This window comes from Etheostoma spectabile, chromosome 1 (genome assembly GCF_008692095.1).
Source record: "Etheostoma spectabile isolate EspeVRDwgs_2016 chromosome 1, UIUC_Espe_1.0, whole genome shotgun sequence".
Taxonomy (NCBI): Eukaryota; Metazoa; Chordata; class Actinopteri; order Perciformes; family Percidae; genus Etheostoma; species Etheostoma spectabile.
The window spans coordinates 10,183,833-10,314,529 of NC_045733.1; the positions used below are offsets into that span (position 1 = coordinate 10,183,833).

Consider the following 130,697-nt stretch of genomic DNA (forward strand, 5'->3'; position numbering starts at 1 on the left):
ACACTGCATGTTACAAAATGTCTTTGCTGTTAGGAGTCATTTTTACTTTAAGCCTCAAAACAAACCAGCTTCAAGTCAACACCGGCAACATTTCTTTGCCTTGATACACAGGTTTTCTTTTCTATCAGTGAGTGCAGGTAGGCGTTAGAGCCATTCTTTTCTGACACCCACCTCCAAACTCTTACGCATATGCAGTGTATCTGTTTGGCTCCAAGCGTGGTGCACAGCATAATTACATTTCACCGTGTCATGTAACACAACTGCAGACATCAATTGGCTCATACAATTACACGTGCCTGTTGAACAATAGGTTGGGTCATATGCTTTTCATGGTTACTTAATTGTCTTGTTTCCCCTCATGTAAAATCCCCCTTGCTGAATTGATATATTAATTAAATCTTTAATTAGTGCTAAACCATGTTGTACAAAGGTATTAAGTCACCACATTCAACTAATGGTGCCCCAGGTGTGATTCATTCATTGTAAACTCTCCGGCTTTTTCATTGGTTAACGCGTGAGTTAATGTTAATGCATTGATAATATACAATGATAGTCGTTTGGTGACAATGTCAGGATGATCGCTAAGCCTCACAGCTCTCCACACATTGTCACCCTGTGATATTAGAGCAGTCTGACCTGTGTGTAAGCGTTGTGACCCCTGTGAGGGAAATGTCAGTCTGACCATTTCTTCGTTGTTATTTATTGGTCCAAAGCCAAATATCTCCTCGCTATTAAATGAGTTGGCATGAACTATGGCACAGATGTTTATGATCTTCACTGGCGGAAGAAGTATTCAGATGATATAAAAAATACATAAGAAATAGCAATAAAAATATATTTTATTTATGATATTTTACATTATATATTTATATATTTTTGGGGGCATTTTAGGCTTTTATCTTCATTGGAAAGATGAACACATGAAAGGGGAGAGAGAGGGGGAATGACATACAGCAAAGGACTGCAGGATGGAGTCGAAACTGCAGCCGCCGCGTTGAGAAGTATAGCTCTCTATATGGGCGCGTGCCCTACCAGGTGAGCTACCCAGGCGCACAAAGAGCATGTTTTCACTGCATTAGTGTTAGTGTTTTCTTAAACTGATTATATTGTAAATGGAAACACTTTACTCACTTTACACTTTAGTATCATTCTCAAAAGAGACCTGGTCAGGCACAACAGCATTACAACACACAGTCACAAACAGGCAGGACGTTTGCACAAAGGACAAGACAAAATAGAATACAAGTCATACAGCGATTAGTGCAATAGAGCCAAGTGGTAGTAAAAAGAAAAAGAGCAGACCCCACAGAAGCGCTCAATAGATTTCTTTTTTGTTTTAAGAATATTTTTTGGCCTTTAATCGATAGGACAGCTGCAGACAGGAACGGAGGGAGAGAGAGTGGGAAGACATGAAGCAACGGGCCGCAGGTCAGATTCTGGGCAGATGCGGTAAAGTCTGAGCCTCGGTCCATGGGGCACTCGCACTACCAGGTGAGCTACAGTACAAGGGCGCCCCACTGCCCAGATTTCCTAAACTTAATTTTAAAATGCTGCTGGGCAGCTTCAGTTCCTGTTGTAGTTTGTTCTAGGTTGATGGGGCAAAGGAGGGGAAGGCCTTTTTTTTACCAAACTTTTTCTGGACTGGGGGGATGGAGAGATTACTAATAAAGCCTTAGGAGGATATGGCAACACTGTCTACGTGACATGGAAGTGGATTAATAACTCCACTAAGTGGATAAATAAGTGGGAAAAAGACTGAGGATGGACTTGTTAATTACATAATACCAGTGCAAACGATGGCCAGTTGACTAAAGAATGCAGAGTACAATGATGTGTGAGGGGTTCACGTTTAAGTGGTTATGAATATCAGAGCTCTGTGATAGACTACGTCCAGCAGGTGAAGAGATTGAGCTGTTCTTTTACAGGACATCTCCATAAACCAAAAGATGCAAGAAAGTGGCAAAATCAAGGCACAATCCCATTAAAGGAAAAATGAGGCTTGTTCCAAAAAATATAATCCCAATGTTAATTTCAATTTCTTTAGAAGATAATGAAGATGGGATTGAACATTAAAATTGAAAGAAATACTCTCAATAAACAAAGAGAAGAAAGAAGACTTTCCTCAGTTGTGATGCCTAAGTATTTGTATGCAGTTAAAGTTTCAACTACAGCTGTTAAATAAATGTAGTAGTAAATAGTAGCACAATAGTCGCCACCACTGATGGTGAATCCGATGTCAACACAAGGTGAAAAATGAACAGATTTTAACATTAACCCATGGTCCATCTATGTCGCTGTTCAGATATCACTTATATTTTGCTGTCAGGTCAGTTTTGAAATCTTAATGAGACTACATCATTAATGAATGTTAAATCTATTAGTATGTTACACAACTACATGCTAAATGCATGCCATGCTTGTGCAACAGCCCTTCCATTGCCATGCCAACTGTACGCAGCAGTATCTTTCTGTGACACCCAATAACCCCAACAGTTTAGATTTCTGTCGAAACAATTCTACTTTGTATCATAGATTTTATTGTTTATAAAAATATAACATCATTATTTTCACTAGAATGCTTTTACATAATTTATTTGTTTTCTGAGCTTGTGTTTTCCTTTCATCCATTTATTTCTCATCAATTCTGCGATGCTTGTTTCTTGCATGCATCTATTTTTGTTTTATTGTCCATGAATCGATTTTGTCAGCGAAGCGAATCTTAAATCCTTATAGAGTCGTCTCAGTTGGGTTAAACGTGTTTATTTCCCATTAGAGCTGTTGTTATTCATCTTCATGGCTCAGATTCCTCAATGATCTCAAGTGTCATGCTGTTGTAAATATGTTTTTTTCCAGCCGGCTCATGTGCCTCACACACAGCTGTTTTTGGAAAGTGACATCTTGACAGCACCTGAGCCTGGCAAATTCTCAGCTTCTGATTTTTAAACACCGATTACGGTGTGTTATTTGTGCCTGCACACATTCATGACCAGAAAATGACAGGAACTGTTGAACTTTTTAAAGCGGTTCTACATTAATTTGATAGCAGGCATTTAATGCTTGGAAAAAAAGGTGTTTTCAAGAAGTGATTTTAGCTTTAAAGAAACGCGCCAAAATAGGGCTTATCACGGTCTTCCTTAGCTGTAGATCGGTGGGCCAATGCAGTTTTTGTCTCAGTGCATGCATCGTTTTAGTCCGGTGCAACACTGGCAGCGCCGCCGCTAGTTAGCTTAGCACAGTGAATGGAATCCTATGTTGCCATGCCATGCAACAAATAAACTAACAGGATCAACGGAAATAGATTTTACCCAACAGTGAGCAGAGACGTTTTTCAAAGATGGAGACAGCTTAGAGCCCAAAAGGATGGAGAGTTGGCTATTTTCCTCTCGAATAGGAAAGTATTTGTTTAGGCTATTTTATCACAGCTACAAGGTACGGCATTTTACAGTATGTCGTTTCAACATTTGTGTACTCACACTGAATTATATAGCTAGAGTACCCGAGCTGATTACTCTAGGTAAGGTAGTGTTTTTTTTATTTTAAACTGTTCTTATCGTAATTCTAAGCCGAGGAAGTGTGACTGTCCGTCGGGTGGAGAGCACGGCGAGGTTGTTGTGGGTACAGAGCTCTAATACTGAGCACCCACAATGCTGTTATGCGTCATCCGGAGTTGAAAAATAACCTCCTTTATGGTTTTTATTATCGAGTTGATAGATGTGTGTGTTTGCGTCGGCAGTCTGAAATGCAAACAATTTTTGGACACTTTTTTTTTAAAGGCCGTGTGCCAGTGAGCACCCACGGAGAAAAACATAAATAAATTGGTGCCTGTGTTTGGTCTCCCAAATGGAACGGTCCGGACAAGAGGGAGAACGGGGGACCATGAACCGCCTTGAGTTTATCACTTTTATGGATGATATGGATCTGTCGGAGATCTACTCCAACTGTTGGACTGCTCTCAGGATGGCTCTTACTCTGCCAGTCACTAGGCTCGTTCGAGATGAGCCAGGTCTGCACAAAATCAATCACCGGCGATCAAACCAATGCATTCTGGTTAGATTTGAATACGTAGGCAATGATAACCTCATGAGCTTAAGGCGGCCGCAGTTCTGAGACACAGGAAGCGTAGTTGCTTTTCACCAACTGCAAGACCCAGGCCAACCCAGAGCATGCTGGGAAACTCTTTCAGCTGATTTAACAGCTGATTGGTTCAGAATCGACTCAACATGATCTGTTTTATTGACTTTTTATTGATTTGGAATCGAAAGGGATTTTAATTGCCATTCGTCTGATTTAAAGGCTTATTCTGTTGTGTGGCTGATAGTGACGTTTAGAAGTCAGAGAGACCAAATCCATTCTGATTACGGATCATCTGCAGTCTGTTGTTAATTAACATCAGCAATGGATCGCATTTAGAGACTTTTGAGCAACTCTGTAATCATTAAAACTGGAGCTGTGTATAAGCTGAATTATGGGTCCAATAACATTCTGTTAAAGGAGAAGTGATCAGTAACACAGATTAGACAGATTTGTGAACGATATTTGAGAGAAATAAGCCTTTTGTGTACATAGAAAAAAAGTCTTAGATCTTGAGTTCAGCTCATAAAAAAGGGGGCAAAAACAAAAGTGTTGCGTTTATAATTTTGTTAGATGTCACATGTCAGTGTACTTGTCACTTGTCACGTGGCTCGCCCTTGGCTCGCCCTTGGCTTGGTAACTTGTATTCCCACCTACCCAAGATCATGGGAGACACTTGATTCTCGCACTATGACTCTAGAGGTGCTACTCGCTCCGAAAGTCGTCTTGCTATTTTCTAACCCTTGTGTTGCCTTCTCATCTAAATTGAAAATCAACACTTTTGTTGATGTTTTTTATTGATGTTTTTAACTTTACGTTTTTGTCCCTTTTTTCATCACTTTTGATACTTTTAAAAAAACGTTTGTCACTTTTTTTGACGTTTTCAACACTACATAACACTAACTCATTAACTTTAGTTTTACAGTTATTTTTGGAATTTATGGTCAATAAACCTCATTTATAGGACATTCTACTTAATGTTTTGAGTTAGAAAAGCAGAAATTAGGAATTATTTAGACTAAAATTTAAGGAAAGTATGTTGATGATAATCACAGACTGGAATATGTCAACTTTTACTCAATACTATTATAAACCACCTAATTTTTTTTTCAAATGCTATAAAATTGAATAAGACACCCCAAAATTAATGAAAGTAGAGCGTTGTGTGGAATAAATCATGTTATTTTGGGGAATTCCAAACAACATTGACAGAGGAAAACAGGTCAATTTGACCCGAGGACAACATGAGGGTTAAAGAGGGAGATGCACACGCCAACGTGCAACTTTAAGCTCCTTACGTAGACTACGGTGAAAGATCTGCATGGAGCCTCCGCAGAACCATAAATCAAGTTTTAAAAGGAATTTGTGTTAACTTGTTATTATTGCGCTAATATTGAAAGCCCTAGTAATTACTGTTGTAACGCCAGTATTTGATACAGATTTGACTGTAAAAACAAATGTTTAAATAAAAAATGTCATTGCCAAATGGTTATCTTGGGAAATTGTCTTAAATTTGGCACTATGTTCCTTATAGTTTTGAGGGGCGGGGGAAAGGGAGGTGGATTTTTTCCTTCATATGATAGTGACAGTGGATAGACAGCTGTGTTTCCATCCACACGTTTTTATCCAAAGTAAGAGATATCGAATGAAAAATGCCTTATCGAAACAGTAAAATTCAAAGGAATTTCATGAAAATCGACTCAAAAGAAATACGTTCGGTCTCATTGGATTTTCTCTTGATTGATATACGGCTGGAAACGTTATTTGCCGAATAAATAATGAATTGTGATTAAGTTTTAGGTCATTTTATGGTTGCAATCCGCCACAAAGCAAAGAAGAAGAAGTTTCAGTTAATTTCCGTCCAGTGTTTCCGCTCCGTTTGCACACATGGACACATGTCAACAAAGACAGTTGTAAGTGGACGGACGAGGAGACGAGAGACTTTCTGAATTTAATTTATCAGGAACTCGCGAAGGAAATGGCCAACAAAGGTCACGACAAGCCGTGGGACGTCCTCCGGAGTAAATGGAAGGCACTCAAACTGTCAGGCTAGTAGTGGATTCAAGAGCAGACACAGGGGAAAAGGTTGGAAAACAGGAACAGAGGTTTATTTAATACAATGAAAAAATGGTGCAAAGACATCCTCTGGGACTGAGGGTGGGCAGGCAGGTGGGAGGCAGGTCCAAAAAACAACGATACGCTCAGGCAGGCTGACTGGGCTTCCAGGGCTGAGGCCCGGATCTGAAGGAGCAAAAAAAACAGACAAAACCAAAAAAGCTTAATCAGAAACTCAATGCAAAAGCACTAGAGCTGGCCATGGCAAGCATTACCACATCAGGTGAATGAATGATCTGGCAGAGACTGGTTGGAAAACCAGGGTTTAAAGCAGGAGCGGTGATTGCTGGATCTGCTTCAGGTGTGTAGGCAGCCACAGGTGTCTTGATGAGGAGGGAGAGAGAGCCAGGAGCGACCCACCAACTCTCAGCAGAGGAAAGGCAAAACAAACAAAAAACAACACAGAGAGGGAAACAGACAGGAGAGGCAGCAAGCCAAACCATGACACAAACAGCGAGACATATCTCAAAAAAGAGTTGTCTCGCAGTGGTGCCGGAGGGACAATAAAAGCCAAGTTGCATCTACATCATCATCGCAATGGGTTGATAGCGGCGATGTTTTCTTATTATAGCTCGATATGTTGCTATCAGCCATAACTGTTGATACCGATAACTATCGCCATCGGTATGTGAGCACTATTACAACTTGTTAATATTGATCATTTGTTGGTAGACAGCATGATTCATTTAGTCTAGAAAAACTTTGTTCCCAAATGATTGCTTGAAAATTGTGCGATTCAGTGCAAAAATGAATGGAAACACCTTAAAATGTCTAAAATCAAAACAGCATGGGACGTCATTACGCACAGGTTTTTAGTGGCTTTAAAGCCGTTGGATGGAAACACACTTTCACCAGCTTTATTCACATGAGTTTTTTTTAGTAAGGTGGGAGAGAGAGAGATGGGGGATGACATGCAGCAAAGGGCCGCGGGTCACACTCGAACTGCAAGGGACTCATGGTCCTTTGCCTACACGGGGCGCACGCTCTTCCTGGGTGAGCTAGCGCTAGAGGTCGCCCAAACAATTCGCTTTTGAGAACTTGCCAAAATGAAAGCATTGAGTTCAAGATCAAGAAAATTGGATGACCTTTTGCATTACTGTAAACTTTACCATCATTATTGCACACAAGGGGCACTTTGTGAAATTGGGACCCTCTAACCTTCATTTATAGCCTTACAATAATGTCCAAGGAGAAAACCGGATGCCCAAAAATGGTGTAACGTTAAAATTCGGAACTGAAATGATAGTGGTTGCATAAGCTAAAATTCTTGCAGGCAAACAGCTCTAAATAATTTGCCAGCCTTGTGGAAAGCCATTCTCATTTCATATTCTTGTATTGCTGCTCTGTATGCACTGCCGTTTCCTAGTAGCCTGTTTTGTCATTTAGTGGGGATTTTCATCAGAGACCCGTGTTGCAGAGTTAAACAAGGGAAAGCAAGCTAGACTCCTACCCGTTTATGACTGCACAGAGACCAGTGTATCCCACTGAGCAAGTCAGTCCAATTACCTCCTGTTTCACATCACAGCAATCCATAAAGAACTTTAATATCTGCTTCTATAAATATAAACCTTCATTCTTAACAGAGATGAATTTTATCAGGTTGCGCATCATGTTTCCTTTCTGCAGCCAAAACACTTTATTTTCCTCCTTTTGGGTATTTGTACACGCTGAGGACATCAAAGCTACCGCCACCCGCGGGGTGCCACTGCAAGTTTACTTTGCATGTGTGTAGGTTTGTGTGTGTGTGTGTGTTTGAATTTGTGTGTGTGTGTGTTTTGAATATGTTGGGTTTGGCGGTGGATGTGTTAGATTAGGAGATTACATGACTGACTAGGTGTTTTGCTTGGTGAAGACACAGTATGCTAATATCAAGTCTCTTAAAGACATACAGTATGTACTAGAATGAGTTTCCTGCTTCATGATTCAACCCAGACTGTGTATTTCGTGAAAGGGATTTAAGATGTGTTACTGGCATTATTGATGACCACATGCTGTATAAATATAACATATGAATTGCGATTCAACCATGTGGAGCATGGATTTTTAAGCAGTATCCAACACATCTTTGTTAAGATTTGTAGAGAAAACAGGATTTTAGCTGCTCCTTTAAAACCTTTTATTGATAAAACTTAAGCCACAGACACTTTTTTTTGTGATTGTGGATAAACTGTGATGTGGGTCTATACGTGCATCCACATTTTTTTAATGCACATTTACAATTTGCGTATAAAAACAGCTAGATGTGAATGTAGAACATGTGACAAAAATGTTGCTCAGCTGAGGGGGAACAGTTGGTGCATATACGTGTGTAAATACATATATATATGAAGCTTCTGCTCTACTGAAGAGTTTTGTGGCAGATGAAAACATCTGTGTTGGGTGAGAGGGATGTTGTATCCTTCCTTTAAATTAATGCATGAAATGTTTCCCTGTTTCCACATTGTTTTCCACATTTCAAGGTTTGACTGTAGCTGTTTTAAGTATTTCATCTTGCTGTGCCCTCTTCTTTTGCATTGGTTAAATGGCATCTGAGTGGGTGGAAACATGCATTAATTAGTATTTCCGTGTGCCAATATTTTAGTCGATACTTGGAATTTGTGCTACATTTGGATGGAGAAACCTAGTTAATAAGAACCATTGTATTGGCCAGTATTTTGCTGTTTACTCATGGGCTAAATGAAATGATCAGAAAGTACAGTGGTTGGTCCTTTTTGTTTGTTGACTTGCATGAGACCCATGTCATTTTTGTATATGCTGTGGGTATCTTGAAGTCCAACATTTTTCTTATCATTGTCTCATGTCCAGTGACCTTTTTTAGGGAGAAAACACAATTAGCCCATCTGTCCGTGTGCGTTCTCTCTTCAACAATGTCTGTCTGTCAGTAAGTTACACTCACTCTCTTAGGCTGCTGCCTCCACAGTCTCAGACAAAAATACACACAGGCAACACAAGAGAAATCCATTAAATACTTGAGGCAGCCATGTACAAAGTCAGTACCTTTGCAGCTTTGAAACGTCCCTGTGGATGTGGAAAGCCACTAACTCAGATGGCCACCACGTTGTGGAGAAGATGCAGTTATTTTGTGAGACTGTCAGCAGTAGTGTACGCTCCCCAGTATTTCAAACAGAGACACACTTTATAGTTGAGTTGTTTGTAGTGTGAAAATCTGTGCCAAGTGTGGCAACATGGATGCTGTGTGACCAAGTCCAGGTTCAAAGGGAGATAGGGGGATTGGAACATGACTGAAGCCAGGCGTGTAGAGAACAGCCTGGGTTGTGCGCAAGAACAACCTCTGCATGTGGAATGAGTTCCAGGCAGGAGGGACAGAGGAAAGGAGGAGGAAGCACTAGTGCAAGTACAGCAGGGTTCTGAGCACTGGTATGTTAACAACACACCAGGTTGTGTGTGTGTGTGTGTGTGTGTGTGTGTGTGTGTGTGTGTGTGTGTGTGTGCATGCGTGTGTGCGTTATCCAGTAGATGGTAGGGGATGATTGGTGTGTGCACGAAGGAAGATGGGGCTGTGAGACACTGATTGGTTGTGCTCCCTCGTAGGGTGTGGCCAGAATATGAATGACTGCTCCTGCATTTCGCGCTGCCAGGTTTTAGTGACAGTCACCGAGGAGGGATGGGGTGTTTGAGATTGTGCGTGCAAAAGGAAGAGCATCGGCGCTTTTGACAGAAGGGAGGAAAGAAAAGGGGAGGGGGGGACAGAGAGAGAGAGAGAGCGAGAGAAAGAGAACAGGAGCTTGTGAAGAGAAAGAGGGAGGGAGCTTCAGGCAGCGAGACTGGACTACCGCTCAAACACTGCAGTCTCTCTTTTGCTTCACTAAGGGAACTGTCTCTCTTCTCCTTGCCTGTTTCTCCTTCTTGCTTGTTCTTCTCTTGCTGCTTGGCCATGACCCCGAGGACACCTTGATCTCCTTGCCCACCTAGAGAAGAGGAGAGAAATGCTGTAGCAGAGGAAGAGAAGAGAAGAAAAGAGAAGAGAAGAGAAGAGGGGACACCGCACACTTTGCCTCACTGATGAGATTCTGGAAAATTAATTAACCGCCGTCAGCACAGAGAGGGGCGCGCAGAGAGGGGCTCAGTGTGAGGTGCAGGAAGATAATAATAGGGAGTTGGGCGAATTGCCAAATGTTTGAAGAACTGGTTGTGGAGGAGAGGCAGCGTAACCCCTAGACACTTTTCAGATACAAAAAGGACAACTTAGGGCAGATGCAAAAGAAACGAGGGGAAAATTGGCCAAGGCAGGAATTCAACAGGGATAGTAATTCAAAAAGCCAAATAATGGACCAATCACATGTGTTATTTCTCCTTTGATGCTTATTTCTAACCTTCTTCTCACTTTCATAACACTATCCTTCCCTTCATCTCACGTTTTCTTTTTTTTGCATGTCAGCAAAAGCACATCGACAGCCACAACCACATGCTGAACACTCAGCCACGACTTAAAAGCAAGCGTAGCATTTCAATCAGTGGACCTTTCTGAGTAAAAGAAGTTGGTTGGCAGAATCATGGGGGCCATTACCTTCCCCCTGAAAGCAGCCGCTTAGGAATGTCTCATGAGAACAGGTAGGACGTTTCTGGAGCTTTTCGCCAGCCCAAAGCAGCTGGAGAGGTCGAGTCAATGCCCTCTAGTCGTTTGCCTGATTGAACCGTTACGAGATGAAACCTGCAAACCAGTTTATCTCTCAGAGCATGACACCTGTGTTGGAGCGATTACAGAGAGGGAAACAGGGACGGGCAGATGTGTTTGTATGTGTTGAGATTATGTCCTAAATACACAGAATTAAACAGGTGTCGTGCCAGGATTATGCAGAGTCTCCTGCTGAATATAGTAAGTATAGGATTAAAGGGAGGAACTCGAGTCAAGTGAGTGGCAACATTTTATCTTTTACAAATCAAGCCAGATCAAGTGTATTCAGTAAAAACTAATCAGCCTTCCAGGGTTGGTTAGGGTTTGAAACTATTTTTAGGTAAACTGGGCATAGGTCGAAAACACTAACAAAACCCATCACTCGGCGCCAAGTGGAATAACTTCTACTCCCTTGTTGTGAACTTTGCTCAGATCTGAAGTACACAAAGTGACTCTGAAAGGCTTATTCAGCTTCCATAATGAGACGCTCAAGCACAGACGAGACTCCATACCGGCGCAGTCCGTCTCTGGACAGCAAACCCGACACGCCGCCGTTCACTTCTGGGTTTCACCGCTTCAGTGGGGAGTTTGAGTATAAGCGGCCGCCATTTGCGTTCGGCTTCCACACGACAAAAGAGCCGCAGACGTCCAAGGGGCGCTACGCCCAGGGGAAGAAGTATGTGGTGTTTTACCTGGACCTCTCCTTCATATTCCTCCTAGAACTGCGGCGCTGCAGGATGGCCGAGGGTTGCATGATGGCCCTGCGATATGGAATGGTCTTCTTCAACCTCCTTTTCTGGGTAAGTAAGTTTTTCTATCTCTGAGTGTGTGTGTGTGTCTGTGTGAGGGATGTTTGTTTAACAGAAAGTGGTATTCTGCTTTCTTGACTTGTGCATTTTCGGTTTCTCTGTTACTCATATTTTTCTTATCTTGTTTGAGGAAGCTCTGTTATGTGTGTCTGTGCAACCAAAATGAAGTGAGAGGAGTAAGAGGGGGGGTGACTGTGAGAAAGAGACACATCATGCATTTAGATTATGTGTACAAAGCCCACTGTGTGGGTGAGTCAAGCTTTTTCTGTTCCCTATACAGTACTCAAAGTGTGGGTGTACAGTGCATTGTTTGCTGTGTTAAGCTTTGGCATATTTAGGGCTTGTGTTATGTGTACACTAGTAAATCACAGCGTTACCATTATGCTGTAATTCTTCACCCATACCTCTGCTTAGCCCTCCTCCCTGCTCAACAGCGCTTCTCAGCCCATCAAAGCATCTGCTGTCAAACTGTTGGCTGATCGTATCTGTTCGCCGTGGGGAAATTTGAGCCTCAGTGTCTGACTCTGTCAATCGCACTCTGATAGCCCCACATCAGATCACTTTCATTTCCACTGTGAAGCCGTCAGTCGTGTTCCATGGCTGAGCTTCACATTTAAAGATCTCGATCTCTGAATCATCCGTGGGCTTTTTCTTGGACACAGACTCCCTTTTCTGAAATCCATTGCATCTTGTCACAGAGTTTTGAAGGGATGCTGGCCCCTCTGGTTGCCTAGCTAAAATTACTTTGATTTGTCATGCTTCTCTTCTTATTGGTAATGGAATGAGATGAGGCCTTGAACACTGAAATGCAATCTAGCTGCAAAGTCCCTCTGGGAATGAGTGACCTCTTCACCTCTACACCTACTCTCCGCCATAAAGTGCTGTCAAAGAGGGGTCGCAGTGTTTGTTATATTATCACATTAGTGTGTGTGTGTGTGTGTGTGTGTGTGTGTTGCTGCCACCGCTCAGGATAAATAATGACCACATAGCCACGCCAAGCTTTTCTCCGAATAAGCCAATCATGTTCTGATCCACCAGGTAAACACAGGAGCTCTTCCAACATAAAGCCCGTCTTTGAAATTAAAGCATCTGAGTCATAGTGGCAGTTTATGGCTAATGTCAGACCTCAATGTTGCCACCATTTCAACAACAATTTACAAGTTGTTATATATACACTATTTCTCGAGTGGTTCGCACAGACCCAGTTTTTACACATCTTATTCAATATCTAGACTTTTTAGAGGACGACTTCAAAGGTTTTAAATGTGACCTCAATATTCTGTGGATTGGATGGCAGCTCTTGGGCCAGACAGAATCCAAAAATGTTTGATTTCAACTTTACTTTCAGATTGATGTAGAAAATGAGAGTTCACAAGAGGACCGCAGTACATTATGGGTTCTACAACAACTTTTGCTTAATAGATTATTTATATGAGTGATATTTCTACCTCCTCCAGCTAAACTAATAATACATTCTCACATAGTTTCTAAAATAACACTTAATCAATTCTTAAAAGTAGACATGCCATAAAAATCTTAAAGTGCCCATATTAAGAAAACAACTATCCATGCTGTTTTGAGTGAGATACGGTTTCTGAATGTCCTCTGCCTTCAGTGTCCAGGTGAGCTGTTGAAAATCTGTACGGCTTTTTACATAACTAGCCGAGACGAGGTCGCTGACCGTAGCATGCTAGCTCGTTCTCAATGGCAAAACACTGTTACAACACACACTAGTTCACCATAATCTACAAAAGAACTACTTCCATGTCCCTGTTCTGCAGGTATTCCACAAGTGTGTCCTCGTTTAGAAGAAGTCTCCCAGCTAATCCTGCCTTGGACTGACCAAAATTCGCTAGCTACTGCGCATGTGCAACTCCCAACGAAGATAGTAAAGAAGTGAGATGTCTCACTCTGTGGCTAAAACAGAGACTTAAACACACAGGGTGAAAACAGGATCTGCAGCAATGTGCAGTACAACTAAAATGTGGTGTATTTTGAAAATAAAACCATGTAAACCTATTGTCGTACAACCTCAAAATACAATTAAGAACCTGAAAATGAGCATAATATGGGCGCTTTAAAATATATTCTTATGATAATTTCCCATAGAATCATGTAAATAGCAACGTCTACACTATGCAGGATTTTAAATGAACAGGTTTTTATTATTGGTAAGTGGTTGGAGTTCATCAAGACAGTCTTGTAGTTGACCTTGGTATTCATTATATACTTTTACATATATTAAAAGATCCCATTAAAAATGTTCACAAAAGTGAATAGTTGTTGTTCAGCCAATTAGAAGGCTCTTCTATTCTTTTAACTTATTTCATGCATGTTTGTTGGGGCACCTAATGTTAGTGTTCACAAAAATAAAGTTGGTATGATAAACAGTAGCAGTTATAGTAACAACAAAGAAAATAGAACTATGACTAAAAATAATAGTTGCAGTTCAGGGTGTAGTAGGGGGTTGCGGGGCATACCAGTGGGTTTACAAATGTGGATTTCCATTTACCGTCTTCCCCTGCCATCCTGCCGAGATCTCTCACTACCTCTTTGCACCCCCATGTAAAAAGTTCTAGATGGTCTTTTGTAGATATGTCTTGAATGCCCGAGGCTTGCGTGAAAATAGACCTGGCGCGCATCCTAAGCTGATCATGGCGCGGCTGGTGGAATATCAAGCACTGACTTGAATGGCAGCGATTGGTCGAGCAGGCCGCAGCGTCTCCGGAGCGCGGCGCAGATGAGCCCTATGGAAAACACAGCTAACTCTATTATCTGAATTACTTTTTTAGTCCAAAATAATACATTATCACACAATCTAAAATGTTTTTCTAGAGTAGTAGAGTGAAGTGAACACCAGGGTTTTGATTGATGATTAAAAATTGAAGAAAAATAGAGTTAAGTTGAAAAAGTGGATGACTTTTTGCTTACAGTCAGTAAACCGGTCCATGACACAGCAGCATGAAGTGTCAGGATATTCTGGGACAAACTGTCTGCACATGTTGGCGTCTAATTTGTTCTCAAGGCAACAACAAGAGGTCGAGAAGTCAAACTGTGACGGGTAAGTGAGAAGCGTTGTTATGATTGAGGTCAGAGCTGCTGGTCTGCAGTGACTGAAGGAGCCGGGATGACAGTATTTAATGGAGCGAGTGTGCCGTTTTCTAACATGACATCGAGTTCAATCTATATCAAAACTTTAAAACAACGTTCCAAACATGAACTTTAAATCACCTCTTAAAACTTATATTTTGAATGTTTTGGTCTTGTATTTGAATGTTTTATTTCTTATTTTCCACGTCTATTTTTTCATTTCTTGTAGTGATTTATATTGTATTTATGATGATACTGTTGTTTGAAACACTTTAAAGGTAAGGCTCATTGTTCCATTGTTTTCTCTTTCTCTTTTAAAGTAACACTACGTTTTTAACCTTAAAATAGGGTTTCCAAAATCGTTTCAGTGGTTCATCAACTCGTAACAAGATGAACGGCACCTTATCTTGCCATAACCGCACTATGCAAGTTTGCCAGATCGGGTAGGGGATCTGTAGTTCCACTGAGACATAATGGGACAATTCCGCTTCCAACCTGTAGGGGGACCAAAGCGGGAAAAGTTACAAAGTGTTGCTTTAAGCAATGTTTCCTTAGAGCAACATTATGTAAGAATTGTTATTTTGTGCAGTTTGGTGCCCCTACAATTTCATAATGTTTTTCAATTATACACCTCTGTAGTAAATATGGACAGCTGTACCCGTGCATTTGTCATGACTGTATTATTTATGATCAAAAACAAGCAAGTTGACAACTTAACAAACATCAAGCAAAAGCAAGAGCACAAGACATAGCAAGCCAGTTAATATTACTTACTAGTCTAACATCAAAATGGCAAGCTTGGTTTCTGTCTTGCAGCTTTTAATTTCTCAAAGCTCTCACCAACATTTTCTTTCGAGAGAAATGGTGAGACAACACAGACCCAGTGCTTATCATGCTTCGGAGTTTCTCTACGTCATTTTAAAAAAGGAACAGAAAAACTGCAGTGCGTTTGTGCTGCAAATTGTATTCTTGAAATCTGTTATTCCACAGATTTGTTTTATTTATAAACCATCAAAATAACCCTACACTATATACAGGCAGTAGTGTTATTATATTATACAGATTTTTTTGGAGTCTCTGTTTCTTTCCATTAGGACAAACGTGGAACAAAACCATTACTCAGTCTTAATTTGGATTTAATGCTTTCATGTCATAAAAAGGTGCATCAACTCAAGATTGTCATGGAAACAAATCTTTTTTTGAAGCATGAAAAGACATCACAAGGTTGTGTGTGTGTGTGTGTGTGTGTGTGTGTGTGTGCTTACGTATTATTATGTCAAACACTTTAAGTGCTAATAGACTAGGTGGCGGTTTCCCAGACAGAGATTAAGGCTAGTCCTAGACTGAAAAGGCATTTTAATGCAGACTAACAGAAAGCTGCTTTCTTTGTCATGTTGTAAAACAGCCCTAGACTTGGCCTACTCCTGGATAAACTAAGCTGATTTCCTGAAGGAAGATTAGAGACACTTCAGGGCTAAATTGAGGCTTAAATTAAACCACCCAGGAGGCAGGTTTAACTTCAGATTAAAGTTGTTTTTAGAGTTTTTAAAGAAGACACATGGATTACTAGGAGTATATCAATGAAGAACAACCAACACCACCAGCTAGGCAAGTTCTTGCTGACAGAAGTGACCCATTGCAATGCTTTGATGAAATTAGCTTTCAAGATTGTTTTCCTATGCATAAAGTAAATGCTGTGGATCTTAGTTCACTTTTGGAACCAGGGCTTTCATCTGCTACCCAAACACGACGGCCCGTAGCAGTTTGTCTGCAGGTGCTCATAACTTTACCATTTTTGGCATGTGGCACCTTTCACAGAGAAACTGAGGACTCATGTGGTGTCGGCAGTGTTGGGCAAGTTACTTTTAAAAAGTAATTAGTTACAGTTACTAGTTACTTCTTCCAAAAAGTAACTAAATTAGATGCCCAGTTAAAAATCATAAAAGTAACTAGTTACTTCAGAAAGTAACTAATGCGTTACTGTGACAGGGCGCTTTGCGACCGTCACCGTCGCGATGCGCTACTTTGACTTTGAACGTTTGGACATTTACTTTCAAAGATTCATAATGATATGCTAATGTGTGTGACCACATGTTTGTTACTTGTTATTATGTTATTTTCTCTGTGTCCTCTGACATATCTTGTGCACAGGTTAAGCCTGTTAGGATTGTATTTATATTACTATGAGTAACTCGCTATGTTGTATTGCGTTTTGTCTGTTGTTAAAGCCGTTTGTATACTTCCCACCTGCGCCACCCCTGAGTCATTATTGGGAATGGTTTGATGCATTACAGGGGTGTGCTATCAGGGTATTTAAGAGGGAGGTTTGAGTTACATTGGAGACTCAGATTGGGAAGGAGCGCCAGTTCGGTTTGGGTCAGCTCAAATATAGGAAAAAGCTGTAAGTAAGTAGACGTGAGTCTCGTGTTAGCCGATTTCAGTGTAGTCAAAGGCACTAGGTAAATACCTGTTCCTTAGTTGTAATTTGCTTTTTGTTCTTTTGACTCACAAGTCCTGTTCTTTTCTGTTTTGAAAGTCTTAGATTCTTATTATCCTTTTTGATGTTTTTGTACTATGTATTTTGCCTTTGGCCTTATTGGGAAAAATAAACATTCCCCTTTTCACTGAAAACTCAACGTCTGATTCATCCTTCCGGTTACTCGCCTTACTACGGCCGCTGGTGACATCTACCTACAACAGTTACTTTCAAGTACATTTTTCAAATGCTCAAATGTGGACCCCTCCTCCACTCCTCTTTAATGGAACTGAAAATACATGTACATGTTCAATTATTTATGATAAATCTGAATATTATAATGAAATGGACACTTAATACAAACATGCAAGATATATACACTCCTTGTAGTGCAAATAATATAAGTGCCCTGATGTTTATACTTGTGCGCTGTTGGTGTGGTCTGTGTGTGTGTGTGTGTGGTGTGTGTGTGAGAGAGATAGAACGAGCTTGTGTTGTTTGTTGTGTGTCCAACTATTCGTGCTTTCAAACACCAACTCTACCTCTGATTGGCTCACCACGATATTTTTCTCAACCTCAGCCAATCGTCAGCATTTCTGCAATTGTCTCGTGCACGGCCCACTAACCAAGGAAGAAAAAGTCTTTGCCTCTCGGCTCAGAGACATAGTTGGTCTGATGAAAAAAACCCAGCTTCAATTATAGTTTTTTCGGCAGTGACGGTAAAGACGTTATTAAGATGGTAAGAGTAATCTCTGAAAAAAGTAATACCGTTAGTAACATTGTCATTTATAACGCCATTATTCCCATCACTGGGTGTCAGTGAACCTACAGCATGTAAAGTCATTCACAGAGTATGCATGGCTATTTGTGAATTGAGAAGACATCACATAAACTTCCCTGATGCTGTGACCCAGGCAAACTACAAGGTTCAACTCTATGAATATGGGAACTTCCCGGAAGTCCTAAGTTGTATAGATGCACTCCCCAGTTACAGTTTTCAAACACTGGTGCACAGTGGAAAGGTGCAACTCGTGATTCCCGGATCTTCCTTAACTCATCTGTGTTCTCAGTTTGAATGAGGAGATCACAAGGGACTATTGCTAAGAAGTGGGTATGCTCAGAAGAAGTTTCTGTGCACACCATACTTGTACCCAACAACAACTGGGCAAAGGCGCTACAACCAGGCTCATATGTGCACTAGGGGGACTAGATGAGCGCATGTTAGATTCCAACCAAGAAGATGCTGCACTGTCATCATTGCAACAGCCGTTCTTTACAGCTCCCTGAAACAGCATGGATGCCCAGTTCCCCCCTCACAGGAGGATGACAATCTAGATGTACCACCGTTTACAACAGACCACACAGGAGGACTTGCCTGCAGAGAGGCTTTTGCATTGTGTGACTTTTACCCTGTCACACTTCTGCTGGGATCTGATACATTTTCGCATATAATGAGCAAATTACTGTATTTAAAAAAAAACACCCAAAGCATCCAAAATGATTTAATAAAACATTTTTATATTTCAGATTCATGCTTTGTTGTGACAGTTGCATCTCTCCTTCATCTTCATTTCCAGTTCTACTTGGAGGATCTTCATTTTCATTTCATGCTCCTCCTTAAGGTACTTTAACTTGTGTTCATGAAGTTCAATGGCCAGCTTTTCGTAGATTGGGACTTTTGTTTTGATGACCAGTACTGGCAGACACTGCCACCCTAGCTGCTGAAGATGTGGAGGGTAAATCTTTGTTTGCAGGTCCTCCAGCAGTCTTAAACCTCTCTCTTTGGGCTTTTGCAGCAGTTGTTTTTAGGTTGATCTTTAAATTCTTCCACAAAACCTGTACTGAATATAATACGGTAGTGTCAATCCATTGTTATCACAGAACAGTAATAGAATACAGCTATCAAGGTAATAAAAATTAACAATTCTTACCTGAAGCTGTCAGTACAGACGGATTTCCATACATTCCTTTTCTTTGATTCCACAGTAGATGTGTGCTGTTTGTCTTCAATGACCGGGTGTCTTAATACTATTGTCCTTAAAAGACTTTTCTCATGCTAGCTGAAGTTGATTGATCGCAATCTCTTTTCTGCTTCCATTGCTTTCCTTGAATTTATTTCTCCAGTTCCTTATGTTTTAAGCGTTTCTGGGTCCATTTCTAATTTAGAATGGCACAGGTGGTTTTAAATTAATCTCCTTTACTTTAGTTCAAGGCTTCATAGTCCGGGTGTTCTTAATCCCTAATTAGTCTGTGTTTCAGAAAGTCATTTATTGAGCAGTGATGAACTATTAAGGCCTAGTCTTGGCCTAATTTAAACACTGTCAGCGCCCCTCAAAGTGTAATCCACTGACTCTTCACTCACTCTGGGCTACAGTCAGTTAATTCTCCTTACTAAATAAGCTCAGGACTCTGACCTCCTACATATGTGTGGGTGAGAGCAGCATGGGTGTACCAGAGTCAAGTGTCAAAAAACTAAAATTAAAATATAAACACAAATAGAGAGACAGATTTCTGCGCTCTAGGACAAATGTTTATTATCCCCCTAAATGTAGCAGCAATGACTCTACCATGAAATTGCAAGAGTGGGCAAAAGAAAAACATGCGACGATGCACAGCATTAATCGTCTTCAGCAGAAAGCACCACAGAGCTGCAAAAAGCGCCCTACAGCTACAAAATACCAAAATAAGACTCTCATTTACAGCCACTTTTTAATTGATCTTGTTAGCACAAATGTGGCTTTTCCACACCAAGAAGGTGGATGAAACCCGTGCAGCAGCAGGTGACTCTGGGACAGAAAGTGATAAAAACCGAGAGCATGCAGAAGGAAGAGATTGAAGCCTCTGAAGTTGTGTTTACTTGTCACCGTAATGTAGGTCAGAGCCCAATGGAGGATCCATAGATTGCCAGAGTTGTGAAAGGGTTGCTTCTGTCTCCACCGATTTAGCCAGATCAATAGAAATGGTCTATTCTACTGATTTGACATCTCTCAGCCCCACCCCGCCCAGCCCCTGCCTTCACACAGTCCATCGATTTGCAGCAGGACTGGGAGGGACGTGAACAGAATGACTGGTCAACATAATGGGCTTGCAGTTAGCTTTTGCTGAGTTTGGCATGTCTGCGCACAAAATTCACAGGCGACAATGTCACACCTAGATTCGATTGGACACTTCTGGAAATGGGGCAAAAAGCAGGGACGCTGGAGATGTCTTCATTTACTGTATTATTATGTTTAGAGATGATGGCATACATTTTTGTGTCTAAACACCATGAGCAGTTTATTCAGGTCTGGCAGATCTGTCATGTTAGTGCGGTAGGTCCTGGGATAAGAAGTTAGTGCTGAATAAATTACAATATGTACAAATAAATATGTCATGAATACACCAAAGGTTTTTGTCTGACAGATTTTGTGGAAAATATCCTTTAATAAAGCTCTACGGGGTGTTTTTATTGGCTCAGAAAGAGGCTTAGGTGGTGCTTCAGTGAGGCTGCTATGGCTTTATCATCACTGCCAGTTTAATACTCAAAACCCTTTGATTCCAGCTTTCAGCTTTCATAGACACCAGATTTTGGCATTGCCATAACACTGACCTACTTGAAGCCTTCTTTAGCTTTTGAGAATCCAATTTTCTTTATGTTTCCATGGTTATGAAAAGCAACAGCCACTTGCATTTGTTAGTAAGATGTCATAACTTTGTTTCCACCACCAGTGATATTAATAGGGGCTGTGTAAACTGTTTTAGTTGCTTATTTTATGAAAGGATTTGCTATACAATTTGCTAATGCATTTTTGGACTGATTCATAATTCCGTTACATTTATCCTTTGACCTCTGTAGGTTGTAATAGTAGCCGAAATAAGTCTCCAACTGAGTTACTTCAAAGACTAAACGTAGGTCGATGCTTTCCCTCTGTATACTATAAACACGTAGGCTATAAATGAAATTAAAGCAGGGAAGCAAGTTGGGTCGGCATCGTTTGGATTTAAAAATTCTGACTCCAATTGCAATTTTTCCTTTCGATTCTGGTTCTTATCGATTCTGATTCTCTGAGGGGTGGAGTTGAAATGGGTCACATGACTGTTTCACAAATAAGAGGAAAGTTTAATTTGAGTCAATGGTGGGTTGCAGTTTACAGGGCTTTTTCGATGTAAAATAAAGCCACACTAGAGCGCCGCTTACTGTGTTACATGGCTTCAACACAACGAGCGCCAGGTTGCTACGGAAACCAAAACTTGCGCATGTTAAATTTAAAATCGCTGATCAAATTTAAAACCAAATCCCCCAAACAATTCCACACGATTCCAATAAAGAAACAATTCCACTGGAATCGTAATTTTTGAACTGATTCCAAGTAGGAATCAGTTCTCAATGCCCAATCCTAGACATTAACACTAATTGATTTCACCTTTAAATAAAGCTATAGGCTACGTGGGTTTACATCCTACGATGTTATTTAAAATATTGATGTCATGGCATCCAGGAAAGCCCCTTGATAGCAGAAAGTATGGCAGTAACTGGATTCTAGTCAGGTAGTAACAACATAGTTTTGGTGCTACGGATAACATGACTTGTCAATATACATCACAATCCATTTATAATTGCCCCCTTTAAAAAACGTTTTTAAATGCTTTTCCATTTCCACCTTATTGAAATTCACTTTAAAATATTGTCCTGAGGTGATTTGTATAATGATGAAACTCCCTGTGCTTCTGTCGCTGATGCTTATTCAAATTGGCAAGATAATAAATTCTATGCTTCAGAGACTTGGGTACAAGTCTGACACACTCATCGAAGGCTGTTAGAGAAACAATCAGCCAATCAGAGTTTAGTAGGCGGGTTTAAGAGTGACAAAAGCAACAACTCTGGATGAGACGGAAACAGGGGCAAGGAATAGTTCTCCCAAAAACAAGTAAATTGTACATAGTACTCACCTCCCTGTGCTCCCAGGAGAAGGTTTCCATCAAAGGTGTTAAGGAGAACGGAACACCCAAGAACTGTAAGCATATGACTGCAAACAGACTTCAATGGAGGCTGGACAAGAGACAGTAAAAAACGTTATACACATTTTTTGGGACCATAGAAAGTCTAGAAACGTAGTGCAGGTATAGGTACTGAGCATGTGTGTGTAATTAAGGCCTGTGTGTAATGTATTGTATGTAATAGCAAGAGAGTGTGAATTGTAATTTCCCCTTGCGGGACTAATAATGAATAAAGTATACATTTTAGGTTAACTATTCCTTTAATCAATGTTCAAAACTTTCAAATCAACAGTAAGTGTACGTGTTAAAGGGAACTGCCTTCAAGAACCACTACTGCAGCTTTTATGTCAAGTGAAAAGGACATTGGCAACCCTTTCACTAATGTTTTCAACTCTTCCGTGGAACCATATTACTGCCACTCTTCACATAATGTGCTCCAAACCGGTAAAATGTTTGTGTTCGTTGAATCGCCAGTTTGAGAGAGGACTCATTGTCAGCTACACTTGTGAATGAAGAGCTCATTCCTCTGTGGAACACTTTTCCACATTAGATGAGATTAGAGTGGAAGTACTTAGTGAGGGATGTGCTCACTATTTTGTCAGTATTCTGACAGGGAATTATTTCCTCCGTCGCATGACTAAAGTGAGGCTGCTCTGTTTACAGTACAGGGGTGGCCTTGTCTTCTCAAAGAACATTACTACAAATATATTGTACTGCATTTAGAGAAAAGCCAAATGCATGAGCAATTGTTTTAGAAAATCCTTGCCCTACTGCAAAAGGTCTCTGCCAGCGTGTTAAAATGAAAACGTATTTAGCAATCACAATTGACAGCTAGTCATGAAAAATTTAAATTATTTTAAAAAAGTGCACCTTAGGGCTGGATGTGTCAAAGCGATGTTCAGCATTGTGTAAAAACAGCATGTGGCTGCACTGTTCTGACAGCTTCTTCTTCTTCTACTGAAGAGGTGGCTCGTATCTCTTTTTCAGTTCACTATGAAAGGGTTAAGATACATGAGCGCCAGCCAGTACATAGATTTGAACATCCATTTAAGTGACTTTACTTAAGTGGCTGCCCATCAGTATAATCCCACCAAAGCTTTGTTTTACTCAGCTGACTATGCGTAGGCGCTTGAGGCAATAATGAAAGTTGATGAAAGGGGGTTCCACGAAAAAGCCGGCATGGAAATTTAAACTGTGCAGACAATGTTGTGTAGGACAGAGATATATCAAAAATGTGCATATGGAGAGAATTTAAGTGTTAGTATACAGCAGCTTTAAAGAGACCTCTGTCGGTCTGTCTCACTACAGATGGAGACCAGATGGAGGCAGTGAGCTCCAACACCCCACCAACACAGCTGACGTAGGCAGGGGGAAAAAAACAGCTCGATACACCTAATTGACAGTGTGGTGTCATGAAAAGGAGCCTTAGTTTAGGGTGCAGTGGAGTCCCAAGTGGAATGCATAAACAGCCAAGTGACACGGATCAGAGCCGAGCGCATCCTGCTGCGGCTGTGGAGGAGATGCTGAAGGGGCCGAGCAGGAACAAATCATCTTGTTCTGTGATGCATTTGGAAAAAAAAAGCCAGTGTTAATTATCAATAGCTCTCAAGGCATGGTGGGAAAGGGAAAAGATACCTTGGGATCCTCTCTTGTTTTGAAGTACAATCAAAAAGAAGCCCATCTTTTTCTGCTTCATGTGTGATTATTTCTAAGGACGCGTTGTATTCTCAAGGAGGCATTTTCAGGAACAGGATGGAGGGGGCAGCTACTATCAGTTTTAGGAGAGACAGAATTTCTTTCTGATAGGTGGTTGTGATGCTCCCACGCATTCGGTAATCTTTCCCACTCCTTCTATTGATATTCTCTTTCCTCTTTGTGGTCTCCATTACCCATGTGGAGAAGCTGCGATGCTGTTGTGAAATATTTTTGGTGATTATTCAGTGTAAGATTGGGAAAGGCAAGTTTGACTTTTATGTAAAAGGTTTCATGCATGAAGAAATCACAACGTGCGTCACATAGAGACATTTATAATGCATAAGAATTGGCAGATAGGTTCTAATAGAGGAAAAGAAGAAAAAAGCGCAGGAAGGCTTTAAAGAATAAAATGATTTTTCTTTTCAATTTCCCAGTAAAACCCACAGTTAGGCTGTGCCACGTATACTGTATGTATCCGCCTGATCCAGTGTATCATTAAGGTAGTATCAAACGTACTTTAAGTGAAATATTGAATTGTAGGATGACATTTTTTACATCTGAACCATTCCATTAAGTTGAAAAGCTGTAAATGTCTTTGGCATATTTTTATTCACATTTAATTCAGCCTGGTATTTGGCAGGATCTTAGAGTTTGACCAAAGCTTGACTGTGCAAAATGAAATCTCTGAGTGATTGAAATTGGTTTGTATTGGTCCAAAATGTTAAATTACACAACATAAATAGTCCACACACAATGGCAGACACACACAATAAACACTACTCAATACTACACACAACACCATCCTGAGATGCTTATAAAATTTGATATGAAAAACTGATGTTATTATTGCAGAGATATAGTACAGCACACACATATTGATTGACTGATTATTGTGCACTGCCATAACATAGGGTAATTCACAAGAGACAAAATTCTGTTTTTTCTTACTAATTCACATACAAAGAAAAACATAATGGGAGCAACATAATTCCACCTGATTTAATTTTTCGTTTCAACATATTTGAGAAACATTTAATGAATATATGTGCAAAATATAACAGATCATTTTCTTAGTTTTCTGTGCAATATCCACTGGTTGTAACTAAAGTATGCAGGTAGCCAATATTTTGTGTTGTATTTGATTAGGGAAAGTTTGTGGTCTAGGTTACTTGAAGCATGAAATTTTTTTTTCATGCTTCAAGTAACATTAAAGTGAAACTAAAATTTTTCCCTAACCTTAATGACAGTAGCTTTGATGCCTTAACCAAAACACACTGTTAAGGCAGGATGCAAACTCCAGTCTCTCCTGTCAAAGTCCTGACCTTTCCTTTGACTTCTGTCCGCTACAAACACTACAGTAGCGCTTCCTTTGTTGAAATTCTTTTTTTTTCTCTAAATATCCAATGAGTGGTTTCGTCTCACTCAAAATGTACAAAGAGTGCTAATACAAAGTAGTTGTATACAAATTTAATTTCTAGGCGATAGGGTTGAAGCAGCAGAGGCAGAGACTTCTTGCCTTTAGTCCCTAGCATGGTCACGTTTTTAAAAAAAGTAACGTGGATGGTTCCCAACAACGCTGCTCACAAGTTAAATAAATAATCAGTTCACTACTCATTCACTACTTTTGAATTTTACATTGAATCTTTATGTTTATTGTGAATTTTATAGCATTTGGAGGAAAAAAGAATTGGTAAAAGATCTTTAAAAAAGTGTAAAAAAGAGAGAAAAATGTGGACAAATGTCAAATAAACTAACAAAAATGTGAAACAATTTTGAAAAAAGTGACAAATGTAAAAAAAAAAGAGCTTTAAAGATTTGGGGGGAAAACTCATGAAAATTTCAAAAGGCTCAGGAAAAGTAGACAAATGTTGAAAAAGTGACAAAATCATTGGGGGAAAGCAACCATAACCTTGGTAAAAAAGGTTTTTCCTTTTAAATTTCCAGGTCGGCGGAGAGACAACTCAAGGGTTAATCCACCCAAACAAAAGCTTTTATAACAGCATAACAGAAAAATCCCCTTTATAGTAGAAGATAGAAGAGGACAACAAAGTGTAGAGGTGGTGTGATTTCTGGTGCAGAGGGGCTGTGAGTCAATCTAGTAAACCAACTCTCACCTAATACTGTACACAGTAAGTTTGGCAATGACACAACACACAACACACACAACACAACCCCACATCTGAAAATCTTTATCTTTAAGAAAGAGGCTAACTACACCCTCAAACATACAACCTTCCCATCCCTCAGGAGTCCATGATAATCTGTAATTTGTTATGCAATAGCAATCACCACAAGTTTCTCCTGTCAGGGCAACTTCATGAAGCAAGTTTCACCTTATTCAAGAGCGTGCATAAGTTTAATTAGATTATGCCAAAAACTTTCACTTTGTAATTAAGTCCCACACCTGCTTGTCACAGTATCGCTCCTTCAAAATCACAGCCATATTGCATAAAAATGGTGATATATTTTTTTACCATTTTAATGCATTTACTATTTTTTGGTCTCGGACAAAACCAGCTGCGTCTTGTACCGACCTGGCATGGGTTATTGTTTAGTATAAAGTGTTTTGATTCGGATAAACAATAGCCTTTCAAAATAAAACTCTTTCAAAGGAGCCCTTTTAGACCTTGAGGCGTTAATTGCTTTTCACAGTGCCTTAACATGTGATTTTTCGCCCCCTAATGAAGTAGCTGACAATTATTTCAATGCCATGTGGTTCTCCTGTGTTTAGGCTGCAGTTTTTGCTCACCTTGAAAACAATACGGTGAATGTTATTATATTCTCCACCTTCCTTTGCAAGTCACTAGTGTTTGTGTAGCTGGCCAAGTGCAAGACTAAGTACTTATACTGTTGGTTTTAATCTCAGCTTTATGTCACCAAGCTGTCAGGCTGTTTAAAAAAATCTACTCAAGACTTAACATTTCAGATATAGCTCACAGAAAGTAACTCCTCTGACTCTATTTGTGCCTGCTCTAGTTTGCTTTCCCTTTCAGATTCCCATTTACACACAAATCCCTACGTTTGTATTCTCTCACATGACTCCTCTACACGCCCAGACAAACCTTATTCACACTCTCACACATTAACAACAGCAAGTGGATGCATGATGAGGCCCTGCTCTTTCAGCAGGCTATAAAAATAGAAGATTTTATTAACACTGATAAAAATGCCATCTCCTTATCGAAAGGGGAAACGGAGAAGGGCAGGAGTGTTTTGCTGCAGCGCTGCTTGGAATAAGGATACTGCTGGGCTGACAGAGAGCAAGAGACACCAAGAGAGAGTGAAAGGGAGTTATATTGGATGAGGATGGGGGCGAAAAGATGAGAGAGAGGAGAGAGAGAGAGAGAGAGAGAGAGAGAGAGAGAGGGAGAGGGAGAGAGAGAGAGAGAGAGAGAGAGAGACAAGGTTGTAGTTGGGGGGAGAGGACTGGGCATCGAGAGATGGAGAGGAGTGGTAGAACACTAAAGCGCAGAGAGTAAAAGAAGGAGAGAAAGGCAGATTGAGGCGCAGGGGTGGGGGGTGGGATTGTCTTCACTGCCCTTGTTCATGTAATCGAGGTTGGGTTGGAGCTGTATGGAAAAAAAGGACCGCAGTGTGGTGCAGCAGAGAGTGCAAACAGCATGGATGTACAAACCGGAGGATGGCTGTGCACCCTGGGACCTGTGCTGAATGCAGGTGGAGTGGTGCAGAGCCAGAATAGCTGATGGTGGAGGAGTTGGGGAGGGGGAGGGGGAATCGGTAAGGAGAGGTGCGGGATGGGGAAGGGGGGGGGGGGGGGGGAGAACAGGTGGGAAAACAGCAGGTGGTGAAGCGGTAAGAGAAAAAAATGTTAACAGCTCAGGCAGGCTACACCATAAAGCACCTTGATGACGCTTTAATGGCCCAAATGTGCTTCTCTGTGAAAAATGAGCTAAAAATACATGGAATTAAAGCCCTTGTTAATATATTGAGTGTGAAATTTCAGTTGATTCCCTAATGAATGTTGTATTTATCTTTCCATGAGAGCTTGACCATGAGGGACTGTATGAAAACATCCCCAGCGCTATTAATATTTTCTTAGAACCATCCCTCTAATATCTTAAAATATAATGCTGAGATGGTCTCAACTTGTTTCACCATTAAAGGGGAACTCCACGCCAATTTTGTACATCAAAGTTGGTTTTACTGGTCTTGGAGAGTTCTAAGTGACAACAGTTATTGAGCCTTCTGTGTTAGAGGGAGCTGCGCCAAATCTGAAAAGAAAAGTCATTATAGGATGTCATCAGGGCCAGCGTCAGTTGGTGCTTAAAACTACGAGTTTCAATCACTAATATCAATATAATGTGTTTGTAACTGGTCCTACAGTTGACTGTAATGGCAAAATAAAACAGTAAACCCCAAAACAGTGACAGGATTGGAAGCCCTTTTTTTAATTAATCTCAAACCGGAAGGTTTCAATATAAACTTTTCCCTTTAGCAAAGCATTGCCCGTCCCTCATCTACCCTCGTTTTTAATCATTTTGTAAAGTCCCTAATACGTCTGATTATTGATGATTGAGTTGCCTAATATTGTTGTCACATTTATCATGTTTGTGCCATCTGTCTCTCCACACCATGATGGAAACAAGCCAAACTATTCAGCCTGACCTTGCTGCTCCCGACACATACTGATGATTGACTTAGTATTCAACAGTCTTTCCAAGGTATAATCAGTTATCGTCAACCTCATCATTCCCATGCACTCTTGTCTGGCCTGGATAAAGGCAGAGGGACTGAGCCGACAATAATACGCTCAGGCGAGATGGAGAAATTGCTTCTCTAAGGAGACAAACGCTCATCCAATCAATCTCTTGACAAAGCAGAGTTCCACGTGAATATCACCAAGAGGTAACCCTCCTCCTGGCCTCTTTTGAAGCTGCCACAATGAAATCCTTAGCGGAGTCTTGTACTGATCAAAGGCCATTCCCTCTATCTTTTAAGAAAAAATGAAGGACATCCGTTATTATTAAACCCTCTGTTGCCTTTTATTGAGACAAGTCTGAATCTGTAGGGCAGGCATGGTCACACAGTGGGATGTGAAGAGACAACACAGGGCGCAGCAGCCTTTAGGACAGCTTTGTTAACTGTTGACAAGATAAACATGAAGCCCAAACACAACTGTCCTCATGAAATATGCATCTGTCCAAAGGGATACTGGTCATGTTTATCTAAAAAGGCTGCGTGCTGCCAGTGCTCTAACATGAGAATCCACCAGGGATCTTATTTTCTAAATGTCTATAATAAGAGCAGATGCTATGATGACAATGCTAAATGTTCTTTGAAGCCGATTGGTACTTCAGCAGTTTCATCTGATACTGCTTACTGCCTTTAGCATTCCCTGTTTGGTACTTTCTGTACATTTCCTGCAGATTCAAAATAATAAAAGCCTACAGGACACTTTATGACACTGGCAGGAAAAAGTGGGATGAAGGAACCATGAATCATTAGAAAATCAAATGTTGTCATTATCCTTTTGAAAGTCTTCATCATGTTGTTGAGCCCCTAACCCAAATATATTTAACAGTAATGTTCTGTTTGGGGTCTGGCGGTCTGGAGACCAGGTCCTTGCCTGGGAAAATCTGCAAGCTCATGTTTTATTTGCTCTGGCAGATGCGTCTGGTCCCCTTCCGAATTCCTCCAAAGTCCTCCAAACCATGCGATGATAGGAGCGTTTTATAAATGAATGCCTCTAGCAGTGACAGCAAATCCAACCCACAGGAGCGTTTTCGGTCCTCATATCGAAATGTAACAATTACGATTTTAAACGCATTGTTAACATTGTAAAACGGGTGGTGATACCACTTTCTTCAGAAAAAGTTCAAATCAGTACATCTGTTATGTTACTTCACTTACGGTTACACACGTGACGCAGACTGTGACGTAGTTCCATTTTCTCCTTAAAAGTTGGAAAAAAAGAAGCTATGAGATTCCCCCAAAACTTTGTGTGTATCTGTCAACTTTCTCTTTAACCCATGTAATAATCTCTTGTCTTCCACTCAAAATTCAAAATCAACACTTTTGTTGACAGTTTTTATCGATGTTTTTTAAAACTTTTTCTTACTTTTCTGTCCCTTTTATCAACATTTTTGACGCTTTTATTCAATGTTTGCCACTTTTTTTTGGAAGTTATCGTCAATAAACCTCATTTATAGGAAATTATACCTAATGTTTGAGTTAGAAAAGCAGAAATTAGGAATTATTTAAACTAAAATTAAAGGAATGTATGTTGATGGATAATCACAGACTGGAATATGTCAACTTTTACTCAATACCATTATTAACCACTTAAATTTTTTTTTCAAATGCTATAAAATTAAATAAGACCCCCCCAAAATTAATGAAAGTAGAGATTTGTACTTGCCAAATAGCGTTGTGTGGAATCAATCATGTTATTTTGGGTAGTTAAAAAGAACATTGAAATAGGAAAACAAGTCAATTTTACCCGAGGACAACATGAAGTTTAACCAAATTACACATTTCTGTGATCTTCTTTTGATAACTAATGCAATAAGTAACTTAATAAGTCATGTCCATTCACTGAGCTTCCGTTAAAACTGTTTGGAGCCCCCCACACCGGCTCCTACTGTTGCTCTGGTTGGTTGTAGATCTACGCATTGCCATCTAAACCTGTTGATAACGACCCTTGGAATCGGAGATGCACTGAGAGGTTCCAGACTTATTCACATGTGAGATTTGATCTTGCGATGTCAGGCTACCCGGGTCCATTAATCAGCTCAAAAAACATTGTCTTATCAGCTTGATTCTTGACTTTTCCTAATTTTATGAGTATTGCTTACAGGCATGATATTGAACTGATGAGAATGTTTCTAAGGTCTGTAATAGAAAATATGTCACATTATTTCTGTCTCAGAGGCCGTGGCTGTAGAACATGATTAAATACAATGGGTTTCCATATGCTCTAATGGTGATGTCCTTCTAATGTGTCACTACACCTCTTAAATGAGTTTGTATTGATTTCTGATAATACAGCTTCATAAAAAACTGTAGGAAGTTAAAAACTCTCCAGGGATTTTAGTGACCAACATAATTACCATTGATGTAGGATACTGCACATCTTTGGTTAAGAATGACCTATTTAACATATACAACAAGAATTGTGTCCTTGTTTGGTGTAATAACAACGCTTTATGCTAATTTCTGTATTTTGTCTCGTTCGTGTCCAGTTTGTGGCAAAGGGAAGGGTCATCACTTCCATACCTTTCTACACCCCAAACAAAGCTGAGCTGTAAAGCAAGTTTTTAAAAACACAATTTTACAATGATGTAAAACAGAGAAAAGCAGAAGTTTGCTTAGCAATCAACTTGGAATAGTTGAAGCTTATCAGTTAATCAACACTGTAAAAATACTCTAATGTTAAAGGTTAAACAAAGTCCCGCATTTGGAACTCTACTTGATTAAGTTAAATTACTTAAAAAAAATTAATCACTATGCTAAATGGCTACAAATTCAAAGCCTTCAAAGTTCCAGAATGCTTTACTTGCTTTACAGTAACTCTATCAGTTAAATAAATGAAGTGGAGTAAAAAAAAAGAACAGTATTATACTCTGAATGTAGTGGCGTAGAAGAATAAAGTAGCTGGATGTAGCTAGTACCTGTGCAGATAATCCAGTGAAAAGTAAAAAATAATGTGTTATTTGTTTTTCAAATCAATAATGGCAATTGAACTAAGAAAACGATGCATTAGCTAGTATCCCATCTGTCACACTGATTAGGCTCCCATGTGGCTAACTGATAAATACAGCAGCTGGAAATCACCAGTTTTAATTATAGATCTGTTTTTTCACCCATATGCCTGGCAACCCAATTAAGGCATGTGGCGCACACCCGCTACACTCATTCTCTCATACATGCTGGCTGGGGCTGTAACAATACACCAAACCCAGGATTCGGTTTGTATCACAATTTTTTGACACACGATTTGATATTTGGAGAGGAGAGTTATTATTTTTTCTGCCGAAAGGCATTGTTTTGTCATTGATTACATGCCACATTGCAACTCACAACAGAGACCTTATTTATTGATATTGAATCGATCCAACACCAAAGATTCTTTTGTACTTTGAAATAATGTTTCCCAAATCGTTTCAGTGGTTCATTAACTCGTTCGAATGGGACGTAAGAATAACGGTAATGGTAACAGTAATGGACAATTCCGCTTCCAACCTGTAATGGGACTGAAGAGGAAACGTGGTCTGGTGCCTACTGTAAAGCTGCTGGTTGACTGGTAGCTAATGCTAATGCTAATGCTAGGTCTGTAATATTAGCTAATTCTTGGTGAGTAACATAAGATTATGCACATGAATGCACATGCATACCAGACACTGGGAAGGGACTTTTAGGAACGCGCTTTCCAATTCAAAAAATGGAGAAAGAGCCCGAGTTTGAGCAGTCTGAGGCCCCCCCCAACATCAGTTAAAAAGAGAAGGTGGGTACAAGGAAGACTGGGAAGACTCTTTGGTTTAAACTGTTCCTGTGGTGTTGAGCAACTACAATTCCTGTTAGTCCTATAATTTTATATTATAATGTATTTAAAGTGAATAAATTGTAAGGAAATATAAAATTAAATAGCTAAAGTAAATCGTAAGTGGAAGTGCATCTGTCAATTATATTATAATTGTATGAATGTTCAAAATATTAATCTTTATTTAGAAAAAAATACACATTGGTTGGCCTATTCATGAGCTTACATCAGCAGTTACACATGTTCAGGGGCATAGGGCATTATTAATATACCATGTAAGGTGGTATGTGCTAGAAATGGGTAAACCAGTATTAGTGAGTCTGCCCGTGGGGGGGGGCACCGCTGCGCCAGGCAGTGTCCCACATTGTCCCTCAGAAACATACCACTTGTCCCCCCTTGGGCTTATTAGCAGGTGGTCACCCTAGGTGTAATATTAATATATATGACATTATTATGTTAATATTGGCATAAGTTAATGTCATGAGAGCAAAAGTGTCTTGACTTTCTTTGAAAACATGCATGTATTTTGTCAACTATATAAGTTATAATGATTATATCTTCACAGTGTGACTCCCAAGACATATGAGAAGTGTTTTAGAGAGTAAAACGGCTTAGGTTTTACTTATCTGTCTGTGATATCAATACGTATCTGGAAGATTCATGTTCCGTTTTATTTATTTATTTATCTTTAAGGCCCTACAACCATTTTTAACATGCAAGTGACCTCACTGCAACCCAAATATTCTAATAACCCAGTTTTTCCTAAAAAAATGATGTTCATATCTTGACTGTAGACCACAGGGTTGATGTTTTACAAGCTTTTATATGAAATAAATCCAGACGGACAATAAACTGTAAAAATGGCCTCAGGGCTCAGAGGGTTAACTTGCAATTAATCTTAATTAATTGCACAATTTTAGCTATTAAAAATATCCCATGATTTCTTTTTGTCCCATTATTTTTTTTCTCATGTTAATGCTCTTAGTGGATCGGCTTGCTTTCTGTAAATGTTTTTTATTGAAAACAACATGGGCATGTAGCCCATTGTAGTGTTCAATATCACACGTAACATTCACATTTGGAGCTAATAATCTCTCACACAGTGTAACACTGTCCATCAATACAAGGGTGAAAATAATACTTTGACGAGGGAATTCTCATCAGCCGTGTGCTTGGCCATCAAATTGTATTTCAGACTGGACGTGCTGCGATGATCGCTCAGTTCACAACAAAACACACAGATCACTTTAGTCTTGTTAATGGAACATTTGGATACTTTTAAAAAGTAAACTTTCCATTCAGAATCTTATTGGCGTCCATTTCAGCATCTGGCGCTCTAGCTAGATCCGGTGTGGTGTAGTTTTTCTAACTTTACTATTTGTTGCAACAACAAGTGAAAAAAACTACAAATATTGATAGGCCTAAAATGGGTTTGCGTTAACGCCGATAATAACACGTTTAACTGAAAGCACTACTATAAATACAGTGAGTGGGTGTGCATGTCACCAGTTTTTACCACAAAAGGAGCCGTAATGAGAGTGGTATAATATGGAAATTTGCAAGTAAAGTAAATGTAAATGCAAGTATATGAATGAAACATGTAATGGAAAATAAAAATTCAGAAGTAAGTCGGATCATTTTCTATTTTTACCCGCTTTTGGCCAGAAGTGGATCTTCTGGCAGTGCACCGAAGTGCTGCCCTCTCCCCTTTCCTTTGATACCAAATCCCCCGCCATTGCCTTGTCGGTTCCCTCCCGATATGAATGAAATCCTGTTCCTCTGTGCTGCTGCTGTAGGCCTACGGAGCAGAGCAGACGCTTTCACATGGGCTGACATGAACTAAATGGGTTTTATTTCTATTCAAAAAGCAAAACAGTGGTGGGGGCAATGGGCAAGAAATGTAACACCGGTAGCAACGTATCGAGAATCTAGAGGTGTGTTTGCAGCTGTGAAACTCACTTGAGGATAATAACTGAAAAACTGTGATTGGGCAGATAGGGGGGGGGAGCTCTTTAATTAGGCAACAAGGCCCACCATCTCTTTAGTGATTGATTGCCTCCTTGACATTCATGTAGCTGTACTGATGGTACTAAGGCTAGTTCAGCTAAATATGAGTTATCACACTCAAGTCTGGGTTTTGAATTAATTAGAGCTCAACATTTTCACTTTTCTCTTCTCACGTCGTCTGTTGTCAGCTGCCGGCTCAAATGACTTCACTTTAGCTCCACAAGCTGCATGGAGATCTGGATCCATCTCAGGGTTCTTCTGCTCAGAGGTCAAATTACACTTTGATAATTGTTCTGGACTCCTGAGCCAAGAGGCAATTATACCAACGTAATGATTCTAAAAAAAAATTAAAAAAGGATCAATGCATTACAAAAAAACAATGGTCTGCACCTGGAGTGATTTTTTCTTTCTTTTTTTTAAACACTATTAAAACTGTACGCTCTGGCAGTGCTCCCTCTTTCCTGATCAGGAACCAGGCTGCGTTTCATCACTCCTCTCTGCTCCTGTGGACCAGTTTTACTTCCCTGGCTCATTCAAAGCCGTTTGATTCTGCAAAGTACAACACAACCCCCAGTTTCTTTTTTTTTTACCCAATTATTTTCTGGTCTACCCTGTTCTATGTGATGAACAGGCCTTTTGAAATGTTCAGTGCTACCTTTCCATCTTATTACCTGCTTATCCACCTGAATATACAATGACAGACTGCTCCATGCTATGCAGCTGCAAAGTGGGTGTATATGTTTGCAGAAAAAGCTCAAAAATCTTCTATTTGATTAATCCTCTTCTTAACACAGCCCAGTCCACTCGCCCAGGCAGCACTGCACTGGTTGAGCCTTCTCAAGTGTAAGCCCCTCTCACATTTGCCATATTGAGTGGACTGGTGGACATGGTGGTGATTTTAACTGATGACTGTTGGAGGTAGAGAAGGGAGGTGAGGATGACATGAAAGGGGAGCTGGATTGTAGGACACCAGATAGGGTAAAGGATGACAAGGTAAGGGTAAAGGATGACAAAGTAAGGAGGCAAAAGAAGGCAAAGGAAATGGGATAGACAAGGCGACGGAATGAGAGTGATGTGTGAGGTGTGGAAAAGAGCAAACTAATGATGATGAGAAGAGGGAGGAGAGGCTGAGGTGTAGCAGAACAAGGGGGGAGGATTAGGGAATGAGGTGTTAATGATGGGAGTGGGGGAGAGGGAGAGAGGAGAGGTAAGGATGTGAAATAAGGGAAAGAGCAGCACAATTAAAAAACAAAGAATTAAAATGCCAGAGAAGTTGTCTGGGAGAATGAGATGGGAGAGACAGAGCAAAGGAGTGTTAAGGGGTTTATAGATGGTACACACACACACTCACACACACACACACCATACACCACACACACACACACACACACACACACACACACACACACACACACACACACACACACACACACACACACACACACACACACACAGTGCAGCGAGGCTGAGAAAAGAAAAAAATCTCATGTAAGTTCATACATAACAGAGAAGAGGGCTGGTGAGTCAGAATTATCACTATCCTAATAAAAGATTAATTAAAGATCTATTTTTATGATTAAATTAAATTATTAAATTATTATTCATTTAGTCTACAAAATGTCTGGAAATAATTTAACATGCCCAATCTATTTCCCAGAGCTCGAGGTGACTGCTAAACCACAAATTTAATTCAAAGGGATGCAAAACAGACAACAAAAATCAGCAAATCTTCTCATTTGAAAAATGGAACTGGTGAATGCTGAATTTCTTCCTTAAAAACGACTTCAAAGGATGAAGTTAAGAGGACGACCATAAATTACAACTCCTGTCATCTCCCTACTGGGAACTTGGTAATAAAAACTTTAAAAGAGCCCCACGATACGGAACAAAACCCCGTCACGGGACCAGATGAATGCCTGTAAACTCTCATTGTTGTTTACAACAGACCATTTACAACAGGTAACAATTGTATAGGTTGACTTTATTTTCTCTGACCTCACTATGCCCTGTGGTTGGCCACTTTGCCAGATTTAAGCATTTACCTTGGCGGGTGCAATATTTTTCTCACCAAAAGAAATGATGGCTAAAACTATGAAAACACAACCCAAGTTATGATAAACTGAAATGAACCTTTTATCAATTAATTAAAAAATTGATAATGATGAATTACCCTTATTTCAATTGACTTTGAGTCTCCAAAAATATCACCGCAAAAATCTGGATTGGGTCCAATGGCATTTTGCTTTCATAATCATTCATATTCATTTATATTTATATTACACAATTTGTGCAAGTTAGATAAAAGAGAGCCATTGACTGCAGGTCGGTGACGGGACATGCACTGCGGTCTCATGCATGGTGGTCAGACGCACTACACGCCAATCCACCATCCCGACCTTCACACCATTATTTTCTAGATGTAAATCCAAACCTGCAGGATCATCTTATGAAAACAGTTCTTTGGTTACTGGTGGTGAGTTTCAACACCAGGGAGTGAAGCATTTGTAACTTTAAAGGCACGGAAACGCAGCCTCACGAGGGCCGCCTGCTGCGCAACAACTCTGATTGAACATGCCCATTGGTCTATTTGTTACCGCTCCTGCTTTGTTGACCCACACTGATTATTTCCAGCTCGCTGCACTCCCCACCCGTCTGTCTCTCTCCATCTTACATCTCATGCCTCCTTGTCAGTAACGTTGCCTGCCACTGCATTTTGTCATGCAGTTCTCACGGAACTGTTTGTTACTCCACATACTCGCTGCCCCTTCCCCTCCCTCTCTGCTCCCCTTCCTCCCCACCTCTCTCTTTCCATTAATAATTTATTATGCCACTTTTGCTCTGCAGGGTAGTTCTCATTGGTCTCCATTTCTCTCTACTCCGATTCTGATTTGTTATGCCACTGCCATTCCCTTGTACACGACTCATTTGTCACTGTCCGCTGAGCTTTCTTTTACCCTCTCTCTCACCTTCCTCCCTCTTTACTCCCTTCGCCACCATGTTCTTTGATGTCATACTTTGGTTGTTAGAGATTTGTTTCTCCCTACAGCATGCAACTGAGGTGTTTTTTATCTGCAATGCCTTTATCAGCAGAGGATACAAAGGGTATGCAGCATCAGGAGACGATGTGTGAGGCCAGCAGCTCTGGTTTTGTCCATATTTCAGTTCAGGAAGAATTATTTTGTCCGTATTGCACACACAGTGCCCGATATTGCTATTTCAATCCATTGCCATTTCAATCTGTTATTAGTATCACCTGAATGCACCAGAAGGCATATTAAAAGGCTGAGTGGGAATATGGGGCCAGTAGTAGAAAACAGAAAAGGCATATGCTTTGTGAAATACTGCACTTGTGTCTTTTCACATCGGGAGGGTGCAAAATTGCCCAATCAGGTTACATGGGGTGACGGTAGCTCAGTCAGTAGGGAGTTGGGTTGAGAACCGGAGGGTCAAGTCCCAGTATACGGACCAAAGTGGACTAGTAGCTGGAGAGATGCCAGCTCGCCTCCTGTGCACTGCCGGGTGCTCTTGAGCAAGGCGCCGTACCCCCCCCCCCCCAACTGCTCAGGGCGCTGGTCCAGCTGGCAGCCCACTCACTCTGACATCTCTCCATCGTGCATGAATAAGTCCTGAGCATGTGTGTGTGTGTATTTCAGGGCTGTGTAGTGATTTCTAACAAACACAGAGTGTAAATTCTAATTTCCCCACTTGGGATCAATAAAACAGTATACATTAAAAAAAAACAAAAAAAAACATTGCAGCTCGGTTCGTGCTGACCGGTCATTGCAATCTTGCTCAATACTGCAGCAATTTTAAAGATGCTTGTGCACATCAGTCTATTAGACATAAATGCATGTGGAAATGGGGTCCAGGTTGAAATAAAACTAAATCAAATTACCCTTGAAGTTTAGGAAAACATTGTGGTTTGGATTAAAACACTCAAGGAACACACATTTCCTGGGTGAAAGTCTGTTTTCCCCAGGAAGCAAACTGTGCTCCCTGGATTTGAAAGTCCTGTGTTGTATGAACCATCCATCCAACCTGAGTTCTTATAAAGCAGCAGTCATTGGGGTGCATACAGCAAAAAATACATGGAATACTTGAGAATTACAGTGCTTAACTTTTCGTAGCTACAGTATGTGAACGCATGGTTCATAAAAACAGCCTGTTGTGGGGGAGTGGGGAGGTGGGGGGGGGGGGGGGGACTATTTGAAGGGAAAGTTGGCAAACTACTATGGCTGGTGAGCTAATGCTGCATTCAAACAATATCAGTAGAATGTGAAGAACAGGAGAAACCGCATAATGAAAACGAAAATAAAACTATGAACTTGATAATGTCGTGAGTATTCCTGCAGTAATCCAAAGATGGATACCCCCGCCGCACCATAGTGTGCTTCCAGGGAGCAACCTTGCTCTCTTGCCACTTTCCTTATTTTTTTCTCTTTATCAGTCTGTGTATCACAAGCACTTTATGGAGGCTTGTTGGCACTATATGTCCAAATGACCTTGTATAGTTTCTATTTTATTTTTTTACGATTATTTTATTAATACATTTATTTTATATAGCGCTTTAAAAAGATACTCAAAGGCACTTTACAAGGTAAGAAAAACAGTATCACCAGATCAGTAAAAACAACGGCTAGAGAGAAATATTCCAAAGGTGCAGCAAAGTCTTATATACCTCTTATTCATTTCTTTTCTGTTCTTGTGCTGCAACAACAACCACATTTCTCAGCTGGAGATCAATATATTATCTTATCTTATCTACTAACTCTTTAGACACAACAGACAAATACCGTAAATTAGAAACAATGCACACATAAACAATAGATTTCAACATGTTAACATTGTAATTTCCCACAAAACTGTGGGCTTAGTATAGAAAACGATGGTGGTTTGGCAGGGCATTGACATTACCGGCTCATTTTCAACTGTAGTAGATGTAGAGACATTTTGAGCTCACATTTGAACTCTACACCAATGCTTTGCATGGATTTACTGTGCTGCTGCGAGTAAATTCACTGATCACAGTGACTACGTTTACATACACGTTATATTCATTTTTTTGCCATTATTCCGAAAAAGACAATATTCTGACTAAGCTGTTTACATGCCTGAGGAAAGTAAGTAATCCACTAATATTCCTATTTACATGTAGATGTACAAAATACAATTTTTTTCACAGTTTCCAGCAATGTCGGACTTGTTGGACCGTGCGAACACAGCGTCCCTCTTTCATTCTTTCAACCAGCTTCTTGGGAAGATCGGCGTAGCAATGTGAGCGCATAACCAAGTCTTTGATTAAAAGCCGTGTTTTTTTCCTTCTCATCAGGTCTGTGGCCTTGGAAACTGTTGGCTGGTTGGTTTGTGTACAGCAACCACAGCAACGCACAGAGCTGACCATAAGCCGTAAACAGGCAAGAGGCCGGAAACTTTGGTAAAAACCCAGATTGAGACACATATTCCAAATTCCAAACAGCTTTGACTCTGTCTGTTACATAGGCTCGTTCGAGATGAGCCAGGTCTGCGCAGAATCGATCACCGGCGATCGGCGCCCGGTGCATGCCGGTTAGATTTGTGTCCAACTTGATCCCGACTTGGTCTGACGTCATGCACACGAGGGCAACGGAAATCTCACGAGAGCAAGGCGGCCGCAGTTCTGAGACGCAGTTACTTTTCACCGACTGCAAGACCCAGGCGGGAATGCTGGGAAACGCCAGCCTTTCAGCGGATCTATTTTTGAATCAAAGGAGATTTTAACAGCTATTTGTCTGATTTAAAGGCTTATTCTGTACAGAACACATGTTGTGTGGCTGATAGTTACGTTTAGAAGTCAGAAAGACAAAATCCGTTCTGATTACGGATCATCTACAGTCGGTTGTTGATTAACATCAGCAACAGATCACATGTGGAGAATGTTGAGAGCTACTCTGTCATAATTAAAACTGGAGACTGTGTACAAGATGATATATGGGTCAGATAACATTTCATTAAATCGTAATCGGACCACAGTGTTTCTGTCACTTCCTGTTCAGTCTGAAGGCTGCTAGATTCGGCTGGAAACTGTCCGACTTTAAGGCGGGTTTTGGTCACCGCCCCCACCTGATACCGCCTGCTCTCCTCTACTTTACAAGCGAGGCTCAGTTCATCTCGAACGAGCCTAATGTCTGCTGCCAGTGAAGGCGGAGCTGTGCTGGAGTGAGTGTCCATCTCATGTGAGTCATTAGGTCTGCTGATTGCTCTGCACAGTCGCATAAAGGCAGAGATATACATGAGGCCATTTTATAGCACTCAGGTGCTCCTTAAAGCACTGCTCTCTCCTGATGTTTATATTCAAAAGACATTACCTCCCAATAATTGAATTGTTAACAATTAAATTCAAAGATGGCTTTGTGGACACTTAGTGCCTTTGTTGTTTGCTAAATCAAGATCCAAACAGCAATAAGGTTCCTATTTTTGTCTTCATTGTTCCTGCAGGGAGTTTAGTTGCATTTGAGACAGCTGTAGTACATAGGATAGGAGAGCAGATGGACGAGAAGGATGCATTTTTTCACGACAATCCCTTGCTTTAATATCATAAATATTACATAACATATGCTACAGATATTTTCTTCATCCATCAATATGAACAAGTGTCCAGCATTTCACTGCAGCAAACCAAGCTGGATTAACCACCTGACCCAAATGTTAATAGTCACCTTCACAATCTAACAATGTCAAATAGTAATTTCGTATCAACTTGCTTGCTGCCATTAAGCTACATAATGCTTATATTAAAAGGGAAATACCTTGTGTATTAGAATTCAGCATGGCATGTGGTATCCTGGGATCTCAATGTAATTTAAAATCAAGCTCTCTGGGTCTGAACAATGCTCGGATGCACAATGCACATACATAACGAAGGGTCTGCTGAAGAGGATAACCCTGTGGTGTCTAAGGCCATTTTAGCAATTTAGCTGTTCATTAAATTTGCCGATTGTTTACTACCTTCGCTTGTCTATTGGACACAGTTATGAGGCTCTTTCACCCTCAGGGTTTAAATGTTATAATGCAATATATAATATAATGCTATACAGTAGACTGAGTGTATTGATGTGTTATGGGGTGTTGCTGTGTTTGACAGGTTTAGGTACTGCATGTACAATGGTTGTCTTGATGTGCAATACATCCTTCCCTTCTACAGTATTTCTTACTTTTTATCTTATTAATGTCCTGATTGTCTGATTGTGTGGGCATCAATTTATGTTTACATTGGGAGGGTTACTTTTAAATAATGTATTTCAATACAGTAAGAACTAAGTATCACAATATAGAAGAAAATGTTAGCTAAGATTTCACTCGAGACCAGAGGGTCAGAGGCGTGAGACGTGTTGTAATGTGTTTGAGTGTTCCTGGTAGTATATTGTTCTTTACTTTGAAGTTGTAATGCTAATAATCCCCAGTTTTAACTAAATCTAATGGAAATCCACTTGTCCCCTTGCCAGGCTGTATGGTCCTGGGGCTTTTCTGTGTATTTGGTCCCATTACAAGATGTTGGACTTCTTCGTGTCTTTATTATCCAAAGTCTGTATCTGACTTGTGTGTAGAGCTGTATTTTTTCTTCATATTTTGTATCCAAAACAGTTTTTAACTTGTAGAAATGTTACTCACGATTATACATGTTATTCCAATTAACATGCCATCAAATTATTCCATACATATGATAAGTCTGGTTTACAACAGTTCATCCTAATCCTCAGACTTTGAATATAGTTATATATATACTGTATATATATAGTAATATAGAAATTCTTATGTCACATAAGGATTGATACAAAAGCTTGTTGTTTGGTGACATATCATATCTCAACATAGTTAAGAGAGCTTTAATTGCTTTCCCTGCTTGTTACTTTGTTACACCTACAGTACGTCTTCCAAGTGATGGTGATAGCTACTACCGCAGAGGGTTAAAGATATCATAAAGGCAAAGGAAGTATTTGCTTATTATAACTATTCTTTATGTTTGTGCGGCTGGTCCCTGTGTTATTATCATCAGATATACACCTGTCCTGGGGGAGCTTTATGTTCTTGTGTGCATATGGCAAAGTGACTCGAGCACACATAACCTGTTCTCAAATGATGGCACATTAAGATCAGAAACCACTTGAGGGGAGTGGGGACTGAGGGTAATTTACTTCTTACTTATATGAATTTACAGATACGATTCATCTATAATGACTACAGAAATGGCTGCCTAGAAATTTGAGGACTTTTAAAAAATGAGTGCATTGATTATTTCTGCAGCTTTGAAACCGAATCATCAATTTAGGGCATGACAAAAGCTTGCTGTAGGTCAAATGAGCTTCTCTCCCTTATTCAGAGAAAAGACTCAGTGATTTACTCTCAAAATAAACATGCATGACATTCAACAAGAAACAATAATGTGATTCTACTGTACACAGGTTTTGGTTGTACCTGATTGGCTGCTTGTTTAGGATGTGCACATGTACAACGCATGATTTACAGTGCAGGTTTGGCACTTGGCGTTAGGGAAATCAGCAGAAGCATATTAGCTGTGTGTGAGCTGGTCCCTCCACTCTGACTTTGCCCTGGGACTTGATGACTCCTGTCAACACGTCTGAAAAACCGGGCACTGCTGCAACAAATCAGTCTCCTCCCAATCCCAGTCGATATAATGAGACCAGACCCACAGGCAGCTGGAGGTCTGTGTGTGAGAGTATCAGTGTGTGTGTGTGTGTGTGTGTGTGTGTGTGTGTGTGTTGTGTGTGTGTGTGTGTGTGTGTGTGTGTGTGTGTGTGTGTGTGTGTGTGTGTGTTTGTGTGCCTGGCTGCACAGCAGAAGGGGGAGGAGAGAATACTCAAGAGATTAGAGATTTATTGATTACCCTTTGCAGTGTCTCTCCCCTCTCCCTTCCTCCATCTTGCCTGGGTCTTCCTCTCTGCCAGTTTATTTATGGAGGGTTGTAGAGGGCAGTGTTTTCGGCTCAGCAATGTGTTACAGACTTTTCAGGACCCACCTTCCCTTAACACATCAATCCAGAGGCCTATCAAGTGCACTGACATTGGCATCAGTGTAATGGAAGAAGAAGAAAAAAGAAGGCAACAATGGTCTTGTGTCAAGCAACCCACCCCCCCTCTTCCATTTTTAGTCTTCATAAATGCGCAATGATGGCTTGTACAGCTGCAGTTTGATCAGCGTTAAGATGTTTATGCAGGATGCACCCTTTTTTTGCAGTTCTGATGAGCATGAAAAACCCAAAACTATTTGACATGTAAATGATGCAGATGTTTGGCTGTTTGACAATGACTATTTGGAATGTGAATGAATGGAAACGCGGGGGGCAACAACAATACAGGGACAGGTGTTGGTTACAACTTGGTAGTTTGTGTTTAGTCACTGGAGGCTATAGGTTTTTTACACCAGGATGTGTTGGCACTGGTTGTCTCCCACAGAGACAGACCACACAATGTAACATGGACCGTCTATTAAATCTTGTCTTCATCACCAGTACAAGCAGAAAATAAGAGACTGTCCCCCCAAGAAAAACAGTATCATCAGCAAATGCCCCAAAAATGACATGTTCACATTCAAGTGGCAAAGCTCTCTCGCTGCTGTAGTAATTGTGACTGTTGGGAACTCACAAGGAAGTCGTGGTTATAGGGCCACAAAGTAAGGAGGATGTCAGGATGGATCAAGAAAATGTGGGACTTTAACAACTGTTGTTTGTTATCCGACAGAAAACTTTGGTTTCTTCTGTAACACTTTTCTTGAAGTTTTTTGTCATGACACATGACCATAACCATAACCATGACAAAACCGAATGGTGACAGGAGCGGAGTGAGGACCCAAAAGCAGAGATGGCCAGGCAGGCAGGAGAGGGCTTCCAAGGCTTTATTTATCTACAAAAAAATGAAAGAAAACAAACTCTGGATGCACTGGATAACAAACCAAGTCCCCAAAACCAAAAATACACAAAGGTCCAGGGGGGAAAAAAAGAAGGGCAAAAACAGAGAAAAAGTCACAGGAAAACCCAGGGGACAGGAATGGGAATGGGAATGGGAATGAACGAGGGAAATATCTTCTGGAACAGGCAGACAAACAAAACAATCTGACAAGAGACAAGGACACAGACATTAAATACACAAGGTAATGAGGTAACGAGAGGCAGGTGACAAGAGGGCAGGGAGGCAGGTGGAAATATCAGGTATTCACAAGAGCGGAAAGACAGGAAGTAAAACTAAAGGCAGGACAAGACAAAACCGGACTTCCAAATAAAACAGGAAACAGAACATACAGACACTCAGGGGAACAAAAGACAGGACCAACAACACAAGACCGGGGGGAAAAGTAGACACAAACACAAATATTATGTCTAGTGGATCAATACAAATAACAACATAGATGTTTTGGAACTTTTTATATTTATTGCCCCTCAACAGGCCGCAACTGGGCAAAAGTAAATAATACTTGTTAAGCACTATAGCAAAAATAAATAACAAATACATGCAGTCTTTGTAGTGCAAATAACGTAAGTGGCCTGATGGTTATACTTTTGCGCTGGTGTGTGCGTCGAGCCGGTGTGTGTGTGTGTGTGTGTGTGTGTGTGTGTGTGTGTGTGAGAGATAGAGCGAGAGAAGTGAGAAAGTGACAGCGATTAGCTTGGGAGCGAGTAGCCACTCTAGAGTCATAGTCATATGTTTTCTGATAATGTTGGGAAATCTTTAGCAGGAAAGGTACCCCCCCCCCCCCCCCTTGATTTCATAACGCCGTATCTGTCTCTCGTTGACTGACATGTTTGTGTCGTTCGTTGTGTCCGACTGTGCGTGCTTTCCAACACCCGCCCAACTCTACCTCTAATTGGCTTAGCATGATATTTTACTCAACCTCAGCCAATCGTCAGCATGTCTGCGCTTGTCTCGTGCACGGCCCACTAACCAAGGAAGAAAAAAATTCTTTGCCTCTCGGCTCAGAGATCTAGTTGGTCTGATTAAAAAACAGCTTCAATTATAGTAACGCGTTGCATTTTTTGGCAGTAACAGTAACAGCGTTATTAAGATGGGAAGAGTAATCAATTAGATAACTCGTTACTGAAAAAAAATAACGACGTTATTCCCATCACTGGTCAAGTCATAAACGTTTATGACTTGTTCATGTTTTATGACACATCCATGACAGTATCATGTCACTCTTATGAAGATACCTTCAAGTAAAGTGGAACCGTTTCTTCTAACCATGAGCACGACCATTCCTGACCAAGTGCTTATTATTACAACCATAGCAATGATGGTAACTCATAATAAACTCACAATAAAGTTATTTTAAACCTTCCCTGAACCTAATTTTTTTTTTTATACCTAAACCTTTAACCAAACCTACATTGCTGTGACATCATAAAACAGATTTGTTTGTCCAACAGTAATTTTTAATGGTTTAAGAAGACCATACAGATGATGACCTGTCGAGTGTGTCATCAATTCAAGAAACCTTTTCATTTGTCATTCTTTAGGGCAGTTACAAGCGACGTTGAACTAGGAGAATCTTTAAGTAGTCCAACTTTCTTAAAGCCAGATAAGATATCCATTGCAGAAGCAGGAGGAGTCCGTTCTTTGGCTACTGCTTTCTGTAAGAGTCCCCTACTTACCACAGAGCAAAGAACACAATGCAATAAGGAGGATAAACACCTAATCTAGGGCAGTGAATGGAGATCGTGAGTTTGTTGAGCATTGTAACTGTCGAGGGAGATGCCAAGCCCCCTGGCCAAACACTCGGCAGGGTTAAAGATGGCCTATTCCCCATCTTCACAACAAATGCCAGATGTAGACAATGCATCCAGCTCAAATGATTTTTTTAAAGGGTCCAGGACTTCAACACAACTGGGGATACACAGCAATATTTCTCAGCTTTCGCTTGTGTGAGAGCTGCTGTGGTGTGATTCTATCACAGAAGATCAAAACACCTGAGGGGAAGTATATTTCTTTCATCACAGTGCCGCCTACTAATAGATTGGAAGATAGTAAGTATGGAGTACAGATGTGTTTTTAGATAGTGAAGATGTTGTGTGCCCCAGCAGAGCAGTCGAAGTGACAAATCTATGTACTTAGAAATTACAAAATAGCAGCGGGGAATATAAATAAATAACAATTAATGTTGGAATCTGGATGGGCAACAGACATCTGCAGTGTTCTTAAATTTACTGAGCTTCCCTTTCCTGTGTGTAGTCAATATTCTCAATGTAGTTTGAGATATAAGATTTAATTTGGATGATAAACAGCACACACACACACACACACACACACACACTTCTAATTGACATATTGGGAGAAATTGAAGTAGAACAAGACTGGATTTTATTTTTGTTTTTTTTACTTTCGGGAGACTCATAACTCCCAGTAGTCCTTGTAAATTCTGATGTAATTCACGTTCTTACCTTTGTCACAATCTAAGTTTAGATGGGAGCTGAAATTGAAGTGTAAAATGTGCTTAATGGAAAGAGAAGAGTGGGAGCAGGGAAAAAAGACGAGGTGACAGATTAGAGTGACTTTAAATCTGATTGCTACGACTCAAGATCATAAGATTACTTTGCTACATAAGTTCTACACACTGTCACTTCCTGCTCTTCTTATCCAACATCCTTTAACTTCTTTTTTGTGCTGACCAGACCAGACTGCCGACTCTAAAGACTCCTTCCTCCCACGAGCAGAGAGCAACTGATTTCCAGGCTGAGCAGAGGCTGCCAGGCTCTTGTGGTGAAAAGTAGGTCAGGGTGTGAGTGCCAAGTGTGCCCTTTTCTCCAGGTATGAAGTGGCTTATACGTGCAGTGAGAGCTAACACGGAGGTAACACTGTCTGTCAGCTCGCCAGGCTTCATGAGATGCTGAAGTCTCAGTCAGGGGGATGCTGGAATGCCAGAGGCAGGTTTTATCATTCACAAACACTAATACTACACTGGTGTATGTATTGTGTGTGTGTGTGTGTGTGTGTGTGTGTGTGTGTGTCTGTGTGTGTGTGTGTCTGTGTGTGTGTGTGCATGCATGTGTGTTGGAAGGAGCCAGATTTGAATGGGAATATCATTTAGTAGCGGAGAGGTAACATTTACCCAAGTACTGTAGTTGGGTGCAGTTTTGAGATAATTGTACTGACAAGTATCTAAATTGAAGTTATTAATTTTTACTTAGTTGCACATGACTTGGCATATGTGAATTGTCAAAGATTGTTTTTATATATCTGAATAAACACTTGAATATTGCTAATTTGGAAAGCCTGATATCTTAACTCCATATAAAGATGGAACAGTTATAAAACAGAACTTCTAAAGCTGAACAGACTGATGATTTCCATGATGAAGGGGCACGGTAATATTTCCTGTGAACATCGATTTGACTAATCCTATTCTGCCCTAAATGTTTCATCAACAAATCTCTCTTCTTATTTCAGAGTTGTTATAAACTGATAATTGCAGGAGAATCGGTTTCAAATCAACCTTTGACTGTCAATATGTTACTGGTCGCTGCAAAGGGCGTGAAACATAATTGTAATATGAGATATGAAAGAGTTATAAGTTGTGAAAATTATTGGAATATTATCTGAAACATAGGATTTGAACAATCCACAAATAATGACTCTAAATGCTCATCAATTGTTAGGTTACAATGTCTCGTCAAATCAATTTCTTCTATTTGTATTCTAGGCTTGTGAAAATGAATATTTGCCAGTGCCATCGCTTCATATGGCAATTCTTGATGTTAGTAAGGTATTCCCTCAGGGGTGAACAAAGTAATGGAATTTGAGATAAAAAATAATGAGTAAGGTGCCATTCTGACTAATATTGATAGTAACTTCATGAAATCACATTAACCAAAAAATAAAGATTAGTATACGACTCTAATTTCTGGGCTTACAGTGAAGTCTCTGTAAAAATTTTTCTAATTCGTTCCTCAGGACTCTGTGAAATAATGTTTTCCAGTCCCTGCTGCATTCATGATGTGCAATTCTTAGATGTTAGCAGGGTAGTTTCCCGTCGTGCGTGTAATGGAATTTTGGCAAAAAAAAATAATGAAGCTGACGGGGCCAATACTCCTACAAGAACAAAACCCTGTTCATTTTCCTTTAGCAAAATAAAAAGGCATTAAGTATCGCTGTTTCATTCTGTGCTTTAATAATTTATTAAACAAGTATCTAGGGTGAACATTTGCCCACAGCTCTTTCATAACTGTCAAACAGCTGTGTGATCTAAATTTTCATTTTTGAAGTCTTGATCTTTCAAAGAGTAAACCAACGTCACTGCCGCACTTCATACTGCACGTCTCCTTCACTTTTTGTTACTTCCATCCAACAAAATATTTGGTGATTGTGCAGTTGTTTGAAAGTTGCTTGAACCTTAAAAAAGGACCCTACGACCTGATTTAAGTGATGGGATCCTATACGAAGACTATTTTGCGGTTTGGTCATTTCACCTGCAAGATTTTTGCATTTCTGTTTTTGTGGTTGCTTTTCTTACTGATTTGAAGTGGAGTGGGGTTCAGTTGTTGTGTGATGTCACATGCACCAATTTGAGTTTTAGGAACATTTGAAATAAAAAGTTATTTTGACAACTGTATACACGCACACACACACTGTTTTGATAGCCGATATGCTGGGGTTTTGACTGCTAATGTCTCACTGAGTAATACTTACATTTTTTTATCCAAACTTTATTGTGTGCAACTATTTTATATTAAGGAACATGTTACATTTAAGCCATTGCCAAATGAGTTGATTCAAAGCTAATTAACCCTATCAGCTCTACAAAACTCTCTGTAATTCCCAGTATGGCTGGGTTTATAAAATGGTGTAGTCCGACGACTTTCCCACGTAGCAGCTCGAGTGATTCTAACATCTTGTGAAGAGTCCGTCATGTTCTAGAATCCTCCGTGTCCTCCTTGATTTGACGGGTTCAATGCTACTAGCAACTGTGTGAAGGACGGGTGGGAGTTGAGCGCGATCTCCGAAGGATTTTGCGTCATATGGATGCGCCAACAGTGTTGTCATTTTTTAGAATTCCTTATGAGGGTGAAAGTACGCACTATAGCTTTAACTGTTGATTTAAGTAAAAAGCAAATGAGATGCAGCATACATAACTACTGTAGTACTGAGGAAAATTCAGAGAGGGTTTGTTAATTGAAACCGGGCTACAGTCTCTAAAAAACACTACTTAATCTGACACCTGAACAATAACCGCACTTAGCAAAAGCACACTGATCTATTTCCCTCACACAAAGGAGAGGGCGGGAAATTGAACGTAAGTCACTCTTGCTGTGACCTGGCTGTGATGCATCAATGTTACCCACCGAGCCTCCATGACAACCCGCCATTACGAATCACCTTTTATTGTGCAGCTCGTCATGGCAGTCAATAGAAACCCATTCATCTCCTTTGACTCATGGAGAAAAGAGGAAGCTTATGGGCTTTAAGAGGGATTCCTGCTTTAGTTGGGGCTTTATTACTTGATGTCTAGCGAGTTACAGTTTGGGTTTAACGGTACACAAAAGTTTGTTTCATACCTCGGTTTAGGAGACACAAATCGTTTTGAGCTTGGTACGGTGGTAAAAAAAACCAATCTATACATGAGGATACTTCTCTTTTAATTTATTTTGAACAGACAGCAGTGCAAGTGTCAAAGACAGACATAATCATTTTGTTGCGCAATTTGCCCACTGGCAACTTTGAAAATGTTCCTTATTTTCATAATGAAAATCCTTATACCTCAGCATGGGTTGAGTCGTATGGCTAAATGTTTACGGGCTGAACTCGCAATTGTGAACTTTGGTTTCACATTACGTGCATCAATCTTCATGCCGTGTAATCTGCTTGCAGATGCCTGCCATGACCACTGCACCGTGACTGTTGTGAATGAAGATTTTTCCATCCACTAACCTATTGAAAGACTTAAAAATAATAAATAAATATAAAAACACCCTGAAGCATATTACGAGGCCAACTAATCAGGCTGTTCACATAAACCAGTCGTATATATAGAGCTATAAAAAGTAATCCGCTGTAATTTGTATGTATATTTCACTGCATACCTCACATTGACTGCCACTGTATAAGACTGGGAAAATCTAAGTAGGTCGGATGGATGGGAAGATGGGAAACACAACATTTACCCAGGTAATTAGTGTGTCTATCCCCCGGAGTAACACTAAAGGTCACCGGTGTTTTAACCCAAACCAAAATTTTTATTCTAATCTGAACTAGTCGTTTTGGCGTCTACACTGAACTGTTAAGACAGCTCAACGTAACTGACTTGTTATGCACAACATTTCGTACGTTTTTATACAAATCCATTCATGAGAATTTGTTGAACCAATCCACCATTTTAACCTTCACATGCACTTACAGTAGATTGAAATATTCTGATTGTTTACTTAAAGAAAAGTGAACTTTCATGTAAAAGTCCTCCATTGTAAGGAAAACTACAGGAGCATTATCAGCAAAAATAAACTTAAAGTGTCAAAGTAAAAGTATTTCCACAGAAAATGTGCCTTGTAACATTGCTAGGTTATTAATACTGATGCAACAATGTGTATGCAGCAGTTTACTGTTGATGAGGAGCAAGTTTTAACTACTATATTTCCATTTAGGAGGGGAAAAAACTAATTTGTGTTTCTTTTTGGCTTTTTTTGATTGCTTTTCTGTAAAATATATTGTTGTAGTTTTACCAATGTGCACATCAAACAGTTGTTTTAAATACATTATACACCTGAGAAGTTTAAACATAATTGTTTCTAACAACTCAGACATCTGAAACTTGATGAGCTCCAACTAGACATGTTTTTCTGTAAGAAGTAACAGACCAATAAGGTCGGGAACCATTGGTTTAAACTGGTTCACACAATGCAACGTAGTCCATAAGCGTATATGTTTCTTTAATCTAAAAGAACAACTGTCACATAAATGTAGTCAAGCAAAAAGTGCAATGTTACCCTGGGACTACAGGAGATGTTGGATTTTCTCTGCGCTCTAATCTTTCTAATTGTGGCAAAGCAATTTATGTCTAAGAAGATCAAATAAGAGATTTGTGGGATGAAACGTGTCCTTAAAATGCTTAAAAAATCTCATTTTATAAAAAGGGAGTGGATAAACTTTTGTACCATACAATTTAAGAGTGACTAGACTAGTGCTTTTTTGATAGAATTTTTGAGTTAATAGATTTGATCAAACAATCTGTCGCCTACTCTGAGCAATCATTCACATATGATTTATAGTTGGTAGTACTTTAAAGTACAACCAACTCAAAATTCAAAATGTTAGAAGACTGACAAGATTATGGATGAATTGTAACAGGTTCATGTAAATCTCAATAAAGCCTCACCCAAAGAATCCACTTGAGTGTCCTTGCCTGTGTCTGAGGTTTAAAAAGCAACTTCAGCTTCTTCCTTGACACCTGTAAAAGATTAGAAAGTAAAACAGGTGAATAGTTGATGTCAAATTATCTCATATTCAGCAGATTTACAACTGTGGTTTATACCTTTCACATCAATGAAGGGAACATAATAGTGTACCTCCGGCAACAATCCAGATCAATGAGACATGAATGCATTTCATCGCTCCATTATTGACTCTTTGGGGTCAGTCAGGTGAGAACTTGTTTCTCACATTCTGTAGCAAACACAAGTGTTTGCTATTTTCATCATCACTTCTCACTGCTTATAAAAAAATAATTTCTCAAAATGTGGCTAGAAAATGGGAATGGCTGTAAATTACTTTGAATGAAAAATGGAATGGGGGGCAGTTTTGCATTAGTTAAAATAAATTAATTTGTCTTTCCAAATGAGCTGCTGGTGTGAAACTTGATTGGTATAAGCTCCCACTGATTTAGATTGATTTAGGTTTTACCACTTTTATTTTGGCAACATATGTTCAGCCACATTGGCCTAATGATGTTAGTTTGTAATAATTTAATTAGCAGTCTTAATTAGCAGTAGCCTAAATTCTGCTGGTGGCATCTAAGACGGTGAAAGCAAGATCGCGAGGGATTCAACTCAAAACCACACACACACACACACACACACACACACACACACACACACACACACACACACACATACACACACTTAATAATGCGACAACATTGAAAATGCAGCAGCATAAAAATGACAAGGAGCAAAATTATCATTGCAATACATAGCTGCATTAAACTTTAATAGGATCCAATGGAATTTTGTACAACAATAAATATAGTAAAGGTGCAACAAATAAAGTGTTAGATTTGAATGTGCAGGGGAGGTATTATCAGTTTGCTGCTCAGTTTTAGGGCCGCGAATTGGCTCTCACAGAGCAACATTTTAAACTCCTCTATGGGGGTGACCACGACAATCTAGGATGGCATTTACCTTGCTAATCAAATGCCTTTTCAAAGATTTCAGCCAGCTGAGCCCATCTCTAGTGATCTTGCCTTTAAAATTACCATTACAGTTTTTATTCCGATTGCTAAACCACAGTGGGCACAACTGAAGCCACATGTACAAAACTCTAACTACAGTCTGCACAGCAGCAGTTCATGTGGACCAGACTCTCGTCTGTTTTTCATTGTTTGAACACAGTTTTCAAAACTCTACACACTTATCCCATGGCTTTAACCACAACGTGCACAACACTGTGTATTCACAGCCCTTTGTTCAGGTGCTAACACACTGCTGTCACAACCGTCAACCACGCATTCAAAGCACAATAGATTTCAGTCTGGTGCCTATCAAACACGGCTGATTGCAATTTTAGCAGGTGTCTTGATTTAAAGTAGTTAGTTAGTAGTTAGAAAGCTCAGAAAGCCTTTTTGTAAGCACCCAATAAGGATGAAACAATTATACAATGTACTGTTTGAGAGAAACAGGTACAAAAACAAAGATACCAGTATGTCCAGGTAAGATGTTTGAGGTCACATTTAAAGCTAACTGTTAAAAACACCAAATCTTTACTACAGACCCTTTGCAGACACGCAACCGTGACGTCGCCATGACGGACGGCAGAATCACCGCAAGCACAAGCTAAACAGTGCAGTACACGAGAGGAAAGTTTTATTAGTTTGAATCCGTTTGAAATACATAACACTAAATAAACTGTAATATTACTACTACTACTACTACTACTACTACTACTTCATGGCTTCTTCTATTGAACAACAAGTGTTTGTGCCGTTATCGGTCAAGGTAGGGCATCTGGTAGGTGCTAACAAAGAGCGATGTTTGGAGAAGTTGGAGATCGCAGGATTGGATACCGACCCTTAACTTCTGTCTCCCTCCGTTTTCGTGGACCTCATTAAATCGCAGAGTCTGCCCAAATTCAGTACACACGATCTGTAACACATTGTGGTGAACAGGGTATCCCCGTTCACTGGTGCTGATCAAAGCTTTTAAAAGTCTGGATGCTTACTGTTATGGTTTAGCGGACCCAAATGCAGAGAGGACACAGGCAGGCGGGAGAGCGTTTGACTGGGATTTATTGCCAAAAAAAGAAAGTCCAAACCAACACGGGGATCAAAATGCAAATAAAAATGCCACAAGGAAAAAACAATGTCCCAAATCCCAAAAAAGGCAAAAAAGAAACACTGGACGACCGGGGAGGATACACGTAGAATGACTGGGTTATAGCTACGTGATGCTACGCTAACGGCAGGGGCAGGTACCTCATATTGGCAACGTAAGACATCATTTTAGGGTTTGTTTTGTATTAACATCTCTTCTTTACTTAAGTAAAGATTTATATAACACATAGCCTACGTTTTTAAAAGACGTGGTCGGTCAAAGACATTTTTCTTCAACTTTCCTATTGTGCACTTCTGTAAAGTGTCTTGAAATACCTTTACAGAAGAAAATGAAATTGCTCTATGTCAATAAATGTCTTTAAGCATCTCTTTCAATTAAGTATCTCTTGATTAAACTGACATGTGTCTGGGCAGTTCATAGCATCCTGGTTACTTGAAACAATCCACCGACCTCGCTGTGGAGCCCCCCTGGGTTCTGCTGAGAAAATCACTAAACCGTGGGCACAGAATAAAAATCTGTTCCCTCGGTTTCATAAACTGTTTGCACAAATTCATAATCCGAGCTCTTAGTTTTATAAATGTGAGTAAAGTTAGAAATATATTTACAGATTCAAATTTCCGGGATCAGTTAATCTATAGCAAAATGTTATTAAATCACAGCGCATCTTTCCAAATGTACTAAATTAAAAAATTAGCTACAAACTAATTTAGGTGAGACGGCAGTAAGACAAGTGCTTAGTGAAAATGTGTATTAATTTAATGATTAAATAAGGTAGTGTCTCCAAGCTAACCTCAATTATAACTTGTCTCCTGCTAGTTGTACTATAGCACTTACTTTTAAAAAATAAGTTTGGAGACATGATGCCTCACTCGGTAGATAAAACAGAGAGCTCAACACAGGGTGAAAAAGAGGAGCTGTAGCAATGTGGAGTACAACAAAAACATGGCGTTAATTAAACCACATAAACCTATTCTGGTACAATCTTCAAATACTTAGACTTAGACTTAGACTTAGCTTTATTAATCCCTTTGGGATGACTCCCGCAAGGAAATTAAAGTTACCAGCATCCGATACAGCATATGAAGGAGAAAAAAGAAGAATACAATCATGAACCTGGTAATGAGCACAACATGAGCACTTTAATATGAGTGGCAGATCAAAAACAACAACCTTATATGTCAATTTGAAACAGTCAGCCTATGTTTGTCTTCCAAATTACCTTTCTTGTTTCTAGAAGGATTTCTACACAGCTTAGCTTTTCACACTCTAAAGAGTACTGATGGTAGAAGGTTAATGTCTACGAAAAACAATATCTAACAGTTCACAATCTGCAGCCACATGGCAGAGAGTTTAATGTTGGCAGCCAGGCTTGTTCTTATAAGTTGCTCAGTACTGACACACTGACTGTGTGGGCTGGCTGTAGGTATAAATAAAAATGTCAAATGTAAACATTAACTAAGTGAAAAATGTTGACCATCTGAAATTATACAGCTAGGCATACGCCTTGGGCCACTACAGTCTGACAGAAGTTATTAGCTCTCCAAGTTGTATTCAAATTAAACTTGTGAGCTTTAAAGGCCTTTCAAAGTTTAATTTTGTTATTTTAACCCAAACCATAATCATTTTCCTAACCCTATGACTAAGTTGTTCTTGTGCCTAAACCATAGACTCTTAATATTGATAATTAATACAGTCCATAACCAAACCCAGCTTTTATTATGGTGTTGTCAAATCAGACATTGCTTGAATGTGATGTTTTGCAAGGTAATATAGGGGGCATTTTATTGTTTAATAAGGAGGACTTATAAATACTGGCTTTACATACATTCATCAGATGGCCAGAACAACCCGATTAATGTTGATCGGTATATTTTGCTATAGTGTTTAAATTAAAAATGCAGGATGAAACATTTTGATAAATGTCCAAAAGAAATCTTATTGGTGGATTATTTGGTAAAGTTTGCTGGAGTGGACAGGCGATTCTGACCTGGACACTATTTATTTTACTATAATATTGTCTCCTTTAACCCAATACCAAATGTGTAGAAATTCCACTGCATGAGTAGACAGTAAAAATATAAAACGTTTCAACAGACTTTCCCCTCCCTGCCCCCTACCAGAGCTGGTGAGCCTGAGATGAGTTCCCTGAAATCATATACAGTTTATGGCACAATTTTCTTTGGGATAGTCTGATTTTTCTAAATCATTCAGGCGCACCAGTGTGAGTATAATTTGGACTGTGGTTGGCCAAATAGACCAATTCTCTAAACGTTTTTTTCAAACTTACAAAAAGCAATGTACAAAACATTGAAGATGCAGCTTCCCACAACTCCTGCAAAGCGATACATCTTCTTTCCAGTGGATCGCCTCAAGTCAATTTGAGAAATCACATTCAAGTTCATATCAAATCAATGATTTTAGTTTACCATCTTAATACTTTTGAACCAGGACCCGCAGTGTTTAGATTAAGTAGCTCATCAAGAATGAGGTGCCAAATTCAGTAGACAACATCTGGTATTTTAATGTGTCAGAAACATTAATCAGCATTGCATATATAGTATTGCTTTTGCTGCTATAAACTTGATCCCTAAATAAAATAAGAATTTACCCCAAAAAGAGGTGATACGATTTATCAACAATGCAGAACTATATCCGAAGGCCTGGTTTTCCATCACTTTCATACATCAAATGTACTGCAAAGTAAAACCAGCTACCTTTAAACCTCATCACCAGAGCAGATTTAAAGACCAGAATTCACTCCTTTGGGACAAACTGAATACATGATTCATACATCAAAGTATCACAAGAGAAATAATACACGAAGGAATGGGAATTCACACAATAATTTCTTGCTGGGGTACCCATAAAAAGGCCTTGTTTTTTCTACTAATCCTTGGCCCTTAGAGTTTTACGTTTTATTCATGTATGAATAAGAATTCAGATTACGACCTTATTATGACCTCATACTAATATAAGTGTATTAATATGGATTTCTGACCCATGGCCAAGATGGAGTACTCATAATTGCAGTGATCAGGGCACTGATAGTCACATGCTGTAAATGTAGTCACATCTACCTTTCATGTGTTATACACTGCGAGCCCAGGAACCAAGTACATCTACTGCCCATGTATATTTTATTAGGCTTATCATTCCTTTCATCACCATACTAAGATGATATTAATGTGGGTATTTCTGCTCCACTGCGCCAACTTTTGGGATGTTTAGGATGCAATAAATGCCATTCAGTTGATACAGTAGGTATTTCTTGAAGACAATTCTATTTGTATGTTCTCTCATTGGGCTTTATTCAGCAATCAGAATCAGAGAGCTCTGATTCAAATGCAGAAACCTGCTGTGAGGTGAGGAGGCGGTCCAGATGGCTGAATCAATTCAAACACTGCAAATCTGTGTGACTGTAAAGACTTTAGCTGCTGTTTGTTGGGGACGGGTGCTAATCAAAACCAGTTGTGATCAGAGGGAAAGTAGTCTTGCCTCACTGTGTCAGCGCTGCATGGTCTGGCTACACCGCTCATTTATTCTGGTGTTGGGGGGGAAAGGACGCTCCAACTTGTTTGTATCTTTTTAAACCAATCACAATCATCCTGGGGAACACTAAGCCCCAGAAGATGTGATGGTGCCTTTGCAAAATAGATAGCAGAGAAAGTGGGAGGGGGGGTGGAAATCGTACGGCTGCAGGCTTTATTCCAGCATTGTACATCTGGTAAACCAGACTAACGTTAAAGTTAAACGTCTAGTGTAAAGATGCTACTTGGAAGGATTTTTGAATAACTTCAAAACTAACCATACAAGCAAGACCACAGTTTAGAAACCGTGATGATCATATGTTGCAAGTACTCAGTCCTACATTGTAATATTCAATCCTCCAATACTAGTGTTGAAACAATTCATCAACTAATTGATTAGTTTATTGAAAGGAATGTCTTTTCTCAAGTAAAAGTGGCAAACAATTGCTGGTTTCAGTGATGACTTCTCAGTAATCGGAATATATTCTTATTTTGGACTGTTGATCAGAAAAAGCATGCAATTTCAAGATTTTTGACTTTAGGACACAATACAACAATAAAATGACTTTAATTCATCTCACAATTAGTCTAAAGCAAAGACTTGCAAGCAACGTTCTATCAATTAATCACATTGTGTGATGGTGGTAGGTTTCTGCATACTGTCCTATATGGTTGCATCATGTATAGCTGTGAAATATTTATGAAAATTAATAATTCTGAGTTTGATAATGTCTTGTAGTGTGAGGAGGACCTGTCCTTGGCCTTGCACATCTGTATAATGTTGTTATATCCTTCCATCCATTGTGCTTAAGCATCTGACCTCAAAAGGTTTGCCTCCATCGATTCTCAGCGTTCCCTTTTCATCCTTCACCCTTCTCACTGTGGCCAATCTTTGATAAAGAATACACATGATAAGGGTTCATTGTGAGCAAAAGTGACCCACAGACCCTTCATTTGCAAGCTGCTGAAATCTCCCAGCTGTGTTAGATTGTGAACAGAAACCTGCCTCAGTGAATGGAGCCCCACATGAGTGCTTTTTATTTTTGCCATGCCCTACTTCTAGCTCAAGAGCTCATTAAATAAGATCTTGTCTTAAGGCCTGAAATAGAAAGAAAAGTTGGAGGGGAAAAAAACGATATTTGTGTTTAGCCATGTAAATCTTATTGCCTTTGGGATTACTGGCGAGTGGCCACAGAGAGTGTGTGAACGATGGATGAATCCTATACATGCATCTCAAAATCCTGTCATAAATTTCTTACTGTTTTTTCCCTCACTACAATCATTCTGAGAGTCTGAATCATTCTGAGAGGCAAACATGCTGTGATTCTTAAGGAAAATAATTCAAAGAATAAAAAAACAGGATCATCCCGGCTTTAGATACCAAAAAGAGTGCAGATTTCCTTTCAAAAGCGGCTGAATTCTTCAAACACTGACAGTTACTGGTCTCACATTTTTAAACTTATGAAAACCTATTTAGTGGAGGTGATCATTTTAATATCACAATTTAGTACGTTTAATAGGAAATTCATACTCTTCACAAGTTCAAAGAATTACAGACCGTGTGAACCAAATGGGTTTCTATCATTTGAAAATTAAGGAACTCAGGATTGTAATGGGCCAACATTGTCTCCTAGAAAATATATACAAACAGATTTGCAGCAGCAAATACGTTTTAAAGGAAATGTAATGCTGACCAGATTAGGTGAATTTTTAACATAATGACATGTTAATTGACGCAAGTACATATTTAATTTTTATATTAGTTCGTTGCCTGAACCTAACACATAGTTCAATCATGTTTTAGTAGTATAAAACAGGTAATATGTAAGCGTAATTTCTAGGAGACAGGGTTGATTGGCCAACAGTCCTAAATCTTGTCTCATATGAACCCTGGAAAATGTCCAACAAATCTGGTGCGGACATTGACCAGCTTGCCGTTTCATGTATGTAGCACACAACAGGAGATTGTCGGTTTCAGACTCATTCTTCCTTACTTGAAATACTCAAATGCTATTCGGTTTAGGTGAGGGGTGGCGCCTGGGTAGAGCGTGCAGGAGGCAGGACATCATGCAGATTACATGCTGTCACGTAGCCTGTGCGTAATTTGGTCTTAAACAACTGAGTCTCTTGCCGTTCCTTGAATTTGTCTTACGATTTTGGCTCTTCCCCAACAGAAATTCATGAATCTTGTTGTTTCTTTCGTTAGACATTTTGTTACTATCTTTGTGTAAATGACCCCATCTTCTCCATCATGGATATTTGTTTTCTTCCATTTTTGTACATGCCGCCTGGACGCCATCAACGAGCCAACTCGCTCAATGGGAATTTTCCGGACAATGACTATTCACATATGGGCTCAATTGGACATCATACAGACTTTGGAGGGATATGACAGGATGAAATCTGTTTAATGTCCAGTCCAACTGATTTGAACATTAGCGTTCTCACATACGGCTCCGCTGGGTAATATAGATAATTTTAGGTTTGCAGTGCATGTGTAAAAGAGGCTTAAGATGAATTAAACCACTATTATCCCAGTTTGCTTTCAACTTGGGGGGCTACTGTCACATATTGTTCCTTTTTCTCCTCATGTTTTCTTCAGAGTGTCTTTTCTCCTACAGAGAAGAGCAGAAAATAGAGACAGCCAGCTGCTTCACAGTAAAAATCTTATGTGTGTCCAGTCCATAAAAAACTCTGTCTACAGCAGTCAAGCTTGTACAATGCAAAACTGAATAGAGCAAAAGATGGACAGCTGATGTCTTTGGGGTTTGTTTGTGTTTGTTTTATGTTTTTTTATTCAAATGTATAGTACGCATAGCCTGACAAGCCAGACCCACTTCAAGTTGTTGGGTCTGGGAAGTCACCATAAGCCGGGCTCAATCAAGGGGTCTCTAAGCGTAGCTCCTATGGTACCATTTTAATGCTATGAAGCCATCATCATCGACTGCCATTCATTTTGAAATTACTTTGACAGTGAATAACTTTACATCTGAAGCATTTAAAGACTCTATTTGTCCGTTGTTTATTTCCAAAGAAACACAACAAAGTATAAAAGGCTCCATTACATTGTGTTCACGTTATGGCTCCCTAGCAGACGTTTTTGTAAAAATAGGAGTGTAAAAACGATTGTGTCATAACCAAGCGACTTGCTGTTGCATATTCAACAAATCACCGTATTGCCAGGAGAAGCTCACAGACAGTTTGGACTTACATCAGCTCTTTAGGTTTAATTACTAATATTAACTAGCATTTTAGTTAGCAATAATATCACTGGAAAATTGCTTCTAATGTCCTTCTCTGGTCTCCATCCAAAGCAATGGGATTTGTTGGTCCATTTCCTTAAATGTCTGTGGGCTCAATCCGAGCGGCGGGATAAATGGTTGTCTTTCAAATTCCTTCTGCACGCAGTAGGATAGCGCTACAACCAACCAGAGCAACGCTGGTGGATAGATTAAACTTTTGCTTTATCAGGTTGGCAAATCTCCGAACACGTCTTTACTTTTTTAAGAATGACTTCAGCGCTTAAATGCAAGTCTTCCAGACTCGCGGCCAAAGCCAATTCAAAAGGCTGCTGTTCGCCAGCAGCAGCAGCCATCTTCTTTGTTTTCAAGTAGCAGGGAGTTCACGTGGAACCGTCTCTGCCGTCCTTATGTTAAGCCCACCCACTGACTCTATACACGATGTGCTTGGCCTGACTAGAGTTTGGTTTTTCCAGCTCACAAGCCAACAGAGAGTTGCTAGTCTGACCCAAGCTGTAAATGGCATGTTCTTCTGCTAGGGTGCATCTAGATTGCTAGGCTACAGTATGCATGGTTGAATGTAAGTTAATGGTTTTGTTTGTAAGCGTGGATGAGTATAAATGTATGGGTGCATGTGTATTTGTGTTGTTTTATATACATCTAGCAGACATCTATCCTGCTGTGGTTAAATCCTTTAGGGTGCTTTCACACCTCACATGTTTGCTTTGGTTAAAAACTAATTCTGGTGTGTTTGCCCATGTTTGTTTGATGCATTTTATTCTAATGTTTTTTACCCTTACTTACCCTTTACTTAATATTCATCATATATAAGGTCCAGCCGCAGTCACAATTTTGGGATATATGCTTATTTGCTTTCTTGCCGGGGGTTTCATGACAATATATTTAGGATTGATACCACTGTCTCACACCTGTACAGTAAATAGCTATGCCAACCAGCAAGTTAGGTGCAAGTTGTCCACCAGCACTTCTAAAGCTCACTTAGAAACATGTTTTCTCATTAATGTCAAAGAAAAAAATCAAATTCCAGTGACTGACAGTGGGACTGTTTCTTGGCAGGGACCAGTTGCCAAATAGTCCGGCACATAACATTTGTGAAACCCCTTTATCACTTTGGGTTTTGAATCGCTTAAGCAAATGAGGTATGATAAGTTCAATAATGAGCTTTAGAGTTACTAGCAGGCAATTTTGTTATAGTTGCATAGTATGAATAAAGATTTCCTCCATAGATAGAGCCATTCTAGCTGTTTACTACAGTTTCCAGGCTTTGTACTAAGCATAGCTAACTAGACATAGCCTTATATTCACAGGACAGATTTGAAGACGTTATCAGTCTCACTAACTCTCTGTAAAAATGAAAATAAGCATATTTTCTCAAATCTCTCAACTATTCCTTTAAACTTGTTGTTGCTTGGGTTGCTTTGCTCGGCTGCCTCTGATGATCCAGTTGTTGCTGTTGTTCTGAGTTTTTGGTTTCCCCTCTTGTTTGCACGCACTCACCGGCGTGCAGTTTAAAAAACAAACCAAAAGCCACAACAATTGCGCCGATATTTCTGTGCACCACGTTTGTCTGTTTAGGATGAGTATGATTGTGTTGTTGGCATACTGACAGCCTTGTGTCTCTTTGTGTTTCCTTTGCAGTTGGGAGGATGTGGCATACTAGGGGTGGGAGTCTGGCTCTCAGTGACCCAGGGGAACTTTGCCACCCTATCATCATCCCTTCCCTCCTTGTCGGCAGCCAACCTGCTCATCGCAGTGGGGACCATCATCATGGTGATCGGCTGTTTGGGCTGTGTGGGAGCTGTCAAAGAGAGCCGTGCTCTGCTGCTGACGGTGAGTTCTCTGGATGCTATCACTGACCTTAAAACACAAGGCTGTGTTGATGTGATGATGCCACGTTACATTGTTGTTGTTTGCATGACAAATAGCATTACTACCTTTCATAAAGCTTTGACATATATCATATAGCATTAGTTTCTCTCTATCACTGATTGATGTGGCTGGTGATTCTACCTGTCATGTGAACAGCTGCTGTCTGGGTGAGCTTTACTATGAAACATCTCTTCATTTTACGTTGGAGGTTTGTTGTTGATTAACAGAAGCAGACTGAATACGCACCGTGGGTAATTACAGGATGTTGGTGCAGTTTCTCTAATTCTCTCTTTTTTGTTGCACAAGTGAACATTTAAAGGTTTTTATATCCAACTGACTGCTAACAACATGACAGACTGACAGGATTTGCTGCTGTGAAGCAAATTCTCCTGATGGTTAAGAATATTAAGCTTTAAACAATGATATGATATGGTTTTAAGTTTGACTGGGACATTCAGACTTCTGACCGCTATCCACCAGCTGGAAGTTCACACTCAACGGCTACAGAGCTAGCTGTTAACTGCTTGTCTGAAAAGGATGTGATGTCAAGTTGTTTATCGAGAGAAAGACCCACCACCGGACAGAAATACACTCATCAAAACAATGAGAGAAACCACCTCTGACTCGGAATAGCACACACAGGAATGTTAACAGCCAAGAGCTTTCCTTTGTGGTTCATTGACAACCCATAGAAATAACTAATTAATTAGCCTAGCTGCATTTCAATTTGCCATCAAAATTGATGTGCATCACTTAATTGATCCTCTCCGGCTTGTTTAATTATAATAATAATAACAATAATACATTTTATTTAAAGGCGCCTTTCTCGGCTCTCAATTGTTATACATGTTAATAACGAAGTAAAGGCAACACTAGCATAGGCTAAAAATGACTAAAAACCTTAGAGGTTACTTTGCTTCACTTCAAACAATTGATTAATTGTGAAAATGTATTCAAAGACAGGTCTACACCGAGACACCACAGGCAATATCAGTATACCTATGATAATACACACAGGCAGCTCAATCCAGGCAAACAATGAATAATACATTTAGCAATGCAACCTCCATAACATAAACAACTTGTACTTGTCCATACAACTGCAGCAGATATCTTGCAGACAAAGGCAATAAAGGGGCATTGACAACATCTCCCTATTTCCCACTGCACTTGTTGCCACAATGCTTTTTCTTTGTGAAATTGTGTTTGAATTTGCGAAAAAGCCTGGAAGCTGATATCACCACCAATATAATGATTTATATATGTTTGTGATATATTATACTATACTACTATAAATGTCCCTATACAATCTTATTGCAATTTTAAACATATTGGTATATTCTGTGATGTATTGCAATTTATAACCTTTTTTCCAACTTCAATTTTTTTCCACTTTCAAATTATGTCCCCAAAAGGAAACTTTGTCAACATCTGTTTTACCTAAAAATATTTGATCTGTTTGTTCATCTCACTTAGATTTTGTTGCTGCAACATGAGATTGTCCAGCAGACAAACTGACCAACACAAATATATTACTAGATTGATTCTTGGCATCTGTATTAAAACACTATTGCCACAGAAAATACCGTGATACTATGCTGTATCAATTCCCCCCCACCCTTTCCCCGGTTGGGTTACTTGAAGGACATCGCTAATAAGCTGCAAGCTGAATTCTGCGTCAGTAGCAACAATCCTGACATTTCCAACATGTTGCAATCCAGAGACACATTTATCAACTTGATGAAAATCAATGTGAACACAGCCATGGCAACAGAATGCCACGTAGCTACTGCATTTGTAAAGAAAAATTATTTAATCTTTCTTTTAAAAAGGTGAAAAATGTATTTTGGCTGATGGGCAGTCCAGGAGTCTTATAGGGGCACTGGCTATTCAGTTAAAAAGAATAGTTTGGATCTTTTGAAGGGGTTGTATGACGTACGTATCCATAGTCAGTGTTTTACCTACAGCAGATTGTGAACGGCACGCCATTCAGTTGCTATGCTACATAGCTCTACTATATTAAAAGTACTGGTAATGTAAAGTCCTTCATGGCAATGATTTATTGTTTTTCTTTTTCTTGTATAATTGCATTTTAAATCATCTACACTCTTTCTAAGTTAAAATTGCATTTACATTTTGTGTGCTGGTTACTATATAATTATTGATATAAGCAAAAATCAGCAGAAGAAATGTGTAAGTTAAGAGTTTTTTTATTTTTATTAGCACAATGCACATTAACATAACATTTCTGCAAATGTACCAGTGTTAGCTAGCTAATTTTCAACAGTAGCCCTAGTTACCCAGCATGCATGTCTTTGTGGGGGGGGGAGAAACCAGAGAACCCAGAGGGAAATCTACACAAACACACGGAGAAGATGCAGACTCCACACAGAAAGGCCCAGAACAACCTGGATCCGAACACAGAACCTGCTTACTCTGAGGCTAACCACTCAGCCACCTTGCTGCCTATGTTCACTATTCAGCTTGCAAATTGATAAAAATTTTACAAACACAATGTGGTTACCAACACTTTACCACAATTGACAATCATAAATGGTGCCCCAAATTTTCCTTCTGTTTATTATAACGTATTATTACTAATATAAATCAAAACTGGATAGCAACACATAAAATAATAACGAATAAGAAGGATAACAAAGAAAACAGTGTAAGTAAAAATCATAAATTTCTAAATGATGATTTTGGTAGGCTCTGACACTTGGCTGACATGCAATTGGAAAGGATATACAGTATTTAAATACACTCACGGATATGCAAATCAGGAGACAGCAAGTGTTTGACATCAAACATTTCTCTGCTCTGATCTACATGCATTTTGCTCCAATTTCAAACCAGGCATCCCTGATAAAGTGTAAACCCCCAGCTCTTTAAAATATTAATAAGTGTTTTGATAAACAAACAAGCGACTCAGACACCAACACTGCGCAGCATTTAAAAGATAAAAATAATTCTGCGTGGGGAAAAAAAAAATCTAATTTATCATTAGAATAATGGCACAGCAGGAGTGAGCAATTATGAGCTCTGTAGGAATGAGTCTCGCTGTCGATCATTAGCAAGATCCATGACATTTTCCCCACAGTGACCAGACCTTACTGTGCTGTGTCAACATACAGTAATAAGACCAGGCAAATTATTAGTCTGCTTTATGAGTGACAAAGCCGCCCGTTCTTCATGGAGATTAAAAAAAAAAAACAAAGAATGACTCCGCTCCCTTCAAATTTCAAGGCTAATTCGCATAGTATGTTGATAGCTGATGAGGGACACAGAGTATTGCAGTGTCACTTTGAGATGTTTGAGGAATTACTGTTGCGCTCTGTGCTGGAAAAAGAATGATTGCTTTGTGTGTGGGTCTTGTAATTTGGTGCAACAAATATGCTTTTGAAAATTAAATTCTGTGATCTGGATGACTTCAAAGACATTTTAAGCCTTTAATATGAATTTAAAACGTCATTCCAACATGGCCAGAATGTATTATTGTGTGAGCTTCAGTATTGGGGGGAGGCTTTGGAAAAAGTAACTCAAAAAGGATATGGGTTGCAACATTAGCGGAAACACTCAAGAAAGGAGCTTTTAAAAAAAACCCTGAAAACCTATTTACTACAACAGTTAGAGTAGCATTGCAAAAGGATGTTGTGGTAAATGATGTTGTGTAAAATTGTGGTGTATATATTATAGACAGGAAACATTTTTGTCCATGTCTTTGTATTGTTGTCTTTTTGTTCATTGGTATGTTGTTTGCGTGTGCTTTCTATCTTACACTCCTGACTCCAGATCAAGTTTCCCATTTGGAATAATATTGACTGATAAAAATGTGAATCAACTGAAAGGAAAAGTCCAGCTAATTTTCTGTATAAACAATGTTGGCAAGACTCAGAGACATGAAACTCTCCCATTTAAAGCACAGAAGATTAACACCTGCAATTGACCCTTTATTGTGATTTCCCTTTATCTTTTTGTGCATGTTATGGGTTTAAAAAGTGAAAATGTCCCCCCTCCCCTCCCAAAGGGACTTACCATCTCCAACAGAAAACTCACCAACTGCTCCAAACAGCTCTGTTGTAGTCCAGCTTTTACTTCCGTGATAAATGTGTCTCGCTTTGTAACACATGTTAACACAGAAGGCTCGCCTAACTGCTAGCACGGCACGCCCTCGTACTCTGCTAGCTGAGTAGCGATGTATACATGTTACGGTTTTCTTTGTCTTGTTTGTCTTCATGTTGTTTGAAAATGCCATGTGATGTGATTTCTGTTGCAACCTCCCCCTGGGGACAATAAACATAAACACTAGCTTGTCTCAAACTGCGCTCTGACTAGCTTGCAGTGCTTACCTAGGTACTGCACATTGGCGACTCCCAACTAAGAGGGAACAGAAGTGAGATGTCTCACTCTGTAGCTAAAACAGAAAGCTCAACACACAGGGGGAAAAGAGGAGCCGCAGCAATGTGCAGTACAATAAAAATATAGTTATTTTTGGAAATTAAACAACATAAACCTATTCTGGTACAATCTCTAAATACAATTATGCGCCTGAAAATGAGCAGAATATGGGCGCTTTAAGGAGTAAAGTCAGAAATTCTTTATTTGTTTCTGCTGGTAACAGCAAGCAAAAGCTAATGAAATGAAATGAAACAAATATTCAGCCTTTTCAAAATCATTACAGTTCCAGGTTCTGTGTAAACTTTGGATGAACTCTGCCACTATTTGCCACAACTAAATTCCACACCATAGCAACAGAAACTTACTGGAGTTCTGCCATCACACTGAGGTTGCCAGGCAACCAGGGGAGGCCTCAGGATACTATCCTTCTCTGGTTCTCCCCGGTCAAATCGTGAACTTCAGAGAAGACGCCAGGTTTATTTTGATACATTTGGACAGAGCCAAGCTAGCAGTTTCTGCCTTTTTTCAGTCTTCATGCTACATTAAACCACATTTTGGAACAAAATCCAATTCGTAGTCCTATTAATTTTAAAAAGAGCCATTTGAAGACACTGCAATTCTTGAAGACACTGAATTTCAGTGTTATTGGTGATTAAAGTCACGTTTCACACCACTAAGTCCAGACAGTCAATATTAGTGGAAGCCAAAGGGTACAGACAAGGTGTGGTGGTTCTGTGACCTAATCTCCCTACAAATTAATCAGATGGGTGAGATCACTGGGGTGGGAATGGAAGCAGATTGTTTACTGAGCACTTCTTACATGGGTCTGAGATGTAGAGCCACTAAAAATGATTAGACCCACCACATTAAGAAAGAACATGGCTATTGCCGCAAGCGATTCCCTCAAGACAGGAAAGATCCCGAAAGGTATTGATTACGGAGGAACTGATGGATCGTGTGCCTGACATGACTGCTTCACCAGTCACACACACAGAGCCTTTGTAGCTTTCACGCTGTGTGGAAATCACAGCATGGATCCGCAAAAAGTAATCAATCCCTGTGCCTGGACTTTGATAATAGTTCTCATCCAGAGGCCCAACTGACAGATCAATCTCTGCTAATCAGGGATATCAGCACTGCTGGCTAAACAAGTCATAACATAAATTACAGTTACATGCAAGGTGTCGGGAGAGTATACATTTAAATAATGTGTGCATTTAGTCTTCAGTGGCCAATAAAAGCTACTGTTCTTCAGATACATTAAACGTCTACTTAAATGTAGAGTTAATATCCCAACATAAATCCCAGCTATCTAGTTACTGATTGCAACACTGTTTTCTGTGCTATGAACGACTCTACTGCAATAAAATAAGCTGCATGGAAATACTTACAATAATACTTTACAAGAAAAGCTTAACCCAGAGGAGCTCCATGCTGGCCGTTGGTGTCCTGGAGGTTTTTGTTCCCCCTTGAAGGTGTCAGCTAGATATGGACCAGCTGTGGCTCATTAACTCTCACGGTGCAAAAACTGTAATGGAACAAAAACCTGCAGGACACCAGCTTACCACGACAGAATTGGAATGTCTTAAAGGACCACTTTGCAGAGTTGTTTCGCTCTTGTGATCGACTGACATATAATTCACCATTACACGTGTAAGGGCTATATGTAGCATTGTGTGATGGTTTATATATAGATGTGTCATACAGTGTAAAAGAAGTAGAAATTATAGTTAATGAGTTAAGTACTTTCCACAGTATTTAATTCATCAACTCAGACTTCAAACTTCAGAGAGAAATGTACATTTTACATCACTACATTTGACTCATCCTTACTTTCAGTTTAAGCTTTAAAAACACAACATAATGACCTCATAGAATACAGTTATTTGTTAGATTAAACCAATTTCCAGCCTGTCTGAAACCAATGTCTGATGGGGCCCCTTGTGACATTACAGATATATGAGTTGTTAGCAGTTTTACCAAAGACTAATTTCCCATTTACACTTTTTAGATGGTTTAATTTTTACATTTCTTTTACATAACATGTCATTTTGCTGACGCTTTTATCCAGAAAGACTAACAAATGCTATATATGTCAAAGGACACATCGGTTTATTTATCCCAGGGGGAATTGAACCCAGATCTCCCATGCCAAAGGCATATGTTATATCCTCTACACCATCACCATCCATAACTTTATTTAACCTTTAAAACTCAAAAGGTAAATTATCCAATATTTGGATAGTTAGACAATATATAATAATGCAGGAAAGATTAGAGAAAAGTCCCAAAAATATATATAAATATGTTGCAGAACTTTGTGTTTTCTTTTTACCTTCTTTGTCTCTACTTTCAGATTTATCTTGTGACATAAAAGGGGGGACCCCAAGATTGGGAACCACTCAACTAAAAATGATGCATAATAAGTAATTAAAACTACAGTAGCTCCACCTAAACCTCTTAGTTTTCCTGCAAAACAGGTTTTTTACTTGGAATACATTTTGCTTATAACACTTGAACTGGGACTGAAGATGAGTTCTAAAACAAGGGCTTTTACTCATATGGAGTATTTTTATATTGTGGTATTGGTACTTTTACTACGGGATCTGAGTACTTCTCCCACCACTAACGGTAGATTGTGAAGTTTAAAAAAAGGGTAGAATCTCTGAACATAAGTATGTTGTTTGACAACAGTGTCACTACCTGATGTGAGTTGCGTGGACCTACACAAGAATTTGGTTCACTGCTGGCTACAAGTTAGCATCAAACACAACCAAGGCTGTCAGTTGCATGGCGTTTTGAGCTAACGTTAGCAATCAAACAATCATAGATAGCTAAATTGTGAAATGATTTCTATCTTCTGTTATTGTTTGTAATGAGAAAAGCTTATTATTTATGGATTTCACAAATTTCAGTATGACACGTTATGTCGTAAACGGTTTAAATCTGAGCATGCTCCGACTCAGATCTGCACTCGACTCCCAGTGACAAACCCTTTACAAAGCTTTCATCTCCATAGAAACATGTTTCTAACCCTATTTCATTCCTTTTACTTGGATCCACTATAAATTGTTCTCATAGTTATGCTGCTGTAAGCCCCTGCTGCCAACAGAATAATGTATTTCAGTTTGAATGATGATAATTCAGGAACACATATCGAGCCTGTTTTGGTCCTTTTGTAATGGGATCCGAGGCTTTGTTTATAATAATTTATCACAGTGAGACACTTAGCACATACCAGCTCCAAACAACCCCAACTTCTTAGATTTTAGCTCAGATATATCGCATCCCTGTTTACTTACACAAGCCCCTATTTTAAGCACAAGCTACCACAATTACAACAGATGTAAATGTGTTTTCACCGCCTGCTGTTATAAACAAGAGTGTCATGCAGTCTTGTTAGGCAACAGCTTTTTAAAGTAATTTCGAGCAAATAATGCTGTTCTTTATTTTACGTCTCAATTAAAGCTTTTTTAAAACTTTTCAACCAACTGTTTTTATTTATTTTTTCATTAACCTGACTGTGAAGTTATATCTACGCTTTTAAATAAATTGTGTTTCATCAAGTAAGCTTTAGAACCATTCCCCTGCACTTAACTTAATTGGCACACTGTGTTTGCTTTGCTTTTATTATCAGCCTTTCACAGTTTACAAACAGGTTGCCGAAATTAACTGTAAATGATGAAAAACCCATTTGATAGAAGTAACCCATTCATGCAGCAGTTTGAAATTCCTCATTCAATTTACAGTGTTTTCTCAAAGCGCTTCAGCATAATTGTTGAATGACTATTAAACTCCCTCAAACTATATGACCATTTATATGCACATTAGGTCAGTTACTCACATAATCATTTATATTTGCTTTGGCACAAAATGCACAGAGTAAGCCTTGCAGATCAAAATAGTTTGCAATCATTTGCTATTGAATCGTATTACTCTCAAACGCATTTATACATATATTCATTGTGTAAATCCCTACATGCAAATAGAGCACCCAACATTCACAGGAACCGGTCACATATACATAGTAGATACATAATAGGTATGTGGTTTTGTTGTAAACCTTTTCAGATGAATTGACTTAGGCTATGTGGCAAACAATACGATTTACAATACAATCTTCAGGTGAGGATGTCACAGCAATAGTTGCATTGCAAGGGAGGATATCAGTGTGATGTTTATTAAATGTTGAGGCCAGAGAGAGAGGAGAGATTGAGGCCAGAGAGAGAGCCCATGTTTGTTTTTGTTTTTATTTAAAAAGTCTTGACATGAATTCAACTTGTTATTAGCAAATATGAATCCCCACTGCTGCTTGGCCTATAGTCAAGGTAGTCACTAAAGCAATCCACAGGTGTGTGCCACATGAATGTTTAACGTTAAAACAGGATTTATAAAATCATGCCAACAATTATTAGGCTATTTGAATAGCTTAGTATTCTATGCTAAAAAGGTATGTATAAAGGTTTTAGGCTGCCATACAAGTTATTGTAGGCCCAGTTTAATATGCAACTTCATTTTATAAAATATATGCACTAGGGGTCCCTGCTCCACCTTCTTTCAGTTCAGGGGTCCTTGGCTTAAAAATGTTGAAACAGGAGTTATTAATTTTGATTGAGCAATGACCTTTGTAAGTCACAGAGTGATGTGCTGTACCACGTGGTGTGAGGATTGACAATTGGAACTTGGTTTCAGTAAATGCGCCAAAGCAATTTGAGAATTGGACTTTATTACAAAAGCAAAATGCAATCTTCTGACATCCAACTATCCCATTAATTCTGCATTTTGCCTGTGGTCTAAAAAAAGGCATGACAACTTTATTTAAACATTATTTCTGGGAGTTTTTTCCAGATATGTGGAGCATAAAAACTGAGCTGCTGCTTCTCCCTGTTTAGTTCTGACTCTAGGGACAGAAAACAGACCTGTCCCAGACGACCTGAGATGCCTGGATGGTTCATAATGTGTCAGAATATCAGAAAGCACCATAAAGCATTCAGTGCTTTATAAACCAGCAGATGTACGTTAAAAGCAATTACTTGAGAGACAGAAAGCCAGTGTAAAGACCTCAAAACGAGTTGGCAGAGTCAGTAGTCAACTCTACTAAAGATAAAAGCATGGACAAGCTCTACCAAATCCTGATGAGAGTCAAGTCCTTGATGTATGCATCTGGTGATAGTAGGCTGACTTTGTAATTGTCTTAATGTGGCTGTTGAAATGCAGGTCTGAGTCCATGACGACGCTAAGATTTCTGGCTTTGTCCGTTGTTTTTAACATTGCCGATTTTTAAATGCTAAACCTTTTAGTTCCCAGAACAACCACCTCAGTTTTGTCTTTGTTTAACTGAAGAAAGTTCGGGCACATCAAATTGTTGACATGTTAAATGCACTCTTTGTATTGGCCCATAGTCCCTGTCAATATGGTTATGTAAATTAGTAGATTCAAATGACCAAAATGAGGAGTTCAATTTCTTTTTAAGAGCATATTAATGGGGAAATATTCAGAGAGCCACAGGGGAGGGGTCTGTTTGTTTTCCAAGTGTTGGTGAGCAGCAATTTCTAATTCTTAACGATGCCCCTGTGCTCTCTGCTGGGATTTCATGGGCTCCAATAAACACCCCAAAAACACAAAGGAGAATTAGCAGATATGAAAGTTTTTCTGTCGCTTCTATGTTATTTCTTCTTTGTGACCGTTTTAAGGATGAAGTTTAAAGGTACCCTTCCACATAAAACCGTTTTTACTTGCATTTTTTGAAATACGTTAGGTCCAAATGTGTTTGGGTTATGTTGTGAATGTGAAAACTGCTACCTCCTCAGCTCTAGCCACTGAAAAGAAATAAGAGGAGAAATCAGGCCAATTACAACAGCTGGTCAGTCTGACGTCATGTTGCCTGAGCTCATTACTATTCATGAGCTCGCCCAATTGCGCTGGGTAAAGGATGCTGATAGCCAGGCTCTCATTGGCTAGCTGTTAGCCAATCAGAGTCAAGCAGCTTAACTCGTTGAATATTAATGAGAACTGCCACAAATTGAGCTGAGTCTTCTTGCAGGCTTTCTATACCACGCTAGAATGGCTTACCATGACATTACCACCAAGTAATGAAATACGTGCGGCAGGGCACCTTTAAACGTTTAGGACTCCAAAACAATCATCATAAACCATCAGAGATCGTCAAACTAAATTTCATATAAGACGCAGAGCAGCATATTAAAGCTCAAGTCATTTTTTAAAACAAAATAGCTTCAAGTAATGACTCCGGCTGCTGCAGGCAACTACTTACAGCAAAAAAAAGATAATCTTCTTTCGCTATCTGTCGAGTACTAAACAAGTTAATATCCTGCAGCTAAAGACTCATGTTTTTTTCATAGATAGATATTTTTTTAAGAGTTGGAGGAGACCAACCTGAGTGAGATGGAAAGTGATATTCAGATATTTCATTTGACAAGTTCCTGGAAACATTACTGCAAATAAATGCTAATGATCTGGTTCCAGACATCTGAATTGCTGTACACGTCTGAATTTTTCAGCTACTGAAATACCATGGCATTGTGCCCATCACTATTTTTTCCCATCATCTTCCTGTGCCAGAACCAGAAGATTGACCAAAAGGGCCCCGAAATTGTACACAAGTGTGGAATATAAAACACACCTTACAAGTTTGGAGATTTTTTTTATCAACATTGCATACCTTGTTATCTGTTCCTTACAACTAATACAGACAGCCCCAAAAAATGACAATGATACTTTAGTAACCACTGACTGAATAAGGCAAAATGAGCCCCCCTACAGAAATCAGCTAGCTTATCATGCATGTCTTAAAAATTTGATGAAAATGCTACTCTGCATGCGTAAATAATTAGCATTTGTTAGCGATTTTTTATGTTCTTGACCAGACCCACTGAATCTAAATTTCTTGCAGAGTACTTGCACAGTTGTCACCACTCTTAACACTGTGGAGGAAATATCCCAAAAAGACAACATGGCTCAGATTGAAACTTTATTTCAGTAAATCTGTCTCCGTACTGTTTCTCTGTTGGTTTCTCATTCCATATTTTTAAAACTCTTTAAAATCATGTTTTGGTTGCAGAACTGTGGTGCATAATAATAAAACGTCAAATAGTATGATTTGAAAGAACCTTCAGAATGTCAAATATTCAGAGTGAAGAAAACTGTTGTGCCTCTTCACTTGTTAAAAGGGATTTCAACATTGAATTTTCTTAAAACCACAGTGGAGCAATTTCTTCAGTTTAAATAAACCCCTAACAATCCCCCCAAATTGGAGTTACCAGGAATTTCACACAACACAGGAGCATGAGATTCAGACAATGAAGCCTGACAGAACAATAGAAATTGATTTCAGATGGTTATTTAAGAGCACCTCATGAAAAGAGCCTGAGTGAGTCAAATACACCGTGGGCTACATGCTGTTACCTAGTTGCTCTCTCACCTTCCAGCGTTGCCCTGTTTAGTGATTCATTCATGCAGCTGCTTCCAAAAAAGACCTCATGGGGCAACTGACAGCCCTGCTTGATGCCTTGTGAACCAGCAAACACTCGCATCTACTGTGTACATGGAGGATGTGTAGCCATGATGTCTCTTAGAAAACAACATCTCCACTTTAAAATTAGTTTTGAAACCTCTGAGATGGTTCGTGCATGTCTCATTCTTTGTGCCCCACTCTAAAAAAATGAAATAAACACAAAGACTAAGTGTACAGCTATGCCTGCAGCTCTGTGAGGCTACTTATGCACAGCGGTGCTTTGAGCTAAATGGTAACGTCAGAACTCAAAAATTGCACGAAACCAGGATAAGGGATTAAGTCGGGATATTCAAGTTATCCTGGCTGAATTTAGCTTTGACTTGGTTGCACAAAAGCAGGTTGAATTAAACCCAGCCATTGAACCATGGAGATTTATTCTTTGTGGTTAGCCTGGTCCAGAGCAGGCTAGCAGCCAGGCTAAGATTAATCCTGGAGTCTCATGTGTTTAAATCAGCTGCCGCCCTGATCCAAATAAACGTGTTTAACAGTTATTCTGTTGTCTTCTGAATGTGTTCTGCTTTATTTTTATTAACATGCATTACTTGTCACTATTGTTGTCTCGAGTTTGATTTAAACCCAGTCAGTCTGCATTGTTTTGAAGCAAAATCACTTATTCAGATCAGATGTTCAAAAACGTGCATGGTTTGAAATAAAACAAATCTACCTGCATTTCTTTTATTTGATTATTTGTTTGCAAAACTCAAAATTAAGTAATAATGCCTTTTGGGAATTTCAAGACAGAATTGAATAGGCCGCGTCTGGTTGTTGGAAGTCGAAGATTGGAAATTGGAACCTATGGTTGGGAGATATCAGGCTACTGTTGACCAATTAAAAAAATAATTGACATGTCTAAGTTTCGGTGCAGTTGTTTATAGCACGGGAGTTTACATTCACCATCACCGGGGCTATCAAAAGTGCTTGTTCTTTTGGTGCGTCAAAAGTTCTATCTACGAGTTGAGCAACCCATTCCAGCCCCCCCGCTGGTGGGCCGCTGGTGGGTGGAAATACCAGGCCCTATTTTTGTTCCCAGTCCGTCACTGCTCCCAGCTAATCCCGCCTTGTACGGACCAAAGATGCAGAAAGAGTTGTCTAGCTGATGTGATCTTACCTAGCTACTGAGCATGTGCGACTCCCAACAAAGATAGTATAGAAGTCAGATGTCTCACTCTGTAGCTAAACAAGTGAGATATCCCACTCTGTAGCTAAAACAGAGACCCAAACACACAGGGTGAAAACAGGATCTGCAGCAGTGTGCAGTACAACTAAATTATGGCATTTTAAAATTGAAACCATGTAAGCCTATTCTGGTATAACCTCAAAGCAATTATGAACCCGAAAATTAGCATAATATGGGCGCTTTAATTACCCAAATCAAATTAAGGCAACATCCAAAACCCCTGTAATACCATGTCATATAAACATGGTTCCTATATTTTATATTTATGGGGTGGTGGTTGCAATTGGAGTTTGCATCTTCTCCCCGTGTTTGCGTGGGTTTCCTCTGAGTGCTATGGTTTCAGCCCATGTGCATCCCAGACATGCATGTAACTAGGACTACAGTTGATAATTAGGCGACTGACTAACACTGGCACATTTACAGTCATAATTATCTGTACCAATTTCCATGGCAGTCCACCCAGTGGTTGCCGAGATATTTCAGTCTGAACCAATCCAAAATGCACCACATTCTCTGTAGATGTATTTGTCTAAAGACGCAGTTGATAATCTGCCATTTCATCAGATCTTTTTTTATCACCCACTGGAACATTACACCATTGTTTCTCAAATGATTTCCCCCCTCCCTGGTTTAGACAGTCACTCCCATGTGTGGGAGACATGTCCCTAGCAGAGTGGTTGATGATTGAGCTCGTAATTGTTCTAAGCACTCACACAGGCTCACGGGAAGAAGATGTATCACCCATCAAGTAGCTCCCGGAGAAGAGTGGTGGGTGGGGACTGGGGAAGAATGAAGTGTGGCTTCTTTTAAAACTCAAAAGTGGATAGAGGAAAACTGTTTATCACTTCTCCCAGTCTGTCCTACTTGCTATGATTGTCCCCCCACATCCACTCTCTCTGCTCTCTTGACCTGTCAGTTAGAAATATTGATGCTGAACGATGGACAGCTTCTCTTCAATCATCCTTACTTTGCCAACTCCTTCTCCTTGACACTGTGGTCATTTCATTCTCTTTTATTGTCCCCCCCCCCTTCACACTCTCTGGTGCCTGCTGTGCATTAACCCTTCTTTTCAAGTTGTACTTCATTCTTCTCATTATTCTCCCTTGTTTTTGTGTGCTACTCACTGGTAAGTGTGTTAAATAACTCCACTCTCTTCCCTTTGTGCATCCACAGTTCTTCATCCTCCTCCTGCTCATCTTCTTCCTGGAGATTCTTTCTATCATGCTTTTCTTCATCTACCAAGACGAGGTAAGACACCTAAATTGCACTCAACATGTAATATCCTGTGGTTTCTCCACCTGAACAAGAAAAGAGGCTGCGACAAAGCCCTCCATACGTCATGCAGAATGCTTATGATTCAGATAGAAGCTGCCATGCAAAATGATGCAGCAGCGATGTTTTGAAATTTATACAAGCAGTGTTGTTCGCTGGTTCAGAAAAGAGCATGCCTGCTGACATTATGTATCCACAAAGGTTGGATAAAACTGTCTGAGATTCATTTCTAATATGGTTTATGCATGGACTTCACACATTATCATCTATCTCTGGGACACGATCGAAAAAAAATACACTGTCAACAATTTCCTTTCCTTGTTAATAAATCTTCATTTATCTCAGCTCATCCATTTTGGATAATTTCCCCTGTAAATAAATAAGTCAAGCAAGACAAAAAAAGCAGATGAGCAATCCCTCTCCTTATTTGTAATCCCTTCACAATTCAGATAAGGGAAATTGTTAAATTCAATCCATCTTAATTAAGGGTTTGAGTGCTGTAATTTGGATTTGTGGGAAAATTTTAACAAAATAAATATGCTATTGTTACATGGTTTTGTAAATATTAAACCCTAAGACTCGTGAGTAGACAGTGACAATGTGTCTTCTAGTCTGACCATAAACATCTATCACACAAATAACAGCAAACATCTTGACAATGGGTATTAGTTGCACTATGGTGAGAGTTTTAGTAGATTAGTGGGGCACTGGAGGGAATTACATTCCCATAAGAAGTCTGGATTGATGATACGGTTGAGTCGAACATGTTAAAATATGGTCCAAGTGCCTTCTAAAAAAAATAAAAATAAAAAACTCTACTTCAAGTCCCCTTGAACATTATGTACAAGGTATAATGCAGAACTGTTGTTGCCACTGTCAGAGGACCACTGACTATTCACGTAATCAATAAATAATAAGGTTGAATTCTTAACAAGATTCTGAACTTATTGCAATAGAATCAAAAGTCCATAGCATTTATTGTTGTATTGAATCATATAGCTTGTTAAATTAAACTTCAGGCAACATGGCAAAGAGTAAACAGTGCGGCAGCTGTGGCTCAGTGGTAGAGCGGCCGCCTTCTGTCGGAAGGCTGGTGGTTCGATCCTGCAGTCCCATGTCAAAGTGTCCTTAGGCAAGACACTGAACCCCCGATGTGGCATCGGAGTGTAAATGTGTGAGTGTTTATCTGATGAGCAGGTGGCACCTTTTACAGAAGCCTTGGCCACAGTGTATGAATGTGTGAATGGTGAGACATTGACAAAGACCACAGTGTGTGAATGGTGTGACATTGACAATGACCACAGTGTGTGAATGGTGTGACATTGACAATGACCACAGTGTGTGAAAGTGTGTGATTGGTAAGACATTGACGAATACAAAAACGAAGGACATTTACTCGATTTCAACCAAACATTGATTTGTTTTTGGCACCTATAGCACATTGCGCATCACCACAAGCCTGTGAACACAGAGGCCTCAATGAAGAGAAAGGGAGAGCATTGCAGAGCCTGGGAGCACTTTATTTTATACGGTCTATGTTTAAAACTCACAGAAGAAAGAAGTATTGTTTTAAATCGATTAAAAACTTTTGATCGTGAACAGCGTGAATCGAAATCGCGATTTTAGATTAGATTAGTCGTCCAGGCCTATCTGTAATCAGATCAAATGATAAAATGAACTGAAAAAATCTGCAGGGGCAAAATATTTCATTTAGTGTACATTAAATTGGACGCCCTATAGAGGCATGTGAAAACGAACTTGAAATGGAGACCCATCATAAATCATTGGCAATTTCAAACCACTTGCGTTACATTATTCATGTGTTGGGACAGAGAACGTTATCCCTGAAGTCTTAAGCAGAGGCCACTCATGACTCCAATGCCTTTGTGCTCTTTGATAAATAACAACCTACTTTGATATTTCCCCCACTTTCTGTCTGAATTACATGTGCAACCATAGACCTGGGACCTGTATGTTCTTTGTAAAAAAAATTGTTTTATTTGTTATTCTAATTCCTTCAGGACTACATAATAGCCAAATGTGTTGTATTTCCATGTATGTCTTTGGTGGTGCAACACAATGAGTATTTCTGGACCGGCACGTTCTGGCGTTCAGCCAAACACTGATCTCTTTAGCTTTTAATGAATGTTGTCTTTTTGTCATGCCTCACCTCTCTCTTAGTATCTGTGTTGCCTGATGTTCTGTGCACCCCATTATTCAACCACTGAATAATTCAGTTTTAAGTACCCAGGACAGAACACAGTAAAAAATTAAAAAAATAAAAATAAAGAGTTAGTGATAGTGTTGTAGATGTTCTGCAGAGCTGGTTCACCGCAGGACATTGCTTACATTAAACAATGGGTGGCCATTACCAGTTCTGTAATTTGTTTAAAACAGCAAGGGAATTTTTATAAATTGTTGAAGGAGAAGATAAAACCTGTACAGTATAATATATCAAAGTATATTTAACAACATTGGTCACTTTATTTTGTGAAAGGACTTGACATTTGTACAATGACTTTAAAAACTCGCCATTGGTGTTATCTTCATCAAGTAAGCGTGCATGGGTTTTTAAACACAAATGGTGTCGTTGACCCAAGTCATAGGAAGTATTCTGAGATTACAGTTTATTATCTGCACTGTATAAAACAGTCCACTCTTTGCATCTACCCTGCAGCTTTCTTTTTTTCTTTCTTTTCCACGAGATTGGTGTCGTCCCCCCCCCCTCCCCCCCTTCTGCTACGTGGCCAAGATGTAGACCACGCAACTTTTTGAGTGCAGCACCCAGTTACTCATAGTGCACTGCATTTACTAAAAAAAAAAAGCAAGTGTATGTACGGAGGTACCTGATTCAAGACTTGGCATTGTTTTGCGTATACAAACTGATATAGAATGATATGAAAACAAAAAGGATCTGTGTCTTCTCTATACATTATACCTCATTAAGAACAGGAATTGTTGTTCCACGTTTTGGGCAGAAACCACCTCTTAGTGGATTCATTCTTTGATGCTCGCTGCTGTTGTGTGCCACATTCACCTCATTAGTTCATAGAAGAAAACACACCCAAAAGGGGAATGATGGCTGTTCATTTGGAGTTATTCCTCATGCATGTGATGAAGAAATTAACTGAAAATAGTAAAAGAAATGTTTCACATTTGACAAATCTTTTGATGATGATGAACATGTATTCTTTTCTAAATCATGGTACCTTGCTCCCTTCTCCATGATAAATTTGCTGCTTATATTAACGAAACATTTTAGTATCATCGGAGATTCTGGCCTTGGTATTAATTGTTTTGGGGTTTTGCGTACTTCGCTGTGACTTTTGTCTAACTGCAGTAATGTCAGGCAATATCAAAAGGTCATTGTGACATCTAACACACTTTAAAGCAAACTCAAAACATGTCTTGACTCTGATAATGTAGTTAATTGTTTGCATTGTTTTCAACAGCTTAAAAATAAGGTAACTTTTATTTGTGGGAATGTACTTTGGATAATAGATACACAAACTTACTAAGTTAAAGAACGTAATACTTCTTTCCACACAAATGTAGGACCCATATTTTAAGAGATCCTTGTCAAAGTTACTAGGGTTTTTATCTTCTATTGTCCCATGGGTTTTAGAGCTCTACTTTATCTCTGATTATCATCAGGATCTGCTGCTTTGTCCCTCCTCTGTCACCATGGTAACACCATGGAAGCAGTTGAGTACAAGCCAATGCCAGTCCTCCAGTGCCTTCCATATGCCATAACTTAAACAGAGTGTAGCAGCAGGGGCATGTTGATGAACTCCATGCCAGGCTTCAGGGATGGTCACGCTCAGTGGTCTACTTTATTACAGCGGCTTAAGACCTGATAAAAAGCTCTGTGACGCAGCTGGAAGCTACTTCAAACACACCTGAAACAGTCAACGTTTGTTTCACTTTGTTGGTTCCTAAGGATGATGAAAAGTTCCTAGGAGGTTAACTTTAGTGGAGCCACTGTGTTTCAAAGTGTCTGAGTCAATAAAAATGAGTCCTACTCAGCGGCGTGATATCAAAATTGTATGGATGGGTGTTTTATATACCACATCGGCGTGGGTTTACAGCCTCGTCCACTTGGCTCTATCATCACCTCAAGGAAAAATGACTCTGCCAAACAAAGACCAATGCAGAAAACAGCAGAAAACCAGCATTATTTTAAGGTTTGAACAATTATCATTTGTATTGATACAATTTGTGGCAGTAGTTGTAGAAGTAAGAGTAGTAGAATTGTAGTAGAGAAAGTGATCTCTTGACAAGAGTCCAAAGGTCTCTGTATTGACAACCACTGAATTATGAAGTCTTAAGAGCCTCTCAGTCCTCTTAAGTGTACTCAAGTAGTTCATTGACTGATTCTTTGCATATGTATGCTATTCTTTGTTTACATTTAATATGCATTTACTGATCTGTATTGAATTAGCTATTTCAACATCAAGTTTAGTTGCATTTTTGCTATAGTAATTGTTATAAGTATAGTTCAGTTAGTTAACTTGAACAGAGCAGTGTGTACAAGTCAAAAGTCATATCCCTGAAGCTAATATAAAAAAACTGTAATGTCAACAGGGAAGCCCCCCCACCCCCCCAAAGTAACTAACTATTTCCTAACAATACCAATACATTTGCTTCATAGCTGGATAGCAGAAGAGCAAAAATTAGCAGCCAAGGAATGTGAAGACAAAACCACAAGCGAATGTTCAGCACAGCCAGCAGCCTAACCGCCTCACAGCCTTGTAGCCAAGCTCACAAATACCAAATGAACATAGTCAAGACATAAATTCACAACATGCATGTTATCACAAACTAATTTGAAAGAACTAGAACTCTTTTCTGACCGTCTTTTTAAAATAAGTTTGGAAGCCTAACCTTACTTTCAATATTTTTAAACAAGGAGAATGGTCTCCCCTGGTCCTAAAATGGTCATAAATCAATTTAAGAGTACGTCCTCGTTTTATGAATGAAGAGCTGAAGAGTTGAAGCCTGCATGCTGTGTGTGTAGACCAATCAGTGGGAGTCATCCCTGCAAACCACCCAGGTTCCCGTACTTTCAGAAAATACTCCCTTTAACCAGGGAATTTGGGAGGGAATTTAGTGCTCAAAGTGACAAAAGTTCCTTACAAGGTTCCTAGTTCCTGGTGGAATGTAGCAGCTTTAGCCAACTCTTCAATAATAGCTAGCATGTTACCAGTTTGCTCTCCAAAACACAGGAGCACCAATTAGCTCCACAAGTAATCACTATGTCACCAAGCCTTTTGTGGTGTGACTGGAGAGTATAGTTGCATTCATAAGAAAAATGAAGCAAATGTTTGCTTGCCTTTGCAAATGTGTTATGTTATGATCCATGAATTGTATTTAAAAGCTATTTATATACATATGTTTTTATGTAAATATACATGTAAAATATACATATGTTTTTATGTAAATACTGCATCATAATATTCCTTTAACTATAAATACCGTACACAGCCACACTCCTTATTTTTCTTTGTTTATATTTCTGCTCTTTTTTACTATACTATATTTCACTATTTGTGTGACTGCAACACAGAGTTTTCCTTTGGGGATCAATAAAATATTTCTGATTTTGATTCTGATTCTGATGTTACATTTGGTATTTGCAGTGTATGGGGTGACCTCACCAGAAACTCTTTAGTGTTTTCGCCTTCAGCTTTCTCTCCTCTCCTCTCTGTTTAGCACAGCCATAGGCCATAAAGCGCAATGTTCTTTACTCAAGTTGAAACATTTTGAACTTCAACAGATGCTTCCACCTTTCAAATTAATTCAAAGAAACACGACAGGCTAGCTGTTTATGAAATGCTACATGAGCAACAGTGGTGCAGCAGCACGGTTGGGCATGTAAAGGCCCTGCGGTGTTTTCACTTACAGCTAATTAGACCTCTGCTCAGGTTGAGTGTGGGCAGGGCTTTACAATATAATAGGCTACTCTTAATACTCTTTTAAATAATGAATTTATGTAATTTTTAAATAACCTATCTCAAGGAATAAAACACTGGCAGTGGTATTTGTAGCAGTAAAATTACCTTTTGGTAGTGGACTATTGGATTCATTTACTGATCAAACTGCCTGCAGGGATGTTAAGTAGAGAACAAAACCAGCTAATCTAAAAGTCTGACACTCCATAGGAACAGTTCAAGTGATAGAAATAATTGGCCTTTCTTGCTTTAGCTCCTTTCAAATTTACCCCCGAGGTGCATATAAAGCAATTATGCAACCATATTGATAGGACTTGGAGTCCGCTATATAAATGATTCAAACCTAGATCAATAACTGAAAGGCTGTGTGTTTGTGTGCTCTGATTTTAAAGGCCTATTATGCTGGAATCCTTTATATTGCAAAAGATGTATAAACAGTTCCCTCTGTGTACTATGATTCTAAATGTTTTACTCATCCTGTTAAAAATCACCGTTAAAAACCAAATATGAATAGCTCACCTTAGAAGACATCAATCAAACAGATTTATTTTTAATTTAGAATTCCTATACAGCAAACTTCTGCTTCTATTGCGATCTCTGAGTTCAAACACCCATTGCAACAAATGCCCTGTAGCAAAAAGGTTTGTTGGGTTCAAATGTAAAGAAAAAGTCTGCCCTCATCTACTCTTAAACTGCTTTGTGTCGACAGTCTGTGATTTTCAGTGTTCTCTGCTTTTTGTCAACTTGCTTCATCTACTTCTACAAAAAAAAGTCTACTAAAGTCAAATCAGAGAACCGATGTGAAAGGTGGATATTACATTTAGATTAAGGAGAGAAGAGAAAAATTGTCGTATGAATGAGAATTTCCAGTCAAAAGCTGTGACCCCACATGGCTCTTTCTAGAGTTCTATGGTCTCAGGGGGAGACGCATCTGCCAGAGCAAATGAAACAAGAGTTGGCAGATTTGTTTGGTTTCCAGGCTGGTGGTTTGTCCTATCTATGCTTAAACACACTATGATGCACATTTTGGATATTGATGTTGGTTTACTTTTTTCTTTATTTCCAGTTTTTCTTATATTTCTGTACATATCTGTACCTTAGGACGATAGCTTATCTTCAGGAGCGTGTGGGAGGAAAAAGGAAACTGAGTGCTCAGGGCCATCATGTGTGGAGGGCCTAAAAAGATGCTAGAATGAATAGCTGTGGATGCACACATAGAAAAAACCTTTCTACAGGGCCCATAATGTTGTGTTACGTCCCTTACGTCTTGTCTAATAAGTGCAAATTTAAAATCTCTATAAATAAAAACTGTGGGTCTGAAAAATGAAACTAATACGTAAGTGCCTTAAACCTGCATTCTGTTTGATTTCCAGCACGAGGCGACTCCACTGCTTGCAAAAAAAAGTCCAATTGCATAAATGTCTATGAGAAAATGATCCGACTTCAGAGTTTCTCTCAATCGCTAGTTTCAAGTCTTCTCCAATACATCATGATGTTCATTTTGTAAATTAAAGTCCCGTTTAGACTATTGTAGAATTGTCGATAAAACAGGGATTGTTTGAGGGGCGTGGCTTATTGACTGCATCCTGTCAATAATAATAGGCTTAGCAATGCGTATCCATGGACCTGTGCACATTAAAATAGGTGTGAACCTGTTTTGGGCTGCTGTCCATGTTGTCGTATTAAACCTTCACACTCTCACATTGTTTTTCCACTTCATCAAAGTGGATTTGAAAAATTTTGGTTGCCTAAAAAAATCCCCCAGAGATCGTGGCCCGAGTTTGTAGTTTCCGTCCCGTTGTTGTCCCGCTCCCCAGAGATTGCGGATCATTTCCCGGCATGTGACGTGTCTTCTTTTCCGAAACCCAACCTCCGTATCGATGCTTTCCATTAGGTGCTGACCACCACAAAATAAACTAGATAAACGTGTCCGTGTACATGAATCAATAGATTAAAAATATCTTGCCAAGTTCACAAACTGCCGTGAGAACGACCACAAATTTCAACAATGTGCTGCCTGATCTCGGCCACCAGATGGCGCCCGAGCGGAGTCAAACGCTTAGCTCCGCCCACATTTAGCCCAACCTCAATCAGCGTAAACACGATTATATTTGGCTTGAGCATTTCAGAATTTTGGCTTCTGTTAAATGGAAATAAGATTTTAGTTTTTTTCTGTTAGAAAAACCTGTTGGTATTCTACTGTAGTACCATGTCAGTACTCAGGTATTTTATTGGTAAAAAAACATTTGAAATGTTTTATGGATGCACCCTGGTATGTCCTTTGGACTTCTCTGACATGAAAGAGTGTTCACAGATCATGTGGTTTTAAATCTGCTTCAGGACAGCATGACCTCTCTGTTACTCTCTTCTGCCAACCTTCTCATAAAGACAAAACAGAAAACGCCATCATACCATGACCCTCATTTCAGAGTGTACCTACCGTGTGGCTTGTCCTGCCAGGATCATTTGTTTTCAGGTCAATGCAGCATGAGGTATTTCCTCTACAGCTCAGTGGTTGACGGTTGGCCTGTCATGGTGGCAACCATGGAGGTGATTTCCTATCTGCTTGTGTGCTTTGGGATGAGTCAAGGTGAGGTAATGGTGCTGTAAAAATGAAGTCATAAAGAGCTATGGAAAGGTTGGATCCCAAAAGACCTCATCCACTAACCCAAAGGGTACAAGCGCTGTTAAAATGAATCATGGCTACTACCGCATCTAGAACAGCAGACGTGGTGGCCATGTATTTTTTTCTGATGGCGCCATTTGAAAATCTTTACAAATGCCTGCTATTAAAGCTCAGTAACACTTTATCTTAGCCCCCTCTAAGCCATTGTTATAAGCCAGTTTAAACCCAATTAATCAAATGTGTAGATACACCAATACACTAAAATTTACGTAGTTGTAATCTGTGATAATTAAACTCAGCTAAGAACCTTTACACCTACCAAGCTCTACAGAGCCACAACCATGATTGTAGGCAGTCTGGTTTTGTAACAGACTATAAGCATTTGTTTAATTTTTTCATTTACTTTTTATACACAGGTTACGATGGATCATAAGTTTTCTTTTTTTTTAAATAATTAAACTGTCTTTATATCTGCTTACAGCCTACAATGTTTGTCAAACGATTTATATACTTGATACATAACTATGAATAATAAATAGTGCAGTTGTGGTGAGCATTACTTAATCTTAGGGGATCTTTCATGCATATCTGAACAAAGATCTGTCCTCACTGTCTTACTGCTGCGTAAATCACTGTTTCATTCTGTTAGTTTAAAAGCAAAATCCATTTTTTTTCAGTGAGAAGAGGTCTCATGGCAAATTCTGCTGACATGCATCATTTCTCCGGAGAACCACGATCTGTTTTTGCCGTCACTCTCACTCTCACATCACAATATTCACTTCTTGACGCTGTTCCACTGCTCTTAAACCAAATTTGAAATAATATGATAAGGAGAAGCAAATGGAAAAGGTATCCACTGCAGATGAAGTGCAACCACTCATGTGCTAAAGCAAACTACAAGCATCATATATTTAAAAACGCAGACGTACAACACGTGAGACTTTCTGAAATCCTATTTCAAGCCCGATAGCTCCACTTTTTCCACATCATTACTGTTCCTGCATTAGCTGTCAAGACCTTTTAGCTTGTCAAGATATCAAAGTGCAGCACCTCTGTCTGAATACATTCCAAGCCTGAGACATTTCATGTAGACTGGGAGAAAATGCAATTAGATAAACACCCCTGGCTAATCACATTGCTAAAATACACCCACATCAGGGCAATGTTAATATGAGAGTCAAATTGAAATGATCAGCAAACAGACGTTGTTTGTGTCTGTGAATAAATGTGAAAATGCTGTGTGCTGTTTGCGTGCTGCAGATAATGTTGAGGAATTGCAAAGACGGTAATTATAAAAACTTTAAATTGCAATTGAGCAAAGTTCCTGATAATACTGTATGAAGAAACACAAGAGCAAATATGTCACCACTCCTACAAAAACATACACCTACAACATATTATTGCAAAGGACTTTCACCGCGGACACCGGGAATTAGAGTATGACCGCTTGAGGCGTTTCATTTCCCTGTTTTTTTTTTCCCAAACACAACTGTCCCATTTTGTATCGTTCCCATGAATTTCATGCATTAAACTAGCCAGTACAAAAAGAACAAACAACAATTCAACCCGAAATTACTGTATATAGCCATTGTAGTTTAGTTTAAAAGCAGGTCAAAGAAACAACACTACCTAAACCACAATAGCCATCGGTATTTTTACAAGTTTGGTTTGTTTGCCCTACAATTTTTGGAGTGGTACACGACTGTGGTACACGACTTTACAAAATCAGCCTTGACCATTCAGTGTTTGGGTTTGTGCTGGCTGATTTCAAGTCACTCCATCTGCAAACTAAATGTCATTCTCCTCCTAATGTAGTCTCCTAGCACGGGGAGTGAGGCGGCAGGGTGTGCTGGCTAGTAGGGATGAGCTGAGTAATCGGCTGAAACGAGTATCCGGTACGGCTAAAGCACTTTTGCCGAGTACAAGTATTATACGAGTAATGCAAGTCAATATCTGTACTCGGATTCAATGAAAGTCTCCATTGACTGCGTCTCCGTTCTGTGATAGGCTAGTCACAGTGCTAGTCACAGCGCCTCTCCCTTACACTATTCTGTGATAGGCTAGTCCCAGCGCCCCTCCATACACACTCAGATTCCTTCTGTTGCTGTGTGCCGCTCCGCTCACACGCACTCAGGACACAGAGAAGTGAACAGCTCTCTCCCCTCCAGGTCTGCGGGGCTTTCCCGTTAACATTCAGGGTTTCTTCAGCTTCAGGTTTGTTTTATACTTTGGTTTGAACTAGTACCTAGTAACCAGGAGACTTCTGGTAACGTGGGGTTTGTTCAGACATAGTGCTTGGTAGAATGCGACTCGCGTTGCATCTCTGCCGTTGGAGTTTTTTTTTTTTTTTTTTTAAACAGCCTGCTGACTCTAACCAGTTTTTTTGAGTGTCTGAAACTTTCTTGCTGTGTTTTATAAAAAAAATAAAAGGCAGTTGCGTTAGAAATGAATAATATTACAAATTAAGTTACACACACAAACACATTCCAACCCCCCGCCACCGTCTCTCTCTTTGTTTCTCTCTCTCTCTCTCTGTATCTCTTCCTCACTCACAGACACGCACACTCACACAGACCTGGTGTGAAAGTAAAAAAGAACCAAATATAAATAAATGATCACACTGATCATAGAAAAATTAAAAGTTAAAAAATAAAGTTATATTGTTGAGTATGAAAACTCTTGTTCATTACATTTTACTTAATAATTGCAAGCACATTGTTGTATTTATTGTTGCAGAACTTGTTATATACTGTAGGCCTATGTAGTTTGTTTGTTACCATGACAACACCAATGAAGCTCAATGCTGATGCTGTCATGGAAATAGTTTTCTAATCAGCAATAAATATAACAATTTCTGATCAACCCATATCATTTGCATGTTTAAAATAACATACCGGTTAAAGGCCCGCCCATATCAAGACAACCAGACCAACTTCCGGGTTAAATCTGCCCACTTCCGGGTTAGGCCCCGCCCAGTCCGAGTACATATACGGATACAGATAATTCATGTGGTAAACAGATACAGATACAGATAATGCTGTACTCGCTCATCCCTACTGGCTAGCTAAAGTTTACTTTTGTTACAGATCTGTAGATTTAATCTGAAGTTGTCGTTGGAAAACAATAGCCTGTACGTACTAAGAATACAGAGATAGCTTCTTCTTCTAGCTAGCTTGTGGTGCACTTTGCACCCGCTTTGGTAACCGCCATTTGGGCGCGGCGTCGGAATGACAGAGTCACATTTCTCCCTATTGTAAGTCAGCGTAGCATCAAAATGATTTTTAAAGCACTCATTTTAAAAAGTAAGTTGCATAATGTTGCTTTAAATCATACTTGATAGAGCCTTATATTTATAGAGGATGTTGCACTAACATCTTAAATACAAATAGCTATTATTTTATCGTCTTTTTAAGAGAATATTACCACAAAAAAAAAACAAGTATTCCAAAAATTGTATACACTAAAAACAAGCGATGTTGACTGTTTGAAATAGGAAGCCAACAGCGCTCTTCCTGGTTAAAGTCCGATGTTTTGTTGACCCATTGATCCAGCCAGACCTTCTCCCTACAAAGAATTTTTTTTTGCTCTATAAGAATGTCAGAGGGCTTTGTGACTTGAAAGTAAACGTACGGTATGTCCTTTTGAGGCACTTGATGAAGCGACTGATACTGTCACTCTTCCTGGTGGGAGGTCTCTTCATATCATTACCAGCTGGATACTTTTGAGCTGCCAAAGCATTAAAAATGTGTGAAAAAGCTGCATTACTCAAGTGTTCATCCTCTCTACACTCTGAACAGTGTAGTTTACAGTTTGTATTTCACTCCCCGTCTGTGCATAATATTTACACAGAAGTTCGCGGGCAATAATCCGTAGCATTACCCACAAATCAAATTGTAATTTCACTTCTCAGTGGCAGAAAATAAATTTTTCCGGTGAACCTGACAAGCTTTTGACCATGCTGGAGTTGGCAGCCAGGTGCATTTAGCTTTTTGCTCCTCTTGCTTCAAACTACTTGGTGTTTTAGATCTCCTTCTCAACTTTTTTCTTCTGTCTTCTCCTTTTCTTTCTGGTGCATAAATCTGATGAAACAGCACTGGTTGAGGGGTTAAAAGGATACAATTGAAATACAAAGAGAGCTCCTTGCAAAGGTTAAACCCCCTCTGACAGCAGAGTCAAACATTAGCCTCGGCTGAACATGTTGTGAGGCTTTACAGGTTCTAATACTGACAGGCTGGGAGTTGGACTTCTGTTGAAAACATCACAATGGAAATAAAGTTTAAATTTAGCTGCTTTGGAATGAGTTCAGTGAAATTTAAGTGAAAATGATGTGATTAATAATTTTTTATGTAAATTAGTTTTTGGCAAATTTGTGCAGATATTTCCATTCACAAAGTCACACAATTATCTTTCAAGACTTTTAAACTTTTAATTATGTTTGAAATGAAATCCATCGCAGGGAATGAGAAGCTGATGATCATGTACAAACAAGTTCCTATTCACTTTCGGAGTTCATCATACGTTCAGGGTTCAGATCTGTATAGTAGCTACCACCAAGAACACCAAGCTCAAGTCCTCAGTATTGTTTCTGGCAATTTGGGGAGTTTAGTTTTGGGGGACAATAGATAAGTGAATACAAATTGAGTTTACTTTATGAAAATGTACATTTGTATGTCTCTACCATATTTATATTCCAGGAGAAGGCTTTGAAACATTAGGGAAATGTTTACCAGTTAAATTAATTTACACATTGGGAAAATAAAACTGCATTTAATCATTTTGTAGAGTTTTTAGTTGCTTCTTTAAAATCTCTAGTTAGGGAAAACAGGAATTGTGACCTCAGTATTTCTTGAATCCTGTCTGTTTCTTTCCAAAATGAATTATTCATCTGATACTGTAGCATTTTTTGTCAATCACAACTCAGTCAAGCCAGCTGACAAGACAAAGAGAGGCCAACTGCAACCTAGGAGAACTTGTGAATCTACAATTGCTATCTTCTTCATAACTTTTTGTTCTTTATTTTAACAATGGTTACGGCTGTGGCTCAGGAGGTAGAGCCGTCATCCACTCATCAGAAGGTTGGTGGTTCAATCCCTGGGCCCCTGCCTGCAACATGTTTATTGCTTCTGGTGAGCAGATAGCACCATAATAATAATACATGTTCCTAAGTAAAATAAGATCAGTATAAAAACTAGAGATAAATATTCAGATAGTCAAACAGGTGCTGCAAAACAACATAGAAACAGCCTCTGCTGTGGGTGAATGCTGGCCCGTAAAGCGTTTTCAGTGGTGTCTAAGACTAGAAAAATGCTATAGAACAAATGAATAAAAGAGAGTTCAGGCAGTCAACTCCAGACAGTCACTTTACTAAGATAACTTATGCTTTTCACTGCAACATATATCCAAAGCACTTTTTTCAGCTATGCTGTCCTTTTTTGCTGCTGTTGCTTCTGCTGTTCATGCAGCATTTCAAAACACCAACAACCAAAAGTAGGCTCGCTTTCTACATTTCCCCATAGGAGGGAAGTTATTATCTTTTAATGGCCTCGCCTCTCCCTGCTTGACGCTTTCTTATGAGGAGCTACGAAGACTAGACGCCGAATACAGTATCTAGGATGTACAAGACTAGATGCCAAATATCTAAGCTGTACATATACTACATAAATGTCTATTCCACTTAAATTGTCTGACTAAACTACAGAGAAGGAGCAGATGAGAGGTGATCAATCCTCAGAAAAAGGATCAAAATACTGTGATGTAAAATGGTTCAGGGCAGAATAAAGGCATCAGATGCCAGCTTCAGAAAAAATTACCTGTTGTTGTCAATAGCTACAGGCAACAGCTTTTAAGAGTATTTCAGTTACAAAATAGTTTCATACTTCACTTTCTTTGAAGCATCAGCATGAAAAGATCAGGCCATGAAACTCAAGGATCTCTGTGTTGAAATCCAGGTTTCTGTTCTGTTTTTATCTAAAATCCATCAGCTAACTACTACCTTGATTAAAGATGTTTAACCTTACTGATGCGATTCTGCTTGTTCAGTCCCCCCCCCCCCCCGGTAGTGTCATTGATTGTCTACTTACATGGTTTACCAAGTGTTAATCAGGAACTGATTAGAAGCAGAGGATAGAAATCTGGGATTGTAATTGATTTTCCCCAGCTAAGCACTAAGATTAGTCACTTAAAGGGGGATGCTACACTGTTTAAATTATTCACGAATGTTATTACTGTGCCCCTGGACAGAATAAAAAGTCAGACACAAGCCTTGTATTTGTGACTTGGTTGTCCCATTCATTATCTGAGGAGCACTGCCAGATTTCACATCCGACTTTCAAATTTAAGTGTTAGTTCTTGAGTTTCTAACTTCAAAGAAGAGTTGTCTAAGTTCACAGTTATTGACCGATCTGTCCTGAGGCATAAGAATGACACGTAGAATCTTCAGAAGGGTGGCATTCCCCTATAACGCTTCTTGGAAATGCAGTGCAATACTTCCGAAGATTTAAGCTCAAGCCGGGGGAAATAAAGCGCATGCAAGTCAGACTATAGAGGATGGAACTGTATGTCTGCTGTCAAATTGCCCTTGAAAAAACCCCTGAATGTGGTCCAAATTGAGTTGGAGTCCGGGGAATGTAATCTGGGCACCCTCGGAAGAAGGATAAAATGAAAGTATTTGCAGGAAACCAGTCCTTCCCTGGGCACCCAATAAATGGGGAAGGCAGAAGCCCAGTGGAACGATTCTGTACATTCTGATAGTATAGAAATGACAGGGTGACTCAATTACACATGACATTTTATATTAAACATTTAATACAACCATGATTTGAGATGATCCTGCTGTGCAAAGCCGCTGAAGTGATCAATTCACAACTTGAAGGCAGCAATTTGATCTAAAATCCTCCATTTTTGAGTCAGTAAAGTAATTGTAGGAGAGGAAGTGGGGCATGTTTTCTGCAGTTTGAAAGTGAAATGATATGTCTATGGGACATCTGCGGGGAATATGATTACCGACCTTTCCTATTTTTTTATGCTTTCATCATTTTTACTGTATCTCTGATTTGGTCTTCCTCGTACGTTTATGACACATGTTGGTAATGGATATCACTGTTTGGAAAGAGCAAGTAAATTGAGTCATTTTTCCTCTCATTATTTGCTCCCCTCTGAAATCTCTTTTTTGTGTTTCTTTCAAACATAATGTCTTTTCTCCTGGGCTGTCAGAGATGGAACGCTCCCTTTCTCTGCTTGCTATGTTGTTATCTCGAGTCCGGGACTCATATAACCACTTCATCTGTCCCACAATGCATTTCCTTTTACTTTGTACCCTTCATCACTTTCTCTCTCTTTCTTTCCCCGTTTACGTTTGTCCTTCACTCACTCTCTTTCCCACTTCTATCCTTTTAAATCCACATTTCTCTGTTTCTTCTCTCCTTTCCATATACATCTCTTTTTTGTGATCCAATTTTTTATTTACTTTTATATCCAAATATTAACATATAAAAACAATTACGAACAATACAATGAGACATGGGACGCGTCCCAGAGCCAAAAAACACAGATAGGAAAGATGGGAGGGAGGAAGACAAAACAACACATGCAGAAACAGACACACAAACACAAACACACAGACAGACAGACAGACAGACACGGGACCAATCCCATGCGCAGGTTGAGGTCCGGGCTGTAGCCCTGTGCTACAGCCCGGACCTCAAAGAGCCAGCGATGCTGAACCAAGTGTCCAGGGTCTTTTCCGGCACTCCATGGATGCGCGCCTTTGACAGTTCCATGTACACGACATCCAAGAAGGCAAGGGTCCACGCACGGACAGACATGTCATGAGTTGGCTTCCAACGGTTTGCAATCATTCCCTTAGCAGCTGTAAGCACACATCATGTTTTTGAGCTTCAGAGAGCTCGAAGGCTGACAGGTCAATCAGAATCAAAACATTTACAGTAACAGGCACAGTAACATTGATCAAGGCGGAAATTTTGGATGCAAAATTCTTCCAGAACTGACCAACAGGAGAGCACTCCCAGAACATGTGAAGACATGTGCCTTGAGCTTTAATTGGACTCCATATACATCTCTTATCTCTCCTTGTATCCCCGCGATATAAATAATTGATGGCTCATCTTTGACTCGCCTGCTGTAGTTAAAGGTCGGCTGAAGTCCTGAAGACAACATCAATACTGAGCTTAAATTACAGCCTTGGCTTAGGCACAGTGTGCTTGCCACACTTTCACAGGAGTCAGTCTTTACTATAATGACCTACTTAGATTTGAATAAAAAGTATTTTTCTTTTTCTTTTCTCCTTTTTTGTATGAGCACAGCTTCAAAGGACTTCATCCAATCCACTCACATGGGACAAATGGGCTCCCTGTGCTAGATTCCTACATCTGACAGCTTGCATGTGGCCTTGTGCCAGAGTTGGGATGTCATGCAGCAGCTTATAGGCGTGATTCTAAAAATGGGGTCTGTGGCATTCTGCCAGTGAGTCAGTGAAAGGTTTTCAGATTCATTCATTTAAATCATCATCATGTACAAATTTGTATTTAAATTTTTTTACAAAAGCCTTCAAGGTTAAACTCACTAAGATTATAAAAGCGTGAAATTATTTCAAGATACATATACTGTACATAAGGGAATCCCCGGTATATTCTCCATCTTGTAAGGGCTCCTTGGCTAAAAAAAGATTGAGAACATCTGCCCTATTCATGATTTCTGTTTTATGCAGCGTTGAAAAACCTATGTATCATACATACAGTATCATCAAATATTTTACTATAAACAACAATACCACGGTGTAAAATCCTCTTAAAAAATGTTTAAAAGTCTTTAAAAATTCAGTAAAGATTTTTACCGGGTAGCTTAATCTATAATGATCATAGTAATCATTTAGTAATTTATATTTTGTATTAACAACCTGAATGTGTAATGCTGTCAAAATAAATGTGGTGGAGTATAAGTATAAAGTAATGTTAAAATGGAAATACTCAAGTAAAGTACAAGTACCTCAAAAGTGTACTCGAGTATATGTACTCACGTTCCACCACTGGTTTTAGGCTCAGCGGTCTGGCATGGTAATATCTCTGTAGTATTACGGGTGGTGAATGTAAGCTGAACACATGGTTCCCCACGGCATACGGCACATTTTGCCCCACAGCCCCTAGTTTAATAAAACTGCTTCACACATACCTGCATTCATGACCTTTAATAAATAATAATGACTGCCCATGCGTTCATGGGCATCGGAAAAAAACATTTTTCCCAGTGAAAATGTCATCATTCATGTCACTTCCTGTGGGAATCAGAGGTGAGAAAGTGGGGCTGGATTTTGCCAACAGAGTTTTCCAGTTGGTGACGTGTTGTTGAAACTGATGTTTGATGTAGGCAACTTTGGTTCACTGGGAATATTTTAATGACAATAACCTGTTTATTGTGGACAACCGCCTCTACTAAGAAACATACACAGACATGACATGTTTCAAATTATTTATAAATAGGCCTATGTATAAAGAAACAACACCTTAGAGTTCTGCAAAGTGGACCCGTTTGTATGCTTGCATAAGAAAACAGCAGCAAATCTTTGTAATTGTGGCCTGCATGTTTCCACACACCTGATGCTACAGGCTACGCCCAACAGTTGGTGACAGTCACGCAACAAGTTGTTATGCGAAAGGCCAATACAAGAGAAGAAGACAACCATCCAACCTAATCACCGGCGTGGTCCCTGATATTTAGGGACATAAACGCACCATTAAATACATCTAGGACATGAAAGCACCATTAAATACATCTAGGACATACAGGTAGACATCACCTGTTGTGGCGGATATCACATTTCTTGCTTAAAGGTCAAATATGTAATACTTCAAAAAATGACCCCAATGCATCATCAGATATTAGGGGGAAATGTTAAGCTGAAATACTATCTTTTCTGACAACAATGCCAATGCCAGTATTTTCTCCTTTTGAAATTTCCGTTCCAGTGTTACAGCAAGGCCGGGTTGCCAGATACTGTAAAAACATAAACCCAGCGCGCTACAGCTGTAACGTCGGAACAGCCATGAAAGCAGCAAACAAACGAACAGGATAGATTTCTACCCAACCTAAAAAAACAGCACATTTTTAACAATTGCGTGACCAGAGACTTAACAAACTCCGGAAAATATTGGAGATGTATTTGAAAGATGAAGAAACTTTAGAACCCAAAAGGACTAATTTCCTCCTGAACTGGTAAGCATAGGCTTCAGGCTAATCCATCACAACATTTTATGTCATTTCAACATTTGTGCGCTCACATTGAATTATATAGAGTTCCCCGAGTTGGTTACTCACAAAAACAGAAAATCCACATAGCTTTAAGAAAACTTTATTTGAAAAATAATTTTGATCGTTATTTTAAGTAAAAATAACCATCCAAAATTAATAATTTACAGTATCAAAATTGAAAAACATATTTTAAATTAATTTTAATTAAGACATTGGATGTCTCTAGTACATCTGGCGTGTCTCCAGATTACAGTAAAAATGGGAAGCAAAGACCAATACTGTCAGGAAGGGTGCATGTTAACATGACTGAAGTAGAGAACTTGATTAATCATTCATCTATGTAGCACCAACTTAAAATAACTTCTCTCTCATGGAAATGACAGAGCGATATTTGTAGGAAGGCTTTGCAAGTAACAACTGACTCAGTTCGTCTCTTTGATATGTTAAACTGTCAAGGATGAGTTGGAACAAGGACACGCTCCAAACGGCCACTGCACTAGTTCAATCTCATGATGAACCAGTAGAGATGAAAATGAAGAGAGATATTATATTAGTTTTTATTTTATGTAAAAACATTTCAGTCTTGTCTTTTTTTCATCAACAATGATGCATGTTAACTTAGTCTTAATCAGCGTTTTTGGACATTGGTGCAGTCTCGTCACCGTCTTTATAATGGAAAAATGGGTATTTGACGAACATATTTAGTCTCGTCTGATGAAATTAACACTAACACCACCTTAGTTAGAGGCTGCAGTGGAGCACAGAACAAGGTCAGTTGAGATCAATGCAATTGATGTCTGATGCGAGTCAAAGTGTAAACAAGGCTGAGCAGCTTCTGTGTGTGTCTGGGCCTGGGATGTGTGTTTGCTGTTTGCACATAGCGCCCACGCTCTCAGTTTGCAGTGTTGATTTCAAATGAATGTATGTATTTTAGAGCAAAGCTTGTGCATTTGTCCGGGAAAACAAGGATCCGACCCAAAAATGCGGAGTAGGATTTATTAAACAAAAGACTTAACTGAAGGTGTCCCAAGGAAGGAAGGTAGGCAGGCAGGCACAATGAAGATAAACCAAAAACTATAACCCAAATCCGAAAACCACTAGAAAAACCCAGATGACATAAAAAGGGTCAATACAACCAGGAGGACGCGACATAGGGAATGCCAGCGAGGGAAGCCAGCGTACCGACAAGAGACAAAGACAGCACAGATACTAAATACACAAGGTAACGGGGGTAAAACGAGGGACAGGTGACATGAGGGCTGAAGAACAGGTGGAACACATCAGGGCGGGGAAGGCAAAAACACAAGGCAGGAAGTAAAAGAAGACAAGACATAGGAGAAATGTAGGATAGAACAAAATAAAACAGGAATCTAAGCAAGAAACATACATGGCAAAACACAGATAACAGAACACATGAGACAGTGAACCAGGAAACAGGGGGACATTAAACACAATTAAGCAGGACAAACTACAACCAAAACCACAACCATGACTGTGTTCACAACTACAGTTTGTTTTCTGTGATTACAAAAAAGCGGATTTTGTTGGTTTAGGTGCAAAACCTCAGAGCTTCTAAATTAAACCCATATGGAAGTGCATGTAGCTTGTTAATTAAACAGATGGCTCAGTAACCTGCCGTCCTGCAGCGTGTTGGTTCAGTCAAAGCAAGTCCAATTCAGTCCCTTAGAGTTCTGCAAAGTGGACCTGTTTCCACTGTTGAGGAAACAAGAGCTGAGTATGAGTATGAGGTGGCGATGGTCACGTAGTGGATACGACACATGCATTTCATTTGCTGTGGGAGACCCGGGTTTGATTCCCACTGCGATACATCAACCAATGTGTCCCTTAGCAAGACAACATTCAGTATATGGCAATTGTAAGTCGCTTTGAATAAATAATAATAATTTAGACTCTATTAATCCCACAACGGGAAATCACAATTTCCACTCTGTTGTTATTACACACATTACACACAGGCCTGAACTACGCACACATGCTCAGTACCTACCATACCTGCACTAAATGGAGAGATGTCAGAGTGGGGGGGCTGCCCATGGAAAAGCGCCTTGAGCAGTTGGGGGTTCGGTGCCGTGATCAAGAGGGGAACTGGCATCTTTCCAGCTACCAGTCCACCATTATACTTTGGTCCGTATGTGTTCTTGAACCTCCGGGTCCAAACTCAACTCCCTACGCACTGAGCTGCTGCCACCCCTAGCATCAGCTAAATGACATGTAATGTAATAATGTAATATGAGCATCAGGACTCTCAGTCCAATTAGTTGTGCTGCTTAGCAAGAAAAACTGAAAGCAGTCAGGTATTAACATGTCTGTTCTAAATGACAGTAAAGATCCTTTCCACTTTGAATTTGATATAAAGCCTCCTGGATAATGCAATATAACACCTTTGTAAACAAAAAGATACATAAGCAATCTTTTAGAGCTTGTGTAATAGGTGTGTGAATGTGTGTGGATGTTTATCTGATGAGCAAGTGGCATCTCGGCCAGTGTATGATTGTGTGTGTGTGAGAAACTTGAGGAAGGGTTGCAGGACTTCTTTAACACATATTGCTGGTAACATCTGCCTTTTCCGACGCACCTGCCCCAGAAAAAAGGTGTGCAAAAGCGCATCTGAATCGTGTGAGAATGGTACCATGTAAAAGCACTTTAAAAAAAAGCCGTTAAAACTAGAAAAATGCTATGAAAATGCATTTAATTCAAAATGCAGTCCATTTTAATAACGATAAACAGCCTTTCCACGACGAATTTGATATAGTTCAAACATTTGGTAAACAAAAAGAGATCTTTTGGACCTTGTGCAATCAATATAATAAACAAACAGCCCAGCGTCCCTGTGGCGAGAGATTTCAGTAAGTTGTATTGACCTTTGCACAATGGCTGTTTAAATTGCTGTGTGTGTAATGTGTGTTTTCATTGAGATATGTTTGTTCTCTGTACTGTTTATTGTCTTTATTGGTGAGACAAAGACATTTTCTGGCTTGATGGGAAACAAAAAAAAAAATCAATTTTATTTATTTCTATTCTATTCTAGTCTACACTGTAAACCAGTGGTCTACCATATAAAACAATGGTTGCTGGGTGATATGACCTTCCACTCAATCTACAGATTTTTAATCTTTTTTATACAGCACCTTGGTGCTTTTTGTACAGCACTTAGGCTACACGTTGTTTAAATGTGCTCTTATCTACCTACTTACAGAGCTTTGTAAATTGAGCTTTGTAAAAACACTGGAAATCCAGAGCTCTCGCAAGAGCACAATTTAAATTTGCTCAGTGAGTTACTCTGACATCAAGTATTGCTGCTCATTAACTATGCCCTTGTAGCCGAGCTGCACCAATCACATCGGTTTATCTGATACAGGCGGGGCCAGAGCCGAGCTAAACAGAGGACGACAGTCTAATCTACCAGTTAGCTTCGCTGGTAGCTAAGCGTATAGGACTCTGGATACTTCACCCTGTGTGTTGTTATGATTGGCCGTAGTGTTATCCAATTACGTGCAGTGAGATTTTCAAATGCACGCTTGGTGCCACCCCTTGAGATGGGTGACATTCATTACTCAATGCCAGACCCTTTATTTTTCGGATTTGGGTCTGGATTTCCTGGCTACTCTTACAACACTGTTCTTTCAGTACAAGTCATTTTTTCTTCTCCATTATTGAAGGGCTTCCTCATTTATTTTTCCAATTTTGCAGTCTATAAAAAGAATTTGCCATCCAGTTAAGGATGAAGAGTATGTGTATCTGTTAGCACTTAACAAATAACATTTGTTCTCAGTTGGTAAAGTAGAAATAAGCTGCTCCAAACACATGATGCTTAAAAGGAACGCGTCCTCCGTCACACTTTCAATCTCACACAGGTAGAAATCTGTTAGATGATCCTGATTGACACAACCGTTTTTCCTGTCCTGTCTCCTCAGATTGATCACTACGCCCAAAGGGATCTGAAGAAGGGCCTCCAGCTGTTTGGCACAGAGGGAAACGTGGGTCTGACCAACGCCTGGATGATAGTACAAACTGATGTAAGATGATTTTTTTGGCGATCACATTTTTTATTTATGGTGGTGCTGATGTAAAACACAAGTTGGAAGATATTAAAGACACATCTTTCTTGTACTCAGTTATAGTTTGCCGAGGTAATGCTGCTTTAAAAACTTTATGGTGTCAACATTGCAGCCCATTTAAAATTAACGGCAATGCCATTTAGCAAGTCATAAATACCTTGCCATGAGCTAAGGATACATGACGTTTAACTGCATTATTCATCGTGGCACTGCTTACTTTTGCTATTGGCAAGGTCCCCACCCCTCCACATTTGTACCACTGTGATAACATTAAATTAACAGGGAGTAGTTAAATGTTGAAGGGCCATTTGATTTTACATTTCTCCATTTCGTATACAATTTGAATACAGGTGCAATCTTTCCTATAGTTAATGGGATCTTGACAATTACAAGCAGAATGTTAAAAAAAAATACTGGCAATCTAAAAACACAAAAACAAAAAAAACACAGTACCAGTAAAAATGTGTAAAATATCTCAACCAACCGTGAAAAACACTAGCCCAAATGCTATGGTAAAGTGCTGTCGGAGAGATTAATGCAAAACACTATAGACTCTATGAGGCGATCTTTGTTTCCAGCTCTTACTTTGAAGTGCTTTTTCTTTTGAATTATTTATTTATATTCTCTTACATTCCTTTGCAAAGAAAACACAATATAAGTAACGGAGATTTGGAATTAAGGATTGCTGCGGCTGGTGAATGCCTTTGGGAGACATCACATGATAGATCAGAGACCTCAGGAACTCTTTGGACTTGTTTCACTTGACAGATCCAGATCCAGTATTATAGCTTGTAGTTTTTTACATTAGCAAATGTGTGGTAAACGCTGAATTGTGTGTGCATGCATGCGTCTGGTGTCTGGAAGGCAAGTTGGTGTGTGCTTGTATAGGACTAAAAAAAGGCATGAACGAGACAGAAACATGTATTGCCATGCAAATGAGTTATGCAAATATGTGTGTGTGGGTGTTAAAGTGCAGATGTTGTTTATTCCTGCGTACAGGATGATAGTATGAGGAGAATCTGCCTGAATGAGCCACCGTTTGAAAATGCACGTGTGCAAGAGTGAATGTGCACTTTTTTACTGTGTGTGTGTGTGTGTGTGAGAGATGAAGTCCATTAAAAGGTAGCTCTCATTCTGTCACTGTTCTCTCCCAAGCCTCCTTCATACATGCTGAGTCACTTAATAGATAAAGCAGCAGATGTCCCTGGAGCAAAGTTCACCCTGAATATTATAAATGGCTTATGGAATACAAAAAAGATCTACATACATGAGAAGAAGTAAAAACCTCCACAAGGTGCCAAATGCAGGCACAATAAATCAGAAGGATAACACTGTAAATCATTCGAGGCAAAAGAATTTTAATATTACGACTTTGTGCAGTTTTTACACCTTTGATTTGTTCCCAAACTTTAAAACTTGGCTTCAAATACTTTCTGGTAATTTGAATTCAGCTGTACTTCATGATGAATTGCAAACTTGATCCATTGTTTAACCGAGTGAGCAAGACTTGAATTAACACATAATCCCTTATTCTGTGCACGGAGCAGGGTGGGGGAGCGTTATTCCTGTGTGGAAATAAAGTCCATGGAATGAACAAAACATCAGGGGCACGTTATCTTTTCACAACGTACACTGATGAATTGAATTGTGGTGGAAACCATGATCCCTTATCAAAAATCCATACCAATCACAAAGGGGGAAGTTGTAGATAAAAAGAAGCAGGCGAGTTAGAAAATGATTTTAGGGCTTTGAGACAAAGAACGGGTTTGTAAAAAAAGGGCTGCGCCAAACGGAAGATGGGGTTTTTCAACCCAGCACTAGAATTATTTTGCCAGTAAATTTTGTTCAGGGGGGTAAATTTTTGGTCCTCGGGCAAGGGGGTTTTGATATAAAATATTGGGATTTCAGTGTCAGATGATAAAAGGCCCAACGTTTTGACATTGTCTTCTCGGTTTGCAGTTTCGTGCGTGGAGTAACCAACCCAGGATGGTCGAGGTTACAATGCCACCCCTGTGCCAGACTCCCGCGCCCGGAGACGCGACATGTGGTCGGGCAACCCCGGAACTGGGGGACGCGGGAAGTTTGGCATTTTTAAAAAAAAAAAAACAAAGTATGCCCCAAAAACTAACCCCTTTAATTTATACGTTTTTCAGTGAAAAGTATTTTAAAATTACTGTTTGTAAACCCTTCCCGCAAATTTGGGAATCCGTTAACCCGCCCAAATGTGTGAAGCGGTGTGCAACGGGGAGGAGAGAAAAATCAGTTTTTAAAGTTTGAAAAAAGTTCAATGATACTAGTGAGGGGGTTGACACCGAGTAAAAGGGAAAGGAAAGGTCCAATTTCCTCCTAATTCAAAACAAAGAAAAACAAAGCGAAGAGACTGTTCATCTGGAGTAAGGTTGTCAACAGTTGGGCCCAAAATTATTTTAAAAAGAAAAAATTTTTAATGTCAAAGGGAATTCCCAATTTGGGTCCCAACCCTTGGGACCATAATTAATGGCTTTTTTAAACCTTTTTTTCCCCACCAAAAAATATAAAAATCAAGTAGGCAACCCCCTTTTCATTGAAAAAAAAAATTGTAAATTGTCAATAGAGAGCCAAAAAGGATAGGCCCGTTTCTTCTTTTAATTCCTTGGGGCAGCAGGAAACGCAGGATTTTGTGAGAGATTTTTTGTTTTATTTTGGTTGAAAATCACCTCTGTCCGGAGGACTGACTGCCGGTTTCTACAACCAATTGAGGCAAATTTGGCTTTTTGTTTTTTTAAGCAGCTGTACTGTGCAGAAAGCTGTTGTTTACCTTTCAGATTGTGATTTAAGATTAAGAAAGCAACCATACAAACAAAATGACAGACATATGTCATGAAATACTATACATTTGAACAAACTACTGAGGTTTAGAGGTCTTACACCTGCGCTGCATTTCTGTAAGTCTCTTCATATCTCCTAGACTGTAGTCTTTATCCTTTGTGTTACACTTCCAAATTGCTCCGGTGCTGCAGGAAATTCCACAGGAAGCTTGTGTTTCTGTGTCCTTCCCTTTTCTTTGTGTTGGAATTCTTAATTTGACTATCTGTCCAATCTGCCAAATTAGAACCGCCCATGGCGATTCTGATTGGTCAAAAGAAAGCCATTAAACCAGAGCACGTTTTCCTTCCATCCACAAATGCGGTGTGGATTAGCCAGACCCTCCTCCAGCGCACCTGGGAGGAGGCTCTGGCAAAGCGAGACTACCTAGACTGTTAATATGCCCCACACACTTTGTATCCTGACCCGTTAAACCAATGATTGATGCATCTTTGCTGCTGCCAACCAGTCAGGAGAAAAAAAGAGTTGGCACTTGGGTTCAAATTCATTAATGTCATGTGGAAAATCTGCCAAAGGGGTGTGAGTGTTATGACTGTTAATGCTGGTGAAAACAGGATGTGCAGCATATTGCAGTCAGTCAAAAGAGGAAAATATATGCTTAATCTTTCTTGCAAGTTTGCCTTAATGAATATGTAACACTTGTGGTGATATCACTACAATAGGAACATATGCAAATGTATTAATCTGCTCGTGCAACATGATTCAGCGAGACTGGAAGTGGTTGCAGGAGAGGTAGTGGAGTGTGTTGAGATAATATGTTTCTTTACACATTCATTCAGATCTTAAATGTCCCCACCTAAGTGTGACCTGTTCGTCACCCTGGCAAAGTGTGCTGCACTGAAATATTTAACTACAGCTGAAGCAATTTGTGTCTCACATAAAATGAACCACCTCTTCTGTCAACACTCTTCCTATGAACTTGTAATTAACGCAATTAGTCCCGACAGTCGTTAAATGAAGCAAGAGCTAGGTGTCGTGACCTGGCTCAATGGTATGACAAAAGGTGGAGAACACACGCTCAATTAAATCCAATTTATTGAAATAAACAAAGATAGATGTCCAAATAGTCAATCAGTAATGTGTGTAATGTATGGATGTGTGTAGATGTATCAAGGCTAGAATGCAAAAGTAACTAAATCCAAACAAACCAAGCAACCCTGAGGAGAGAGAGAGAGAAGGACTGCCCCAGCACTCCTATTTATAGCCATGTGAGCAATCAGTTGTCAATCATCAGTCCTCATTAACCAGTGTCCAGATCCCAGCAACCAAAGGGACGTAAGAGGCCCAGGAGCCGTCACTTAGGAAACTGGAAACTAGCTTTTTTCTTTAAGTACATTAGTCCAAAAAGGGAAATCTACCACAACAACCACAGACTTTCTTTGCAGCGTTTTGGAAATATAATTTTTAATGAACTGATGTCTTTTCTGCTCCAGATCACCATCTTTTCCCCAAACATTTCAGTCTGGTTTTAAAAACCTTACTCTATCAGACAAAATCAGCCCTCTCGACTCACAATCTCCTCTTGGCCAGATGATTCAAAATTAGCCTTTAGGAGGACAATTGGCCAACAAAGCATAGATGTACGAATGTTACCTTGCCGTACCTTCATCTGACAATCAGTAACAACAAAAACTTATTACTTCAACCTGCATTAAAGCTGGGGTAAGCAGTTAATTGTGTATCCATAATAACCTTATAGCATGTTGTAATTGAAGTGGTCGGAGATAAAAACCTCCTCCTCTTGGATCTGTTTTTAGGCTTTAGAAAATCTTGCCTGTGACAGGAGAATTTGGCCATTACAGAGAAAAGGGGTTCCTATTGGCTGTTCAGATGTACAGATGCAGATGCACGTCCCTTTGGAGGGTGTAAGAATTTAAATTTAATTTAATGGTGGAAAATTCAGCAGAAAAAGTTGGCATTCCAGCATCGGGAACAACTGCCGACACTGCAAAGCAACCCCCCAAAAATAGAAGACGGATTTATCAAAAAGAGAGTCTAAAAGAGATTCAGACAGTAAACCCAATAAAACGGGTTAGTATTGGCAAAGCATTTGTTGCTAACAGTTAGACTTCTGCTAACCATAGCCAATGTCTCACAGCTGTGGCTAATTCAAGTTAATGTTTACGTATCAAGCTAGAGCAGTGTTTCTCAAATGGGGGTACGTGTACCCCTAAGGGTACTGCAGGGGGGACGTTTTTTTATTTATTTTTTTATTTAAAAATATGTCATGCATAATTACTAAGATAATTATACTAAAATAATGAGTGAATTAAGTGAGGGATTGTAAATATTTGAAATGTAGCATTTAAATGTTTCTGTATAAAAAAGGTTGTTGTTTAGTGAATCTATCACTGCTGGCGCTGTATCGTCCCTTTTTATATAGACTTTGTTTTCTGACACAAATGTTTTGCACTGGTCAGGGGGTACTTGGCCTAAAAAAGCAATTCAAAGGGGGTACAATATTGAGAACAGTTTGAGAAACACTGAGCTAGAGCCTCAAATTACAGTACGTCATCTTAACCCTCATGTTGTCTTCGGGTCAAATTGACACTTTTTCCTATATCAATGTTCTTTTTAATTCCCCAAAATAACATGATTGATTCCACACAACGCTCTTTGGCATATACAAATATCTACTTCAATTAACTTTGGGGTGTCTTATTCAATTTGATACCATTTGAAAAAAAAAAATTGTGGTTTTGAAATAGTATTGAGTAAAAGTTGACATATTCCAGTCTGTGATTATCCATCAACATATCTTCCTTTAATTTTAATTTTAGTCCTAATTTCTGCTTTCCTAACTCAAACATTAGGTATAATTTCCTATAATTGAGGTTTATTGACCATAAATTCCAAAAATAACTGTAAAACTGAAGATAATAAGTTAGTGTCACGTAGTGCTGAAAACGTCAAAAAAGTGACAAACATGAAAAAAAAGTGTCTAAAGTGTTTAAAAAAGGGCGAAAAAACGTAAGAAAAAGTTTAAAACATTGATCAAAGGGTCACCAAAAGTGTTGATTTTCAATTTTGACGGGAAGACAACACAAGGGTTAACCTTCACAGGCCCACAAGCCAGCAAAGAAACAGCACAGTAATTCTCATAGAATTTCCGCTATATAACGGCATCTATAACGGCAAGTAGGCCACTTGAGGGCAGCACAAAAAGCTGTAAAGACACACATTGGCATTTTATTACTAACGTGGGTAGCAACCTTAGGCACTGCTACCCAATAGCACACTAGCAATAAGTATGCAAGAGTTGTTTTTTTGGCAATGTTCCCATATGCATGCCTAACAACCTCTTTCCCAGCCATTGGCAGGAGCACAGCCTGTTATTTAAGACAGTTTGATAGTTTTGCATTCCACAAAGAAAGAGTCATGTCTCGGACCACCTGTCAAATTTGAGATTCCTTCTATCTCTTGGCTGGTGTTCACCAACTCCTGAGGGAAACATACTGCTCTTTAACTGCTAGATGGTAAATGTTCATTGGAGCATTTAGTTGCTAACTTGGGCAGGTAGTGTACAATAAGCGACAGTAGGTTAATCATTGATTGTTGAACACAGCGGCCTGTTGCAGATGAAAACGAGGTTGATGAGAGCGGTGAGTGAACCCAAACAGTAAAGTTGCAGGCTGTAAAATAAAACCATAACAAGGAGATGAAAGAAACTAGCTTCACTTCGTGTGAAGGAGTGCTGGAGCTGAGGGGGACTGTAGAGTCCGGGGACAATTCTCTGTGGGTTCGACAATGAAACACCTTTACATTACTCATAGTCATTCTCAAAACAGTTTGAGAAACACTGAGCTAGAGCCTCAAATCACAGTACGTCATCTTAACCCTCAAGTTGTCCTCGGGTCAAATTGACACTTTTTCCTATGTCAATGTTCTTTTTCACTACCCAAAATAACATGATTGATTCCACACAACGCTAGTCATTTGTGATAGTCATGATTGATTGGAGGATCTTTAACAAAGTATTTTAGTCCTGCATGGACTTAGCCACATCTGTTTGAAAACTAACCTGTACAGTGTGTTTTCCACAGCCATAGCAAAACTCAGGTCAAAACTCCAGCAACACTCAGGGTCAGTTTTGACCTCTTCCTAAGACTTCTTTCCCCTTGCATTTTAAAAAAAACTATCTAAAACAAGTTTTTTCTTTCCATTTGCTAAAACAATTTTGCAAACTAGGCTGGTTTTATCTAAATACTTAATTCACTAAACCACACACCCAAACTGTAAAATACCTCATATGTCCTGCAAAATCAAGCACCACCAAACCAAAACCACTTATGGCACACATTTCGTATTACCAGATTTTGTCAACTACACACTGTTGGGCATAATGAAAAGCACTCATGTCTTTAATACGCTTTGCCATAATACTAAAATAGTTAAAACTGTAGAAAATTCTTCAGATTGTTCACATGCACAGAAATATTTGCAGATACACACACATGCAAACAAGTCAATGCAACATTTGCACAGCAAATAAATTTACATTGGACTGACAGCAAACTGAAAAAGAAAATTGCAGAAAAAAATGTGCAGAAAACCTGCAGAGAAAAAAGAGGCAAGAAAAATTATTAGGCAGCATCTTTCATTTTTGTAAAAAAAAGGTTCTTTTCATAATGCGTACTTCCTGATTGAAGTGGTAACATTAACCATTGAGGAGGTTTGGTCAGGTGACACACATATTGGCCAATTAGTTCATGTAGTGTCATTTTGAACGGGAGTGTTTTAAAATGGCAAACATGGGACTTTATGTCAGATTGTTGTGTCTTATGCAGAGAACCGTGTTCAGTGCATTTAAAAAGTGACATGTTGAATTGCAAAATGTGTGAAATGCAGAAAAGGTGTTTAGACTTTTGGAAACTTGAGAAGAGGTTTTGCTCTATGTGTGTCCGTTTAAATAATTGTGCTATGTATGTCACATTAGGAAGTTTATAAAACAATATTTTACACTGGGTCACTTTAAAAGTATAGCCATAAAAGCAAGAAACACCATTTTTTCATTTAGATGCACCTAACTTATTTGGTTTGCTAAAAAGAAATAATGACAAAGACAAAAGCAGCAAACCTACACACCAGCTGTTGTTCCGCTCTGCCAAATGCAAAACATGATTATTGTGCTATTATTTGGAGGATCAGCATGAAAGATAAAAAATAAAGTGTCACAGTAGGATGTGATGGCAGGAACATTCAAATTAAAAATAAGTTTCAAAGTCAACACATTGTCATCATTTTCACACTTAGCGGCTACAGCAGTCTCTGTGCGTCGTAATGAGTGAAAATGAGTAACAGTAATGACATGTTTTCATCGAGCTTCAGATGTTGTTGAGTCGTAACAAAATGGTAAATGGGCCCATTTAAAAATCATATCCAGTGTGCCAGATGTCGCCTGTAGAAACAAGCAGGGTTTGAAAAGCTCTAGATTAACAGAGATGACATATCTTAAAAAAAAAAAAAAAAAAAAAAAAAAAAAAAAACCTTGTTGGATGATTTCAATCTTATATTTATTCTATAACATATTTATTAGCGAAAATATACGTTATGATACAAGATTCAAAGGCTCAGTATTTCAATTTTCAGAACCAACCATTTACAGTGGAAAAAGAAATAAAACAAAGAACAAGGTATTCACAAAAATCCAAACAAACCAACCCACACAGATAGTATTAATGTCCAACTATCTGCAATTTTATAATACAGTAATCTGTCATTAGACTACAGTATAGTATCATTTAAACATACCAGGAAGAACAGAGCAGAGGACCAAGTCAATAAAAACAATTGATAGGTTGCTAAAATATTACAGTTTCTTTTAGTTGCTATGGTACTATTATCAATAGTAAGGTGCAGTGTTTCAAAACTCTAAGTACAAGACTCCTAACTGATCATAACTGTAAATCATTAAGTCTTGCCTTTAAAGCAACTGATTCTCCTTTTTATTTGGCTTGTAAACATCTTTCACTGTAAGACCCATCCTTCAACCCCTACGTTTCTGGTGAAATACAACGAGTACATTTGTTAAGCCACCTAAACATATCACAGTGCAATCATGTACTGGAAGTTAAGTTATTTTAACAATCACTTAGTCCAAGAACAAACAATGGTAGATACTTGTTTCAAAATGTCCCTTTAAAGGGCTAACGATGTGTTTGATTCACTGTATTCACATGACAGTAGGCAAAAATGTAACTGGCAAATTCTACAAATTATTCCCATAATTCCTATCCCATGATCAATAATAATAATAATAATAATTTTGACTTATATAGCGCCTTTCACAAACCCAAGGACGCTTGACAAACAAGGGGGGGGGGGGGGGGTTTAAGAAGTGGTTAGGAGAGATTAAATTCCATGAGCCTCAGTGAAGAGGTATGTTTTAAGCTGGGTTTTAAAGGTTAAAATAGAGGAGGCAGAGCGAATAGCAAGTGTGATCCATGAAGAAATCTAACCCAGTCATCAATACAAGAAACTTTTAATGTATTGCAACATTGCTGTAAGGTTTTGTCTAATCAAAAACTGTAAAAAAAAAAAAACTTAAAGTAAAATAGCTTACTGTAAATACAGTAAGATTTTCTGTAGTACACACAACACTAATCTGCATCATTTCAACATCTGGATTTGGCCTTAAATTCTCATCCACATCACCAAGTATGTTTTCATAGTTCATGCACCCTGGGAAAAATGAATGTTGAATCCAAGCCTGACATCGGTCAGCAGCGATGTCATCACAAGCCTCATCCACCCTGTTCTGTTGTACACATCCTGGAGTGATTGCAGTTGGGGTTGGGCACCCAAACCTAAAAAAACGCAACTGGTAGGAATCGGACCACATTAGAACGCAAATTGTAGTTCCTCATTTCAGTTCCACTCAATGTGTCAACTAAAAATTTTTCCATCTGTTGCTCCAAAACAGACATAAAGATATCACACTTTCTCTACCGTTAGCTAGCTACTGTAAATGTAGGCTACTTTTAAAATGCCCTATTTTCCCTCTGGGCTCACTAAAACAGACGTAAAAGCATATGAACATTTCACTGCATGTGATCGCTAGTAAACATGTTACTCTTGCCATGCTAGTCTATCGTTAGCTGGCTAGCTTTTAGTGCATTTAAAATGCCTAAAGTGAAGCGGTGGCTGTGTTTTACAGCTAAGGATCCCGACATAAAATGCAACAAATGTTTCAAAATAATTACGTGCATAGGGGTAAGCACGTCAAACTTACTGAAACATGCGGCGACATACTTATTAAATATGTAGCTACTTCAAACCGTTAATATATTATTTCACTGTCAGTTATGAACAATGAGCATAGTGTTGGTAAAACGCATTTTAACAATAGAGAAGGCAATCCTATCCAAAGTTATGCATGTATACTAAGACCATGGTGACACATGGAAATACACCATGATGGTGTATTTCCATGTGAAACTGGGCTTTCTAGATGGGGTTTTATGTACACGGTCAATGCCAGATGTACTTGAAGTTGGGAAAAGATGTACTTTTTGATGGTCTGTTGGTTTATTAGTACACAAGATGGTGATATGTTACTACATACTTGTGAGAATAGTACCATAGCATCAGAAAAAAACTAAGTGAAAGGTTGCCATTTCTTCTTGTGTCTTCTTCTGCTTCTTTATGGTTAAACGTTTTGAAGTATCATTACTTAGAGGCCCTGTTTCAATCTTGTACTGAATCACATTCTTCTGTTAGGTAAAATAAAATAAATCTTCAGTAAAACGTGCAAAGGGCAGATTAAACATGCCTCCATCATGGTGACATGGTGTGGACTTGGGAGCAATAAAAAAAAAGTTTGTTTTAAATACAAACCCTTCACTCCAGTTGTCTGCATCTTGATTCAATTTGTCCACTCAGCAGTGGAAAGGCCAAGTGGCCAAACTGCTGCTGTTTCAATTGTAGAAAAGAAATGAATAACTTAACCTTTAAAAATGTTTCTATTACTGAACTAAAAACCAGGTTCTGCACAAACCATTGAAAGATTCTTCAAAATTATGCATGTTTTCCTCCTTCAGGCAACAGCTCGTTGGCCTTCACTTAGACCTCAGAATTCCACCGGCCCTTCTTGTGCGAAAGACAAATTAATCAACAGTAGATACAAAGTTCAGTATTTTGATTGTTCGCCCTGCAGATCACAGATTCGGTTTGTGTTGTTCACATTACTGTACGCATAACAGATCTATCTTCCAGTAATACCTGCAGACCCTTTTTCTTTTGGTTACATGTTGTATATTTCAGACAGATTCATATTTTTGTGGTGCACATTATAACAGTGATGGCCATTTTGATCCAGAAGGTTTAAATTGCTTTTCAGTTTGAAATCAAATCATACTTCAGGGATTTCTTTATTGGGCTCCAAGTAGTCTGTAGTCTCTTCCCCTTCTGCTTTCTCCGCTAACTATTTTGCGAGGTCACCCTCGCTGCATGCTGGGGTCAGTGCTGCCCAAGACGATTGTAATTAGTTTAAAGAAATACAAAAAGCCAGAACATTTTCCCCTAAAGCAGAATGAGAATGGGTGCTTCCAGACCTTTCCTAGTGCTGACACAGTGCTATGAAGCTCCAAGTGACAAAATGAAATCAATGAGTACATTTACACGCACACCAATATTCCAAATGTGACCATATTCAGAATTTGATACAGGTCATGTAAATAGCATATTCCAGTTGGATATTCCGAATAAGGTCTTTTTCGTGGGAAACGCCACTATTATTCCAATATTAGAGGCATTCTTTTGACCTGTGTGCAGCGCTTTCTCTGTGCGTTGCCATGGTTGTGGTACACAAACCAACCAGCCAACAGTTTGGAGGACTGCGGTAGTGAGGCATTCCCAAATGAAAGGAAGCAAAAACGCAGCTATACTTTTAAACATTATGACTGGGATATCAACAGGTCCACTACCAGTGAAAAACTTTCAAAAAATCTATTTTGCACGGCTGCATGTAAACAGGATTGTTAGTGGAATATACAGTTTAATTAGCCATGTGAAAAGCTCACTCAGAATATTGTCTTTTTAGGAATAAGGGCACACACAGGAATATTATGTGCATGTAAATGTAGTCAGTGAGGCCTCCAAGGACAACCACAGATTTATGTTGCTGAAACATCTCAAGGTAGGTTTAAGGTACAAATCTTATAAAGACTTCTTAAACCGTTTTCAGTGATTAGAGTTGGAATAAAGCCTGACCCTTGGTGTCAGTTTTAGATTCTTGTGGTTCTTGTTATCGGCAGCCGAGTGTCTTTAAGAAATAATTTGTATATACAAATGAAAAATCTCCTCACTCATTGATAGCAAACATACATACAAAAGAGACACACTCAAAATAGGTATGACATACACAAACACACAAATGCAAATGTTTCAAGGTTTCCCTTTGTATGAAGATAAATGTGTGGGTTATGGATGAAAACCTTGAGGCAGATGCCTAAAACTCCATACCTTTTATGTTTACTATAGGTAAAATCGGGTCAGCAAAGCACGTGAGTTTGACTGGAAAGACTGCTGCTTGCTTCCCATCTACAATACCATGAAAAGTCATTGTTGGTATCTTTTAAAGAGCAACGTAACACCCTGTTTTAGCTGGCAAGTTCAGAGAGCTCTTAGGAAATGCATGGGCCTGGGGGAAGTAAGAAGTAGCTAGAGAACAACTAAGGCAGCTGTGTGACATTACTAATACCTAAAGTCAACAGGGACAAAATCCAGAGAGCTCATCCTGTGCAAACATATATTCTAAGCTTTAAGTGAAGTCAATGTGAGACTTTGGCATTACAGTTTTTTTAGTACAAAAATAAGTTCCTCCAGTGCAGCTCAACACAGAAACACTATACAGAGAAACACAAAGAGGGAATTATAAACCTAAAGGGCTGTAACCTTGGAACCTGTCCTTTAAGTTCCTCTCTAACCATGACCGTGATCTTTCTCTAATTCCAGCCAAGTAGTTGTCTGAACTAGCTGCAGTGGGTAGAACCTCTTGGTCTGACACCAATTGGTTTCTCTGTCGCATGGGCCATGCATAACATGTCGTACTGAAATTTGTGAAATCAATGAAAAAAACGTTTTACATTACAAACAACAGAAGATGGAAATCTTTCCAAAAACGTTTTAGCTATATATGATTGTTTGATTGCTAACGTTAGCTCAAAACGTCATTGAAGTGACAGCCTTTGTTGTGTTTGATTGCTAACTTGTCGACTTGGATTGGGAAATGATAGAAACCTCAGCCGTTTTAAGTAACGCGGTTACATCCTGCTTGGCCCCCCTCTCCGCATCAAGTCCTCCCGTAGCCACCCCCTCACACCAGCAGTGCAATTAGGCTAACAGTTAGGCTAACATTAACAGTTTCTGTCTGTATGCACATTTTCTGGAGGGAAAAATAATATTGGCAGTAGGCAGAGCTAGCTTATGATAGTGTTTTATGTGTTATAGGAGGAGACAGGGTTCAGCATCCTGGCACAAATGCCGTTCCCCAAGAAGACCTGTCACACCCTCCGCTAGACCTGTCATCAATAGATGAGCCTGCCAGCCAGCCCAAACTCAATGCACTCCCAGCCACACACATATCGGGGAAAGATAGGAGTTTTTCTGATAGGTGGTACTCAAACTTCCCGTGGCTGGAATACAGCATCTCAAGAGATGCTGTTTTTAGTTTGAAGTTTGAATTGAATTGTGTGCATGTGTGATTATTTATCTATCTCAGGTTGCTCATTGCTGTATGGTTAGATATGTTATTCATTTAATTATGTTGTAGAAATAAGCTACTGGAGAAATCATATTTGATCATTTTCCCGCTGTTTGTGTTTAGCAGCTGTGTCATATTCAATGCTGCTGTTATTTCGTGTTGATACAGTTCTTCTGTCATTCTGAATTAATAGGAAACAGTTAGGAAACTGTTAAGTAATTTTGGACCGTTCCCTGCTCGCTGTGCTGGGTGAATAAATGGAGAGAGAAACAGACCCTCCAAATATATAATTCCATTTCTGTCTTTTTGTTTATTGAACTTTCAAAAGAGATAAACGAAGTTTTGGCTTTCTGCCAAGGTGTCCACTTCAGCACTGAGCTGAGGACAGCGACACAAGAGCTACACAGGTGGGCTACTGAGTCGCTGTCCTCAGCACCGCAGAAAAGTGCTGAAAGGGGAACCCGGGTTTTTTGTGGCTTATTTTAACTGGCCCATCCAGTCTTCTGGAGGCCCACCTGCAATCCAAATCCTGGCACCGCTAGTGGCTCTGTGGTCCAGGAGGGTTGCAGTGGGGCAGCAGTTTCATAAATAACACAACTGAATTTTAGCTGACTGAATTGTATTTTCCATATTGATCTAGCAGAGAATTATTTCACCTTGCTCAAAGTAAAACGTATTTTATCAGCAGCAGTGAAATGTAGATTGTGTTTGGTTTCTGAGGCTCTGACTCTGCTTCTTGATGAAAGATTTAAAATAAAAAAAATAAAAAATAGCACAATCTGGAAGGCATGTCTGTAGAAATGAATAATGAAATAAGAGCCGCGGTGTAGATTGTTATGATAGCACCTTTTTCCTTAACTACAGCATGTCAGACTGTCTTTGCACTCTGGCACACATGTCTTAAAATATCTTATAGCTGACAGAACCATGTGTAAATGCTTCTCCCATCACCTTTAATGCCATCTTTCAACTGTTCTCAGAAAGCCACTTTCTTTGCTTTGAAGATTCATTTCCTTTTCATTACTTGCGCACGTCTTTGACCTTAAAGGACTTTTCTCTATTTTCCTCTATTAATTATAATTACCTTTTTCTTTCTGCCTTTTGGGCGCTATACAACTCGGGGACATTTTCCCAGAGTTTGAGAAGAGATTTTGAAACGCACTCTAGGCGCTGAAAGTGTCTAAGTAACAAGAAATGTGGAGGGTTTTTCGTCAAGTCGCCTTCCAAATGTATTCAAGCAACGCCAGACATGAAAAATGCACCTCGTTCTCACGTCTCAGTGAGACATGCAGTGTATGGGCTGCTCTCGTATTCACATTACTCCTGTTTGTACAGCTGAAGGGAGACAAGGACAGCAGGGACTCCTATGAATTTTGGAAAGTTTTCTCAAAGAATATTGGGTCAGAGGAGGAGAGGAGCGATAAGGATGTTGCCACAGGGAATTGCTTAGCCAAAGAACATTTACAACTGTAAATGGTACATCATCCTCTTGTGTACAGCACTGGACATCTAAATGGGGAGGTTACCTCTGTGAACTAATGTTTGCTCATTCTGTGTGCCTATTTGTGTGTGCTTCTCTCCACAGCCGTGCTACGAGCGTGTAAAGGACTGGCTTAATGAAAACCTGGTGGCCCTTTGGATCTTTGCGCTATGCACAGCACTTACTCAGGTACTTATTTTTTTCAGCAGTCCTTAGCTCAGCCCTTGATATCCACAGCCTCAGACAGAGGCTTTTACTTTGTGATAAATAAACCTAATATGTCCAGTATCATTTGCATTAAGAGCTGAACGCAGGATTTCTATGGACAAGAAGAGCCTGTACAAGCTTCTTGTGTTACTACTGTAGACCACATAGGGGGATTTGACTTATTTTATCTTCTTTCCAGCCAAGCGGCGCATGATGCGCTCAGATATGCTGAGGGGAGATACACTGTTGTTGAAAGCATCAATCACGCGAGTCTCCTGCGATGCTGCAGGCTCATTTCTAGTCACCAGTTAGATTCCCAGTGAAAATACAACTGTACATGCAGCGAAATGAGAAGCAGAGAGAAGATGTTGTCACTGCTGTGATGTGATATGTGGGATGTCTGCCAGCTCATCAGACATCGCTGAGTCAGCCTATTGACTCAGTGATGTCCTTTGTCTTTTGACTTCTACTGTTACCCCACACTTTGACATTAGTCCTTATATGTAAAGTCTCATTTGTAGCCACAGTGACCATTTTGTTTGTACACCCAAACTGAACTGGTGTGTCCAATAAACCTACCAGCACACAGAAAAAGAAAAATATATTTGCATGTAAATACATACATACATTTCAGAGCTTTTTAGGAATAGAAAAAAAGAGTTTAAGATAAACCCCAGAAGATAACATTTTCTACAGCAATAAACAGGGAATAGGGATAGGAACGCAACTTATGACAATATTGTCATGCATTAATCCAAATATTTCCTTAATATACAATAAAAATGGGGAATAGAAAGTTCAAATAAACACAGTCATACCTCATTTCACCGGGAGAACTTGTCTAAAATCAAAAGTAGTTATGCAAACGTTTCCAAAAATCTTCAAACAAATTGGGTAGAAACTGTAATATGAATATCAGCAAACATGCTCTTGTGTATCGTGGTCGTGCACTAAAATAAAGCCTTCAAACAAGTATTTTATCATAATTTACCACAAACACCGGAGTGTTCACAGGAAGGTGATCAAATCTGTTACAGACCTGATTGACAGCAGGCAACAATAAACTGTAATAAAACATGACTCTAATGAAGGCCTAAAATGCCAACAAATAATAATAATTGTTATAAAAAAACATAACTATGCCAAATGTATGGTATAAAAATGTTACGCCAATTTATTAAACCAAAACTATGTACACTCCAAAAGGTGGTTTCCGCAGTATGTGATGGTCCTAAACACCAGAACAACAGAAAAACAGCTAAGTCTCTTCCTCGCCCTCCTTCCTGTCAGCAAACAGAACTGCCTCACAGCCAACAGTGATTTCATGAATGATGACAGAGAAAGTAAGAGGCGACTAAAGGTTTTCTTCTGGCACACAGCCCCCGCCCCTCAATGGCTTACATCATAGTTTACTCCATACACATTGAAACATCAAACTGGATTTTGCACACACTCCGTAGGCCATTTTGTAAAAGGTCCGTTTTGGGCAGAGAAAGTGCGGTTTAAGTCTCAATGGAGGACTGAAAGAGGGTGAAAAATATGCATTTAGAAATTTAGCCAGCTTAATGTGGATGTACTTTTCTTACTGTATATGATTGTATTAATACAAATGTTCATGTTGTATGTTTATGTGTATTGTGTCTTTGGTGTTTGAAAATGTGTATGTTGATTATTTTCTCAGGTATTACTTTGTCTATTTGAAAGCGAAATTACCCACCAATTCAACCAAAACAACAGTCACATGGGCCACATGTCCTGGCTATGCACTCACCTAAAGGATTATTAGGAACACCTGTTCAATTTCTCATTAATGCAATTATCTAATCAACCAATCACATGGCAGTTGCTTCAATGCATTTAGGGGTGTGGTCCTGTTTAAGACAATCTCCTGAACTCCAAACTGAATGTCAGAATGGGAAAGAAAGGTGATTTAAGCAATTTGGAGCGTGGCATGGTTGTTGGTGCCAGACGGGCCGGTCTGAGTATTTCACAATCTGCTCAGTTACTGGGATTTTCACGCACAACCATTTCTAGGGTTTACAAAGAATGGTGTGAAAAGGGAAAAACATCCAGTATGCGGCAGTCCTGTGGGCGAAAATGCCTTGTTGATGCTAGAGGTCAGAGGAGAATGGGCCGACTGATTCAAGCTGATAGAAGAGCAACTTTGACTGAAATAACCACTCGTTACAACCGAGGTATGCAGCAAAGCATTTGTGAAGCCACAACACGCACAACCTTGAGGCGGATGGGCTACAACAGCAGAAGACCCCACCGGGTACCACTCATCTCCACTACAAATAGGAAAAAGAGGCTACAATTTGCAAGAGCTCACCAAAATTGGACAGTTGAAGACTGGAAAAATGTTGCCTGGTCTGATGAGTCTCGATTTCTGTTGAGACATTCAGATGGTAGAGTCAGAATTTGGCGTAAACAGAATGAGAACATGGATCCATCATGCCTTGTTACCACTGTGCAGGCTGGTGGTGGTGGTGTAATGGTGTGGAGGATGTTTTCTTGGCACACTTTAGGCCCCTTAGTGCCAATTGGGCATCGTTTAAATGCCACGGTCTACCTGAGCATTGTTTCTGACCATGTCCATCCCTTTATGGCCACCATGTACCCATCCTCTGATGGCTACTTCCAGCAGGATAATGCACCATGTCACAAAGCTCCAATCATATCAAATTGGTTTTTTGAACACGACAATGAGTTCACTGTACTAAAATGGCCCCCACAGTCACCAGATCTCAACCCAATAGAGCATCTTTGGGATGTGGTGGAACGGGAGCTTCATGCCCTGGATGTGCATCCCACAAATCTCCATCAACTGCAAGATGCTATCCTATCAATATGGGCCAATATTTCTAAAGAATGCTTCCAGCACCTTGTTGAATCAATGCCACGTAGAATTAAGGCAGTTCTGAAGGCGAAAGGGGGTCAAACACAGCATTAGTATGGTGTTCCTGATAATCCTATCCTAGGTGAGTGTATGTCAAAAGGCAAAAACACAGAGCAAATAAAATGACTGTAAACTGTAAAATTGAAAAATCAATGTTTTGTGATGCACACATGTCGACTAACCTAATAGATAAAAACTCAGTGAAAAGAAGAATTAATCACAAAAGAGTAGCATTTAAATTGAAAACGTGTAAATTTGCACTTTCACTCAGAGAAAGGATTGAAAAGCATTTTGGTTTGTTGTGATACAAAAAGTATCCAATCTGTGCCATAGTTGATAAATGAACATGGAACAGATTGGAGTGGGTGAATACTTTTCTTTTTTATTATTTATTCAACGTAATGAGATTTAAATTTTAACAGTATGAGAAAATCTTTTCGTGTTTATTGTAAAACAGGTGTATGTTATGTTACAAAAAATGAGCCAAACAGTTGGGAGAGTGTATTTCTTTCCATTGTGACTTGGCACATCTGAACCCATTAATGGCTGATTTGAATGGTGATTTTTTTTTGTGTGTTTATGCAGATCCTGGGCCTGGTTTTCTCCATGACGATGTTCTGTCAGGCAGTGAAAGTAGAGACGTTTTACGCCTAGCCATTGTTCTCTCTGCTCTTCAGCACCCTTGGATTGTTTCTCATCAGAGAGGGACGGATATAGACCCACCCTCGTCCTCCTCCTCCCCCAACAGACTCTTCTTTCCTTGTCCTCTCTGTGACATTCCCTCTCAGATGTCACCAGTTCACAGTTTTTCTGCTAACTATCAACAAGCACAGTGTCAGTGTATTACCTGAGTTGGTTCCTATGGTTTGCTCTGTGTCAAAAAGCTAATTTCTGTGATACATTTTATGAAGCAGTATTATGAACATGTATAAAAAAAAATTCAAAAAAATGTAACCCCTTTTTTTAATATGTGTTTTGTTCTAAATTATTTTATGGTTTGTATGTGTTTAAAAAAAAATGAGAGCTGCAGTTGGGGACTATGTGAAGTGCTGCAAGTGCATGTCTCCTGCAATGATGTGTAATAAATGTTTTTGGCTCGACTAAACACCACGTGTCATCTTGTCATTCCTCAACAGGAAACGTTGAAGGGTTTTACTTGTAATCCTGCTGTATTTATGCCCCAAACCCTTGATGACAAACACGAGCTACAGAGGAAATTTGCCAGGAACCGGCTTGTAAAATAGTTTATAAATTCCCTCTGCTGAGACATGCTGGAGTCATTCAAACATTGTGTAGCATGTAACTAATCAGGCATTAATCAGATATCTACTAAAATGAACCGCTTTGCAACCTCATTCTACGGTGGCCACAACACGCAACAACAAGAAAACACACACAAATAAACACGCAACAACAAGAAAACACATGCAAATAAGCCACCCGTGCTGTGGTCTATTTGCATGTGTTTTCTAATTGTTTGCGTGTTGTGGCCTCTCAGGCTCACCGTATCATGCACTATGGAACGTGTGGCTTTTTTACAGGCTGAATTTACATGGGGATTAAACCAACTACAATAAAAAAAAAGAATTTCTGTCAGAGAAGTGTCAAGATCCTTCAGACTGGCCTGGGGCCATTTCCCTCCCAGCACCAATCAGAGCTCCACTGACAAGGATTCATCTGCAGTCTTTGAAGCACCCTCTGGCTCTTTTACGACTCCTTACCTGTCGTCCTATCTAGGGCCGTCTAGTATAATCCAGGCTCTAAGTACACCAAAGGCACTGGAGACACTGTCTGATTAAATACCATGAGGGAAAATGCTATGAGGTGTATTCAACTGCAATTTGAGGTCCAAGCAATGCAGGTGCTAGAACACTTCACTGTAACAAATTTACAGTAACTTACTGGCAACAATGAGCCAGAAAGTTACTGTAAATTATTTTTACAGTATTGGTACCGTACTTCCATTTACAGTATTTTATGTATTCATCGTAAAATACAAAACAAACAACATAAGATAAAGAAGTAAAAATACAGCAGTTTACTTTACCATTTACAGTACTATAGTGGCTATATTGTGATTTTGTTTACAGTAATGCTTAGATTACTGTGATTTCAACTGTAATACTTAGACTACTGTGATTTTGTCATGTTGACAAAAATGTTACTGTGAAATCTAAAGTAAATAACTGTAGATTTCACAGCCATTATTTACAATGTTTGTTTTATATTTGTTAGGATCATTTCTCCATTTGCTTCTTTTTCTGCCTTCACCCAGTCTGGACCTGAGAGACCAAAAGTCCCAGAGCAATCACATATGTAAGTGGAAAAGTTTAAAATTTCCCCGTGAAGTCAACCAAACTAATTACACAGATCAGCCAGTAGGTGGAGCTGTGACAGGAAAGTTGTTGGGTTGTTCCTGGAACAAGGGATTTGTTTCTGCCACTTTGAGTCATGAAAAATGTAAAACATCTCCAATAGTTTCACAACATGTGCTGTGTTTACCATACTATGTATTGTGGTGTAATATAAAAAAAAGCCTCAGAAAGTCAGAAACACAGCAAGCTTGAACCCAAAGGCACAGCAGAAAGATATAAAAGTTCTTGTTTGCTCAGTGACGAGCTGTGTATTTTACACCTGGGCCTTCAGTGCTATCCTACAGTAATCAAACCACCTTTGAATAACCTCACCATGTCACTAGGACAATATTGTGTGGAATCAAGTGATTTCACCCAAGGTTCAACACCTAGTTTCAATACACTATTGCAGAGACATGAATACACGGTGACTGAATCCATCACTTTTTTTACACAGTATGACAGGATGCTGCATCTTATAAAGTCAAAATTAATGCAACTACCAAAGAAACCAAAACAACCTGTCATGTTTACTCATACAACAACCCCAAAGCAATCAAAAACACAAATAACACAATCAGCGCTCAATAGGCTATCCTACAAATTCCAGCCAAGCTGCTGGTGGCTCAACACACATGCCACCACGCACACACAAGGGCACAGCGGCCACTGACACTGCTCAACTCTTTAACACCAGCAGCAACTATCTAAAGCAAGCAGTAATAGCTAGTAAAATCATTTCACCAAAATGCAGAAAAATCAATTAAGCTTACCAAAAGCTGCTCATCATTTGAAGAAAGGCACATCCTCCTTTCTTTCATCAACTTTCCATCTAAAAATAAATCGACACAAACTTGAACTAACGTTTCATCTACACTCAAGGGACTTTGGGTTCAAGCGACTTTGGGTCCTTGAAAAGCGTCATGCAAATTCAATTTATTATCATTATCTACGGTACTGTGATGCTAGCTAATTTTGCTTCTCTGCCAACTCGAAATTCTGAAGGCCTCAGAGTAGATTTTTCACCCAAAGGAAGGAAGAAATCTAATTGGATAAACCGAGGGCGACACAAGCAATGAAATTACTGTAATAGACTTATAATGGACTTTGTAAAGTACATATGAAATAAGTAAATAATACATATATTTTTTAGAAATTAACATATATACTATATATATATATATATATATATATATATATATATATATATAATATATATATATAATTAAGCTAGGGTGGAAGCAATCTATCAATTTGGTAAGGAATAAGTGGAGATGGGTTGGTATGAATACAGCTAGGCTGATTATCCCTCATGTTGTCCTCGGGTCAAATTGACCCGTTTTCCTGTATCAATGTTCTTTTTAACTACCCAAAATAACATGATTGATTCCTCACAACGCTCATTGACAAGAACAAATCTCTACTTTCATTAATTTTGGGACATCTTATTCAATTTTATAGCATTTGAAAAAACAAATTGAAGTGGTTTATAATAGTATTAAGAGTATTACATAAGTTATATAAGTTATATAAGAGTAGAAGTTGACACATTCTAGTCTGGGATTATCCATCAACATACATTCCTTGAATTTTAGTCGAAGTAATTCCTATTTTCTGCTTTTCTAACTCAAACATTAGGTATAATTTCCTATAAAGGAGGTTTATTGACCACTGACAACTGTAAAACTAAAGTTAATAAGTTTGTGTTACGTTGTGTCAAACGTCAAAAAAGTGACAATCATTGGAAAAAAAGGGACAAAATTGTAAGAAAAAGTTAAAAAAAAACATTGATAAGAAGCGTCAATAACAGTGATGATTTTCAATTTTGACGGGAAGACAACACAAGGGTTAGAGGAATGAAAAGCAGGTGAGTAAGAGGGCGGGGGAGGTCAGGGGATTGGAACGGCAGGAAAGGGGCTTACTGAAGGGTGGGACAAATGGAACATGTAGTGAAAACACTAAACTGGAAGTTAGGCATAAAAAGCACACTTTGATGCCGCAACCAGTTTTGAAACTAAACAAAATATGCACAATATTATCATTGTTAATGTTAAAGGTTTTACTGGTGAAGACTGAGAGCATTGTTAGTTGTGTTTCCCTTCAATTGTAAAGCAAATTTTTGAAATTTTCATAAAAAAGAAATGTGAATTAGGCCTGTTTCCATTAACTGGCAGGGCTGTAATCTGCCAGCAACCGATCAGTAGAGGCTGCCAACCAAACACAAAACAAGTTGCCTTGGCCAACCAACCCATCTGTGAGAGAAAAATGGAGAGAGAGCTTCAGAAATTTGGTTAAAAAAAGGGCAAGTTTTAATTGGTCTTTCTTGCCAGCAGATGACACCGAAAAATAATTTGCTGTCCTTGTTGGTCCACACACACCACCAGTCATGTTTTTGCACATTATGGGAACATCCTGAGAGACGCCGACAGCAGAAACAGCTGATCAGTGTGTGAGTTAAATGTCACTTCCATATCCCATTTAGCGCATTGACTCTTTTTCAAGAAAAGCAAAAACCACTTGTGTAACACGTTTTGCGCTATTGAGAAAGTTTTATCAAATTTTGCCATTTCCATACAACTTTTCTTATGTACTACTTCACAATGTGTATAAAAACATGTTCATGGAAACACAGCTATTGCCAGCTAAGTTTCAAGAAATGACACATCACATTACTCAATATTTTGCTTGAGTTTAAGAAAAAAGAGCATACATCTTTTCTGGCTGGATGGAGTCTAAATTTACCGTCCAACATACAAAGTCTTCTGGAACTATCTTCAGAACAGCAGAAAGTGTTGTGTGTACAATATATACAGTATACTCCTGTGTGTTTCAAAGATCATCAACTATTTATAGTATCTTTTTTAAAATGAGACGTGAATGTTGTGAAAACACAAGAGAGGCACAAACTGGGACCACCTTGCAAATGGTGCTGTACGGAGCTGGTGTGAATCAGCAACAGATCTGAAGTTACTATTGAAATGAAGACATTTTGAAATGAAGACATATTGTAGTGACCATACAAACCTTGCTGAATCTTATCCCAGCATGCACTGGATAAGAGGCAGGGTACACAATGGACAGCTCACCACTCACACATGGCTCACACAGACAGACACAGCATTCACACTCACATTCACACATTCATGTGTCTAGTATATTCCTGTTAAACCGAGTCATTCTCCACCAGATATTACCAGCAGCATGTATACCTGCCTCCATTTTTCTAGATTAGAACATGTTACACCAATGACCCTGTGTGTATTCATTATCTGAAAACCAGACACATAGAAGTACATACTGGGGCTCCAAGTTGTATTTGTCATATCTCAGGCATCAGTTTTGCTGTTATAGATGTATAAATCCATATATATATATATATATATATATATATATATATATATATATATATATATATATATATACGTATATGGATCTGTACATCTATGTTTTCATGCATCGCTTCAGCGTTCTTATTAGGAAATAACTCAAATTGTCAAGTTTATATGTGCATCCTTCGAATGCGGTTACAGTTTCAAAAGACTTCACAGAGCTAAGATTATGAAACACCAAATTAAAACGATAAACGAACATTACAATCTGCAACTTTCGGTTGTCAGTGAGGGCTGAGAAGACAAGACTCGTTAAAACAAATGTGCACAAGCTTTTTACAGTATACATTAGCATGTGCCGGCATCTAATGGTGTAGAAACTGGGATTCTAGTACAACAGCTATGACATAGAAAATCAGAAGCTATTGATGTGTTGATGCAACCTTTAAAACATGCTGAAATTTATTTATTGAGCATATGATGAGTGGGGCACGAACATGTTGGGATTTAAAAGTAAATAAAAGAATTTTAAAATGGATCCTAAAATGTATGGGTAGCCAATGGAGTGAGGCCAAAATGGGGGAAAAGACCCGCAGCTGCGTTTTGTACCATCTGGAGAAGAGCAACAGAGGACCCACTTACCCCCACATAAAGTGCATTACAATAATTCAGCCGAGGGGTGACAAAGGTGTGGAGTGCTGCCTCTGAAGAATTACCTTTATTTTGCCTCATTTGAGTGCTATGATTGGACTGTTGAGCTTAGGGTCAGAGTTTATTTCAACCCCTAGGTTTGTGATGGTTGGCTTGATGTAGTGGGCCAAAAACAAACGTACAGGGAGGGTACCAGTAGTGCCACGAAAACCATCACTTCTGTCTTTCTTTCATTAAAACTTGAAAAGTTAAGAGCCATCCAGGCCTTTAGGTCATCAAGCCAGTTGAGTGATGGTCTGACAGAGTATCTGTCATTCAATTTAAGAGGTGCATAAATCTAGCTACCATCCGCATAACAGTAGAATTACATGCCATGTTTTACCAAGCAGGAGCAAATAAAGAGAGAAAAGAAGAAGGCCTAAAACTGAGCCCTGTAGGACTACACAAAAGAGTGGAACAGAGACGGAAACAGAGACACAAAGTTTGATCTGCCAAGTAGGACCTGAACCATTTAAGTGCTATGCCCTAAAGAATTCATGGGCCATGTGTCCAAGGCAGCTGTTAAATCAAGAAGCAAAATAATAGCGCAGTCACCGGAGTCAGTAGCTTAAAGAATATCATTGAAAACTAAGAGCTACAAAGACACTCAAAATGATCACAAAGACACCGTCCCGTGGAAGGGATGCTTCCATCACTGTGGAGTCGCTGTTTTCTCCACTCATAACACGTTTTCAGAAATTGCAAGCATTAAATCTTCATAAACACGCAGATTCCAATGCTGTGTGTTATCAGCCAATCCGTCTAAAGGAACCCGAGATAGTCCTGGTCAAAGCCAATCATGTCGCAGAGTTCAGGGAGGACCCACGTGGGAAAGATTGACATCTCTTCCTTCCAGTTGAAACTAAATGTTACAAGACCGGCCTACCTGTTTAGCCAATAAGAAGACAAATCAATTGATACCAAACTTGACCAGAAAATTTTAACCCTGTGATGGCTGCAGCTGTGTCAAAACAAAACTGGGCCTTAGTTATTGCATTTCATCCATTTATGATTACTAAATTTATGTCTATAGTTATTTCAAGTATGTTTGTGATGGATGTGCATGTGATTTTGTATTTGAGAAGTTTTGTATTTTGCACTATTTTGGCTTTTTTCTTTGCACTATTCAAAAGAAAATAATCAAAATGCACAGACATGTCTGTAGAAATAAATTCATATAAAATCCATTTTCTGAGTCCTTTTCTTCTGGATTTTTGATGTAGTAAGTTGAGACATGTGGCTATGGTACTGGTATTGTCCGTAGCCCATCTGATATGTTTACAGTAGTGTTTTCAAATCATTTTACAGATGCTTGACTTCCTCCATTCTAACCTCTGTGTCAGTAAGGCCTAGAATCACACTGACACTTGGAACAGAAAATTGAGAGTGTTAGCTTCCCACTGACATCCCAGAGGACCAAAGTATATGGGAGCTGTATCACTTTTATTTTGGTAAAACATTTAGACGAGAAAGCATGTGTTTTCAAGTGTTTCTTATGAGGTAAACAAAATGAGCTAAGAGATAATAGAAGAGATAAGTTATACACATAACGACTATATAGACCCACGAGGTGCAGAACAACTACTAAGAAACACAAAACGATTACAAAGTGGCGCAAAACGACTAAAGGGATGCAAAACAACCACAACCAGCACATGTTAAAAAAAAAAGACCACTAAAAGAAGCCAAACTACCACAAAGGGACATACAGTGACAACAAAGAGATCCAAAACAACCACAAAATGTCACAGAATGACAGTTTTGTGACATTTCGTCATTTAGTGTTATTTCGCACAGCTTACACTCTGTGTGTCTGCTCTTAAATAGTTAGGATAGGGGGACAGTCTGCAACAAGGGACCTGTTATCTCATAATCCATCCACAGTCAGAATGGAACACCCTGCATGGAAAGAAATGCAATTTATCGAGAGTGATTAGCCTGTAATCAGCGTATCAACATGCAGACCTCTCACAGGTGTGTGCACCAGTTCAAAGCAGCCTCGGATGCCTCGTTGACTCCATTAGTCTCGAAGTGTAGCTGCTTACAACACAGACAACCCTCTCCAAATCTCTCCGTCCCCTCGTCCCTCTGTTCTTACCTCACCACTCCAGCAGATCTCTGTTTCCCTTCCACCCATCTATTGCATAATTCATTCTTATGTTCACAGCATTCTCCCTTCTTGTGCCTGATCAATAAAACATACCTGTGTGCTTGCTCCCTCACCTCCCCATCCTCTTGTCTTTGTTCTAAAGTCAAACCATGAGACCATGCTGAGCTGATAAAACAGCATGAATGGATGGCCTTTTCAAACAGCTAGAAAATGACTACATTTCAGGCCATCTCTCAGCTGCGTGAGTTGTGTCTCTTATTTAGGTAGTGAAAGGAAAGCGCTGTATGTGTCCCTCTCTTGACTCCCCACCCCAAAAGTCAAGAAAAGGTGCCGCCTCAGAAAAAGCTAGACACATTTTTTTGTGTGTTTGTGTGACCTGATCCCAAAAGGAAGGACATATCACAATCTTTTATCACCACAGAATAACAGGCTTGGTCAGTGTTGGACAAAATACATGTGAACAGGTTAAAGTTACTTCCAAACTGTTAGGGTTTTTGTTTTTTAAAGTGACTATATGTAACTTTGTTTGTGTTGATTTCAGAGGCCCCTTTAGACAAAAGCGGTAGTGTTTTTTTTACACATGCTGTTGTAAATGTCTGAGAGATAGCGTTACTGAGGTGGTCATATAGATGCGATGAATGTTTTGCTCAGACAAAAAACAATAATACATTTACAATAAAAGTATGTTACAGATGCATTGTTGCATTACAAGTGTTGCATACAGTAACTTAGCCTACTTTGGATGTAGTGTGAGCTAAACAAGGTAACGTTATCACTGTCACTGTGTCACAAGCCAAAGTATTACAAGCTTGTTGTAGCAACCAACATAATAATACCTTAGATTCATAAAGTTGTGCAAATGAACCTATTAATTACAACCGGTGTGCATTGGTCATATGGTACACAACAGAATAACAGATTTAGGTTGTAGTTGTAACTTAAAAAGAGAACCTCCCGGTTTTCCATATGCTTTGGAAATTAGGGGATTATATTGCCATCTCATAATCAATTTAAAGAAGTTTCCAGATCTTCCCCAGTGATTCTCTGTTCCAGCATAAAGTTTTACAGTGAAAACAAATGCGTGCTTGTTTGGTTTGACTTTGTACTGACCGTGTAAACTGAAAGGTCGCACTGCCTCTCCTGCACGTGGTCATCCATCAAACTCTGGCTGGGTTTGTTTAAATCTCCACCAATCAACTGTCACAACAAATTACAGCACAATTTGTCAGCAGCAGAAAATAAATTCTACCTGAATGAAGTTGTACACTTTTCAGGATGAGAAGTAGAAAAGATAAATGACAAACTACAGTGCTCACCATCTAAATACTCCTCCAATTGCTTTTCCACAATGTGGCACTTTGTGTAACCTTTGATTTACAATCTAAAACCATTTATTCTCTTTTCAGTGTGATGCCAGCATTGATAACACTGTCCTGATACTGAGCTCAACAGGGCATGATTGCAGCCCGGCAGGAAGTGAGTAGACATTGCTTCTTTGGCAAAATCTTGAAGTGTCAGTGGAGCTTCTCTTAATTAACACATATGTTTTACGGAGTATGTTGTTACCTTATATTTTCCTCTGTTCTCCCTTGAAGTCCCTAAAACATTAAAATTTCACGATCAAAAACAAATGCCAAAGCCATAAGCTATATAAAAGTTTTAGCCAACAAGTGAGGAGAAATGTTCATTATTGTATCTTCTTTAACCTCTGATTGGTTGTGTTCATGCAACGTATTGTCAACAATCTACAAACATTATGTGTGATATTTTCTGAAAAATCAAAATGCACACTCTTGCACTACTTGGTTAGGTTTAGGAAAAGATAATGGTTTGGCGATGTTTGTTAGCTAGCTGTTAGCTTGTTGCTGTTGGCGTTAAGTTAAGGACATACGTTGTTTTCTTTATCCTGGCTTGGATGGCTCACAGTAGTATTTACTTGCTAAAACTGGTCAAATTGTTTTACAGAAATGATACCATCCATTTTATATCACCTGAATTAGTTGCCAGCCTTCCTTGTTAAAACACTGCAAGCTTAAATATTAATGCACAAACTAACAAAAAAGGTTGGCTCCCAGCTGCGGCAACAAGTCCTGTAAATTTGAGATCTTCCAATCACCCAACGGCCTGCCAGACAAAGATGAATTATGCAATGAGGTGGGACATAAGAATAAACATTAGAATTAACACAAAGATGTCTTCTCTTGTCTCGTTCTTTCGGTCATGACCCAGCCTTCATGACCATAGGTGAGGGTAGCAATGAAAACTGACCGGTAGATCGAGAGCTTTGCCTTCTGGCTCAGCTCTCTTTTCATCACAACGGTTGCGATAAATTGAATGTAATACCGCACCCGCTGCACCGATTCTCCGACCAATCTCCCGCTCCATGGTCTCCTCACTCGCAAACAAGACCCCAAAGTATTTAAACTTCTTTACTTGGGGTAAGGACTCACTCCCTACCTGAAGAAGGCACTCCATCAGTTTCCTGCTGGGAACCATGGCCTCAGATTTAGATTTGTCATGTGCTGTTAAAACATTTTTAAACTACTTTGTGGTATTAAATGTTGCTGTTGTCACAACCCTGTTTATTAGCTTTTAGGCAAAAGACTGGTAGACTCAGCATACCACATCATCACTAGTGTTGAATGATTTAAACTACCTCAAAGGAGTAGCTCAAATCAATTTAGCATCAGGGTGTTGAATGACCTCCAGGTTCAGCATGGAGTGCTGCCTCAGGTCCGACATTAATGTTTTAATCCTTGAGTTGAGGGCATGTAGGCAGGCTCACATGCACACTTAATGACCCGATTTTAAATGTTTTATATATTCTTGAGCATGAAGGGGTCGTGGCTTTTGTCATAACAAATATATGATAAAGCATGGTTAAAATAGGGCTTTTTTTTAAGCTTTAGTAGGCAACTATTTTATGTCTGTTACATTCAAGTCATTGCCAAGTGAGTTGATAGAAAGCTTCACAAAGCTCTCTCTGGATTTCTTAGTATGGCTGTGTTTACAAAATGGTGTAGTCCAGCGATTTTTGCACGCAGAAGCTCCAGTGAAGTTAATACCTCTTCTGAAGTGTCCATCATGTTTTTTTAATTCACCGTGTCCTCATTGGCTACAAGTAACTGTGTGGAGGAGGGTTGGTGGTAGTGGTGAGCGCAGTGTTGTTGTCATTACTTAGAATTCCTCACGGGGGGGGGGGGGCGACAGAAACTAAACACAATAGCTTTAATAGTTTTCGGCCATGCCAGTGTCATGGCTCTGGGAATGTCAGTTGGTCTGTTTAGCTCTGTTGTTCGGACTGAAATATTTTAGCAACTGTTAGATAGATTATGAATAAGACAATTTTCTCCATATATTTCTGTTCCCCAAATGAAGAATCCTATTGATTTTGGTGTTCCCTTGATTTTTCAACGTGAGGTTGCCTTTTGGTGAAGTGCTATTTATCAAATATTAGTTTGCTAGGAAGCTAATTTACAATGGGGAATATTGTTGACGTTATACACACTGTATAATGATGGACGAAGCATCTCCACCACTTCCTCCCACTGTACTATATATAATAAAACTAGAGCGAGGCAGGGCAGTACAGCCCGACCAGGCTCCGCTGTTTACCCTGTCTCTCTTAGTTATGGTGTAATAGTTTTAGACTGTCGGGGGACTTCCTCTGACACACTGATCTCCTCTCTCCTTTATCTTTTCATTTGTGTGCATCCATGTCCCAGAAATGCCTGTTACTAACCTAGCTCTGGGGAGTCATTCCCCGGAGTCCTTATGTTCTTTTTCGCCCCAGCATGGTTCCCTGGATCAGGGAGGCTCCAAGATCATGGTTGCAGCTGTCGCTATGGTCCTGCTACACGTCCTGCTGTGCCCTGTTACATCCTGCTACGTCCTGTTGTACCCTGCTACATCCTGCTACACGTCCTGCTGTGCCCTGTTACATCCTGCTACGTCCTGTTGTACCCTGCTACATCCTGCTACGTCCTGCTGTGCCCTGTTACATCCTGCTACACGTCCTGCTGTGCCCTGTTACATCCTGCTACGTCCTGCTGTGCCCTGCTACATCCTGCTACATGTCCTGCTGTGCCCTGTTACATCCTGCTACGTCCTGCTGTGCCCTGTTACATCCTGCTACACGTCCTGCTGTGCCCTGTTACATCCTGCTACACGTCCTGCTGTGCCCTGTTACATCCTGCTACGTCCTGCTGTG

General features: G+C 39.4%; 1 protein-coding gene and 1 long non-coding RNA gene across 2 annotated transcripts; both read left to right on the forward strand.

The window, feature by feature from the left end:
* The first annotated feature begins 9,825 nt into the window (after positions 1-9,825).
* On the forward strand, positions 9,826-119,109 carry tspan4a (tetraspanin 4a). The gene is given in 9 exon segments (XM_032521544.1): positions 9,826-11,622; positions 62,321-62,512; positions 76,834-76,908; positions 99,708-99,809; positions 101,811-101,891; positions 101,893-101,924; positions 106,315-106,318; positions 115,004-115,087; positions 118,590-119,109. Coding segments are annotated over 9 exon segments (960 nt in total). The 5' UTR covers positions 9,826-11,301; the 3' UTR covers positions 118,659-119,109.
* Positions 25,158-39,665, forward strand: LOC116692929 (uncharacterized). The gene is made up of 3 exons (XR_004332812.1): positions 25,158-25,168; positions 32,957-32,960; positions 39,559-39,665. It is a non-coding gene; the product is annotated as an uncharacterized LOC116692929 (long non-coding RNA).
* Positions 119,110-130,697: the final 11,588 nt, after the last annotated feature.